This window comes from Salmo salar, chromosome ssa16 (assembly GCF_905237065.1).
Source record: "Salmo salar chromosome ssa16, Ssal_v3.1, whole genome shotgun sequence".
NCBI classification, from domain to species: Eukaryota; Metazoa; Chordata; class Actinopteri; order Salmoniformes; family Salmonidae; genus Salmo; species Salmo salar.
In genome coordinates this window covers 6,078,310-6,200,205 of record NC_059457.1, presented here as the reverse complement: position 1 = coordinate 6,200,205, position 121,896 = coordinate 6,078,310, and the positions used below count along the sequence as shown (strand labels likewise).

The 121,896-nt window shown below is 42.6% G+C and overlaps 3 protein-coding genes across 10 annotated transcripts; all 3 read left to right on the top strand.

Moving 5' to 3' along the window:
- Window positions 1-2,666: 2,666 nt before the first annotated feature.
- LOC106573096 (anoctamin-1) lies at window positions 2,667-73,368 on the top strand. Of its 8 annotated transcripts, XM_014147792.2 has the most exons (27): window positions 2,667-2,843; window positions 17,212-17,393; window positions 23,131-23,478; window positions 31,310-31,408; window positions 31,665-31,816; window positions 33,318-33,372; window positions 33,533-33,584; window positions 33,972-34,027; window positions 35,275-35,316; window positions 41,614-41,678; window positions 41,952-42,086; window positions 44,119-44,279; window positions 46,546-46,628; window positions 47,015-47,026; window positions 47,749-47,820; window positions 48,120-48,194; window positions 49,863-49,937; window positions 51,048-51,249; window positions 51,955-52,066; window positions 52,300-52,357; window positions 52,900-53,000; window positions 54,378-54,520; window positions 62,007-62,159; window positions 65,167-65,219; window positions 70,306-70,490; window positions 70,867-70,972; window positions 71,829-73,368. In XM_014147792.2, exons 2-27 carry the CDS (start codon window positions 17,286-17,288, stop codon window positions 72,075-72,077), a joined length of 2,952 nt encoding a protein of 983 aa, XP_014003267.1. In that variant the 5' UTR covers window positions 2,667-2,843; window positions 17,212-17,285; the 3' UTR covers window positions 72,078-73,368. The 8 variants fall into 8 exon arrangements, with proteins under 8 accessions (XP_014003267.1, XP_045552848.1, XP_014003270.1 ...); XM_045696892.1 differs by lacking the exon at window positions 47,015-47,026; XM_014147795.2 differs by lacking the exon at window positions 48,120-48,194.
- Window positions 73,369-103,058: 29,690 nt separating this feature from the next.
- LOC100195676 (fibroblast growth factor 3) lies at window positions 103,059-104,773 on the top strand. The gene is made up of 3 exons (NM_001140705.1): window positions 103,059-103,611; window positions 103,953-104,056; window positions 104,222-104,773. The coding sequence occupies exons 1-3, from the start codon at window positions 103,344-103,346 to the stop codon at window positions 104,594-104,596; spliced, it is 747 nt and encodes a 248-aa protein (NP_001134177.1). The 5' UTR covers window positions 103,059-103,343; the 3' UTR covers window positions 104,597-104,773.
- A 5,420-nt stretch (window positions 104,774-110,193) lies between these two features.
- Window positions 110,194-113,776, top strand: LOC106573153 (fibroblast growth factor 4B-like). Its single transcript, XM_014147865.2, has 3 exons — window positions 110,194-110,742; window positions 111,668-111,771; window positions 112,115-113,776. Exons 1-3 carry the CDS (start codon window positions 110,442-110,444, stop codon window positions 112,289-112,291), a joined length of 582 nt encoding a protein of 193 aa, XP_014003340.1. The 5' UTR covers window positions 110,194-110,441; the 3' UTR covers window positions 112,292-113,776.
- Window positions 113,777-121,896: the final 8,120 nt, after the last annotated feature.

Here is a 121,896-nt window from a genome sequence, read left to right as displayed (position 1 = left end):
GTAACGGATTGGCAGTCGTGGTGAAGGAATGAGGCACAGGAAGCAGCGAGCATAGGGTAGTGGCGTATTTAATTTACACTCACTCATCAAACAAAATACTCCCAAACACAGGGGAGAAAATACACACGGCGTAAAATAGCGCCGACACGAACATGTGCCGTCACAATAGAAATAATCCCGCACAACACGGAAGCGGACCAGCTAACATAAATAGCCCCACTAATTAACCAAACTAAACACAGGTGCACAAAACCAAAAAGAACGGAAAACCAAAAAGGGAATCAGTGGTAGCTAATAGGCCGATGACGACGACCGCCGAGCGCCACCCGAGCAGGAGGGGGCGCCACCGTCGGTGGGAATCGTGACAGCCACACATGCTATATGGTACACTAAATAGCCACTACCAACTTAGCCTGCTCTAGCTTTGGTCTTGCAATGTATTAATATTATAGAAGTTAATACCCTAATTATGCATTGATATACTATAATTATTGCTTGTTATTATTTGCTATTTCTCTGTCTCCCTGTAGAAAAACATACATACAAACTACGTTACACACTGGCTGGCCAATTCTAACCAAAGCCAACCAAGACAAGAATCAGACTGTCAACTGAACTGTCAACTGTCAATCATATAATCTAACTCAACTGTACTGGGATTCAATCCATCAGAACAACCTTCCATGCCATGTACCCTCTTCTGAATATAAATACTATTTTCCGGGTTGGTGCTCCCAGTCTCTGGCAAGGTGTTGCACAACTCTTTATTAAGTGCTGTTACCAGCAGTGGAGGCTTGTCAGAGGAGGAAGGGGAGGACCATCCTCCTCAGTGAATTTCATAAAAATAAAAATTGCTAAACATTTTAAAAGTGATCCTTTTTAGATACAATTATACTAAATACAATCTCATGTCACCAAATAATTGATTAAAACACTGTTTTGCAATGAAGGTCTAGAGTAGCCTCAACAGCACTCTGTAGGGTAGCAACATGGTGTAGACGGAGGACAGCAAGCTTCCGTCCTCCTCTGAGTACATTGACTTCAATACATGGTTCTCCCTTCCATAGACTTGCACAGTAATTATGACAACTTCCGGAGGACATCCTCCAACCTATCAGAGCTCTTGCAGCATGAACTGACATGTTGTCCACCCAATCAAAGGATCAGAGAATTAATCTAGTACTGAAAGTGTAAACTACAGCTAGCTAGCACTGCAGTGCATAAAATGTTGTGAGTAGCTGACTCAAAGAGAGAGCGAGACAATAGTTGAAAAATTAATTTCTTCCAAAATGAAGGAAAAGCAAGATAGAGAGATTTCATAATTTTTTTCACTTTTAGTTTTACTTACTTAGCTAGCAAATGCAGCTAGCTAGTTTAGCCTGCTCAAACAGAGGGATGGTATGTCAGCTAGCTGTCTATGACTATCCAACACAACACTGGAACTCTTCCAAGTCAAGGTAAGTTTTTAGTTTTACTAACTTATTGCCACCAGGGCCTGCCGGTGTAAGTGCTAAACTGCTTACTGGCTGAACACTAACGTTACTGCATGATTGTAGCTGGTTTACTAACACAGTAGTTCTATTAGCTATGTTGACTATGGCGTTACTTTAGCTAATATGGGGACAACGATGTAGGCTGTGTGTAGCGGTTATGATATGATTTGGCTTGGAAATGTTTTTTTCGCCCGGTCTCATACAGCTGATGTGTTGTGCATTGAAGTCCACAATCGAAGGGAAAAGGTGAGGAGGAGAGTGCATTGATGCGAGAAGGAATACCATGCGGCTGCTATGAAAGTGAACTGTGTTTACGCGTGATCAGGGGTGTATTCATTCCGTCGAATCTGTTGAACAACTTTTCTTAAACGGAAGCAAACGTAACAGGGACAGACATACCTGAATTTTGCTAATAGAAACTCTCATTTGCAACTGTTGGACTAATGATTACACCATGGGATCAGCTAGATGCAGGAGAGTGTCACTGTATTGAATGTGTCACGGTCTGTCACTTCAAATCTTTCTCTCGACCTGTGTGCACCTACTTTGTAAACTTTAATTCGTAGGCTAGGTTGTAGCAACCTCATGATGGGTGTAGGGAAAATGTGAGTTTCATGTAGTAGCCTAAACCTATCCCTGTTACATTAAAATGGGTGAATGTAATATGAATGACAGTCATCGAATATGCTGTAATAGAAATAAACGGCACCGACCACCACTGGTTAAAACACACCTTGTCATGTTTCAGAACACCTCAGGATGAATGTTTCAGTACACCTTACATTTGTCCCACTACCCTCACACCCATATGTTTCAGTACTCAAGCAAAATTAAGGTTTTGTCTCCTTTAATTAAGTTGGTGGCAGCTCACTTGCCACTAGTTTTAGTGTTTCAAAGCACCTCATTATTACATTGTGGTAAGTTATGGTATTTGTGGGACAGAATAATGCCCAATCAAGTGAAGTAGTCTCATGCATATGGAACAAACCCCTATGGATAATTCAATACAGCCTAAATATATGGCCTGCCTAAATGTATTGGCGAATTAAATGATTGATTTGGGAATGTTTGGCTCCTATGGTTTACTCTACGCCATAAAAAAATGGGCTGATACTTCAATGGCAAAGAGGAAAAGAGGGACTGCCTCAGATATAGTTCTTCATGCATGTTCCTCTGCCTCACACTTTTCGCGCGACTCGACGAAGGAGGGCTGACAAGAGCGCAGCGCGCACTGACTATCCTCGGGAACAACGAGGAGAGGCTGACTGCTTGATGGTCACTATGGATTTAAATTCTCTGTAAACCTCCTCAGCAGGTTGGACCGGAGGCTTTTTATTTCATCCACTGCAGGTATAAAGTTGCTGATACATCTCTGTATAATTTTTTCAGTTGGTATGTGGGGATGGTGAAACAATGACAAGACTAGCCTAAGTCATTGTCACAGCGAACTATTATATTTTGTGTTTAAATGCATATTTCAAAATGAATCATGTCAAATCAATTTCTCACGCAGGACAATAACACCCTTTAATCTGCATGCGTAATAACGATGTAATAAACATACAAGACGTGTATCATACAAGACGTGTATCTATTTTTCGATTGTTTTGTGAATTGATACAATGGTGTAATTATGAGTGTGATATAAAATGCAGTGAATTAATTATTTACTTTGGTCTTTTGCATCTTTAACTTGAACTGTAAAGAGAGCTGGTTAACCTGCAGCGCTTTGCATAGGTCGGACTCCGCTAGATGAAAGGGAATTCAAGCAGCGAGAGCAGGACATAATCGTTATATTTTTGAGTCTGAGCAAGCGTTAAAAAAGTTTTGTTATACAGACACAGACATGAAACTAGGCTTCAGTATGTATCTGTACAAAATGTGAGTATATGATTTGGTATACAAACATCCGGCAATCCCATTGACAGTTTAAAATAAGGAGCTACAAAGGTCTGACTTGGAGCGCATTGTTTCGGCCAAAGCATTTTAAAAAAAATCTTTATTTAACTAGTGAAGTCAGTTAAGAATAAATTCTTATTTACAATGACGGCCTACCCCGGCCAAACCCTAACGACGCTGGGCCAATTGTGCGCCGCCCTATGGGACTCCCAATCACGGCCAGTTGTGATACAGCCTGGAATCGAACCAGGGGCTGTAGTGACGCCTCTAGCACTGAAATACAGTGCCTTATTCCGCTGCGCCACTCAGGAGCAGAAACATCCACTTTTACCTTTCCTATTGTTTGGATGTGATTTAGTGACAGTCGAGCTCGAGGAGGGGAAGCCAATTCCTGTTCTATGGTGTCAGGTGTACAAACTAATCCAGGAGTATGACAATCATGTTGTGAGAGAGGAGTTTTCCCTGTCGCAAAACCCTCACCTGTCTTTGTCAGTCAGGTCGGAGTGCACTGTGCAAGGCTGTCAGAAGGTCATATTGTCGATGCTGCGTGCATTGCGTGTTCAGTCATTACACACTGTAAGACTTTTCTGTCATTTCAACAGTAAAACACTGTAGAACATACAGTAAAATACTTTATAGGTTTTACAGAATGAAATTGCATTGCATTATGGGTAAAATGCAGAAAAATACTATTATTGGTAGCCTATTATTGGTAGCCTCTTGTGAAAATTACTTTAACATATTGCATTTCACGGATGGGCCCTCTGATCAATTTCCACCAGGGGTCTCAACTTACTGTTACAAGTTAGAATAGTAGAATACACAAGGTGCAATATGTAAACTTGGTTGTGGATCAGCAGTTCTTCTCTTGTTTTGTCAGTCACTGATAGTCAGTCAATTAGCCTATGTCAGCTAACATTTTTTAGATAGGATTTTGATCTCCACCCTATTGCAAAATGTGTATAATTGGAGGAAATGAGCTGACATGTGTTGTACAATCTTCTCTCCGCCCCATGGCAAAATGTGTAGAATTGCACGAAATTGACTCCAAAATGAAGTTTTACTGTCTAAAACTAATCTCTACTGTCAAGAGGGGGGCCACAATTTTTTTTATTGCAATTGGGGACAGCAATTGCGGCCCCTCATGATAAGTTCAGGTTTTTGGTGGCCCCCAACCCCATCAAAGATTCCCATCCCTGTATTGCTTTACAGTAATAGGTTATGTATACTGGAGACAAAAAATGTCCGTTTCAGGGGCCAACCTCATGCTGTCAGGTGAGACGCATGAAGCTCAGACCATTTTAGTAAATATCTTTTTGAAGCGGCGGTGAAGTGGACAAATATTTTCAGCACCTTCTGGGTACACTGTTAAAATATCTTGTTGTTTTTACAGTATTATACAATACAACTAACCTGTGATTTTAGGTGGAACTGGTAAATTGTACCTTAAATTCCAATGAAACATTGGTTTAACAGTATACATTTCTGTAAAGATCTACTGTATTTCAAATGGTACTATAATTACACCCAGCAGAATACAGTACCCTACCGTATTTTTGGTGGCTGCATGGTATTGTTATTTCTGACTCATCAACATATTTTGAGGTGTGCCTTGTAAGAGGCAACATTTGTTGCACCCGTGAGTGAGAGTGCTGTACCAATTTAACTGATATGTGCTAGTAGTGTCCCAACAATGAAATGTGTATAGGGGGCGTAGTAGAGGAGCAGCAAGTCTAAAACCTTTAATGGTTGAGTGTTTGCCATGCCCTTGGTCTGTTTTGTCCTGTAGTCACTGCGGGTTTGGAAGCCTTTGTTAAGGCCTCTAGAAGTGCAAGTGATATTAAAGACCAAATATTAATATCCACTGAGTGTACAAAACATTAGGACCTGCGTTGCAGCTCTTGACACAAACCGCCTGGCATCTACCATCATACCCCATTCAAAGACACTTGCATATTTTGTCTTGCCCATTCACCCTCTGTCTTCTCCCATTAATCTATAGTGATAATCTATACTGATTGAAGTGGATTTAACAAGTGACATCAATAAGGGATCATAGCTTTCACCTGGATTCACCTGGTCAGTCTATGTCATGGAAAGAGCAGGTGTTCTTAATGTTTTGTACACTCAGTGTACATTTCATATGCTGTAATATGTAAACACATTACCTGGCAGCCAACCTGCTTGCACCAATCCAATTACAGTAAAACTGTAAATTGCAAACCCAGCCTCCCCTCAATGAATTTCATCCATCCATTAATGGATTCATTAGTTCAATACAATTACCGAAAAAAGACTACAATAAGAGTATTAGTACCGTCAAACTGGTTTCGGTAACATGCTGTACAGTAAATTGACAGCATTATACTGGCATCAGAGTTGCCATCATATTACTGTAACTGTATAACTGTATTAGACAGCACAATTTTTTTTACTGTAAAACATTCTACAGCATCCCTGCTGTAAAGCAAATTACAGTATTTACCTGGCAACTCTACTGCCAGTATAATGCTGTAAATTATGAGAGAAAAGTTTTACAGTGTAGCCTATCAAGTTCGTATTGTAGGTTGCGGCTATCCACACTGTAAGTGAGAGACTTGAGTAACTTGTAACTGATAAAGTGTTTGGTTTATCATGTAAGACAAAAAGACTGATTGCATTTTGGTTTGGTTTGCACTAGTTCTTCTTGTCAATATTTCCTGTAAAGTTTGACTAATATGTGCTCACACATTATACATTTTCTTAAACTCAAGGGCCCCCCTCAAATCGGAAGTGTCATTAGGTCTGGGCCCTATGTGCTGTCAATGTGCATGTGATACATTTTGGTTTGGTTACATTTGGATTGTTACTTAAGTTCAGTCCAATTACTTAAAAATGCACTCCTGTTTCTTAATCACAACAAATTCATAAGATATTGCACAAATTGGAACATCATTTATAACATATCACACAAATTGTAAAATTCGCATCAGATCAAAATCCAATCAAATGTGATTTATTGGTCGTGTACACATATTTAGCAGATATTATCGCAGGTGTAGTGAAATGCTTATGTTTCTGCTTATGTTTCTAGCTCCAACAGTGCAGTAATACCTGACAATACAAAACAATACACGGAAATCCCAAAAAGAAAAAGAAAGGAATTAAGAAATATATATATTTTTTGAACGAGCAATGTCAGAATCCGGAATATAAATATAATGTACATGTATATTGTCACGGGTCTCGTAGGGATTTGACCAAAACGCAGCGGGAACGTGTAAACTCATCTTCTTATTTTATTAAAGAAGGAAAACAAAAGAAACACGTATACAAAAACAACAAACGACACTAAACAGTCCCGTCAGGTGCACGAACACAAAACAGGAAACAACTACCCACAAAAACCCCATGGAAAACACCCCTACTAAATAGGACCTTCAATTAGAGGCAACGAGGAACAGCTTCCTCCAATTGAAGGTCAAAACAATAAACTAGACACAGAAATAGAAAAACTAGAAAATAGAACATAGAAATACAGAACATAGAACACTACCCAAAAACCCCGACAACACAAACACACCCCTGCCATGTCCTGACCAAACTACAATAATAAACAACCTCTTTTACTGGTCAGGACATGACAGTACCCCCCAAAGGTGCAGACCCCGGAAGCACCTCACACAAAAATAAACACACAAAGAAAATAAACTCCAAAACAAAAAATAATCCTAACTAAAGGGAGGGAAGGGAGGGTGGCCACCGTCACCGACGGTTCTTGTGCTACATCCCCCTCCTCCCCAACCTCCTACTACGGAGGTGGCTCAGGCTCTGGCCTTACTCCCCAACCTAACCTGTCCACCCCCGCTAAATGCTTATTATATTTTACCCCTCCTGAAGTCTCTGGGCTATGGCGCATCGCTGAAGACCTCGGGCTGATGCGCGTCGCTGGAAACCTCGGGCTGATGCGCGTCGCTGGAGACCTCGGGCTGATGCGCGTCGCTGGAGACCTCGGGCTGATGCGCGACACTGGAGACCTCGGGCTGATGCGCGACGCTGGAGACCTCGGGCTGAAGGGCGTCGCTGGAGACCTCAGACTGGAGGGTGACTCTGGGAGCTCCGGACTGGAGGGCGACTCTGGGAGCTCCGGACTGGAGGGCAACTCTGGAAGCTCCAGACTGGAGGGCAACTCTGGGAGCTCCGGTTCCGGACTGTAAGGTGACTCTGGGAGCTCCGGTTCCGGACTGTAAGTCGACTCTGGGAGCTCCGGTTCCGGACTGTAGGGCGACTCTGGGAGCTCCGGTTCCGGACTGTAGGGCGACTCTGGGAGCTCCGGTTCCGGACTGTGGGCCGTCTCTGCTGGCTCCGGACTGTGGGCCGCCGCTGTCGGCTCCGGACTGTGGGCCGTCTCTGCCGGCTCCGGACTGTGGGCCGTCTCTGCCGGCTCCGGACTGTGAAACCGTCTCTGCAGGCTCCGAACTGTGGGCCATCTCTAGACGAGGTACTGTTGCCGGAAGCTCTGGACGGGGCACTGTTGCCGGACACTCTGGATGGGGCACTGTTGCCGGACACTCTGGACGGGGCACTGTTGCCGGACGCTCTGGACGGGACACTGTCGTCGGAAGCTCTGGACAGGGACTGCGCACTGAAGGCCTGATGCGTGGGGCTGGCTTAGGAGGCGCCAGACTAGGGACACGCACCACAGGGCTAGTGCGAGGAGCAGGAGCAGGACGAGCTGGACTGGCGTGATGCACTGGAGGCCTGGTGCGTGGGGCTGGTACTGGAGGTACCAGACTGGAGACACGCACCCCAAGGCTAGTGCAAGGAACGGGAACAGGACATACTAGACTGGGCTGACGCACTGGAGGCCTGGTGCGTGGTGCTGGCTTTGGAGGCGCCAAACTAGAGACACGCACCTCAGGGCTAGTGCGAGGAGCAGGAACTGGATACACTGGGCCATGAGTAAACACTGGAGGTCTGGGCTGTGCAGAGGCCTGATGGCTGCCGTGCGTAGAGCGGGCGTAGGGTAGCCTGGGCCTAAGAGGCGCACTGGTGGACAGATGTGCTGCGCAGGCATCCTCCTTCCAGGCTGGATGCCCAATCTAGCACGGCACTTGCGAGGGGCTGGGATCGCTCGCGCTGGACTGTGCGTGCGCATTGGCGAGATCGTGCGCACTTCCCGCATACACCGGCGCTCTTCTGATCCGCTGCTCCCCATAATAAGCAGGGGGAGTTTGTTCAGGTCTACTGCCTGCCCTAGCCAATCTCCCCGTGTGCCCCCCCCCAAAAAAAAATTGGGGGCTGCCTCTCAGGCTTCCTTGCTAGCCATGTCCCAGCATAGCATTCTCTGTCATCTCCAGCCTTCCTCCATGGTCCTTCTCCCGCTAGTATCTGCTCCCAAGTCCAAAACTCCTTATAGCTCTGCTGCTGCTCCTTCCTCCGCTGCTTGGTCCATTGGTGGTGGGTAGTTCTGTCACGGGTGTCGTAGGGATTTGACCAAAACGCAGCGGGAACGTGTAAACTCATCTTCTTATTTTATTAAAGGAAAACAAAAGAAACACGTATACAAAAACAACAAACGACACTAAACAGTCCCGTCAGGTGCACGAACACAAAACAGGAAATAACTACCCACAAAAACCCCATGGAAAACACCCCTACTAAATAGGACCTTCAATTAGAGGCAACGAGCAACAGCTTCCTCCAATTGAAGGTCAAAACAATAAACTAGACGTAGATATAGAAAAACTAGAAAATAGAACATAGAAATACAAAACATAGAACACTACCCAAAAACCCCGACAACACAAACACACCCCTGCCACGTCCTGACCAAACTACAATAACAAACAACCTATTTTACTGGTCAGGACGTGACATAGATGATGCTGGGTATAGACATTACAGACTGTATATGAATAGAAGATATCTGTACAGCCGTAGTTACAGTTGAAGTCGGAAGTTTGCATACACTTAGGTTGGAGTCATTAAAACTCGTTTTTCAACCACTCCACAAATTTCTTGTTAACAAACTATAGTTTTGGCAAGTCGGTTAGGACATCTACATTGTGCATGACACAAGTAATTTTCCCAACCATTGTTTACAGACAGATTATTTCCCTTATAATTCACTGTATCCCAATTCCAGTGGGTCAGAAGTTTACATACTCTAAGTTGACTGTGCCTTTAAACAGCTTGGAAAATTCCAGAAAATGATGTCGTGGCTTTAGAAGCTTCTGATAAGCTAATTGACATAATTTGAGTCAATTGGAGGTGTACCTGTGGATGTATTTCAAGGCCTACCTTCAAACTCAGCGCCTCTTTGGTTGACATCATGGGAAAATCAAAAGAAATCAGCCAAGACCTCAGAAAAAAAACGTAGATCTCCATAAGTCTGGTTCATCCTTGGGAGCAATTTCCAAACGCCTGAAGGTACTACGTTCATCTGTACAAACAATAGTACACAAGTATAAACACCATTGGACCACGCAGCCATCATACTGCTCAGGAAGGAGGTGCATTCTGTCTCCTAGAAATGAACGTTCTTTGGTGTGAAAAGTGCAAATGAATCTCAGAACAACAGCAAAGGACCTTGTGAAGATGCTGGAGGAAACAGGTACAAAAGTATCTATATCCACAGTAAAACGAGTCCTATATCGACATAACCTGAAAGGCTGCTTAGCAAAGAAGAAGCCACTGCTCCAAAACTGCCATAAAAAGCCAGACTATGGTTTGCAACTGCACATGGGGACAAAGATCGTACTTTTTGGAAAAATGTCCTCTGGCCTGATGAAACAAAAATAGAACTGTTTGGCCATAATGACCATCATTATGCTTGGAGGAAAAAGGGTGACGCTTGCAAGCCGAAGAACACCATCCCAACCGTGAAGCACGGGGCTGGCAGCATCAAGTTGTGTGGGTGCTTTGCTGCAGGAGGGCCTGGTGCACTTCACAATATAGATGAAATCATGAGAGAGGAAATGTATGTGGATATATTGAAGCAACATCTCAAGACATCAGTCAGGAAGTTAAAGCTTGGTTGCAAATGAGTCTTCCAAATTAACAGTGACCCCAAGCATAATTCCAAAGTTGTGGCAAAATGGCTTAAGGACAACAAAGTCAAGGTATTGGAGTGGCGATCACAAAGCCCTGACCTCAATCCTAAAGAAAATATGTGGACAGAACTGAAAAAGTGTGTGCTAGCGAGGAGGCCTACAAACCTGACTCAGTTACACCAGCTTTGTCAGGAGGAATGGGCCAAAATTCACCCAACTTATTGTGGGAAGCTTGTGGAAGGCTACCCAAAATGTTTGACCCAAGTTAAACAATATAAAGGCAATGCTACCAAATACTAATTGAGTGTATTTAAACTTCTGACCCACTGGGAATGTGATGAAAGAAATAAAAGCTTCAATAAATCCTCTCTACTACTAACATTTCACATTCTTAAAATAAAGTGGTGATCCTAACTGACCTAAGACAGGTCATTTTTACTAGGATTAAATGGCAGGAATTGTGAAAAACTGAGTTTAAATGTATTTGGCAAAGGTGTATGTAAACTTCCGACTTCGACTGTATATAGGATGATCCTTGACTGGAATACAGTAAATACATATAAAGTAGGTAAAACAGTATGTAAACATTATTAAACTGACCAGTGTTCAATGACTACAGTATGTACATAGGGCAGCAATTTCTTAGGTGCAGGGTCGAGTACCGAGTGGTTAGTAACAGTGACTAATGTTCAGCGCAGTGTACTGGGCGGAGGCCGGCTAGTGGTGACAATTTAACAGTCTGATGGCCTGGATCTAGAAAGTTCGTTTTTCAGTCTCTCGGTCCCAGCTTTGTTGCACCTGTACTGTCTCCACCTACAAGATGGTAGCGGGGTGAACAGGCCATGGCTCGGGTGGCTGAGGTCCTTGACGATCTTCTTGGCCCTTCTGTGACACCGGGTGCTGTAGATGTCCTGGAGGGCAGGCAGTGTGCCCCCGGTGATGTGTTGGGCTGACTGCACCACCCTCTTGAGAGCCCTGCGGTTGTGGACGGTGCAGTTGTCGTAGCAGGCGCTCTCAATCGTGCATCTGTAGAAGTTTGTGAGGGTCTTAAGGGCCAAATGGAATGTGTTCAGCCTCCTGAGGTCTTCTTCACCACACCCTTGCTTAGTGAAATTTCTCATCCTCTCCATTGCGGCCCCGTTGATGTGGATGGGGGCGTGCTCCTTCTGCTGTCTCCTCAAGTCCCTCACCTCCTCCCTGTAGGCTGTCTAGTTGTTGTTGGTAATCAGGCCTACCACTGTTGTGTCATCTGCAAACTTGATGATTGAGTTGGAGACATGCTTGACCACGCAGTCCTGGGTCAACAGGCATTACAGGAGGGGGCTGAGCATGCACCCTTGTGGAGCCCCTGTGTTGAGGATCAGCATAGCGGAGGTGTTCTTGCCTACCTTCACCACCTGGGTTTGGCCCGTCAGGAAATCCAGGACTTAGCGAGCTTAGCGGGGTTAGGACCCAGGGCAGCGAGCTTAGTGATGAGCTTGGTGTTGAAGGCTGAGCTGTAGTCAATAAACAGCATTCTTACATAGGTATTCCTCTTTTCCAGATGGGATAGGGCAGTGTGCAGTGTGATAGCAGGTGCATCCTCCATGGATCTGTTGGGGCGGCATGCAAATTGTACTGAATCTAGGGTGATATCATATAAATTGCTACATTTGTAACATATCACATGAAATGGATGACCTAGTGTACAACTGGATGACACAGTAAACAAAAAACAGGGACCCGTTTTGGCTCGTGAGCACCACTTTCAAAACTACTGTTTGAAATTATACATAGGTTAGAGACTGCATCGTTAACTCAATATCTGCTTTGGAATTACTATGTGTTTACACACATCACATACTAGTTTAACTGTAGGGCCCCTGAAACCGGCAATGACATTAGCTCAGGGTCTCCAGAAAGATTCGCTGCTACACCACCCTTTCACTTCCTGCCCAGACCGTCATGTGGCAGATGCTTTTTGGGATGTGGGATGAAATGCAGTGTCCTTGTAGTGTCAACACACTGTGGTCACTTTCACTTGCTAGGTTGTCTTATGACCTATGATGTCCCATCGAATCAATCAATCAATCAATCAATCAATCAATCAAATGTATAAAACCCTTTTTGCGTCAGCAGTTGTCATAAAGTGCTTTTGCAGTAACATAGACCACAACATATTTCTAGAAGGAAGACCTGGAGAGGAACCAGGCTCTTCTGGCTGCACTAGTTAGAGATTACAGGTAGGCTACACTGAGTATGTTTACATGCACATATTATGCAATAGTCATGTAAACACCTTACTGTGCTTATCTTAATTGAAGTAAGTGTGCGCCGATTTAAACACCTTGTTTTCTGAGCAATCATTCAAATTATTAGGACATGTAAACACCTTAATTGGCGTTTAAGCTCTGTATTTGATCTGCGCATGTCTGACCCCCAGCCGAGTGAGTCTCTGTCTTTAGCGCTAGCAAAGTGAGTTCGGAACAACTGAATGTATATGCGTCTTAGAAATAGTTTTCACATACAAACTTTATATGTCCGAACTCAGAATCAAATATACTTCCCAAAAATAACATGGTCAGGGGCCTCCCGAGTGGCACAGCGGCCTAAGGAACTGCATCGCAGTGCGAAAGGCGTCATTACAGACCTGGGTTCGATCCAAGGCTGTGTTGCAGCCAGCCGCGATTGGGAGACACATGAGACGGCGCACAATTTGTCCAGTGTCGTCCGGGTTACGGGAGTTTTTGTCTGGCTAGGATTTCCTTGTCCCATCGCGCTCGAGTGACTCCTTGTGGCTGTCCGGGCGCATGCCCGCTGACTTTGGTCACAAGCTGTATGGTGTTTCCTCTGACACATTGGTGCGGCTGGCTTCCGGGTTAAGCGAGCATGTATCAAGAATCAGTACGGTTTGGCAGGGTTGTGTTTTGGAGGACACATGGCTCTCGACCTTCACCTCTACCGAGTCCGTACGGGAGATGCAGAAATGGAGCAAGACTGTAACTACCAATTGGATATCACGAAAAAGGGGTACAAAATAAATAACATGGTCGCTGTGGTAGAACATTTATTTTGATTTGCCAATCAAGGCCAGATAGTTTTTCAGTTTAGTGTGCAAATAAAGAGTTTCATTCCAAAATGCTTTGTATCCATTTTCAGAAATGTCGGTAAAGTAGCTTTTATTGTTGTAAATAACGTATGTGTGTCTTTTCACCATTTATTAACCATGGCATGGTGTAGTCAATAACAAACATGTATTTGTTTGAAATCTATCATTTCAGAGAGACAAATAATCTTGTTTTGTTGCAAAACGCAAAATATCCGCCTCACTTTCAGAGGAATGAGTTGTACTGCTAGGTTTTACACAGTAGAATGTAATAAATAACCCACATTTTTAATAAAGTACTGCGCAAATGATACATTTGTGACATCAATATTTATTTTTGTATTTCTGTTTTTATGAATCAATACAGTAATGTGAGATCAGGAACATTTAATCAGGAAGAGACATAAAACAAGACAGGAACAGCATCAGCACACGGGTATACAAGGGCATAAGCTGATGCGCATGACGGGGGAAGGCAGGTGTGCGTAATGATGATGGCAGGTGTGCGTAATGATGATGGCAGGAGTGCAACATAGTGTTTTGCAACAAAACCCATTTTAATGAGAATGATGACAATGAATTTACACATTTTATTAGTACGAATATTTGTCAGTGTAGTCCATTGTTCATTTAAAGTCATGTTTAATATGTTTTAGATAACCTATAACATCATGACATTATCATAACAAAACCACCATTTAGCAATATTTAACCATTTATTAAGTTCACTTGGATATAATCTATAGGACTTTAGATGTGTGTGTGTGGACCCATTATGGTTATCATTATATCTCCTTTATTCTGATTTATAAATGTAATATTAAATGTATTTCATTTTCATTAGGTTATTGAACACAAATTGTGAATTCACAGCACTCTCTTTTATTCAATTTTTTTTAGTATCCTGTGTAGAAAGATTGACCTATGGTCAACTTGAAATGAATTGAAGTGTAGCTTGTCCAAATTCCACAGAGACCATTCTAATATTAGAACGAGAGGAAGTTATTTTTTCCCTTTTTCTTTTCCTCTTCATTCTTTAAAAAAAAACAATGATTCCCACGGAGACTCCTTCTAATCCTCGGGTCTGCTTATTTAAACTGCCAAACACACAACTGGGTGGAAGCCCAATGTTTTGAAGCGAACAGATAATTCATGTTGCAGAGAAGTGAGCCCTGAGTCAGAGATAGTCAGGGACTTGATGGAGACCAGCTGGACAGTAGCTTATGTTAGTGAAGATGCACGCACATCTTCCCTTTGAGTTGAGGAAAAGCACCATCCGGGTGAGGTTCAACAGAGTCCAAGGAGCAATTCACATAGTGCAGTATGTCTGAAAAATAAACAACACTCAGCTGCAAACTCTCAGATGTCATCTGAGTCGGGCCCTGGCCTGCCTGGGCAGCTAGCGGGAGATTGAGAGGGATGATTTCACAGATATAAATGTTGCTTTTGGATGCTTTAGTTATGGATGACCATGAAAAACAAACAATAGCACTTTACACTTTTATAACCATTTTGTTATTGCATAGATTATTAAGCAAATTATTTACACAAGGGGGGATGAAAAAGCTTTTGATATTTGATATTGTTTAGCCAGTATATCCTTATTTGATATTATTTAGCCAGTATATCCTTATTTGATATTATTTACATTTACATTTAAGTCATTTAGCAGACGCGCTTATCCAGAGCGACTTAAAAATGGGTGCATTCACCTTATGATATCCAGTGGAACAGCCACTTTACAATAGTGCATCTAAATCTTTTAAGGGGGAGTTAGAAGGATTACTTTATCCTATCCTAGGTATTCCTTAGGGGGGGGGGGTTTCAGGTGTCTCCGGAAGGTGGTGATTGACTCCGCTGTCCTGGCGTGGTGAGGGAGCTTGTTCCACCATAGGGGTGCCAGAGCAGCGAACAGTTTTGACTGGGCTGAGCGGGAACTGTGCTTCCTCAGAGGTAGCGGGGCCAGCAGGCCAGAGGCGGATGAGCGCAGTGCCCTCGTTTGGGTGTAGGGACTGATCAGAGCCTGAAGGTACGGAGGTGCCGTTCCCCTCACGGCTCCGTAGGCAAGCACCATGGTCTTGTAGCGGATGCGAGCTTCAACTGGAAGCCAGTGGAGAGAGCGGAGGAGCGGGGTGACGTGAGAGAACTTGGGAAGGTTGAACACCAGATGGGCTGCGGCGTTCTGGATGAGTTGTAGGGGTTTAATGGCACAGGCAGGGAGCCCAGCCAACAGCGAGTTGCAGTAATCCAGACAGGAGGTGACAAGTGCCTGGATTAGGACCTGCGCCACTTCCTGTGTGAGGCAGGGTCGTACTCTGCGAATGTTGTAGAGCATGAACCTACAGGATCGGGTCACCGCCTTGATGTTAGTGGAGAACGACAGAGAGTTGTCAAGGGTCACGCCAAGGTTCTTAGCACTCTGGGAGGAGGACACGATGGAGTTGTCAACCGTGATGGCGAGATCATGGAACGGGCAGTCCTTCCCCGGGAGGAAAAGCAGCTCCGTCTTGCCAAGGTTCAGCTTGAGGTGGTGATCCGTCATCCACACTGATATGTCTGCCAGACATGCAGAGATGCGATTCGCCACCTGGTTATCAGAAGGGGGAAAGGAGAAGATTAATTGTGTGTCGTCTGCATAGCAATGATAGGAGAGACCATGTGAGGATATGACAGAGCCAAGTGACTTGGTGTATAGCGAGAATAGGAGAGGGCCTAGAACAGAGCCCTGGGGGACACCAGTGGTGAGAGCACATGGTGCGGAGACAGATTCTCGCCACGCCACCTGGTAGGAGCGACCTGTCAGGTAGGACGCAATCCAAGCGTGGGCCGCGCCGGAGATGCCCAACTCGGAGAGGGTGGAGAGGAGGATCTGGTGGTTCACAGTATCAAAGGCAGCAGATAGGTCTAGAAGGATGAGAGCAGAGGAGAGATAGTTAGCTTTAGCAGTGCGGAGAGCCTCCGTGACACAGAGAAGAGCAGTCTCAGTTGAATGACCAGTCTTGAAACCTGACTGATTTGGATCAAGAAGGTCATTCTGAGAGAGATAACAAGAGAGCTGGCCAAGGACGGCACGTTCAAGAGTTTTGGAGAGAAAAGAAAGAAGAGATACTGGTCAGTATTGTTGACATATTTAGCCAGTATATCCTTATTTCATATTATTTAGCCAGTATATCCTTATTTTATATTATTTAGCCAGTATATCCTTATTTGATATTCATGCACATCCAGTTAGAGTTAGAACAATTGATTTAATTGTCACTCCGCAATGATATAATAATACAAAATAAAGATTTTTAAAAACCACATTGTGTACCACTCAAATTGAGTTTAAAACACAAAAAATAATCATATAGCTAAACATCCATGAGCTAGATCATTTCTGTGATATGGCATATGTACAGTACATCTGCTGCTTGCTGTCAGTGTTGCATGTGATAACTCACAGTTGTAACTTTGAAACATGGCCTGAACTAGATGGAAACATGCATAAAGAATGCATGAAGGTATGCTACTTAAATTTTAGCACCGGAAACATATCATGGACACATACTCTACGTTATATGCGCCTATGCATTTGAACTCATGGAGGCCTATTTTATAGCTTACAGAAAAGCTTATTCATCGTCTATGATACTTTACAACCAACCCAAAATGTATGTGTTGAGACTTGAGAGATGCACCTTGCTGTTTGTCTCCCCAGGTAAAGCCCACCTGACCCAGGACCCAGACCCGTCAGGAGAGCCCCAAGAGACTGGCCAGCAGTCTGGGGAAGCCATGGAGAAGAATGAGAGGTCCACCCCCATCCCTGGCAAAGAGAAAGAGGTGGATATCATCAATATCAAGGGCATCGAGGACATAGGCTATGTCCAGCCGGATTCCATAGTAAGCCACCTTTACTTTTCAGCAACTGGCAAATCACAGTCCACAGCACATAGTAGCTAGCACATAGCAACATCTGATTCCTGGAAAGAACATCCAGCACAATAAAACTGGTGTTGACAGTGTAGAACACCCTTGCAAGACTAATTGGTTGGTTTGCCCAATGAAAAGTTTAGATTACAGTGGGGATACCTCATTCCTGCATTGTTTGTTTCCTTTTGTACTGATGGCCTTTTTATTAACTGACTTTATTTGTCAAATGTTGTACACTATATATACAAAATCATGTGGACACCCCTTCAAATTAGTGGATTCGGCTATTTCAGCCACACCCTTTGCTCACAGGTGTACAAAAATCGAGCACACAACCATGCAATCTCCATAGACAAACATTGGTGGTAGAATGGCGTTACTCAAGAGCTCAGTGACTTTCAATGTGGTACTGTCATAGGATGCCACCTTTCAAACAAGTCAGTTCGTCAAATTTCTGCTCTGCTAGAGCTGCCCCGGTTAACTGTAAGTGCTGTTATTGTGAAGTGGAAACGTGTAGGAGCAACAACGGCTCAGCCGCGAAGTAGTAGGCCATACAAGCTCACAGAATGGGACCGCTGAGTGTGTAATAATCGTCTGTCCTCAGTTGCAACACTCACTACCGAGTTCCAAACTGCCTCTGGAAGCAATGTCAGCACAAGAACTGTTCGGAGCTTCATGAAATGGGTTTCCATGGCCGAGCAGCCGCACACAAGCCTAAGATCACCATGCGCAATGCCAAGCATCGGCTGGAGTGGTATAAATCTCGCCGCCATTGGACTCTGGAGCAGTGGAAACATTCTCTGGAGTGATGAATCACGCTTCACCATCTGGCAGTCTGACAGACGAATCTGGGTATGGCGGATTCCAGGAGAACGCTTCCTGCCCCGATGCATAGTGCCAACTGGAAAGTGTGCTGGAGGAGGAATAATAGTTTGGGGCTGTTTTTCATGGTTCGCGCTATGCTCCTTAGTTCCAGTGAAGGGAAATCAACGCTACAGCATACAATGAAATTCTAGATGATTCTGTGCTTCAAAATTCATGGCAACAGTTTGGGGAAGGCCCTTTCCTGTTTCAGCATGACAATGCCTCCATGCACAAAGTGAGGTCTATACAGAAATGGTTGTTTGCTTTGTCTTGATGGCCTTTTCATTAACCGACTTTATCTGTCATTGTTGTATGTCACAGATGTACATATGACAAGTCACAAGATGTCAGTCTTAGCTAAATAAATTATCTTAGTATTACACATTTTTCTCCTCTGTCTGCATATGTCCTACTCAAAACTGTGACAAGAGTTTGGACTGGACTGACGGATACTGTATAATGTGAACCGATGTCTGCTATGTGTTGGATATTTTGGGTCTATGTAGACACGGAACAGTTCCGTAACAAGCCGTTTGGGAAATGCTGGCTGAAGAATTGAATGAAGGTTGAATTTACATTTGGAGATTTACATTTATCCCTCTGGTGGCCGAGTTGACCCATTTTAAGAAATGCCATTGGTTTCTGGAGAAAAAATGTAATATCTTTAAAAGGATGATGAGGAATTTCTTACAGGAAATATTCACTGCCACCTGTTGAGGTTAGCATAGGGCTGACATGTGCCATGTTATCTGATGGGACCAGCTACAATGTAGCATTCTATCACGTGACACTACGTCGATGATTTTAATTGGCTGATGCTTAAACCATTTTCTAAATTGTTTAATAACCTCTTGTTCAGTACTGCGTATCCATTGCCACATCTGAAGCGCTGATCCATCTCTGTGTTGCAATGAGAAATTATGTCACCGAGGACCCTCTCAGGGGAATGTTTGTACTGGTTGGGCAAAGGCCGCCGGAAAACGTGTGGTGAGGTGGCATTTGCCACAGCACTTTTCAATGATTTGTCAACTTGCGAAGAATTTCTTTGTCCTTCACATCAGAGTGCTGTTGCAGGCTGTTTGGGTGTCTTGACAAATCAGATTCACGGAAATCGCAGGTCATGCTCGTTCTCCGCTTTCCTCCGGTATTTATTTAGCAACCATGATACAATGAGGGAAAAAAGTTTTGGATCCCCTGCTGATTTTGTACGTTTGCCCACTGACAAAGAAATGATCAGTCTATAATTTTAATGGTAGGTTTATTTGAACAGTGAGAGACAGAATAACAACAAAAAAATCCAGAAAAACGCATGTCAAAAATGTTATAAATTGATTTGCATTTTAATGAGGGAAATAAGTATTTGACCCCTCTGCAAAACATGACTTAGTACTTGGTGGCAAAACCCGTGTTGCCAATCACAGAGGTCAGACGTTTCTTGTAGTTGGCCACCAGGTTTGCACACATCTCAGGAGGGATTTTGTCCCACTCCTCTTTGCAGATCTTCTCCAAGTCATTAAGGTTTCGAGGCTGACGTTTGGCAACTCGAACCTTCAGCTCCCTCCACAGATTTTCTATGGGATTAAGGTCTGGAGACTGGCTAGGCCACTCCAGGACCTTAATGTGCTTCTTCTTGAGCCACTCCTTTGTTGCCTTGGCTGTGTGTTTTGGGTCATTGTCATGCTGGAATACCCATCCACGACCCATTTTCAATGCCCTGGCTGAGGGAAGGAGGTTCTCACCCAAGATTTGACGGTACATGGCCCTGTCCATTTGTGAGAAAATGTGAATGGGATCAAATTTGTTTTATTAGAAAAACTCTGGTCCCATCATGTTCTCATAGCCCATAATAAACCTTTTTACAACAGATTAATCACATCATACTGTATTAGGTCAGTTTTAACTGGTTAGGTTACCAGATCAGGAAAAACTACTGATCCAGAATAGTTTTTCTACCAAACCACCCTGGGACCTGTGGAGTCACCTCTGGGTTGGGCCAGTGTTTACGTTCTAATTAAGCAATAAGGCCCGAGGGGGTGTGGTATATGGCCAATAGTCCACGGCTATGGGCTGTTCTTAGGCAGACGCAATGCGGAGTTCCTGGATACAGCCCTTAGCCATGCTATATTGGCCATATATCCCTAACCTCCAAGGTGCCTTATTGCTATTGTAAACTGGTTACCAGTGTAATTAGAGCAGTAAAAATATGTTTTGTCATACGGCCATTCAGTGCTTAAACCACCCAGTTTATAATTAAATATATTGTGGCTTAACCTTGACCTCCGAATGATTAGCAGCCCCTGAAATAATGCTGAATATCTGTTATGGCTTTTATATGTAATGAGGGATTGAGATAGGAGAGGGCACCTTGTCGCGTTCAGATCAAGGCTAATATTAGCTACTTGGCGTCTCAGACTCTTCTCAAGTAACAAGTAGTGGGTCTTGTAGCAGAGAGACGTTGGGCTTGTTCACCCCTGTGGACGGTGACAGAGAAAGCTGGAGAGAGAACGAGAGAGCGAGGGAAAGAGAGAGAGAGCTCTGTTTAATAGCAGTAGTCAGCGGTGGTGCTCGCCTAGTGATGGGAAGATGGCAGAAGAAACACCAGAGAGCTCAGGGACTTCACTGCTTCATAACTCAGCAGCCACAGCTAGCAAGCCCAGGCACTTCTTAAAGGATGTGGTTTTTCATGGAAAATTTCAAGTGAGTGGAATGACGAAGATACAGCATGTGTGGATTTACATCACGTGTTAACGTACTAGTACTTCAGTAGAGACTGAGACTAACTATCTCAGGGGGACTGCTGCTTTGCTATAGTTTGGTATTTGGTTTTTAAAGTGAAGACTCATTTGGCAGTTATTTCACTTTGCTTATGATTTCAAACTTTGATTTGTTGGAAAATAATACTCTAGGTGGAAGTTAGACGTATGATTGTTTTGTGGAAATGTAGTGTTCCACTTCAACTTGGTTAAGTAATGAATACATTCATTTTGTCTGTTGTAATCCTTTTTTACTAACTTTTGTGCCAGGATTTTTTTTTTTTTAATCTCAATATAGTTGAGAGATGGCTTGACCTGGTTTGACAGCTTGCAGAGAGAAAATGATCACGTAGCCTAATTACAGAACAAGTATCTACCGTACACGTCTGACACTTTTTAATGTCGTTCCACATTACACACAACGCTCTGTGAAGACTTGTACTATACAAGAGAGGGGTGTGTGTGAAATGAGTGAAATGTATATATCTGATGACGTCATCACTCATCACTCTTTTTTAACTCCCTTATCATGTTGCGGTCTGTGACCATGTGTTTCTAGTTTTACACATAACGTTCGGCTAGTAGCGAGTGGTTCCTAAAACCTTCTCAGCCAGTGTTACAAATAGAACAGTCTATTCGGTTTTTATTGCCATCATGTGAGGGTAGAATGTGGAATTGTCAAATTAGGTCAAAATGATTGTATGAAGTGTATGTGGGGCGGGCCACAATCCACTTTTTAAATATTGTGATTAAAAATAGAAAATCAGTTGGGTCAGTCAGTGCTATTAAAATAGTTCACAGGAATATTGGACAATATTATTCCAACTGATAAGTCACACAATTTGAAGTATGTTGGTATGGTCAGCGGGCTGGACACTGTGAACAGCAGCTTGTAGTTAGCTGGACCCAACCAATCCAGACCTCTCAAGATCATCAGTATAGGCTCAGCATGTAGTCTTGTGTGCACCCCACCCACACACCCACACACCCAAACACCCAAACACCCACATGTCTCCACACACACAAACAATCATCCACCATTTTGGCACTCTTACCTGAAGTAAAATAGTTCAAGGGTGTCTTGAAGGTGCCTCATGCAACTGCTTTTAAGGTAAATAATACTATATTGATAGTGGCACACAGAATACCCAAACTTTCCTGGTCAAATAAGCTTGATGTCCGATAGCAGTTGTTGACTAGCCGATCCCTCTGAAAACTCCATGGAAATGTCCAACTATAACCGGATCAAACATATGTCATGAACCTAGTTAGAATTGTGACACAAATATTCAGGTGGATGTATAGCAAACTTAGAAAGAGTAGAGAAATCACAGGAATTTGAATGATCTACTGTATAAAAAATGTAAAGACGATATAATAAACCTATTGTACTAAAACATTACGGACTAGATTTCAGTTTGTTGGAAAGAAGAGCTTTCTCTCAAAGATGGAATCTATAATGGTTTGCAGGCAGACAGTAAATGAGAAATCTGGCATATTACAATACTGTCATATTACAATAATGTCATATTACAATAATTTTATATTACAATACTGTCATATTACAATACTAAAATCCCAAATGTTTTTTTTTTAAAGATGCTTATGATTCTGTAGTGTTTTTCCACTGTTGTGATAGATGTTCATCAAAGCCTATTGAAGTTTGTACAATAAGAGATTATAATGTCATACCTATAGATGCCATTCATATAAATGAATGACATATCATAAAATAAAGAATCAGGTATGTTTGGTTAATCGTTTGTACGCACGCATACAGAGTAGCAACACAAGCCTTTTGTTGGATGTAAAAAAAAATGTAACTTGTTGTTTACTAAATAATTCTCAGTACTGCTTGCCTTGCAAATCAGCATTCAGGTTCAAAGTCACTAAGTGGTCACTTCTCCCAAGGGGAACCAGAAATCCACAGGAACGCCATTGGGACTAGGTGACTCTCCCAACTTGACCCCTGTAGTCTAACTGGCTCACTGACCAGTCGAATGGCAAAAGCTTCACAGCACACACACATGAACATGGTCCAGATAGGTAGCTAGCCCTCTCTAATGCACAGCCCTCCCCTCTCTCCACAGCTTCTGAACTCCCTGGCACCCGAGGAGAATACCCAATGCCAGCACGGCCTATACTTCCAGGATGGAGAGAGGCGGGTGGACTACATCCTCACCTACCACATCAAAAAGCCCAGCAGTTCCCGCTCTAACCGACAGTCCTCCCGCTTCACCGACAACGCCTTCACACGGAGCCTCCGCCGCGGGACGGCCAGGCTGGGACGACCCCCGCCCCCGCAGCCCAGAGGTGTCCCAGAGGTGGCCTCTCAGGACCACAGCATGGACTACCACGAGGACGACAAGCGCTACCGCCGGGAAGAGTTTGAGGGCAACCTGAGGGATATGGGCCTGGAGCTGGAGAAGGATGAGGATGTGAGTTGCTTCTCTATGGCTTCTCTGTTCTGTTCTTTTTGACAGCCCCAAACCCACCCGATATTATTAGCTATGTCCAGCCAGGTCTAGCATTAGCTAGTTTTAGCCGAGCGTTAGCTTAGGGAGGAGGGGAGAACATCACGTACAATACTGTTGCCCCTCTAGAGTTTTCCAGCAGGCTGGTGGATCAGGGTTATTTTTGTCCCCACCATGCAACATTACACAAAACATACATTGTAGTTTGGCACAGCACCAGCTGAAACCGGCCTATAGAAGGCTAGCGGGACTAGCAGGGGGGGTGAGTTAACTGCGGCAACCTGTCTGGCTGCTGTCATTGGTTGGTTTGTTGGATTTATTTAGAACTGTATCACAGAACCAACTGCATCGTCAGACTGTTTTCTGAAGAGGGTTCTGTTTCTCACACCTGACAATGTTTGGCTGTCTTTGAAAATGCCATGATAGACTTCAAAATCCTTTCAACATTACATCAGTAATTTCAATGTAATCTTATTTTTCTTCATTTGAAGCCAATCCATTTTGAAATCAAAATCACTGATCAGGATCAAGAGATTCATCACATCAACTTTTTGGACTAGATGTCATGAGAGTGAATGAAATAGGGAAAGCCCTGTGCACATCTAGTGATAGCCTTCTGCAGGCTTGTGGTGTGTTGACCAACTGTAATCTGTAATAGAGAGTAAGAAGGACATGAGGGTGAAGTCTCAGTAATCTGAGACTATCAAGTTGGTCCGAGTGCTGATGATGGCAAGATGACAGCTGCCATGGTGGATCTCTTTACCCAGACAGGGCAGGCCAGGATAGGACAGGGCAGAACAGGGATGGCCCAGTGGAAGGATCACACCATGCCCATGCACACACACGCACACGCACACACACACACACACACACACACACACACACACACACACACACACACACACACACACACACACACACACACACACACACACACACACACATACTCCATACAAGCAATGTGGCAATGCCAGCTAGAAGATAACACAGAATACCTTGACTGTACATACACTCTTGCACACTCTCACACACTCTCAAACTTACAAAGGGCACATTTTTCACAAGCTTGATGTCCTATTGATTTCATTAAAGTAAGTGTGTGAGAAAAAGAGACGTATGTCGTATGTCAAGTGTTCTTTGGGACTTTGTGACAGACAGTGTACACGCGAGAATTGGTTCAGGGTGCCAAGATGAATTGTGATTCATGTATAAACCATCCGGTTATAATTTCCACTTTGTCCCCAAATTGCATTCAAGCCACCATTCTATTATTGAAGCTTTTCCCTCATGGATACCGCGGTTATTACATCAAACTGTTTGTGTTATCTGTGGGGGAAAACATACTGAATAATCTCTTTCTTATCATGTTAGTGGAGTGGAGAGAAGGGAGTAATGTTTAGGTATTTTATCGTTTCCTCTCATCGACCGTCCATTGTGGAGTTAGTTGATTAAAACAGGCGCCCTAAGTATTATAGATCATTAAAGTGCTGTTGACTTAAACTAATCTGTATATAGAAGACACTTAGTGGATCTAATACTGGGACGGAACGGCAGTGGGAAGGGAGGAAGCGAAGGTGGTAATGGGATGTGGAGGAGTGTGAATGTTTGAGACTGAAACAGTGATGGAAACCTCTGCTAGGAAATCCATTACCTAAATCTGACCACAACCGCTCCAGAATGTTCTAAGTTTCTCAGGCTCCTTGAACGAGAATGCAGGGTAATATCTGACAGCACAAGACTACATAATACCTGATTGGACGTCTTTTAGATCCGCAGGCCTAAACTCATTACTTGCTGAAACATTTATTTCATGTTTCATGAAACATGAATTCCAAGATGGCGTAGCAGTCGGACGTGTGTTTGTCTTGTCCCGTCTTGTCCCGTGTAAATAGTTGTTTTTTTTCTTCATTTTTTCGTATATATTTTAATCTCACTTTCCATCTACGAACTGAATATACTTTCCTACAACCTGCCTCACCCAATGTTGTAAGGATCTGCTTTTTTTATACTTTATAATATGGAACCCCCATCAGAATCTAGCCAGCTAACTAGCTACTAGCTAGTTGTCAGTTAGCCACTGCTAGTGGCCTTCTCCGTTAGCTCGGACACCAGCCAGCTTTAGCTCGGTCAATACCTGCCAGTCTGCACAGCGCGATATCAACCCAGAGCATATCAGACTGCTTTTCTCTACTACATCAATGGATTCCTTCCGCAAGCTCTGGACCATTACACCGGATCATCGCAGCTAGCTAGCTTCAACCGAGTGGCTATTTGCTGGCTAACGCCTCTGTCCCGAAGCACCAGTTAGCCTTGAGCTAGTCTCAAGCTAGGCCCATCTCCCGGCTAGCCGAAGAGGCATACCAGCTAATTCTAGGGCTACAATACCTCATTTGCCAATTGGCCTGGACCCTTTATTGCCGACATGGAGCCCCGCCGATCCATCACGACTGGTCTGCCGACGTAATCGTCCAATGTGGTTTCAACAGGCTTTTCCATTGCGATGTCGCCGAAGACCCATCTGCTAGCCCCTGCCCGCTAGCTTTCTGAACGCCGTGTCTCCCGCTCGCCTAGCGTAGTAGCGACTACCGAACGGCTCCCTGTCTCACCTATTGCTGCTCATTGGACCCTATGATCACTCGGCTACACATGCCTCTCCCTAATGTCAATATGCCTTATCTACTGCTGTTTCGGTTAGTTATTATTGTTTTATTTCACTGCAGAGCCCCCAGTCCCACTCAACATGCCTTAGATAGCTCTTTTGTCCCACCCCCCACACATGCAGAGACCTCACCTGGCTTAACTGGTGCCTCCAGAGACACAACCTCTCTCATCGTCACTCAATGCCTAGGTTTACCTCCACTGTACTCACATCCTACCATATCCTTGTCTGTACATTATGCCCTGAATATATTCTACCACGCCCAGAAACCTGCTCCTTTTATTCTCTGTTCCCAACGCACTAGATGACCAATTCTTATAGCCTTTAGCCGTACCCTTATCCTACTCTTCCCCTGTTCCTCTGGTGATGTAGAGGTTAACCCAGGCCCTGTAGCCCCCAGCACTACACACATTTCCCAGGCGCTCTCATTTGTTGACTTCTGTACTCGTAAAAGCCTTGGTTTCATGCATGTTAACATCAGAAGCCTCCTCCCTAAGTTTGTTTTATTCACTGCTTTAGCACACTCCGCCAACCCTGATGTCCTAGCCGTGTCTGAATCCTGGATTAGGAAGGCCACCAATAATACTGAAATGTCCATCCCTAAATACAACATTTTCCGACAAGATAGAACTGCCAAAGGGGGCGGAGTTGCAATCTACTGCAGAGATAGCCTGCAGAGTTCTGTCATACTATCCAGGTCTGTGCCCAAACAGTTTGAGTTTCTACTTTTAAAAATCCATCTTTCCAGAAATAAATCTCTCACTGTTGCCCCTTGGTATAGACCACCTCAGCCCCCAGCGGTGCCCTGGACACCATATGTGAATTGATTGCCCACCATCTATCTTCAGAGTTCATACTGTTTTGTGACCTAAACTGGGAAATGCTTAACACCCCTGCCATCCTACAATCTAAGCTAGATGCCCTCAATCTCACCCAAATTATCAAGGAACCTACCAGGTACAACCCCAAATCCGTAAACATGGGCACCCTCATAGATATCATCCTGACCAACTTGCCCTCTAAATACACCTCTGCTGTCTTCAACCAGGATCTCAGCAATCACTGTCTCATTGCCTGTGTCCGTAATGGGTCCGCGGTCAAATAACCACCCCTCATCACTGTCAAACACTCCCTTAAACACTTCAGCGAGCAGGCCTTTCTAATCAACCTGGCAAGGGTATCCTGGAAGGATATTGACCTCATCCCATCAGTAGAGGATGCCTGGTTGTTCTTTAAAAGGGCTTTCCTCACCATCTTAAATAAGCATGCCCCATTCAAAACATGTAGAACTAAGAACAGATATAGCCCTTGCTTCACTCCAGACTTGGCTGCCCTTGACCAGCATTAAAACATCCTGTGGCGGTATGTAACTTTTCAGGGAAGTCAGGAACCAATATACACAGTCAGTTAGGAAAGCTAAGGATAGCTTTTTCAAACAGAAAATTGCATCCTGTAGCACTAATTCCAAAATGTTTGGGACACTGTAAAGTCCATGGAGAATAAGAGCACCTCCTCCCAGCTGCCCACTGCACTGAGGCTAGGAAACACTGTCACCACCGAAAAATCTACGATAATCGAGAATTTGAATAAGTATTTTTCTACGGCTGGTCATGCTTTCCACCTGGCCACCCCCCGCAGCAACTTGCCCAAGCCCCCCTGCTTCTCCTTCACCCAAATCCAGATAGCTGATGTTCTGAAAAAAAATCTGGATCCCTACAAATCAGCTGGGCTAGACAATCTGGACCCTCTCTTTCTAAAATGATCCGCCGAAATATTTGCAACACCTATTACTAGCCTGTTTAACCTCTCTTTCATATCATCTGAGATCCCCAAAGATTGGAAAGCTGCCATGGTCATCCCCCTCTTCAAAGGGAGACATGCTCTAGACCAAAACTGTTATAGACCTATATCCATCCTACTCTGCCTTTCTAAAGTCTTCGAAAGCCAAGTTAACAAACAGATCACCGAACATTTCGAATCCCACCGTACCTTCTCCACTATGCAATCTGGTTTCCGAGCTGGTCATGGATGCACCTCAGCCACGCTCAAGGTCCTAAATGATATTATAGCCTCCATCGATAAAAGACAGTACTGTGCAGCCGTCTTCATCAACCTGGCCAAGGTTTTCGACTCTGTCAATCACTGCATTCTTATCGGCAGACTCAATAGCCTTGGTTTCTCAAATGACTGCCTCGCCTGGTTCACCAGCTACTTCTCAGATAGAGTTCAGTGTGTCAAATCGGAGGGCCTGTTGTCCAGACCTCTGGCAGTGCCACAGGGTTCAATTCTCGGGCCGACTCTTTTCTCTGTATATATCAATAATGTCGCTCTTGCTGCTGGTGATTCTCTGATCCACCTCTACGTGGACGACACCATTCTGTATACATCTGGCCCTTCTTTGGACACTGTGTTAACTAACCTCCAAACAAGCTTAATTGCCATACAACACTCCTTCTGTGGCCTCCAACTGCTCTTAAATGCTAGTAAAACTAAGTTCATGCTCTTCAACAGATTTCTGCCTGCATGCTCTTCAACCGACCCGCCCGCCCAACTAGCATCACTACTCTGGACAGTTCTGAATTAGAATATGTTGACAAATACAAATACCTAGGTGTCTGGTTAGACTGTAAACTCTCCTTCCAGACTCCAATTAAGCCTATCCAATCCAAAATTAAATCTAGAATCGGCTTCCTATTTCGCAACAAAGCCTCCTTCACTCATGCTGCCAAACATACCCTCGTAAAACTGACTATCCTACCGATCATTGACTTCGGCGATGTCATTTACAAAATAGCCTCCAACACTCTACTCAGAAAATTGAATGTAGTCTATCACAGTGCCATCTGTTATGTCACCAAAGCCCAATATACTACCCACCGCTGCGACCTGTATGCTCTCGTTGGCTGGCCCTCGCTAAATATTCGTTGCCAAACCCACTGGCTCCAGGTCATCTATAAGTCTTTGCTAGGTAAAGCCCCGCCTTATCTCAGCTCACTGGTCACCATAGCATCACCCACCCACAGCACGAGCTCCAGCAGGTATATTTCACTGGTCATCCCCAAAGCCAACACCTACTTTGGCCGCCTTTCCTTCCAGTTCTCTGCTGCCAACAACGAACAAATTGCAAAAATCACTGAAGCTCGAGACTTATATCTCCCTCTCTAACTTTAAGCATCAGCTGTCAGAGCAGCTTACCGATCCCTGTACCTGTACACAGCCCATCTGTAAATAGCACACCCAACTACCTAATCCCCATATTGTTATTTTTTTGTTGTTGCTCTTTTGTACCCCAGTATCTCTACTTGCACATCATCATCTGCACATCTATCACTCCAGTGTTAATGCTAAATTTCAATTATTTCGCCACTATGGCCTATTTATTGCCTTACTTCCCTAATCTTACTACATCTTACTACATTTGCACACACTGTACATAGATTTTTCTATTGTGTTATTGACTGTATGTTTGTTTATCCAATGTGTAACTCTGTGTTATTGTTTTTGTTGTACTGCTTTTCTTAATCTTGGCCAGGTCGCAGTTGTAAATTAAGGGGTAGTGTACACACACACGATTGCTCCTCCACAAACCTTTAATAAGGTCAGTTGTAGGATCTTCATTTGATCTCTATTGTAGCAGCAAAATAATCCTTCAGCCGAAGAACCCTTTTAGGTTCGCAGGAAAAGTCTCGGCAACAAAAGTGATCAAATTAAGATCCTATCTGTACACAACTACATTTTGATCCAAGACTGGCTCTATCAAAAGCCCTAATTTTGTCCATGAGGGGTCTGTATGTTTTGCTATGTGATGGTGGGAACAGAAGACATAATGCAGTCTCACAGACTTGTTCTTGCATTCCAAAATCATTCTGGGTCCGAGTACTCACAGACATACAGCCTTTTGATAACAACGACTCCACCATGTCTTGAGTTGTAGGAAATGTCAATTCCTCATGTTTTAGATAGTGTGACATCTGTGTTTTGACGTACAGAACACAGTACAGAGGCATGTCAAGTCCAAGGTACTTTGACAAGATGTTATACAAAGACCGATGATCTGTATCAAAACCAAAACAAAATGCTGGCTCTGAAATGGAAGGGAAAGATATCTTAAGAAGTGACAAAGCTGTTAAGACAGTCAGTTGTTCCAGAGTTCGAGATCCAAGTAAGAGACTGTTTTGTTTTATGATTATGCGTCCCTTGTTACTAACGATGCTTGTCACAGCTCTATTGGAGACAATATAAACTGAGAAAGCCTGTTACAGTTGGTTGTTTAGAATTTGAGATCAAAGTTAAAGGCCATACCCTGCTGCTAGTGATGGTTGCCTTGTCACAGGAGGAGTTGCACATTGAAACAGATGTTCTGTGCTGTACCATGAATGATCATCTCAGTAACCACTGATTCCATGTAAACAAACAACTAACTAACCATGATATCCTGTGGGTCATAACTGGGTAACTGGGTGACAGCAGCATCGAAGTCTTCACAGTGAAAACCTCCTGTGTGGATGTTCATGAACATACACACTGTGAAATAATATTTGTGTTGGTATTACTTTTCACTTTTTTTGTCGTTGTGTGTTATATGTGCTACGATCGCTCCCTGACAGGTCGTCATTGTAATGGATAATCATGTATAACGGTGAAATAAATTAAATCAAATTAAAATGCTTATATTGAGAGACTTGTTTGTAATGATAACGATGATGTGTTTCTAAAGAATGGTAGCATATTTCTCTCGTGATTTCCCATGGTGTCTTTCCCTCTGTGTCTCGCATAAGTAGCCTTCCGTTCCCAGACGTTGTTTTGATTGAAGTTAACTATAGAGGAGGAGGGATTTGTTTGGAGAGTCCCATTCATTGTTTACCCAACTGTTATCCAGATGAATGTATTGCTTTCCTTAATGACGCGAGATACATGCATGCATTTCTTTAATTCTTTCATTTGGCCACCTTTTTGCCTCTGATGTTTATCTATGTCTTCATGTCATGTACTGTTTGTTGGTCTAGCATAGAAAGGGTAATATGGGCAAAGTGTTGGACACTCAGAAGTATTTGCTTTTAACAAACCTTAAACTTACATTGTATTGTTTAAAAATAGATGTGATTTTATGAAATGAATTCGCTCTGTTTATTTCAGACTAAAACTCCAGGTGTGGGTTTTGTGAAGATCCATGCTCCATGGCATGTGCTCTGTCGAGAGGCAGAGTTTATGAAGCTCAAGATGCCCACGAAAAAAGTAAGTCAACTGTTGAATGATATGTAAAGGTTACCAGCTGTCAAGTCCTTGCTTCCTCCGTCCTTGTTTTCTCCTTTGGACCTCCTTCTCCAATGAGCTTTGAGAGGGAGACAAGGAATCAGAGGAAACAAGGACGGAGGAAGCAAGGCTTTGACAGCTAGTAACCTTTTCAGACACAGACTTCATGCTAGTCATTTTTATCACCTATGATCTGTTCTATAGTGCCCTGGTTAACCTCCTGGTGGTTTTCTTATAGGTATATGAAGTGAAACAGTGTAGTGGTGTTGGGGCGAAGATCAACACATTGGTAAACAAAGCCACTGAACCACTTCATCCCAACGTGGAAGAGAACAGGGCACAAAACGTTAAGCATCTCTCCTACGCGTTTTCCAGAGAAAAACAACACTTGTGAGTTTATACTGTATGTCTTATGATGATATACAATATACAAGGCTGTATAGACTGTATACATGTACGGTAACATATGGACTTCAATTCCTGCTCCAATCCATCTTGGTTTCAAGGACATTTAATGCACTTTTAATGTATACGTCTAGTGGCATATGGTATGGCATGTGGTGGCATATGGCTGTTGGCACACATTGAGGACAGGCAAGAAAAACAACTAAAGGCTTGTATACGTGAGTATATAAGTATTACGATTATGTTTACAAGATTGTTCTCTAAAGCCCCAATTGCCGCTCCTATCCATCTTTGTTTAATGAGCATTTCATGAACTTCCTCAAATGGACTACTGTAGCGGCATATGGTATAACATGTGGCATACCTATTGCCACACACTGAAGACCGAACAGAAAAATAGCTAAAGGCCTGAAGGTTTGAGGGCTTGTACAACAAGAGACTATCAATATTAACTGTGACACAGTTTAGGAAGAACAAAAAACAAAAAGGCTAGTTATAAATAGTAGCCTAGCAGTTAGGAGAGTTGGGTCAGTAACCGAATGGTTGCTAGGTTGAATCCCAGAGCTGACTAGGGGACAAATATGTTGATGTGGTCTTGAGCAAGGCACTTGACCCTAATTGCTCCTGTAAATTGCTCTGGATAAGAGTGTCTGCTAAATGGCAATAAACGTAAAGATATGGTATGGTAAACAATTTCCTGAAAAGATGGAGTTACTCTACTGAGAGCTGAAATTGAACCCATTATTCTGTAACTCTTCCAGGAAAGAATTACCAGGAAGGACAGACATACCAGCTCACACATGATCTAGCCCAGAAGCAGAAGTCAAATAAACATGATGTTGATGTTGTGTTTAATGTAAAAAAAAAAGGAAAAAAAGGTCTTGTCAGCTTTTTTTCTTACTCAAACAACACACAACAGTATTTGTCTAAGGGCATAAGCTATAAACAGGGTTATTTCTGCCTGCGTTTGTTGTTGATTTGTTTGGTCTAGAGATTGGGTGGGAGTCTATCTTGAGCTGCTGGCCTAATGCTGGAGGCTATGCTATTCCATCCATGCTATCTATTCATCTGTTGTGCTGTACCTATGCTAACCAAAACAATCTCCCATGGGTTATCTATTACAGGTCTGTAAGACCTTTAAAGACATTTAGGCCCTCTAGTCCCTGGATGGGTAAGCCTGGTCCCAGATCTGTTACTGCGGTCTTGCCAACTCCACGTCGCGTGACAATAACCATGGGAGTTGGCAAGACAGTAGGAACAGATCTGGGACCAGGCTTTGTCCGGGGTGCCTAACCACTGACATCCTCTCTATAATTGTTTTCATTCCACGTCTGTGTGTAAAGCACTTCTGGGAAGGTCTTTATTGTGTGCTTGTACAACAGTAGGAAAGAGTGTCTCTCTTTATAATGTGGGTATATGACTTCAAAGACCAACTGCCTATATGTCCCCAGTTAACACAACAGTCTCTGTGTGTTTTCTGTAACAGGTTTGATTTATCAGACAGAGACTCCTTCTTTGACAGTAAAACAAGAGCTTCAATAGTAAGTGTTTCTTCATTGTGTCGGCCAAATCCTCCATTACAGTAGACTCTAGACTGCAGTCATTATGACCATTAGTTAGATGTTCTCAGTTTATTAATGGGAAACGTAATAGGAATGTGCTGTTCTGTATTCACTTATTCTTCACTTCTTATCTTATCAGGTTTTTGAAGTATTGAAACGTACAAAATGCACAAAGGCTAAGTATAGTATGGGTAAGTCATAACAGTCTGCCTTGTTTTATATACCCGTTGTCTAGGAGGGGTTTTCCCGTCATTGGGTAGTTGGAGTGTTATATCTGTGCTTATGTAGTGCATATGTATCATGCACAAGAATGCAGTAAGTATGCAGAATGTAGACAATAGTCTGTTCTTTGCGTGTGTGTGTGTTTTATAACCTATATGCCTGAACAAAATGCTGATTCTCAAATTGTCCTTTAGACTGAAATGGTACCTCTGAGTTGTCACTAGTACCAGAGGTGCAACCCTTCCTTTTAAGGGCATTTGTTCATGTACTTGGATATGCCAAAAGCAGTGACTAAAGATCAACAGAATGACCTGCTATTTCATTTGGATTTGAAACGGGTTTTTTTCTGCCTGTAGGGATCACCAGCCTGCTAGGTAGTGGAGTCTACACAGCTGCCTATCCGCTACATGATGTGAGTACTCATTGCAATCAGCATGTGTGTTTACAATACAACTAGATTGTACAATTTGTATCTGAAATGTGTCTTTTTGCATTATTATGTTATTCCCAACCACCACCTGGACATCACATATGTTGCTGTTTAATTACTTTTGAGACATCAGCAGTCAATTCAACTCTTGAGTGCTGACTATATGATACATTTAACTTCCAACTTGACTGTATATGCATATGATTCTTAATATTTTAGTAGGCGTTGTTGAGTCCAGTCGAATAGGTCATGCGATACAGGCCTAGGCTTGCAGTAAATTGAGGTACAGTGGGGTCCGACATTATTGACGCCCTTGATAAAGATGAGCAAAAATGATTGTATAAAATAAATTATTCAAGTACTGAGCAATATTGTACGTAAAAAAATTATACTAATACAATTGCTCAGAGAAATATATTTTGTTTAATAAGTAAAAAAAAAATTCTCAAAATGTTAACGGTCAAACTTATTGACACCCCTAAAGATTCTTAGAAATAAAGTAGTCAAGATGTTGTATTTGGTCCCATATTCCAAGCATGCAATTGTGACTCTACAAACTTGTTGAATGCATTTGCAGTTCTTTGTCGTTGAGGTTCAGATTATTTTCTGCCCAATAGAAATGAATGGTTAATAATGTATTGTGTCATTTTGGAGTCACTTTTATTATAAATAAGAATAGAATATGTTTCTAAACACTTCACATGAATGTGGATGCTACCATGATTACCGCTAATCCTGAATGAATCAAGAATAATGATGAGTGAGAAAGGGTCAAAGATCCCCAAGAAATGCTAACCTCTCACTATTACCAATAAAAAGAGAGGTTAGCATGTCTTGGGGGTGTGATCTTTGACCCTATGTAACTTTCTAATCTGAAACACAACAAAAATGAATAAACTGCAAATGCGTCCAACAAGTTTCTAGAGTCATTGCATACTGGGAATATGGGACCAAATACTACACTTTTGACTACTTTATTTATAAGAATCTTTAGGGGTGTCAATTTTGACCACTACCTTTTTGAGAAACACAATTATTACTTGTTAAATAAAATCTCATTCTCTGAAAAATTGTATTAGTATAAAATAATATAATTTCCAAATTTTTTTGTTGAGCAAACAATATAGCTCAGTATTTGAATTATTTGCTCATCTTTATCAAGATGTCAGTAACCCTAATCTGGACGAATCACAAGACAGAGCCATAACTCTGTTTTATTTGTCGTGCAGGGAGATGTGGATGGTGAAAACGTGGAGCCCAATGATAGGAAGGTGAGTGACATAAATATGACCACACTGAACTTATACATTTTTTAGGAGATGTTAAAATACCACACCGCAGCCGTGTTACTACTGCTGCGTTAATTGATTGGAGTACAGCTGTGTGTGTTTGTGAAAACCTAAAAGCGCCATCATATTTTTTTCTTAATTAAAAGTGCCAACATGTGGGTCATTTTTTTTATCACAAATTCGTCATGATTGTAAAAGAGACACTTTGGTTACATAAATTATTGGTTTTAATCCCCCAAAATAAGCATATGTTTGAAAATGTTCACACATTTATAGTCAAATTTGATATTTAAAAAATATACCTTTTTGTATGTTTTTCATGTTTTTAACAGTTGTTTTGATCAATTTCATCCATAGCAACTGGTCATGTTGATTCTGTGATACTCAGTCTGAGAAATTGGAAATTGAGCTGATGTACCGGTACAACCTAAGATGACTGCCAATATGAGACTTTTAGTACCATCGGACTCTAACTTTGGAACTCTATAGGCTCCAATTGCATCTGAAACATGAAACGCTCAGCTTAGTATAACGACATTGACTGGAATCTAAATATGTATAGTGGATTTGGAACAGAGTCCAGCACAGATAAAATATATGAATGTTTTTTAAAATAGTATTTGAACCCAGTTTTAGTTTAGAGCAGACTCAAGGTTTGTTTGGCTTTCCAAAAGACATTCCTGTTCTTCAGCTCCTTCAGATTTTTATGGTCCTCTGTTCTTAATGGGCTATGTCCTTGAGTTTACACCTCAGATGTCGTATGGAATTAAGGTCTGGATCATGCTTTGAGGTCTGGAAATTGGCTAGTCAAGAAGAGTGCTTTGTCTTTACCGATCTGGCAAAGGGCATTTCTGATGCCCTAAAACATAAGAAAGCAAAAAGGCATAATTTTGCCTATAAATTAGTTAAAACAGCATGAAAAGTAGGAAATATCCAGCATCTTCATAGCTGTGTGTATCTGTGTAGCCAGGCTGCTGTGTGTGTTAATGGTGGTGTGGTGCTGTATGGGCCATCTGTTGAGTGCTAAAAGGATCCTATTGGCATCCCCATCATTGAAAAAGAGAATAACGGCATGTAATTGAGGAATGCGGACGTCTCAAAGTGTCTTATCTTCCTCCCCCTGGGACCGATTACAATAAGCTCAGCTTGGCAACAGAGGGAATCTACATAGCTCCTTGTGTGTGTGTGTGTGTGTGTGTGTGTGTGTGTGTGTGTGTGTGTGTGTGTGTGTGTGTGTGTGTGTGTGTGTGGGGGGGTGTGCGTGCATGTGTGTGTGTGCTGCCACATCCTCAGCCAGATGCCTTTTCATGTTTCATCACTTATCTTCACCACCATCTGTCTCATCCCCACGATAACCAAAAATGTGTCTAATTATCCAACTGTTTACACTCTTACAGCTAGCATAATCATGCAGATAAAATCAATGCAAGCGTAATATAGTTCACAAAGGATAAGTGTCTCTCAGAAAGGAGAGGAGGAAGAGGGGGGAGGAGGGGGGTAGTTTTAAGTGGTGACAAAACAAGAGAAGAAGCTGCCTGTCTGTAGCCTGTTGATTAACTAGGCTTTGTGGAGAGAGAAGTGTGTTATTTTGATATGGCCTCTACAGTTTTTCAGTAGGATGGTTGTGGTGGAAACCCTGCCTGTTAAGGGTGGAGGGTGGAGAGACAGAGAGACCCTCCCTGTACAGGGGAGAAAGGGAGAGAGAAAGTACGGCCTCATCACCCTCTTGTGACGCTGGCAGGACATCAGAAGGGGACAGTTCCAACACTCTGAGCCTGCACTGCCACAGGCATGGCCCAGCCAACCTCAGCATGATGTACCCGAGGCAGAGGAGAGGAGATGAGAGGAGCAAGGGGAGGAAAACAAAGCTCTGGCACCAAGCATGTGTCACCACACTTCTCTTTCCACATCAGAGAACTGTCAACATCTGAGCACTAGCCAGGGTCTTTGGGCAGAAGATGTGGCTAGAATACACACACACAGAGAGAGAGAGAGAGAGAGAGAGAGAGAGAGAGAGAGAGAGAGAGAGAGAGAGAGAGAGAGAGAGAGAGAGAGCGATAGAGAGAAGTGACAGAGCCTTCTAACCTCACAGGCTTGTAGGTGAAGACAGTGATGAGACTCTCCCTGAGGCTACTCATTGTTTTCTTCATTAGTTGGATTATCTCTACAGGTATTGTCTGAATGTGGTATAAATATGATAAGCTGGTCACATGACGGCTTGGTTTCAGAGTACCTTGCCTCACCCATAGTGACACTGAGGTGTTGGGGACGGGAGTGTTAGAAGGAATGTTTATGTGTGTTCTGAGACTTGAAAACTGGGTTGCACGCACACAGATCACTTACTGATGTCTGCATGGCTGTGAGAACTACTATGTGACCTGCCCAGGCACAACCCGATACCTCATCCATGAGGGCATATACACTACCGGTCAAAAGTTTTAGAACACCTACTACACCTACATTCAAGTGTTTCATCTTTATTTTTACTATTTTTGACATTGTAGAATAATAGTGAAGACATCAAAACTATGAAATAACACAATATTGAATCATGTAGCAACCAAAAAAGGGTCAAACAAATCAAAATATCTATTTTATATTTGAGATTCTTCAAATAGCCACCTTTTGCCATGATGACAGCTTTGCACACTCTTGGCGTTCTCTCAACCAGCTTCATGAGGCAGTCACCTGGAATGCATTTAAATTAACAGGCGTGCCTTGTTAAAAGTTCATTTGTGGAATTTCTTTCCTTCTTAATGCGTTTGAGCCAATCAGTTGTGTTGTGACAAGGTAGGGGTGGTATACAGAGATAGCCCTATTTGGTAAAATACCAAGTCCATATTATGCATGTACAGCTCAAATAAGCAAATAGAAACGACAGTCCATTACTACTTTAAGACATGAAGGTCAGACATGAAGGTCAGTCAATCCTCAAAAACCATCAATTGCTATGATGAAACTGGCTCTCATGAGGACCGCCACAGGAATGGAAGACCAGGAGTTACCTCTGCTGCAGAGGATAAGTTCATTAGAGTTACCAGCCTCAGAAATTGCAGCCAAAATAAATGCTTCACAGAGTTCAAGTAACAGACACATTTCAACATCAATTGTTCAAAGGAGACTATGTGAATCAGGTCTTCATGGTCGAATTGCTGCAAAGAAACCACTACTAAAGGACACCAATAAGGAGAAGAGACTTGCTTGGGCCAAGAAACACGAGCAAGGGAAATTAGACCAGTGGAAATTTGTCCTTTGGTCTGGAGTCCAAATTGGAGATTTTCGTTCCAGCCGCCGTGTCTTTGTGAGACGCGGTGTGGGTGAACGGATGATTGTATTTTTACGGTGTATTTCCCACCGTAAAGCATGGAGGAGGTGTTATGGTGTGGGGGTGCTTTGCTGGTGACACTGTCTGTGATTTATTTATAATTCAAGACACACTTAACCAGCATGGCTACCACAGCATTCTGCAGCGATACGCCATACCATCTGGTTTGGGCTTAGTGGGACTATCATTTGTTTTTCAAAAGGACAATGACCCAACATACCTCCAGGCTGTGTAAGGGCTATTTTACCAAGTAGAAGAGTGATGGAGTGCTGCATCAGATGACCTGGCCTCCACAATCCCCTGACCTCAACCAAATTGAGATGGTTTGGGATGAGTCGAATTGCAGAGTGAAGGAAAAGCAGCCAACAAGTGCTCAGCATATGTGGGAACACCTTCAAGACTGTTGGAAAAGAATTCCAGGTGAAGATGTTTGAGAGAATGCCAAGAGTGTGCAAAGCAATCATCAAGACAAACGGTGGCTATTTAAAGAATCTCAAATATAAAATCTATTTTGATTAGTTTAACACTTTTTTGGTTACTGTGTTATGGAAAAACCCTTGAATTAGTAGGTGTTCTAAAACGTTTGACCGGTAGTGTATGTGTACTATGTGTACAACCAGTGCAAGTGTGTACATACAGGTGTACATGTACAGTGGGGTCTGTCGTTCTGCGCCTGAAGAAGGCAGTTAATCCATTGTTCCCTGGTAGGCTGTCATTGTAGATAAGAATTTGTTCTTAACTGACTTGCCTAATTAAATAAAGGTTAAAAATGTAAAATAAAGATGATCAAAAATGACTAAATAATACAAATACTGTATGCAAAAAAAATTTGGGAAATTATATTAGCATATGGACTGCCTTCTTCACTTCAAACCACAGGTTTTCAATGGGTTTTAAGTCCGGAGACTGAGATGGCCATTGCAAAATGTAGATTTTGTGGCCAATCAACCATTTCTTTGTGGATTTTGATGTGTTTGTGGTTATTTTCTTGCCGGAAGATCCACTTGCAGCCAAGTTTCAGCCTCCTGGTAGAGGCAAACAGATTTTTGGCTAAAATGTCCTGGTACTGGGTAAATGTCAGTATGTTGGCATTTATTGTCATGAATCTTGCCCTGGAGGCGGCTTTGCAGAGTGGTCACTAGCTAGCACAGCCACAAAGTCATTAAATCAGATTTTAAACGTAACCTTAACACTAACCTTAACCACACTGCTAACCTTAATGCCCACCCCTAACCTTAAATTAAGACCAAAGCGCAAAACAAAACAATTTTGACATTGCAGCTGGCGTAGCTATCAGAAATCGCTCAAATTCATGACGATCAACATCAACCTGCTATAGTTCATGATGCCGGTAACAAGGACCCCAGGACAAGTGGAAGCAAAATACCCCCATAACATCAAAGATCTACCACCATATTTTACAGTAGATATTTCTGCTCGTGCATTCTCATTTCGACGCCAAGCCAACCGCTGGTGTGTGTGGCCAAAGAGCTCTGTTTTCATGTCATCCAACATCCATGTAAATGCCTGGTGTTTGCTAAACAGCATTGGCACTTCGATTGGAACCGGTGTGCCAATCAGATGACATGAAAATAGAGCTCTTTGGCCACGCACACCAGTGGTGGGTTTGGTGACCAAATTAGAATGCATGAGCAGGAAAGAACCCCATACCTAATGTAAAATATTATGGTGCTGGATCTTTGATATTATGGGGCTATTTTGTTTTCGCTGGTCCTGGGGCCCTTGTTAATCTTTATCAAGGGTCTGAATGGTTCTTCAATGCCATTTCCACATTGTAAATTATCTTTAATCTTCTAAACGTAGAGAGAGAGAGAGAGAGAGAGAGTCATAGAGAGTGAGGGGGGGCTGAGAAAGCGAGAAACTGAGGAGGTCTTCTGGGGACAGCATGTCCTCTTTACTCTAAAGACAGCCTCTGAGATTTCCTTCAAGAGAACCATTGTTTTTTTTGGGGGGGGTGGTTGATAAAATGATCAAGGATACATAAGAGGCTCGACAAAATTAGGAATTAGACGAATATGAATGAGACGTGACGGATTCAAAAACAAATCAGTCTTTCAATCATAGATAATGATATTGTTGTGCTAGGATGCTCAGCTTCACAGTTCTACTCTGGCGCTTGATAAAAATCAGTCACTCAGCGAAACAACAGCATGAAGGGTGTTGATCGGAGACGCACAGACGGATGGATAGATACTGTGATGGAAAATGAGTGTGTGGTGTATTGGAGAGGAGAGCGAGGGCGAGGGCAGTAACATACAGTAACTGTGGTTAATGGAAGGAACATACAGCTGTTTTCCCCAACCCCCCAATACGGTAGACTGTGTTCCAACTCCACCAGTCACAACCTTCCCTACTCCCAGTCTCCCCACCCTGTTCCTCACCACCTCACCCCTCCCCCTCTCTGTCTCGCCTACTCCTTGAGCCCTCCCACCTCTCCCTTCACAACCTCACTCGTCTGTACTTTACCACGGTAGCACTGTCTCTCTATTCGTCCCTCCTGTCATCTGTTGTCAGTTGAAGGAAGAAAAAGGAGCTGGCTTCAAACGCCTTTCACGCTCTCTCACCGTCTCTCACCCTTTTGGCTCGCGGGTCTTTAACCGCAGCTCATGTGAGCCCTCAGAAGTCAAAAGACCCATTCACATGTTCTCACACACTCTCTCCAGCAATCATGCTTAGAGCTGAGATGGATATACTTGTCAGTGAGAGTCATAGGGAAGATGGGTCCAATGCTGAAAGATTGAAGTGAATGCATGTTGGTTTGAAAGCAATATCTCTGACGGTGGACTAACAGCCAAAACATTTGCTCTACACTTGTTTGCCTCTTGAATGAAGAGATCAAGCAAAAAATGACTTTTCAACTGTCTTTTTGAGTGTGGACCCTCTAATGCATGTGATGGTTTCAAAGTAACCCATCGTGTTGTTCTTTGTTTCAGCTCTTGTATGAGGAGTGGGCAAGTTACAGTGTATTTTACAAATACCAGCCTATCGGGCTAGTGAGGTGAGTTAAAGTTTCATATTCTAAAACTGAACTTGAAAGCTTAGATTGCTCTGTTCTTCCTCAATCTCTGTCTGATTAATGTCTGTTCATATCGAAACGTCACAATATGTTTTAATCTAAATATTAAAAATATATAAAAAATATGAAGGGAGAAAGTGTTGGACCTTACTTTCTAATGCAGCGTGTTGTTCATCATGCAGGAAGTACTTTATATGTATTCTACTCTACTCTATTCTATTCAAAAGCTGAGAATGTTCTGTTCTTCCCATGCAGAAAGTACTTTGGGGAGAAGATAGGGCTGTACTTTGCTTGGCTGGGGCTGTACACCCAGATGCTGATCCCTGCTTCTGTAGTGGGAGTCATCGTGTTCCTGTACGGCTGTGCCACTGTAGACAACAACATTCCCAGGTTAGCAACATAAGGTCCCATACACAGCTTGTCAGAAAACCAAGGAAATAGTCATAGGTTCTATCCGACAGAATCATAGGGCATGACTACGTGAGGTTATGATTCACACAATTCATTCACTGTGTGCAAGGGACCTAAGACCATTGAAATGATTGAAGGTAAAGCAAATGGAAACCCCATAAAGTGTCCTCCAGAGACATAGTTCAAGTAGAGGTATGACCTCACGTCCTAATCAGACATCCAATTGAATCGCTTCAAATATTGTGACAGACAGCTTTAGGCTGTAGAGTGGTTAACAGTGGGATGGGGACACACAGTAGAGAGGAACTGTGCCATGGTAACTGTGTGCACAACTTGAAGCCAGGCCAAAGATAGAACAAACAGACATCTAAACGATTTATATTCCAAACTTAATTAAGACAAAGGTTTAACAGTTTATATTTATTACGGTAACGTATAACAAACAGATAAATGATTTATGTGCAATAGTTTGAAAATACACTGAAACCCATCAATTCTGCGTTCATAGCCATCACGTTGTTTCCAGTTCAGAATACCTGTCATGCGCTGTACCTCTGTCTTGTCTGGTCCCTACCTTCCGGCTCGTGATTAACATTTTCAATCATCTTCACTTCCTGCTAGCATAAATAATGCAGTTTAATAAAGTATTGACAAGTTAGACCAGGTCACTTCCTACTGCCTGCTGCCTTAAGCTTAGTCTTGGTTTGGCAGTCCAGAACAATAAAAAGGAAACAAGGAAACGTGTTCCTCCGGAGACAGAAGAGGTGATTTCTAAAGACCAACATCTGGTTGATGTTAGAATAGACGACAAGGCGAGCTGAAGCTTCACCCCTGGCTAACGTCTCTCGTCTCAGTCAGGATAGCTCTCTGTGTCTCAATTCTCTGCCACTGGAGTTCACAGGAACTGAATATACTTGACTTAGCCTCGAGCTCCAGCGTTCTACTGTGTTGAGAGCCTGGCTCGTGAGACTAGACCTAACTTAAACTACACAATCCAGATCCCTGACATTATTGTGTAAATATTTTCATCAATAGTCGCTTCAGCGAACTCTGGGCAGGTGTACATTCAACATATGTACAATGATTTATTCAATACTCAGTATAATATCAGAATATATTAGATCTATAGAAGTCAAAAGTCCCTATAGCTTGCAGTGGTTCTCCTAGGATTTCTTTCAGCGGTGGTGGACAAGGTAGCGGGGAGGGGGATTGGATGTTGTAGAACGACTATGAGAAGGTCACTTCTGGTGATATTGTTTTAAAGACATTCTACTCCAAAATGCATGAAAATGGAATTACTGTATGTTGACACCATCTGAAATATAACTAATGCGTGCCACTGCACTGTGCTCTGTTTGTTACAAATATATGTTGTAACTTGTCACTGATCTTAAAGGGATAACGCATGAGATAGCGTTAAATATAATCTTAAAGGGATAATGCAAGATTTTGGCAATTAAACAATTGTATTACTTACCCAGAGTCATATGAACTCATGGAGACCATTTGTATGTCTCTGTGTGCAGTTTGAGGAAGTTCAAGGTAGTTTTCGATAACCATTGCTAACTAAAGTAGCGCAATGACTGGACGTCAACAGGAACAGCTAACAGCTGTTCCCATAGACTTCCACTCATTGTGCTAATTAGCAATTGCACTAATGCTAGTTAGCTACTTCCTTTGAACTGCATGTAGAGACATAAACGGTGTCCATGAGTATCCATTCTGAGTAAATAGAAAAAGGGATTCATTGCTAAAATCTCGCACTATTCATTTAAAAGAGCATCTCTGCAGAAAGTATATATATGTAAAAAAAAATACAAATACATATTTTTGGGGGAGTGGCGGCAACGATTTAGCAGTGGCGGGCCACCGCTGCTAAAGGAATATAGGGGAAACACTGGCTTGACAGGCTGGCCTAATAACACTGGTGGCAGTGAGCTGAAGAGGGCTGACTGTTTGTCTATCCCCCCCTCCCTCTACACCTCCTTCCCACCATCTTCCCTCTTTACAGCATGGAGATCTGCCACCCCAGGAACAACATCACCATGTGCCCGCTGTGTGACAGAGCCTGTAACTACTGGAAACTGAAGGAAGCCTGCGGGACGGCCCGGGCCAGCCACCTCTTTGACAACCCTGCCACCGTCTTCTTCTCCATCTTCATGGCCCTCTGGGGTAAGAGGCTGAGGCTCGTCCACACAACATAACAGAACAGCACGACTTTATTTCTGTATCTGTATGATTTATTTAACAGTGACCACACTCAATAATCAACAACTCAGATGGTACTGTGAAGCCCAGCGATAGACTAGCATCCTGTACATCAAGCTGCCGCACACTACAAAAACAGGAAATAGGCTATAGCCCAATGGGCCTTTCTTGCTCGGACAAGATGATACTAAAATGTAACAGTCCCGGACTTAGCTAGACAGTTAATTTTTTATCCGTAGTCCATCTCAACTTTTGTAATAATAAAAATGATGTAGGCCACTTATCAGATGTGTTTATCCAAAGTGTTCAAATATGGAGATGGTTGTGTGCTTAGAGGGCACAGATAGATAGACTATTTCCTCTGTACACTTCCCACCTGCGACTAACAGTACAGTGCATATGTTTTTAGTGTGTGTATGTGATCCCTGCAGGAAATGAACCTACGGCCTTGGCATTGGTAGCGACTGAGCCACACAGGACCCCTCTAAACAATAGGACTGACTCCTTTTTCTCAGCTCCATCTATTTTCTTCTTCCAGATGTTTAGTCTCCCGGTTGTATTCTTTCTTTCTTTCTTTCCTCCGTTCATTTCCGACCATCTGCATCCACTATTCTCTCTTTCTTTCGCTCCTTCCGGCTCTTTCAACCATGACTGTCCGAGCAACACTAAGCCCCGTAGACTAGACTGTACAGTGTCTTACTAAGTGAATTGAACCACATTCACTTTAAAAACGGACTCTTCGGTGGTGCATTCCTGTGCTCTGTTCAGTGTCACAGTAATGCTGGGTCTGTGAGGCCTGAGACTGAAGGGAGGAAGCAATAGACTGGAGCACTGTATGAAGGCACAGGTACAGCCCTGGGATTTATTTGCGGTTTAACGTGTGTGTGTGTTATTTTCACTACTGGGCGTTATCATCTGGTGGTGATATGATAGGCGTGGATGAGGCTTTGTAGTGTACAGAACAGTATACAACAAGTACTACAGTATGTTGTGTTGTTGTTGTTCGACTAGTGAAAGAGTGATGCAACTGGCGTCCCTCACTGTTGGAAGCAGGACGTAGTGCATTACCGATCTACTAGGATTGAAGGTGCAATTATAAAGGGCTATTCAGACCAATTTAAGTAAATAAATGATACATATTTTTTTGTAATTGTCTGTAAGCCCTCCCTGCCTCTGTTGTCAGAGTCAATATTATGAGCAGAAATTATGTTTTTGTTATCCACAAATGTACATACCAGCATCCCTAATGTAGTCAGATACCTGTACACATTGTCGTACTCCACATAGGGGTTCTTTTTCATTCAGTCACTCAACGTCAACACTATGGGAAACAGTACAGTAGTGACGTCTCGCTCATCCAGTCTCCTTCATCCAGGGTCACTCATCCAGTCTCGCTCATCCAGTCTTGCGTATCCACTCTTGCCAAGACGCTTTCATGGATGAACATTACATGGGTGAAATGTAGAACATGTTATCGCCCCAGGTGCCTGTCTGCATATAGACTGCCACCGCCCTTGCTGTTCCACTGGACTAGAAAATACCTACCTTCAATCCATGTCATCTCCACACTGAATTGCATCGAATTAGCGACACATTTAGCCCCTCATCCCACGCACGTGGCAATTGATCATTTTGCTCATTATACATGTAATAATTGATCACTGCAATCTTAATTTTAGCACCTTTATTATGCCACACTAATTATCCTTCTAGCCTGGCTGAGGAACCATAATTGGACTGCCAGTCACTGATAATAAGTAATACAAATATACCATTTAACAGACACTTTCATCCAAAACAACTTACAGTCATGCGTGCACACATTTTATGTATGGGTGGCCCCAGGAATTGAACCCACAACCCTGACAGCGCAAGCAGCATGTCCTACCAACTGAGCCATACAGGACTCACTTCCACGTTACTATCTGCATAATCTGCCTAATGTTGAAAAAAACGACTGAATAAAAATGAACGCTTTATGGAGATAGAATTTCTTTAGATTTGCATCAAACTGTACAATCTGGGATTTGAAAAACATCAAAACAGCAGCCCCATCACTTTTTTGGGGGTATACAGCTGAGGGATGAGGCTTTGGACGCGTAACCCTTCTCAAATTCATAGACAGCACTCTAGATGGAAGGACAGACAATCTTGTTGATATTGCGGATTATGTTCTTCATGCGTTCAAGGGGCTCTTAGCGCAACTCTTAATCGCGTCGTGTTTCTGCAGCTGCCATGTTCATGGAGCACTGGAAGAGAAGACAGATGCGTCTCAACTACGAATGGGATCTAACAGGCTTTGAGGAGGAGGAGGTGAGTGCTCTCCTGTTAGTGTCTTGCATTTCACTACTATTTGTTTGTGAATGGGAGCGCCATATTGTAGACTGACCAAATAACGCAGTGAGTTGTTGTTTGTTTCAAAATGCTGCTATTACTGCCCAGTAATATTTTCTCCACAAATAGTTAATTGTTCATAATTCCATCACTAGCCATGGAAAACTGAATAGAAGAGAAAATGTGGTATAACTACATTTCAGTTGTCTTGTCAGTGTTGTTTTATTTGGAGACAATAATAATAACTGGCACAATAGACTATGACACCATTTTTTTTTCTTCAAGTCCATTTTCAAAAAGATTTCAAGGTTGAGAGATTTTTGTAACTCTCTTGTCCTCCTCTTTCCCCCCGTGGGTACCTACAGGAAGAGCTGAAGGTTTGGAACATTTCATTTTACACAAATACCCTTTTCCCCCTCGGTCACCATCTGGCTTTGCTACCCCCCCCACACTGGCTCTTCTTCTTCAGACTGTCCATGGACACCTTCACGCCCTCCTAAAGCACCCACAAACTACCCCGACCCATTGAACCACTACTCCTTCTCTGAATGCCATCTAGGGTTACAAAATTCTGCTAACTTCCAACTGGGGTTGCTGTATAAAACCTGGGAATTTTACAACCCTAATGGCCACTGCTTCTGGCCTGCTTACAGCACCTGAAACATCCTGTCTCCTTGGAGTCGGATGCCAGGTCCAGCTCACCAGCCCACAATCTCCTGGCCTGGCCAGTCCTCTCTCTGTCTCTCTCTGTCTCCCTGACCTGTCCCCTCTGCAAAGATCCATGCTGCTCCAGACCAGCAGCAACTGCAGCCTTGTCTTTGTGATAATGTCCTACCCATCTCAGTAGAAATAGGTAGAACCTGACTGGGTACCAGCAACTGCAGACAACTGTAGCCTTTGAAAATCTTCTACCTACTTTATACTGTAGAACTTGACTTGACTTTATAACCTCACCTCGACGCCGGGTTTGTTGACCCAGTTGGACGGACAGTGACATCCTTAACGCCTGTATTAAATTCTGCACCTGATGGGAGAATTCTATGTATCCCAGTCAGTCCCCATACAGTGTTAAGTGCTTCTGCCTCTATTCCATCCCTAGGACCACCCGAGAGCTGAGTACGAGCTCTGCGTTATGCAGAAGTCCCTGAAGAAAGAACACAAGACACAGAAGGTACTGATTGCTTATTCCTGGGTTTTCACTGTCATCCAACTTCTTCTGTAAATTGATTTGCAGTCTCTTCTTGACTCCTGATGTTTGGAAAAGTGTTTGCCTCTTACATAATGATTAATCCTCTCCTGTGGTAGATTTATGTGACACTCGTACCACACAGGTCTTTAAAAGACTACAGTGAGATTGTATGTCTTATAACAGTCTTTACGCCTTTACATGACTAGCGTGTGTTTTGTCTTGTCTTCTTTTACCTCTTTGTCTTGTGGTTTGTTGTGTTTGTGTCTTTTGACTGTATGAAGCCTACAGAGATAGCAGAAGAACCAACAAACAAATGGAAGCAAACAGTTCAATCTGCCATGGCTGGGCTTAAACTGGTACATTTAGTGTCCTCGCCTCCTCCCACACCTATCCCACACACACTCTGTACTATTCTGTCCAACACAAGCCCAATCCCAGTCATCTCATACATAGACTTCGGTTGGTTCCCAGACAACACACGCACACACACACGCACACACACACACACACACACACACACACACACACTTTATATTAATTGAAATGGGCCAAATGGAGGTGTGTGTGGACTACTCACACACCTCTGTTTGGCCTATTTCAACGAATTGGGAGAAACTGCTCTTTTGTCTGTAAATCATGTTGATTGATGATTGCACATTTTCACAACAATTCCCAAGTAAAGTACAAATAGCGTTTAAGGGTTACAGTAAGATGTGACTTGACATCTCTGTCCATTTGACCTAAACAGCCCCCTCACTAAGACCCCCCCACCCCCCCACACACACATACACTCTCTCTCTCTCTCTCTCTCTCTCTCTCTCTCTCTCTCTCTCACACACACACACACAAATGACCATGTACACACACACACACACACGCACACATACACTCTCTCTCTCTCCCTCTCTCTCACACACAAATGACCATGTACACGCACACACACACACACACACACACACACACACACACACACACACACACACACACGCACATGCACACACTCTGTCACCGTCTGTCAGAACCAGTGCACTTTCTTCTTTCTTGACTTTCTTGTTCTTTTATTTGTTGTTGTTCTTTTCTGTGTAACTTGAGTCTGAATTCTCCATAGCGATAGTGCTTGGATCTCCATAGTGATAGTGCTTGGATCTCCATAGTGATAGTGCTTGGATCTCCATAGTGATAGTGCTTGGATCTCCATAGCGATAGTGCTTGGATCTCCATAGCGATAGTGCTTGGATCTCCATAGCGATAGTGCTTGGATCTCCATAGCGATAGTGCTTGGATCTCCATAGCGATAGTGCTTGGATCTCCATAGCGATAGTGCTTGGATCTCCATAGCGATAGTGCTTGGATCTCCATAGTGATAGAGCTTGGATCTCCATAGCGATAGTGCTTGGATCTCCATAGTGATAGTGCTTGGATCTCCATTGTGATAGAGCCTGGTGCTTGGTGCATGTTGAAAATGTTCTGGTAATGAGATTGAGACTGTATGGTTTGTTTTCTTGTACTTCCATGGACAGCATGTTACCCTGTTCTGTTCCAAAATGGCTGCTGGAAGGTGCTGACCTCTTCATTGACTTGGCTCCGTCGAAAATGGCACCCCATTCCATATACTGTGCACTACTTTTGACCGATGCCTTAGGGCTTGTTACAGGGCTCTGGTCGAAAATAGTGCACTACTGTATGTAGGGAGTAAGGTGCCATTTTAGACACAGTCATGTTCTGCCTGAGATTTGCTGCATAGAGAATGGAACGATGAGAACGATGAATGACTAAATGCTTGAAATATAGTGAATAAACTGTTGGAACACTGTCGTCTTGACTTCCAGGCTTGAATAATTCAGTATGAAACGTTTATTTCGGTGTAATGGTTTGTCAGCATCAAAACACCAGCTTTTCTCCTCTCTCCTCTCCTCCTCCATCGCTGTTTGGATTCTTCTGCTGTGATATTTTCCACATGCAAACAGTAACAGTACAGTTGGCTAGAACTCTATAGATCTTAATATTTTTCTCCCCTCTTTTAGACTGAGAAAGAAAAGCTGACCTGCAGAGACCGGTTACCAGCGTACATGACCAACATAGTCATGATGCTTCTGATGGTGAGTCCAACACATTTAGCAAAGCACAACTGCCAAGAGGCATTTAAGATTGAACCACATGCATTGCACAGACTTCTAATACTGTACATTGTTCATTAAAAAAACTTGTGCGTCAACAATGACATCATTTTGAATATTGAATAGCTCCCTGTGTGTTTATTCTATAGACTTACCGTTTCTTGTAGTGGCTGCAAATCAATCCCCTCTTTCCGACGATATAAAGTTTGTGCCTATTCCATAACATGGGGCTTGTGAAAGCGGTATTTTTCTACACATGCGAGGATCCAGACAAGAAAATCGTCACAAACTCGTCTGTAAAACCTGAACCGTTTTGAGCTACAAACTAATATGTCACCGCCATCTACAGATGAGGCTCTCATGAACAAGTCAGTGTTGGTGGTTTGGCTCCACGACATCCAAAAACTTTACGGCAGTCGTCTGAACTCTCTGTTGTGGATGTCCTCATTTCAAAGAGGTTTTCTCACAAAACAGACTCTCCAGACCGAACCGTTGGAGCTACAAACTAATATGTCACCAATATCGAAAGGGGAGACTCTCACAAAGGTGTCGGCTTCAGGGGAGTGGTCTGAAGGTAACACAGTACCGGGCTATAAAAATGGCAAAAAGTGTATAGGGGGTCAAATGTGCCACGAATAACGTGAGTAAACATGGGTCGAAACATTCTTTTCCTACGTTTTCTTATATCTCTCAGATATGGGACAGACACTTTGAAACCTTATTCCTTATGATTTATTTTCTGAATGTCTGTTTTGCCATGCACAAATGTGTTATTCAATGTGTTTCTATGGGCTATAGCAGTAAAGGTCAAATTTTCATCAAATATTTTGTATGTATATATTTTTATACCTACAGTGGTCCTAAAATTCTAAATCAAATGGATAAATTTTGAATTTTATTACCATCTTAAAACAATTCCATACGTTAGCTTAGTAGATATTTTGATCTAAGGGCTGAGACCTACAATTCCTAAACTGTGTAACAGATGATACTGTATCTAAGCGTTTGACGGCACGCTGGAAAAGATTCTCAAAACCAAACCTACTAGTACTGACCTTGTCGGGAGGCCTTATCCCTGTCACCTCTTTCCAGATCGGGGTGACCTTTGCTATAGTGTTCGGGGTCATCCTCTACCGGATCTCCATCACGGCAGCCCTGCACATGAGCAACAACCCCACGACGCGATCCAACGTCCGTCTGATGGTAAAAACCACCGCCGCAATCATCAACCTAGTGGTCATTCTGATCCTGGACGAGGTCTACGGAGCCGTCGCCCGCTGGCTCACTGTCCTCGGTACGTCTGACAACTTGTATTGAAGTAGGGCATGCACATCCACTAACTAGCAAGTACAGTACATGGTATACAAAATCAGGTCATGGAAGAAAGATTCCCTATCTTTGCATGTCCTCGGGATGTCAGCCTGACAACCTAATTCCAATACTGTAATAATAATACATGCAGATAGCACATTTAATGTGCTTTTAAAGACTGTTCGAAAGCTATCAACAAGGCATTTTGGGTTCTATTTATCAGTGTCCTAGGTCAGTCTGACAACTTGTTTGAACAATTCCTCGGGCAAGACCCATTTACAGAAAGTAAAGTGTGCATTTTGCATTGACCGTCCGCCTGCTTCCCTATTAGCTGTGTCACCACTAGCTAGGATATCTGTTGGCCATTTCTAACAACATGCCAATGTACTGCATCACTGTGCTACCTACTTTTCCAACTGAATATAGCTCCAAAATGTATTTGCGCCTAAGTGACAACAAACGTACCGTCATTTGGTGTACTGAATGATCTAAATCGATCAAATGTATTTATAAAGCCCTTTTTACATCAGCAGATGTCACAAAGTGCTTATACAGAAACCCTCTAACACTCCTCTTTCTCTATAGGCCTAGATCCGATCCTACTATTCTCTTTCGAGTCAAGTCTCGAGCGGCAATGGCCTTCTAAGTTATTCATTAACGTCTGTACGTCTCCTGTCTGTTTTCTCAGAGGTCCCAAAGACAGACAAGAGCTTTGAGGAGAGGTTGATATTCAAAACGTTCATTCTAAAGTTTGTGAATGCCTTTACTCCCATCATATACATAGCATTCTTCAGAGGCAGGTGAGTCCCCGCGGCTTCTTTCTCTACTCTCAATTGTTCTGTATGAGCTTGTTATGTGATGTGATGTGAAGCAATGTGATGTTATGCAATGCTTTTCTGCTATGCTGTGCTATGCTATCTTATGTCATGTCATGTTGTGCAATTTTAATGACACAGTCTATGTCAGTAAGAGGTCGTAGAGTTTCTCTCAGTGTTGCCTCTCCCGACTTCCTTCCTCATGTCTCCTCATACAGGCTTGTTGGACGACCTGGAAGTTATCTGTATGTGTTTGAGTCGTACCGCATGGAAGAGGTTAAACACTTTTTTACTATAAACCCTCCTCTTAGTCTCTGAGAAAACTCTGCATCATGAACAGTAATTTAGAGAGTTTTATTAAAGATGTATTCCATTATTTGCCATGTTAAACAGGTATATTTAATTTTCATGCGTTTTATCATAATGCATGGTGAAGTATAATGTTATTAAGAGCAGATGGCTACGAATTAAACACTGTTAGTTAACCTAGGAACATAAATTAGGAGTTCACATATTCAAAATAAATCTGTATAATTCAAGTGCTGTTCTCTTGAAGCTGTCAATCAAAACGCTAAAAACAGTGTTAGGCTGGGATTCAATCAAACATAGATAAACGACCACGATTGTCTCTCTTGAGCCGATATGCAGCGTTTACAGTGAACTTCGATCTCTTTGAATGTCAGGGAAATTGCATTTTGCTGTGAGGAAGTCGTAAATCTGGGTTGGTTTGAATCCCATCCTTTTATCACGTTCGTCTTTCTGTAATGGAAGTGTGTTACAGTACAGAAGTGTTTAACTAGTGGGTTTTTTCTCTGCAGTGTGCTCATGGAGGATGTCTGATGGAGTTGTGTATTCAGCTCAGTATCACCATGTTGGGAAAGCAACTCATCCAGAACAATTTATTTGAAATCGGCATCCCGTGAGTTCACACACAAGCGCACACGCCAGCCTCATCACACACACTACAAAACAAAGTCTGCATATCTGACTTGCCAAGTTAAATAAAGGTTAAATACATTATATAAATAAATATCAAGGATGCAAATGCCAGGCCCATAAGTAGTTTTCTATGCTGATCTGATCCGAAAACATGACTGTGTCCCTGTCCCTGTCCCTCCACTGTGACTATGTTTCTGTGCCACTGCCTGCCTTTGGCTCTGACTGTAACTGTATCCCTGTCTGTAACTGTGTCCCTGTCTGTAACTGTGTCCCTGACTGTAACTGTATCCCTGTCTGTGACTGTGTCCCTGTCTGTAACTGTGTCCCTGTCTGTAACTGTGTCCCTGTCTGTAACTTTGTCCCTGTCTGTGACTGTATCCCTGACTGTAACTGTGTCCCTGTCTGTAACTGTGTCCCTGTCTGTAACTGTGTCCCTGTCTGTAACTGTGTCCCTGTCTGTAACTGTGTCCCTGTCTGTAACTGTGTCCCTGACTGTAACTGTGTCCCTGTCTGTAACTGTGTCCCTGACTGTAACTGTGTCCCTGTCTGTAACTGTCTCGCTGTCTGTAACTGTGTCCCTGTCTGTGACTGTGTCCCTGTCTGTAACTGTGTCCCTGACTGTAACTCAAAATCAAATGTATTTATATAGCCCTTCATACATCAGCTGATATCTCAAAGTGCTGTACAGAAACCCAGCCTAAAACCCCAAACAGCAAGCAATGCATGTGAAAGAAGCACGGTGGCTAGGAAAAACTCCCTAGGAAAAACTCCCTAGAAAGGAAAAAACCTAGGAAGAAACCTAGAGAGGAACCAGGCTATGAGGGGTGGCCAGTCCTCTTCTGGCTGTGCCGGGTGGATATTATAACAGAACATGGTCAAGATGTTAAAATGTTCATAAATGACCAGCATGGTCAAATAATAATAATCACAGTAGTTGTCGAGGGTGGAACAAGCACGTCCGGTGAACAGGTCAGGGTTCCATAGCCGCAGGCAGAACAGTTGAAACTGGAGCAGCAGCACGGCCAGGTGGACTGGGGACAGCAAGGAGTCATCATGCTAGGTAGTCCTGAGGCATGGTCCTAGGGCTCAGGTCCTCCGAGAGAAAGAAAGAAAGAGAGAAAGAGAGAATTAGAGAGAGCATATTTAAATTCACACAGGACACCGGATAAGACAAGAGAAATACTCCAGATGTAACAGACTGACCCTAGCCCCCCGACACATAAACTACTCCAGCATAAATACTGGAGGCTGAGACAGTGTCCCTGTCTGTAACTGTGTCCTGTCTGTGACTGTGTCCCTGTCTGTAACTGCCCTATATGCTGTATGGCGTCTTATGATTGTGTTCCTTTGTGTGCAGGAAGCTGAAGAAGTTGATAAGGTACATCAAGTCTAAGAGAAGGTCCTTCCAGGAAGAGGAGAGGGAGAAGAAGTTACAGCGCTATGAGACAGACCACTTCCTAGAGCCCTTCGCAGGCCTCACGCCAGAGTACATGGAGATGAGTGAGTCTCTCTCTGTGTGTGCGTGTGTGTGGACGTGCGTACGAGTGTGCGTGCTTGCGAGCGTGCATGCGTGTGTATATGTGTGCGTTTGTTGAACCCTCTGACACTGCTGGAGCTCCCTGTGAGACCTTCGGTAGCAGGACCAATCAGTCAGACAGACCCTATTCTCAATGATTTGTTTTGAATATAGCATGTAGCCTTTAACTACATTCAATGCCATGCAAATCTTAATCTGGATATGCTTGTCTTGTCTACATTGTCCAGTTTATTTAAAACTCCTCTTCTTTCTCTGCTTGTTTTCTCCATTTTTCATGCACCTTGGTTTGAAAGCAAGGTAACAACAGCATTTCTGATTGTCCTTTATGTTCCAATTGAGTTGTGAGGGAACTGTTGCCTGACCTCTAGGTGTGAGGTAACCAAACCCATTCTGCTGCTGCACTGTAAACCCGGTACATGTTTTTAGTATGGCAGATATTTCACACCTCTGCTATGGCAATTCGAGCGGGCATTAGTCCGAAATAGCTGTACTGTACTGTGAAGAAAGTTACATTCCCATGTTGAATTTTTTTTTTTTTTGGTTGTCCCCATAGAACTGTTTTTGGTTCCAGGTAGAACCCTTTTTGGTTCCAGGTAGAACTAGTTTGGGTTTCATGTAGAAACCTCTGGGGAAAGGGTTCTATATAGAACCCAATAGGGTTATACCTGGTACCAAAAGGGTTCTATCTGGAACCAAAAAGGGTTCTTCAGATGGTTATCCTAAGGGGACAGCCGGAGAACCCTTTCATGTTCTAGATAGCACCCTTTTTTGTAAGAGTGTAGGACAATATCACTGTAATGCTTTAATACATGTTATCCTCAAAGGTGATAACATGTGAAGGAACACTGGTCCACAATCCACAAGCTGGTTAGTTGGCACCTTCGTTCAAAGACAAGTGTCACAGCAGGTGGAAGAAGGTCCCTTTCAAGGTCAGCAGAATGGTAGCATTCTAGGTAGACTATTTTGCAGTCGCATGACAGATCACATAGCACCTGGATAGGTGTTTAACAAATCAGCTAACCACATCATATGATCTAGCAATCTGATGCCCGGGTGCCCGACTGAGCAGTCGATGACGTGCCACACAGCCATTGGTTGATGCGTGCAGTGTGACTGCAGTGTATTCGCCCTGGAACACTGTCATGTCAACAGGAAGTGGCACAGTAAAAGTTGTGGAAACTGTGAGGACTGGGGTCTCTACTGAGTAAACTCAGGGTTTATTTCTGTTGGCCAGAGGACCAGTGAGACCCTGTGATGAATAAAACAAATAGCCTTGTTTTTGTTGTTATGGAGATCTTTAGATGTAACCCCTGTCGTGAGAGAATTCTGATAAGCCTTCATGTTGGTTTAGAAACGATGGTCAATTAATTGCATCAAACAAGCAAAGCATTTTAGTCTGTCACTGTACTGATTTTGGCTCCAGCTTCAAACCGGCAGATGTGAATAGATTGATTAAAGAATTAGATGGAGATGGCTTTTATTTTGTATTGACTTGAATGCTGATGAAACCTCAGGTGGCTGGCTTTAGCAAATGTCAAAGATAGAAGCAATTAATGGATGAGGGACCCACAGGCCTTTTTCCTCAGCTAGATAATTAGAGCCCATGTCTTTTGATGAGCTAGTAGAAGATATTTATGACTTAAATATTTAACAGGGTATTGGATAATGTGTTGCAAAGGCTGTATGGGAAAAAAAAGATTTGGGGGTATGATCTCAAGTTTTTTTTATTATTCAAATTCTGTATTTGTGTTTACTACTATTGTAAAGTAACATTGATTGAGTAGAATATAGAGTATTTAAGACAACAACATAATTTTTCCTGCACTGTAAGTATGGACATTTTAGAGTAATTTACAGTACTCAAAAAAAGCAATGTTCAAGTTTCAAGTTTTTAATGTCACGTGCACAAGTGCAGTGAAATGTCTTTCTTTCAAGTTCTAAACCTAAAAATGCAGAAATCAATAACAATATAATACAAAAAATGACATAAAGTAAAACAAAAACGCACAAGAAAGTAAGTAAGCATACTATATACACGGTCAGCCAGTTCCAGTACCATATTTGCAGTAGAGGGATACTGGAGGCATACTGGAGTGATAGAGGTCAATATGTATATGGGTAAGGTGACTAGGCATCAGGATATATGATAAAGAGAGAGCAGCAGCATATATGATGGTTGTATGTGAGTGGGTGTGCGTGTGTGTGTGTAGAGTCACTTGTACAGTGCCTTCGGAAAGTATTCAGACCCCTTGACTTTTTCAAAATGTTGTTAGGTTACGGCCTTATTCTAAAATGGATTAAATAGGTTTTTTTCCTCATCAATCTACACAAAATACCCCATAATAACAAAGCAAAAACAGTTGTTAGAAATGTTTGCTAATTTATAAAAAATAAAAAAAGTATTCAGACCCTTTGCTCAGTACTTTGTTGAAGCACATTTGGCAGTGATTACAGCCTTGAGTCTTCTTGGGTATGACGCTACAAGCTTGGCACACCTATATTTGGTGAATTTCTCCCATTCTTCTCTTCAGATCCTCTCAAGCTTTGTCAGGATGGATGGGGAGCGTTGCTGCACAGCTATTTTCAGGTATCTCCAGAGATCTTCGATAGGGTTCAGGTCCGGGCTCTGGCTGGGCCAGTCAAGGACATTCAGAGACTTGTCCCGAAGTCACTCCTGCGTTGTCTTGGCTGTGTGCTAGGGTCATTGTCCCAGCTCCACAGAGGAACTCTAGAGCTCTGTCAGAGTGACCATCGGGTTCTTGGTCATCTCCCTGACCAAGGACCTTTATCCCCAGATTGCTCAATTTGGCCAGGCGGCCAGCTCTAGGAAGAATCTTGGTGGTTCCAAAGTTCTTCCTTTTATGAAGGATGGAGACCACTGTTTTCTTGGGGACCTTCAATGCTGCAGAATTTTTGTGGTAACCTTCCCCAGATCTGTGCCTCCACACAATCCTATATCAGAGCTCTACGGACAATTCCTTCGACCTCATGGCTTGGTTTTTGCTCTGACATGCACTGTCAACTGTGGGACCTTATATAGACAGTTGTGTGCCTTTCCAAATCATGTCCAATTGAATTTACCACAGGTGGACTCCAATCAAGTTGTAAAAACATCTCAAGGATGATCAATGTAAACAGGATGCACATGAGCTCAATTTCGAGTCTCATAGCAAAGGGTCTGAATACTTATGTAAATAAGGTATTTCTGTTTTTGATTTTTAATACATTTGCAAAAATGTCTAACAACCTGTTTTTGCTTTGTCATTATGGGGTATTGTGTAAAGAATGCTGAGGATAAAAAATATATATATTTTAGAATAAGGCTATAATGTAACAAAATGTGGAAAAAGTCAAGTGTTTTCAATACTTTCCGAATGCACTTGATGCTCAAGTTCATTGAGTGAAACAAGAAGATCTGCAGCAGCAAGATACAGTATCAGAAGAAACATACTTCCTCTTCGTGTGGGAGTTAGACGAAAATTGTTTTTATTCATCCTGGAAACCCGTTACCGTTTTATAATTGAATTGCTCCTAAGCCAAGCACATAACTAATTGAATGAATGAATTACTTCCTTCCTCTGTACCAAACCTACACCGTAGGCCTTCTCCTCCACGACAGACAGCAGTGTTTTATGCAGATCCTCCTGTTGGCACACACCTCTGCCAGACCCTCCATCAGGCTCTTTTCACCGTGATGTGTCATTTGTCTTCTGTCCCATAGTTTAGTCAACATGGCCCTGGTCCTGTGGTCATCATCTTGCTTTGCCTGTCTTCTCTCTCTTTCTCAAGTGTCTCGATTGCTCCATCTTTCTCTCTATCTCTCTCTCAAGTGTCTCGATTGCTCCATCTTTCTCTCTATCTTTCTCTCTCTCAACTGTCTCGATGCTCCATCTCTCTCTCTGTCTTTCTCTCTTTCACGATCTACAGATGTAGGATCTTATTTTGATAACCCTGTAGCAGGAGAACTTTCCTGCAATACAGGAAATGTAAAATGTGTAGTGTATTTGAGGTTTACAAAGGCTTCTGAAGTTTGTAATTTCCATTTAGAAATTTCAGACTTGATTTTCCCTTTACAGAAAAATGTTTCAACCCTTACAAAAAATGCCCATTAATTATAATCTACATAATAATTAACATTTCTTGTTGCTGCAGGATTATTTTCCTGCTGTAGCAAACTGGTTCAAATTAAGATCCCACATCTGTATCTCTCAGATTATCATATATTTGCAATCTAAAAGGTTTGTTAAGACAGCTCTTAAGACATACATTGTTTGTTCTCTGTCTGCTCTCTGTACTCTTGAGAATGTCTTAAACAACAGAAGACCCCAGTTACAGGGCTTTTTAACTTACGTCATTCTCAGAAGAGGCAGTGACTCTCAGTTAATGCCTGGTGAGTAGGTCTATTCTCAGAGAGTTTAAGACTTAACTTCATTTTCATGGCATCGCATATATTTCACGCTCCCACATTATGGGTATTATGGGATTATAAGAGGAATGTTCTTATCCAATGTTCATAACCTGCAGTCTATTAGTCCAAACCTTCACCAGGCACACCCAAGTTCCACACATTTATTATAGGAGTTGCTGCACCTTGTGGTGTTAGATTTCCCCTAGCATGGCTTTTGAAGAGCACCTGCTTCTCAAACACAACTGAGAACTGTGTGTGTGTGTGTGTGTGTGTGTGTGTGTGTGTGTGTGTGTGTGTGTGTGTGTGTGTGTGTGTGGCTAGAGAGAGAGAGAACATTTAACAGTGAAAACACTACAATTAGCAAAACACCCTGCATGATTGAACGCAAAACCTGTCTGAAGTGTTTTTCAATGTACCCTTGCTGTGTGGATCAAAGAGTACTAGGGGTACTACTGAGGTTGTGGTGTGACATTACAGAGTACTAGGGGTACAGGGGTAGTACTGGGGTTATGAGAGTGACATTCTGGGCTTGGTCATGTGTTGGCTCCATGTCAGTAGAGATTACAGCCTGGGTCTTTGGTACGATCAGCTTTCCTCTGGCCTGCGTCCCTGTCTGCCCCCTCCCAGGTCCCTGCGTGCTCCCTCTTGTCCCCATTCCTTTTCCATCCCCTCACTGTCTCTTCTCCATGGTAACTGCCTCTCCCTGCCCCTCACCTTCTCCTCCCCCTCCCATGTCCATGTCCCTTCCTTCACCATATCCTCTCCCTGCCTGCCCCCTCCCTATGTCTCCTCTCTGCAAGACCCATGAAGAGTCTCCCTGTTCTGTTCTCTCTAGTCTGGTCCGCTCCCATAATTATTTTCAGCTGCTTCAATAAGTTAACCACTTAGGAGGATGATGTTGCTTTGAATTACCTAAAGGTCAAAGTTGTTACTATGTAACAAATATTCTTATTTAATTTATTTATACATTTGCAAGGGTCATTGAAGTGTTTCTTGTTGTCCTACATGTGATGAGGGAAGAAACCTTAAACATGAGCATGCTTCAGTGCTAGCTGCAGTGTGATGTGAGGTTCAGATAATCTCTTTTGATTGATTTGTTTAGTCTTGTTGAGTGATCAGGGCCTGTATTCATAGAATGTCTCTCTACAGTGCCTCCAGAAAGTGTTCATACCCCTTGACATACAGCCTGTCACAAGCATCGTATTGATGAGACCAAGGCGCAGCGTGTAGAGTGCTCATTCTTACTTATTTATTTTAAGAGAACACTTAAACAAAGAAAAAAAACCCGCCAGCAAACAGTTCCCGTAAGGTTCACAGACTATATGGAAAACAACCAGCCACAAAACCCAAAGAAAAACAGGCTGCCTAAGTATGGCATCCAATCAGAGACAACGAAAAACACCTGCCTCTGATTGGAAACCATACTCGGCCAAACATGGAAAATGAAACATAGAAATAGAAAACTAGAACCAAAATCCCCTAGAACCAAAACCCCCAAAACACACAAAACAAACCCCCCTGCCATGCCCTGACCATTCTACTATGGCAAATGACCCTTTTTACTGGTCAGGACGTGACACAGCCTGAATTCAACATTTATTAAATATCATTTTTTTCACCCTACACACATCTACGCACAATACCCCATAATGACAAAGTAAAAAAACATGTTTTTAGAAATGTTAGAAAATGTATTGAAAATGAAATACATAAATATTGAATTTACATAAGCATTCACAATACAGTCAATACATGTTAGAATAACCTATGGCAGCGATTACAGCTGAGAGTCTTTCTTGGTCTCCAAGAGCTTTGCATCTGGATTCTACAATATTTTCACATTGTTTTTTTTTAATTCTTCAAGCTCTGTCAAATTGGTTGTTGATCATGCCAATTTAAGTCAAAATTATAACTAGGCCACTCAGGAATGTTCAATGTCATCTTGGTACTGTAAGCAACTCCAGTGTGTTGTGTTTTAGGTTATTGTCCTGATAAAAGGTGAATTTGTCTCTAAGTCTCTGTTGGAAAGCAGACTGAACCAGGGTTTCCTTTAGGATTTTGCCTTTTCTTAGCTCTATTCTGTTTATTTAAATAAAATAAAAACTCCCTAATCCTTGCTGATGACAAGCATACTCATAACATGATGCAGCCACCATCGTACTTCAAAATATGAAGAGTGGTTGTCAGTGATGTGTTGTTTTGGATTGGCTCCAAACACAAGGCTTTGTATTCAGGACATTTTTTGCAGTTTTACTTTATTGCCTTGTTGGAAACAGGATGCATGTTTTGAAAGATTTGTATTCTATACAGGTTAAACATGAGCATGCTTCAGTGCTAGTTTTCTCCTATCAAAGCCATTAAACTGAGTAACTGTTTTAAAGTCACCATTGGCCTCATGGTGAAATACCTGAGCGGTTTCCTTCCTCTGCGGCAACTGAGTTGCATCTTTGTAACATCTTTGTTGTGACTGGGTGTATTGATACACCATCCAAAGTGTAATTAGTAACTTCACCATGCTCAAAGGGATATACAATGTGTGCTTTTTCTTTACCCATCTACCAATAGGTGCCATCCTTTGCAAGGCGTTGGAAAATCTCCTTGGTCTTTGTGGTTGAATCTGTGTTTGAAGTTCACTGCTCAACTGAGGGACCTTACAGATAATTGTGTGTGTGGTGTACAGAGATATGAGGTAGTCATTCAAAAATGATGTTAAAACACTACTATTACACATGGAGTGAGTCCATGCAACTTATTATCTGATTTATTAAGAACATATTTACTCCTCAACTTGTTTGGGCTTTCCATAACAAAGTGGTTGAATACCTAAGGACTCAAGACATTTCAGCTTTTAATATTTTATCAATTTGTAAAAATGTCTAAAAACATAATTCCACTTTAACATTATAGGGTGTTGTGTGTAGGCCAGTGACACAAAATCTCAATTGAACTATTTGAAATTCAGGCTGTAACACAACAAAATGTGGAAGAAGTCAAGGAGTGTGAGTACTTTCTGAAGGCAATGTATATCTGTGTCCTTGCAGTAATCCAGTTTGGGTTTGTGACCCTGTTCGTGGCGTCGTTTCCGCTGGCCCCACTGTTCGCCCTACTCAACAACATCATCGAGATACGCCTGGATGCCAAGAAGTTTGTGGCTGAGCTCAGGAGGCCGGTCGCTGCGAGGGCAAAAGACATTGGTGGGTTTACAGTTCAAACTCTGTCTGCACACAGGTTCTTTTTAATTACACTCCTATATTGATTCCTTTCACAGTAATAAACATAATATTGAAGTCACTCCAATACAAGTGATTTACAAAGAAGAAAAAAACACTGGTTATCTTTGGGATTCTTCGGGCCCTTGAGTGTTTCCTTACCATGTGACCAGGGCTCTAAAGTGCGACCAATTTGGTGTGCGATATTTTGCTCTGCGACCTGTAGTTTTCATTTGGGATTATCATTTTTAAATAATAATTGTTGGAATTATAAGTCTTCGCAGTACTGTTGTTTCACAAGCGCAGTTTCGTTAGTGTCATGCTTGCAGCATTACTACAGCAAAAACCTCTTCTTTCTAGCCCAAACAGTTCAAAGGATCTTGCCCATATTATACCGCCGCAAAAACAAATAATCCATTTTTTTTTACATTCATAAACCATGTTGTGGGCTGTTCTTAAATTATTTGCGGGCTGTTAACCATTTGTTTTACACATTTTTCAGTCATGTATGATATCTCATTAACTAGCTAGCTAGTTAAGAGCCTGATAACTTTACCAGTATATCCAAACATTTGGGAGCACAGAAAGAAAGGAAAATGGATAGCTTCTTCAGGAGATCAATTATTATAGCAATGAATGAATGACAGATTTATAGCACACCGTCACAAACTTGACGCTCTTGAGTGTTAATGTTAAGTGGATGACCATATAAAACATAGCCTTATGCTTTAAACTGTTCGAAAGCTCAGATTCTTAGCTTTTTTATTGTATTTATAATTTATCAATGATTTGTATGCACTTTTTGCACTATTATGCGCTGCTATAGTAAATAGTATGAAAAAATAGTACATTGCTGATTTCATTTTACAATTGTTTTTAATTGATTACAGACTTTAATAGTGACATATACAGGGTTGCAGATGTAATTACAGGGTACAGTGAAATTATTGTGCTCCTAGCTCCAACAATGCAGGAAAATGTTAAATAAAACAATACAAATATAATAAAAATAGATCATAATAAAAATAGAAATTATAATATGTACATATTAACAACTGTGGCAATGATAAATATCCATTGGGGTGGTTGCAGGGTAAATGTCCGCGGGGGGGGCAGGAGAGGGACAGGGAGAGTAGGTACTGTAGCTGACTAGTGGTGGCTATTCAGCAGCCTGATGGTCTGGGGGTAGAAGCTATTAGCCAGTCTTACAGTTTTTGCTATGATGCTACTCTACTGCCCACATCTGAGTGATGGAAATGGGGAGAACAGGCCATGGCTCAGGTGGCTGGGGTCCCTGATGGTCTTCTTGGGCTTCCTGATACACCTGGTGTTATAGGTGTCCTGGAGGGCAGGCAGTGTTCCCCGAAAGGTACTTTTTGCTGAGCGTACCACCCTCTGTAGCTCCTTGGGGTTCGCGGCAGTGGAGTTGCCGTACCAGGCTGTGATTCAGCCCGACAGTATGCTCTCGATGGTGCTCTTGTAGAACACTGTCAGGGCCGGGAGACTGGCCGAATTTCTTCAGCTTCCTGAGGTTGAAAAGTCGCTGTCGTGCCTTCTTCACCACGGTGTCATGTGGTTTGACCATTTCAGCTCCTCGGAGATGAGTACGCCGAGAACCTTTACACTTTTGACTGTCTCCACGGCGACTCCATTGATGTGGATGGGGGTGTGCCCAGCCTGGTTCCTCCTGAAGTCCACAATCAGCTCCTTTGTTTTCCTGACGTTGAGGGAGAGGTTGTAGACCTGGCACCACACCATCAGAGTGCCTACCTCCCTGTAGGCCGTCTCGTTATTGTTGGTATTTGGGCCTACTACTATCGTGTCATCAGCGAATTGTGTGAGGCCACGCAGTTGTGGGTATACAGAGTGTACAGGATGGAACTAAGGATGCACCGTTGTTGGGCCATCATGTTGAGAATCAGTGTCGAGGAGGTAATATTAGCTACCTTCACCACCCAGGGGGCGGCCCATCAGGAAGTCCAGGACCCAGTTGCACAGGGAGGAATTCAATCCCAGGGCTGTGAGGTTTGTGGTGAGCTTAGAGGTCACTGTGGTATTGAAGGCTGAGCTGTAGACGATGAACAGCATCCTCACATATGCGTTCCTTTTGTCCAGGTAGGTGAGGGCAGTGTGCAGTGCCAATGGCGATTGCATGGTACGTGGATCTGTCAGGGCGGTAGGCGAATTTCGTATGCTATGATGAACCTACTCATGAAACATGGGGAATAGGGCTTGAAACTTTTCATCTACATATAATCTACATATACTCACGATCAACTTTGAAGTTGACATGATATAAGATTTCAGCTGCCTTAATACTGTAATAATTTTGTGTTTAATCAGCGGTCAGGGAAAATCAGACTTATTTTGTGGTGCACTGCTCTTCATCATTGCTGTCTCTAGCCCTGTGAACGAGTTGATTTGTCTTTTTGTGATGAAGACAAAGTGGTTTTGTATCTTGCAATTGTGTTAGTATTTTTATTATTTGTTATTCATTATAAATTGATGTGTGTTTGTCATAGAACGATGGGACTGTTTCCAGCTTTACAGCACTGTGCAGCCTGTGTACCTGTAACGTACCGTTTCGTCACAAATTGACAAACAGTCCAATCAGCAAATGATCATTAAGGCGGGACTCCCGAGCCTCCAATGGCTGTGGATATGTAACCCGATACACCATAGTCATTCAAGGCCAAGTGTTTTGAAGTAGGGAAGCTGGGCTTTTAGCCAGAACTGCCGTGAAGCCATTTATAAGCAAATTACCTTGATATTCCTTGATAAAACAATTCAATTATAACGAAAATCCCCCCAAAATGGGGGTATTCATATTTAAGATTAACCCAAAGAGAATGATTGTTGAGGAATGGAACCCAATGAATGGAACCCTTTGTGATTAACTGCCTTAATTAACAAATATTTTTGTTATAAGATTGTAATATCAATTACCATCAAGAGTTCTAACTCTCATGTGATTCTGCTTCTCTGATTCTAGGTATATGGTACAACCTTCTCCGAGGTGTGGCTAAAGTTGCCGTCATCATAAACGTAAGTCATTCCTGTAATCCCTGCAAAACATAATAGTGACCAAATGATAAAACCTTTTTTCTTTCTGACTTTAACATATACTGTTTTGATTGTTTTGAATGTTCTGCCAAAGGTACTATTTTTTATTCCATCTTATCCATTCCACAACCCCCTCAACAATAACAAGTCTGCACTTAAAACTAGAACATACTTCATTGGAGCTCAGCCCTGGTCCACACAACATTTACTGGGAATTTATGTCACCACTTTTGGGGGGTTACTTGTAAAAGCTCATAATAAGGCTTTTAAATGCCTGCCCCTCTGTGCAGAGAAGACCATACTTGGTCAGAAAGAGAGCTAGCTTGGTTATAAATTCTACACCAGGCTCTCACTTCACTTCCAAAGGGATCACAATCGTCATGGCAATGGCGAGTTGAGATCCAGATCTGGGTTATTTATGACATTCAATCAAGATGGAAGGGAGGGATTTCCTCACCTCCATTCTCTTATTGATAATGTTTTCAACAGTACAGGATGTCAATGTGTTTATACTTTAAGGCCTTGGATACACTATAGGTTTATGTGCTGACAAATCGCAGAACCCAGAATCAAATATCACGTGGGTACTGGCCAGCTTCTCAGGTTAGGGTTAGGGCTAACATTTATGTTAACAGTCAATCACCAAAGACTATGTGCTGACAGGCAGATAGTTGCAGACGAAACAGCAAGATGGCACCGACAGACATGGCAGCTCTGCTTCTAGCAATTAAGCAACTTTGCAGTATTTCATTTTTTGTGTGTTATTTCTTACACTATTAGCCCAGAACGTTTTTTTTGTGTTATTACATACAGCCAGAAATAACTTTCGGATATCAGAGCAGCAGTAACTCACCAGCGCTACGACCAGGAATACAACTTCCTGAATTGGATCCTTTGTTTGGACACCCCAGGGCAACTGAAATTATCCCAGATGCTGCTCCAAGATGCTGCCAGCGGAGAAGAGGTATTCGGAGTGGACTTCTAGTCCGACTCAGGAGGCGGGCAAACCATCCACCACTTCCGAGTATATTACTTGTTAATGTTCAGTCTCTGGAGAATAAAGTAGATCCTCGCTCAGGCGTGAGGATCTCCTTCCAGAGAGACATCAAGGACTGTAACATACTCTGTTTCACGGAATCATGTTGAGAATCAAATTGATAACCTGGCTCTCTCTGGATATACTGTCCTCGTCCATTCAACCAGCTGGGTTCTCAGTACATCGCGCAGACAGGAATAAAGGATTCCGCTTCTGGCGCCTCCAACTCAATCATCAAGTTTGCAGATGACACAACAGTAGTAGGCTTGATTACTAACAATGACGAGACAGCCTACTGGGAGGAGGTGAGGGCCCTGGGAGAGTCGTGCCAGGAAAATAACCTCTACCTCAATGTCAACAAAACGAAGGAGCATGGACTTCAGGAAAAAGCAGAAGGAGCACGCTCTTATCCACATTGACGGGACCGCAGTGAAGGTGGAAAGCGGACATTTCTGGGGGGAATGGCCCTAGCCCTCACCCTCCGATCCAACAGGTCCCAGATGTGCTCAATGGGATTGAGATCCGGGCACTTCGCTGGCCATGGCAGAACACTGGCATTCCTGTGTGCAGGAAATCATGCACAGAACGAGCAGTATCGCTGGTGGCATTGACATGCTGGAGGGTCATGTCAGGATGAGCCTGCAGGAAGGGTACCACATGAGGGAGGAGGATGTCTTCCCTGTAATGCACAGCGTTGAGATTGCCTGCAATGACAACATGCTCAGTCCGATGATGCTGTGACACACCGCCCCAGACCATGACGGACCCTCCACCTCCAAATCGATCCCGCTCCAGAGTTCAGGCCTCAGTGTAATACTCATTCCTTCAACGATAAACGTGAATCCGACCATCACCCCTGGTGAGACAAAACCGCGACTCGTTAGTGAAGAGCACTTTTTGCCAGTCCTGTCTTGTCCAGCGATGGTGTGTTTGTGCCCATAGGCAACGTTGTTGCTGGTGATGTCTGGTGAGGACCTGCCTTACAACAGGCCTACAAGCCCTCAGTCCAGTCTCTATCAGCCTATTGCGGACAGTCTGAGCACTGATGGAGGGATTGTGCATTCCTGGTGTAACTCGGACAGTTGTTGTTGCCATCCTGTACCTGTCCCGCAGGTATGACGTTCGGATGTACCGATCCTGTGCAGGTGTTGTTACACGTGGTCTGCCACTGCGAGGACGATCAGCTGTCCATCCTGTCTCCCTGTAGCGCTGTCTTAGGCGTCTCACAGTACGGATATTGCAATTTATTGCCCTGGCCACATCTGCAGTCCTCATGCCTGCAGCATTCCTAAGGCATGTTCACGCAGATGAGCAGGGACCCTGGGCATCTTTCTTTTGGTGTTTTTCAGAGTCAGTAGAAAGATCTCTTAAGTGTCCTAAGTTTTCATAACTGTGACCTTAATTGCCTACTGTCTGTAAGCTGTTAGTGTCGTAACGACCGTTCCACAGGTGCATGTTCATTAATTGTTTATGGTTCATTGAACAAGCATAGGAAACATTGTTTAAACCCTTTACAATGAAGATCTGTGAAGTTATTTGGATTTTCACGAATTATCTTTGAAAGACAGGGTCCTGAAAAAGGGACTTTTCTTTTTTTGCTGAGTTTATCACAAGGCCATCAGAATGTTAAATAGCAATCACCAGGTTACTCTACCCTGCACCTTAGAGGCTGCTGCCCTATATACATAGACATGTATAATCACTGGTCACTTTAATAATGTTTTCATACTGCTTTACTCATTTCATATGTATATACTGTATTATGGTATTCTATTCTACTGTATTTTAGTCAATGCCACTCCAACTCCAATTATTTATATATTTCTTAATTCCATTATTTTACTTTTAGATTGTTGTGAATTGTTAGATATTACTGCACTGTTGGTGCTAGGAACACAAGCATTTCGCTACACCCACAGTAACATGTGCTAAATATGTGTATGTGACCAATAAAATGTGATTCGATTTTTATAGATGGTATAAAGCATACTGAAGACAGCGCTCCTTTTGCTGAAGTTGACCCCTATATTCAACCAATGCAGCATTACTAGAGCCCGACCGATAAAGCCGTTGACCGATATTAATTGACGATATTTGCCTTTAACAGAAACATTTGTGTCTTTACTCCACAGATAACGCACAAATATTATATACAGTACAAGTGAAATGTTTGGACACACCTACTCATTCAAAGGTTTTTCTTTATTTTTTGCTATTTTCTACTTTGCAGAATAGTAGTGTAGTAGACATCAAAACTATGAAATAACACACATGGAATCATTTTGTAACCAAAAAAAGTGTTAAATAAATCCAAATATATTTTAGATTTTAGATTCTTCAAAGTAGCCACCCTTTGTGTTGATGACAGCTTTGCACACTCTTGGCATTCTCTCAACCAGCTTCACCTTGTCACGGATCCCTTCGGAACGTTCATTACGCACACCTGGCCCCTATTGATTAGTAATTGTATAAGTGTGCCCTTTGTTAACCATTGTCCTGTCGATTATTGTTACAATGTCTGTTGGTTCGTGTGAGTACCTGTGCTATGTTGTTTTGGCTTTCGTGCCACGTATATTATGCAGATGATTACGGTTCTCGTCCCGTGTGATAATCATTGTGCGATTGTGTATTTAGTCAAGGAACTCCTCGCTCTTTTCTTTTGGTTTATACCCTGTGTTTTATATATCTATTGTTTGGTCTTCGACCCGTGCCTTTACACGGCACGCTGTAATTTGGGAAATAAAAAACCCTATTACGCATTCCTGCGCCTGTCTCCCAACCCATTTATACCAACGTGACACACCTAGAATGCTTTTCCAACAGTTTTGAAGTAGTTCCCACATATGCTGAGCACCTGTTGGCTGCATTTCCTTCACTCTGCGGTCCAACTCATCCCAAACCATCTCATTTGTGTTGGGATCGGGTGATTGTGGAGGCCAGGTCATCTGATGCAGCACTCCATCACTCTCCTTCTTGGTCAAAGAACCACACACATGGAGGTCATCCGTTCACCTACTCTGCGTTTCACAAAGACACGGCGGTTGGAACCAAAAATCTCAAATTTGGACTCATCAGACCAAAGGACACATTTCCACCGGTCTAATGTCCAGAGCTCGTGTTTCTTGGCCCAAGCAAGTACTTTATTCTTATTGGTGTGATTTAATAGTGGTTTCTTTGCAGAAATTTGACCATGAAGGCCTGATTCATGCAGTCTCCTCTGAAAAGTTGATGTTGAGATGTGAATTTATTTGGGATGCAATTTCTTAACTCTAATGAACTTATCCTTTGCAGCAGAGGTAACTCTGGGTCTTCCTTTCCTGTGGCGGTCCTCATGAGAGCCAGTTTCATCATAGCGCTTGATGGGTTTTGTGACTGCACTTGAAGAAAGTTTTCCAGATTGACTGACATTCATGTCCTAAAGTAATGATGGACTGTTGTTTCTCTTTGCTTAGTTGAGCTGTTCTTGACATAATATGGACTTGGTCTTTTACCAAATAGGGCTATCTTCTGCATACCACCCATACCTTGTCACAACACAACTGATTGGCTCAAAGGGTGGCTACTTTGAAGAATCTGAAATATAAAATATATTTGGAGTTGTTTAACACTTTTCTGGTTACTACATGATTCCATATGTGTTATTTCATAGTTTTGATGTCTTCACTATCATTCTAAAATGTAGAAAATAGGCGTGTCCAAACCTTTGACTGGTACTGTACCTAGAATAAACAAATACGTCTGCTCATTTGCGGTAATTTTTTGGTTATGTTCAATTGTTGCCTGAAGAGGGCGCTCTACCAGCAGCTCATTGAACATCATTGAGCCTTAGGTCACAATGTGAGAGAGAGTAGGCATGGTGGTTTGACGGTGAGTAGCTTGCCACAGCCAGCATATATTCTTTTTTTTTTTAAACGTTCAAATGTGAAGAAGCGACGTGTGACATACGCCTAGTTTCTTGAAACAGGTCACATTTGTTACATCCTTACATGTCTTCAGGTGCTTTCTCATTGATCACTGTCTGTCTCTCTCCAGGCGTTTGTGATCTCCTTCACGTCAGACTTCATCCCAAGGCTAGTCTACCAGTACATGTACAGCCCAGATGGCTCCATGCACGGCTTTGTCAACCACACCATGTCCTATTTTAACGTCTCAGACTTCCAGGATGGTAAAGAACCTATGGACCCTCATCATCTGGGTTACCAGGTGGAGATGTGTAGGTGAGATAACGCACAGCACTGGGTCAACAACTTATATTTTTGTGATAAGTAATTACAGTGTAATGACCATGTAATGTCTTAATTTTCTGTCATGCGTAAAAATACATAGTTGTTGCGGTGTAGTCTGTTCCATGGACTTTTGCTATCTTTTTATTTATTTTTCCTTTATTTAACTAGGCAAGTCAGTTAAGAAAAAAATCCTATTTTCAATGACGGTCTAGGAGTGGGTTAACTGCCTTGTTCAGGGGCAGAATGACAGCGTTGTACTTTGTCAGCTCGGGAATTTGAACTTGCAACCTTTTGGTTACTAGTCCAACGCTCTAACCACTAGGCTACCCTGCTTTAGTCTTTGTAATCAGTTGACTCTTGACTCTAGGTATAAAGACTACAGGGAGCCCCCATGGTCCAACACGCCCTATGTGGTCTCTAAAGAGTTCTGGGCGGTCCTGGCCGCCCGACTGGCCTTCGTCATAGTCTTTCAGGTGAGTGGAGGAGAAGTCTCTTTGTAGTTGGTAACACACTTGTCTGCTTGCACTTCTATATGCCTCCCCACCAGAGACTGGAGTTCGATCCCTGTTTCCACCCTCCCTTCCTACTGTGTCTTCCCCCTTCATCTCAACTTCTGAACTGTCTAAATATAACATGAAAAATAAAAAAGAATGCAGTTGCTGGAAGTGTACAGTTAGTGCCAGATTTTACAGCTACAGTGTATGTATATGAGGGATTCAAAGACACTCTCATTTTGCTTTGTGAGATTAGTATACAGCAGGGATCATCAACTAGATTTTTTTGTTGAGTGGATGTTCGGGGGGCCGGAAACATAATTACAAATAATTTGTAGACTGCAAATTGACCGCAAGAATGCCAAACGGATATAATATTAGACTAAAACATAATTTAGAGTCCTGCTTACATTTGTATATGTGTTTCTCTATTATGCGTGGGAATACTTGAGAACAGATTTCCCAAAAAATCACTTAGAGATGATTTCCTGGTGTTTTTACAGTCTTTTATTTCTAACAAGTTTTTGATCAAAAACTTGGGGGGCCAAATAAAACCACACCCATGGGTCACCAGTTGGGGAACCCTGGTATACAGTATACTTCCTGTTTCCTGCTGGTTGATCAATGACATGCTGTCTCTCCACTCCCTGTAGAATGTGGTGATGCTGATGAGTGACTTAGTGGACTGACTGTATATGGATTTTCTATATTGATGTCATTAGTGCGTCAATAGAAAATATATTAGCTAACACACTTACAATTATTTGGGAAAACAAAGTGAATATTTGTTAGACAAAATATATTTAAAAAGTTTATCTCTCTTCCCTCCCTGTAGAACGTGGTGATGCTGATGAGTGACATTGTGGACTGGTTGATCCCAGACATCCCTAAAGACATCAGCCTTCAGATCCACAAGGAGAAGATCCTGATGGTGGAGCTGTTCATGAAGGAGGAACAGGGCAAGATGCAGTTCATAGACAGCATGACTCCTTGTGACGGCAAGGAGCGCAACAACCACGCCCCTATAGCTCGCTCGCGCTCCATCCCACACACACACAGTCACACACACGCCAACAACTTCTAGCAGCTACTGTAAGGTGTAGCTTCGCTAGCTAAGCCAAGGGTTACTACTCTCTGTGTCTTTATCCTTGTCCAGACATTCCATAGAAAGGGAGAAGTGTTCCCTTCAAGACATTGTTGAGGCCCGAACTGCGAGAAACAGAAACAGTCCCAGTGCACAATGCCTTTCTGTCAAACCATCCAGTGAATAACTAACTAGCTAACTGCCAACCAGTTAACTAACTGCCAACCAGTGGGGTCATGGTTTTGAGGTTGATCTTAAATGTGGCGGACCATATACCATACTCAGAGCAGCCAGAGAAGAGAGAAAATGTTTGTTTAAAATTTTCTTTACATGCTTTACATTACAGCATATCTGGCATCCAAGGTATTTCTATGTTTGCCTCTTTATAAACAGGATGTAGATTATACATAATCCTTTACTCTTATGACTCAACCATATCCATGTTGGAACCGTGCAAATAACCACTCTCATAAACGCTAAACTTTGCTACACAACATTAATTAACACTATTTTTCTTTACCTAGATTTTTTTATTGTATTTTTAACTAAAAAACTAACTTGGATATCTTGAAATGTATGTGTGTAGATCAAATAATATAATCTTAAATGGGTGACAGGTTTTGTATGTCTTTGATTCAAAGATCTCAAATGTTTTTAGCTACCAAGCACACAGTTGTGCATGGTTGATACATCACCTGGTTGTGGGCTCCCATGCTATCATATAGCAAAAGCAGTTAGTAGATTATTTTATTGCATTACAGTACACAAGTAAAATAGCACTGTATGATGACTAGATGCTGCTAAACATAGTAAAATACTTTGATTGACTTTAGTTCAGAACATACAGCTTAGCAGTGTTGTAAGATTACACCCCTGTTATATAGCATGTACAGTTCAGGCAAATCTTTCTCTGTCACAATACATTCATTAAACTATGTGACTTCTACGCTTCAAAGCCAATCAGGATATTATTTTGCATATGGAATAATAATAATGAAACCTTTCAATTGTACTTAAAATTGTATATTGTTTACACTTACTTCTGTCTACTGGATATACTAAGAAATATAATATTTCTCATTCTTTACTTGCCTTTCTTCAGAGGACAAGGACACTTTGATCCTTTTATATGTCAAACTAATGTCTTCATACAAAATGAGAATAATTTCATAGCAGCATATTTTACTGTATTGATACTGTATTGATATGTTGTAAATGTATAGGTTATCTGCCTATTCTTTTTTGATGTGATGTTGAATAAATAATGCATTAAATTGAATGTAAACAACAATGTGGTATGGCTATTGAGTGCTGTCATGTTCTTAGGCTTGGAAGAGAAATGTATTCCAAAAAGGATTGTGGCCTTTACAGTAACTTAGAGTTCAAAAATAGAGTATCGGTATCAAATGCAATAGAATCTCTTTGATCCTAGTTTGTTCAAACAGTTTTTTTTTATTCAACATTCAACATTCGAATACACAACACGGCCAAAAGTATGTGGACACCTGCTCATCGAACATCTCATTCCAAAGTCAAGGGCATTAATATGGAGTTGGTCCCCCCTTTACTGCTATAACAGCTTCCACTATTCTGGGACGGCGTTCCACTAGATGTTGGAACGTTGCTGTGGGGACTTGCTTCCATTCAGCCACAAGAGATTAGTAAGGTCGGGCACTGATGTTTGACGATTAGGCCTGGCTCGCAGTCGGTGTTCTCATTCATCCCTAAAGTGTTCGATGGGATTGAGGTCAGCGCTTTGTGCAGACAAGTCAAGTTCTTCCACACTGATCTCGACAAACCATTTCTGTATGGACCTCGCTTTGAGCACAGGGGCATTGTCCTGCTGAAACAGGAAAGGGGCTTCCCCAAACCGTTGCCACAAAGTTGGAAGCAAAGAATTGTCTAGAATGTCATTGTATGTTGTAGTGTTAAGATTTCCCTTCACCGGAACTAAGGGGCCTAGCCCGAACCATTAAAAACAGCCCCAGACCATTATTCCTCCTTCACCAAACTTTACAGTTGGCACTATGCATTAGCGTTCTCCTGGCATCCGCCAAACCCAGATTAATCCTTCCGACTGCCAGATGGTGAAGCGTGATTCATCACTCCAGAGAACGCGTTTCCACTGCACCAGAGTCCAGTGGCGGCAAGTTTTACACTACTCCAGGCGACGCTTGGCATTGTGCATAGTGCTCTTAGGCTTGTGTTCGGCCATGGAAACCCATTTCATTAAGCTCCTGATGAACAGTTCTTGTGCTAACGTTGCTTCCAGAGGCAGTTTGGAAGTTGCTCCTAGACGTTTCCACTTCACAGTAACAGCCCTAACAGTTGATCAGCGCAGTTCTAAGAGGGCAGAAATTTGATGAACTGACTTGCTGGAAAGGTGGCATCCTATGATGGTGTCACATTGAAAATGACTGTGCTCATCAGTACAGGCCATTCTACTGCCAATGTTTGTCTATGGAGATTGCATGGCGGTGTGCTCGATGTTATACACCTGTCAGCAACGGGTATGGCTGAAATAGCCGAATCCACTAATTTGAAGTGGTGTCCACATACTTTTGGCCATATAGTATACCTACTATAAATAGTAACATTTGTAAATGTAAGAGTGCCGTACATCATTTGATAACATAATCAAAACAGTGTTCACCAAATCCTATTGTAACTTACTATCCTACCAAGCCAAGACAGTCAAGGATCCTAGACACTTTGCAGTGTTCTGGAACCTGTATTATTTGAGATAGGCCAGGCCTGACCCAGGACAGGACAGATAGTTTTAATGGAGCTTCAGGAGATGGAACTCAGAGGAAGCACTTCTTGATGTAAATAAGGGGAAATGTTCCATTTCAGCTTACAACAGAACTTCCTCTCCTTGGCTTGATAGCACTCATGACATTTTTTAAGACGAGACAAAAGAAGCAACTTTTACTGGAAATCGTACCCAAAGATAGGAAACGGACTGTGAAGAAATATATATTTTCAGACTTTAGACTAAACTTACTTTTGGAGGAAAATGCTAAATATTTTCTGAAATAAAGCAAACTGATAGAATTCTGTATCTTCCCAGAAATGGCTTTTTTCAATCACTAGTTAGGTTTCCATCCAATTGGCTTCAGATTTTCCTGTGGATATTCAAAAATCCACAAAAACAACTTCAGCAACTTCACACAGCCATTGAAGTGGAGTGAGACAACATTCCACAAGCCACAATCAACAGCCTGTTCAACTCTATGCAAAGGCAAATGGTGGTCTCACCAGATACTGACTGGTTTTCTGATCAACGCCCTTACCTTATTTTAAAAGGTATTCGCGACCAACAGATGCATGTCTGTCTTTCCAGTCATGTGAAATCCATAGATTAGGGTCTAATTGTCACGTCCTGACCAGTATAAGGGGTTATTTGTTATTGTAGTTTGGTCAGGACGTGGCAGGGGTGTGTTTGTTTAGAGTGTTTCGGAGTTTGTTGGGCTATGTTCTAGTATGTCTATTTCTATGTGGTGTTTGTTGGGTTGACCTTCAATTGGAAGCAGCTGCTCCTAGTTGCTTCTAACTGAAGGTCCTATTTAAGAGGGGTGTTTTTCTATGGGATTTTGTGGGTAGTTGTTCCTTGTTTAGTGTTTGTTGCACCTGTCAGGACTGTTTCGTTTTGTTCTTTTTTTGTAAACGTATTTAGTTGTTTCTCCTTCTTCAAAATAAAAAGAAGATGAGTATACATATTCCGGCTGCGTTTTGGTCCAATCCATACGACAACTGTGACACTAATGAATTTATTTCATTTGACTGATTTCCTTATATGTAACGACCGTCGTCGCAATGAGACCAAGGTGCAGCGGAGGATGTGTTCATCATAAAGGATTTTAATAAACGAATGAATACTACAAACAAAACACGACAAGAAACGACAGCCAAACAGTCCTGTCAGGATTAACACAAACCTAGACAGAAAATAATCACCCACAAACCCCAAAGGAAAAACAGGCTGCCTATGTATGACTCTCAATCAGCAACAACGATCTACAGCTGTTCCTGATGAGAGCCACACACGGCCAAACCACAGAAACAAACCAACATAGAAAAATAAACATAGAACGCCCACCCATGTAACACCCTGGCCTAACCAAAATAGAGAACAAAAAAACCCTCTCTATGGCCAGGGCGTTACATTATACGAACTGTAACTCAGTAAAATCTTTGAAATTATTGCATGTTGCGTTTATATTTTTGTTCAGCATATTTCATATGTAACCTAATAAACTGTATGCTTTCCATAGTCGTAATGGGAGGACCACATGACTCCAGCTTTACTTCGATATGATGGATATTATATCAATATTTCTACCGTAATATCCGGCATAATTAATTTTACAGTCTCAAAATGATCTCACCTTGTCTAGTGTATTTTGTTGTGTAGACATTTGGAAAGTTTATTGACAAATTTGCTATTTCCATCGGGCCTGTTGTAACATTTTCTATCCAAAATGTACTTTACTGGAATGAAAAGGTTGGATGGAAACCTGCTAATACTAATTTAGCTCCAAAATATTCATGCTTTCAAATGTTTTGCAAAAACCTAACGCTCAGCCTTATGGTATAGTATAAGTCATCTTTGAATGAAAGCAAATACTTCTTTGCTTGTGTGTGTGCTTCTTACATTCTTTCAATATTCCTGCCCCCATGTGGTATGTTAGGGTGGCTTATCTAACTCACTATGGCCAAGTGTCTGGTGGCTTATCTAACTCACTATGGCCAAGTGTCTGGATGTCACACTACCTGTTCCTCTGTGCACAGCTGGCACAATGCATATACTGTATACTGTACTGCTTTATTCTTTCTAACCACTAGATGGTAACAGTGGTCTTATACTGTAATCTCTTCATCATTGCCAGTGTGGGGCATACAGGTAACTGCCAAAAGAAAGGAAACACCAACATAAAGTGTCTTAATCGGGCGTTGGGTAACCACAAGCCCAGAACAACTTCAATGCCCTTGGCATAGATTCTACAAGTGTCTAGAACTATATTGGAGGGATGCGACACCATTCTTCCACAAGAAATTCCATAATTTGGTGTTTTGTTGATGGTGGTGGAAAACTGCTGCTCCAGAATCTCCCAGTATTCAATTGGGTTGAGATCTGGTTACGGAAACCCCGTTTATACCTGGTTCTAACTTGCATCCTTGGTCCTGATCTTGTTCACATTCTGATTGTGCCCACGTCTTTTGACAGATGTAGATAATCAAAAGACACATTGTGATCCGATTGTGATCAAATCATCCTGCCCACCTCGGGAGGTAGTCAGACACGCATTGTGTCTGGATATCTTACGAGTGTAGACAGAGAAACCATTTAAATCATCCTTATTCTGCACTCTAAAATCATATGTGTCTAACAATAAATAAATAAATCACATTTTTTAAGAATAGCTGTGAAATAATTTGCATAAAGGAAGGGACCAGGAAATCTGGTCACAATGCACAATGCTCATTTACTTAAGTGTTTCCTTTATTTTGGCAGTTACCTGTATGTCTATGTGTTGGAATCTGAGCCATAGTTTAGCATTCTGAAAAGGCCTATGTATATCTCTAGTTCTGTTTAGGATTATTGCATAAATTACTATGCAAATATTTTCTTAGGTATTGTCACCATATTTCATTGGATAAAGTACAGTTGAAACTCTATAGTTCTGTCCCTGAACAGATTTATAACAGTGTAGTAACAGAAAACTGCCTTCACCTATTTTACCACTAGGGGTCCTCATCCAATCATCCTACAAAGCATCCAGGTAGATGCTCCTTGGTCCATCGAAGAGGCTTGTTGTGCCCCCTCATGGGAATCTCCAGGGGGGCTGAGTACTCCCTTCCTTGCAGAGACTCCCTCCTTGGACTCCCCCATAGCCCCCCCCAACACACACACCACACACGCACACACACCTATTCCCAATACGTCATCTAGCCCCCACAGAGAGAGAAAACCCTTCTGAAGATAGACCAGTGGGGGAAAACTTGGCCTGGGTGACAGACCAAATGGGGCCTCTTCAGATCAGGGGTGACAAGCTGCCATGGTGGGGATACCCCCAGCCGGTGCTCTTCGCTGGCCTCCTGGGTGGTTCTCTGCATCTCATAGTGAGGCGCAACCCTTGCCTCCGGCCCCTGCCTCCGCTCTGTTGATGACACGGAGGGAGTTCTGATACAGAGCACGTAGGGACTTGTGTTTATGACAACATAGGGAGACCTGAGACTGAACATGCAAGTAGGTTGGGAGTCCTTGGAATGACATGGTAGGAGTTCCCTGTGTGAGCATGTGGTGAGTCCTCAGAGTCCTGAGAGCACACAGGGAGTCCTTTGACTCCTTTAGGGAGTACAGAGACAGCGCAAAGGCAGGCAGTCGTGTTTTGACCAGATAGGAAGTCCTCAGTGAAAGCACAAAGGAGTCCGTTTATTGACCATATAGGTAGGGAGTCTTGGAGGGGAAGACCTAGGGAGTCCTATGACTGAGAAGGTAGGTAAGGTAAGTCCTGTGTATGATAACAAAGGAGTCCTGACTGCGTAACTAGGACGTTTTACTGGAGAAGACCTTGGAGTCTTGTGTTAGAATATGTAGGCCACTATGACTTCCTAGGGAGTCAATGGAGGGGTGGGTTCAGATCCCACCGCTGCCACCAATTATTGTAAGTGTGGAGTGTGGAGTCGTGGGGTAGTGTTGGATCTGGTCAGGCTAGTTTTCCATTCGGGAGTTATCCAAAGATTCCCTCTAAACCATGTGAAGAGCATAACAAATGCCATTTAGCAGACACTTTTATAACTTGCAACAGTCATGCCTGCTTAATTTTACAAGTCCTGAACCCACTACCCTGGCGTTACAAGCCCCATGCTCTACCAACTGATCTACAAAAGACCACTTCCAATCCATTGTGTCCAGTGCACGGATTATAGAAAACAATATTACACAAAGCATCGGCACTCTCTGATCACAATCTCCAAAGAAATGGCTAGAGCAGTGGAAGCTCATCAGAGGAGGAAGGGGAGGACCGGTGAATTTCATAAAAATAAACATGGCAAAACATGTAAAAAGATATCCTTTTTAGATAAAACTATACTAAATATATTCACGTCACCAAATAATTGATTAAAACACACTGTTTTGCAATGAAGGTCTACAGTAGCCTCAACAGCACTCTGTAGAGTAGCCCCATGGTGTAGCCGGAGGACAGCTATCTTCTGTCCTCCTCTGGGTACATTGACTTCAATACAAAATCAAGGAAGCTCATGTTTCTCACCCCTTCCATAGACTTACACAGTAACTATGAGAACTTCTGGAGGACATCCTCTAAACTATCCGAGCTCTTGCAGCATGAACTGACGTGTTGTCCACCCAAGCAAAGGATCAGAGAAAGAATCTAGTACTGAAAACATAAGTTACAGCTAGCTAGCACTGCATGAAATGTGGTGAGTACTTAACTCAAAGAGAGAGAAAGACAATAGTTGAACAGTTTTGAACAAATTAATTTCTTCAAAAATGAAGGAGAAGCAAGATAGAGAGATTTCATAATTTCTTTTCACTTTTAGTTTCACTTAGCTAGCAAATGCAGCTAGATAGTTTAGTCTTCTCAAACACCCAGCTCAAACAGAGGGATGCTATGTTAGCTAGCTGGCTATGACTATCCAACACAACACTGGAATTGTATAATAGAAACTCATTTTCAACTGTTGGACTAATGATTACACCCTAGATCAGCTAGATGCAGGCAAGAGTGTGCAAAGCGGTATTGAATGTGTCACTGTGTCACCTCAAATTTTTCTCGTGGCCTATTTGCACCTACGTTGTAAACTTTCATTCATAGGCTAGGTTGTAGCAACCTGATGATGAGTAAAGGGAAAATTTGAGTATCATGTAGTAGCCTAAACCTATCGTTATTTCATTGAACTGGGTGAATGGAATATGAGTGACAGCCATCCAATATGCTGTAATAGAAATAAGGCCATTCTCATAAAAAAAGAAATCGTCCTCCGTCATCTTAAACAGCACCGACCGCCACTGGGCTAGAGATATACTTAACGTCTAGATGCGTATTATTGACGACCACCACTACGGTACAATAGCCTATACTGATCCAGTTAGAGTAGAACTCTGGTTTTCATTCTTCCCCTCTAATCGGGGACTGATTTAGACCTGGGACACCAGGTGAGTGTAATTAACAATCAGATAGAAACAAAAACCAGAAGTGTTCCAACCCTCCAGGACCCTAACATCCCTGCTATACTGTGTATACAATATCAATGTCTAAAACTTAGCAACTTTTTCTTCCTCAACTATTTTCAGTTCTTTGAAACCTAGTGACTGTGAATGACTAACTATGTCCTATAACATGGGCCCTGTGGCTGTATTGAGACTGTTCGAGCATACGTATTTCCACCAACAAATTGAGTCAGACAAATAAATATATGCACCAGGAGGAGGGAGAGGCTGATTTTCCCAGACATGGGCTGCGTCAGAGAGGGGTAAAGAGCAGCGGTAGGTCCTCACATCTCCCTGGGACTTCCATTTTAAGGCTGACATGGGAGGGCTGGTCCTCCTGAGCGGGTCGACAGCATCAGGATGGGAACTGTGTTATAACATCAAACAGATCAGGCCAGCCTGTCACTGTAAATAATAATGTGTTCTTAACTGACTTGCCGAGCTAAATAAAGGTTAAATAAATCAAATAAAGACCAGAGAGATGATAAGGACAGACACCAACGGGGGGAGATCCTGCTGAGACTGAAGCTGTCCTAATATGGACACTGAAGATAAGGTTTTGGTGACGATTGAAGCTGCTAGGGCTTTCATAAACACTTTCCCCCTACAGACTCACGTCACTCCAGGGTAAACAAAGCCACTGGTCTTATGTAACAGCTCAACATGCTCACTGACCAACTGACCGAACACTAAACCTGCATATTAGGTTTGATCATATTGCATTCGTGATGCATGTTAAATTGATTGATTGCAGGTAAAGCTATTCATAGAAATGTTACGGTAAAAAAAAAACACGTTTATTCAAATGTTTTATTTAAATAATGCGCAAATCTAAGAAAGATAATATAATTTATACAAAATTGAGACATTCTTTACACTCACACACCTATGCACATACTGAAAATACATTTACTCATAAACACACATTTAGTACTAAAGCATTGGTACATATTCAGAGCACATGGAGGGTGACTAATGCCCAACACTGGTTGGTGGTGAGTCACTATTCCCACAGCACAGCTTTACATTCTCCTCTCCTCACACATATACGTACAACACGGAAGCACACGCAGCCACCGTCAGCCACCCTGGTGCACTGACCTATACAAAATGGTGGCAGACCAGAGTGGCTTGGCTAACCGACCAGTCCTAATGCCAACAGAGTGGACATGGAGCACCCTGAGGCTCTCTGTAACCTGCTGAGGTCATTTCCTGCCATTTCCTCCAATGTAGTGCTGCAGCCTGAACTGCCCAGGGTTCCAGACTTGGGTTCAAATATTATTTTAATTTTACTTTGAGCATCTGATTAAGCCTGTCTGTTTGAATACTTTTTGAACCCAGGTCTGCAGGTTCATTCCCCTTTCACGGTGTCTCCGAGCCGCAGGTAATACCGCCTCATACAGAGACGGGGCTAAAGGTGTTAAAATGATTCACCGCTGACATTTCAAAAATATCAGGGACCAAATTGATGTGCTGCAACATTCTCACCAGACTCATTTCAAATTGTGCTTTACGTCACCACGTTTCTGAAGCTCCTGTGCTCATCGAACTAGCACATTCTCTAACTAGAATTACACTTTGTAAAATGACTACACATCACCAAAGTGTAAATGGCAGCAGTGAAAGCTACGGTGTCACAATGCGAGGCCATCATTGCAAATACGAACTTAACTGACTTGCCTGGCTAAATAAAGGTTAAATAAATAAATAAAATAAAATTAGGTCCACTTTAAGACACATACAGCCAACGGCTCATGACTCATAAGCGCTCTATTTTTAGAGTGCATTGACCAATCACATTACCTGTCCTGTGCACTGAGGGAATATGTTAGCAAAGTCTTCTCCCCTAAACTGACCTAAATAACACAAACTGCAGAAAGACTTCAAACTAACATAAAACCTCTACTGAACATGTTGTACTTGATGGGATGATGGTGGGATGGCCAGATGGGATGGCTGCCGTTTTATGGGCTCTTAACAAACCGTGCTATTTTAGTTTTTTGCATTGTTTGTAACTTATTTTGTACACAATGTTGCTGCGAGATTCTGGATATCAGAACAGCGATTACACACCTCGAATTGGATGAAGAATTTTTCTTTATTGAGTCGGACGAGAGGGATTTACTCCAGACACCCAAACAGGCCATCATCCCGTCATTCGCAGGAGAAAGAGACAGAGGTTTCAGGGAAGGAGATCAGGGTGCCTTGTGAGGATCCGCCGACAAGTGGCTAATCTGCCTTTGCCATCGGTACTATTGGCCAACGTACAACCGCTGGATAATAAAGTGGATGAACTGAAAACACGTATATCATGGGCTAGCATTACATGGGCTTGCTCCTACCTATCTTTCCGATTTGGTCCTACCGTACATACCTACACGTACGCTACGGTCACAAGACGCGGGCCTCCTAATTGTTCCTAGAATTTCTAAGCAAACAGCTGGAGGCAGGGCTTTCTCCTATAGAGCTCAATTTTTATGGAATAGTCTGCCTACCCATGTGAGAGTCGCAGACTCAGTCTCAACCTTTAAGTCTTTACTGAAGACACATCTCTTCAGTAGGTCCTATGATTAAGTGTAGTCTGGCCCAGGGGTGTGAAGGTGAACGGAAAGGATGGAGCAACGAACCGCCCTTGCTGTCTCTGCCTGGCCGGTTTCCCCTCTTTCCACTGGGATTCTCTGCCTCTACCCCTATTACGGGGGCTGAGTCACTGGCTTACTGGTGTTCTTCCATGCCGTCCCTGGGAGGGGTGCGTCACTTGAGTGGGTTGAGTCACTGACGTGGTCTTCCTGTCTGGGTTGGCACCCCCCCTTGGGCTGTGCCGTGGCGGAGATCTTTGTGGACTATACTCGGCCTTGTCCCGGGATAGTATGTTGGTGGTTGGAGTTATCCCTCCAGTGGTGTGGAGGCTGTGCTTTGGCAAAGTGGGTGGGGTTATATCCTACCTGTTTGGCCCTGTCCGGGGGTTTCATCGGATGGGGCCACAGTGTCTCCTGACCCCTCCTGTCTCAGCCTCCAGTATTTATGCTGCAGTAGTTTATGTGTCGGGGGGCTAGGGTCAGTCTGTCACATCTGGAGTATTTCTCTTGTCTTTTCCGGTGAATTTAAATATGCTCTCTCTAATTCTCTCTTTCTTTCTCTCTCTCGGAGGACCTGAGCCCTAGGACCATGCCTCAGGACTACCTGGCTTGATGACTCCTTGCAGTCCCCAGTTCACCTGGCTGTGCTGCTGCTCCAGTTCCAACTGTTCTGCCTGCAGCTATGGAACCCTGACCTGTTCACCAGACATGCTACCTCTCCCAGACCTGTTGTCCCAGACCTGCTGGAACCCTGACCTATTCACCGGACGTGCTACCTGTCCCAGACCTGCTGTTTTCAACTCTCTAGAGACAGCAGGAGCGGTAGAGATACTCTCAAAGATCGGCTATGAAAAAGCCAACTGACACTTACTCTTGTGTTACTGACTTGTTGCACCCTCGACAACTACTATGATTATTATTATTTGACAATGCTGGTCATTTATGAACATTTGAACATCTAGGCCATGTGCTGTTATAATCTGCACCCGGCACAGCCAGAAGAGGACTGGCCACCCCTCATAGCCTGGTTCCTCTCTAGGTTTCTTCCTAGGTTTTGTCCTTTCTAGGGAGTTTTTCCTAGCCACCGTGCTTCTACACCTGCATTGCTTGCTGTTTGGGGTTTTAGGCTGAGTTTCTGTACAGCACTTTGAGATATCAGCTGATGTAAGAAGGGCTATATAAATACATTTGATTTTATTTTATTTTATTTGATATCCTACCAACGGGACAGTAAAAACTGTAATATCTTATGTTTCACCGAGTCGTGGCTAAATGACGAAATTATCAACATACAGCTGGCGGGTTATATACTGTATCAGCAGGATAGAACAGCAGCTTCTGGTAAGACAAGGGCTGGCGGTCTTTGTATATTTGTAAACAACAGCTGGTGCACAATATCTAAGGAAGTCTCAAGGTTTTGCTCGCCTGAGGCAGAGTATCTCATGATAAGCTGTAGACCACACTATCTACCTAGAGCGTTTACATCTATATTCTTCGTAACTGTCTATTTACCACCACAAATCGATGCTGGCACTAAGACCACACTCAATGAGCTGTACACGGCCATAAGCAAACAGTAAAACGCTCATCCAGAGGCGGCGCTCGTAATGGCCGGAAGCTTTAATGCAGGGAAACTTAAATCAGTTTTACCTAATTTCTACCAGCATGTTAAATGTGCAACCAGAGGGGGAAAAAACTGTAGACCACCTTTACTCCACACACAGACACATACAAAGCTCACCCTCCATTTGGAAAATCTTACCATAATTCTATCCTACTGATTCCTGCTTACAAGCAAAAATGAAAGCAGGATGCACCAGTGACTCAGTCAATAAAAAACTGTTCAGATGAAGCAGATGCTACGCTACAGGACTGTTTTGCTAGCACAGACTGGAATATGTTCCGGGATTCTTCCGATGGAATTGAGGAGTACGCCACATCAGTCATTGGCTTCATCAATAAGTGCATCGATGATGTCATCCCCACAGTGACCGTATGTACATACCCCAACCAGAAACCATGGATTGCAGGCAACATCAGCACTGAGCTGAAGGGTAGAGCTGCCGCTTTCAAGGAGCAGGACTCTAATCAGGTAGGTTATAAGAAATCCCCCCTACGACGAACCATCAAACAGGCAAAGCATCAATACAGGACTAAGATCGAATCGTACTACACCGGCAACAACACTTGTTGGATTTGGCAGGGCTTGCAAGCTATTACAAACTACAAAGGGAAGCACAGCCAAGAGCTGCCCAGTGACACTAGCCTACGAGACGAGCTAAATTACTTCTTAACTCGCTTCGAGGCAAGTAAAACTGAAACATGCATGAGAGCATCAACTGTTCCGGACAACTGTGTGATTACACTCTCCGCAGCCGATGTGAGTAAGATCATTAAACAGGTCAACATTCACGGATTACCAGGATATGTACTCCGAGCATGCGCTGACCAACTGGCAACTGTCTTCACTGACATTTCCAACCTCTCCCTGTCTGAGTCTGAAATACCAACATGTTTCAAGCAGACCACCATAGTCCCTGTGCCCAGGAACACTAAGGTAACCTGCCTAAATGACTACCGACCCATAGCACTCATGTCTACAGCCACATCAACACCATTATCCCAGAATCCCTAGACCCACTCCAATTCTCCTACCGCCCCAACAGATCCACAGATGATGCAATCTGTATTGCACTCCACACTGCCCTTTCACACCTGGACAAAAGGAACACCTATGTGAGAATGCTGTTCATTGACTACAGCTCAGTGTTCAACACCATAGTGCCCTCATAGCTCATCACTAAGCTAAGGAAACTGGGACTGAACACCTCCCTCTGCAACTGGATCCTGGACTTCCTGACGGGCCGCTCCCAGGTGGTAAGGGTAGGTAACAAACTGATCGTCAACCCGGGGCCCCTCAGGGGTGCTTGCTAAGTCCCCTCCTGTACTCCCTGTTCACTCATGACTGCACGGCCAGGCACGACTCCAACACCATCATTAAGTTTGCCGATGACACACAGTGGTAGGCCTGATCAACGACGAGACAGCCTATAGGGAGGAGGTCAGAGACCTGACTGTGTGGTGCAAGGATAACAACCTCTCCTTCAACGTCATCAAGACAAAGGAGATAATTGTGGACTACAGGAAGAGGACGACCGAGCACGCCCCCATTCTCATCGACGGGGCTGTAGTGGAGCAGGTTGAGAGCTTCAAGTTCCTTGGTGTCCACATCACCAACAAACTAACATGGTCCAAGCACACCAAGACAGTCGTGAAGAGGGCACGACAAAACCTATTCCCCTTCAGGAGACTGAAAAGATTTGTCATGGGTCCTCAGATCCTCAAAAGGTTCTACAGCTGCACCATCGAGAGCATCCTGACCGGTTGCATCACTGCCTGGTATGGCAACTGCTCGGCCTCCGACTGTAGGGCACTACAGAGAGTAGTGTGTACGGCCCAGTACATCACTGGGGCCAAGCTTCATGCCATCCAGGACCTCTATACCAGGCGGTGTCAGAGGAAGGCCCTAAAAATTGGCAAAGACTCCAGCCACCCTAGTCATAGATTGTTCTCTCTGCAACCGCACGTCAAGCGGTACCGGAGCTCCAAGTCTAGGTCCAAGACAGCTTCAACCCCCAAACCATAAGACTCCTGAACATCTAATCAAATGGCTACCCAGCCTATTTGCATTGCCCCCCCGCCCCGTCTTTTACGCTGCTGCTTCTCTCTGTTATTATCTATGCATAGTCACTTTAATAACTCTACCTACATGTACATACATATTACCTCAATTACCTCAACTAACCGGTGCGCCGCACATTGACTCTGTACCGGTACCCCATGTATAAAGCCTCGTTGTTATTTAACTGCTGCTCTTTAATTATTTGTTACTTTTATTTCTCTTTTATTTTATTTTTTTCTTAAACTGCACTGTTGGTTAAGGGGTTGTAAGTAAGCATTTCACTGTAAGGTCTACACATGTTTTATTAGGCGCATGTGACAAATAAAATTTCATTTTATAAGGTTCTCTGCATTTTTCACTGTGGAATATGGACCCCGTCTCCAGTTTCATATCTAACATCTTACAGTCACATATTTTATAAACTCGCAACATGAGGCAGTTCATAATGGTGTACACAATTTGATTAAAGCTGGCATAGCAGCCGTCCCAAGGACAGCGGTCTTGGGACTAGACTACAAAGTGAGGCAATACAAAAGAAAACACAGTAGATGGCAGTGTTTTTACAATTCACTTTCACTTTCACAGCACAGATGTTGTAGGATTTCATAAATGGATTGTTGTAGTGTGAGTTACACTTGCTTGTAAAGACAGCTATAAATGTTTTTGACATCCATCTTATAACTTGAATGAAAAAAAGACTGGATTGACTTTTCAAAAGTGCAAATTGATCAACAAGAGCTTAATAACTTGGTCTTTCCACGAATAGAGTTCCAATTTCAGTAGAAATTGTGCAACAATATTGAATTTTAAAACCCTGTTATACTTAATTAAGTGCCATGTAATATTACTATTTATATTATAAATAATGTCATTCCTCATGTTTTCTGACTCGGAAGATTTTAACCCTCTTAACCCTACATTTCCACAAGTTTGTTGCTTTGACAAAGTCAACTTAGAATTTTGTTTGGTTTTGTTTTGAAACTTGCATTCAATTGCCCATCCCTGTTACACACGACAAGCTTCCATTCCCCATGTCACAAGGGGATTTGTGGCTCATTTAATGGGGCGGTGCAGTCAAAAATGGGATTTCCAGTTTATTAGGTACGCCGCCCCGTTCACCAAAATGGTTTTCTTCTACAGATAGTGAGTCACGTGGCCGTGGCTATATAATACAGGCGGACAGGCATTCAGTTACTGTTTTATTTAACGTTAGAATAGGCAAAATGAGTGACCTAAGTGACTTTGAGCATGGTATGATCGTCAGTGTCAGGCGAGCTGGTTCCAGTATCTCAGAAACGTCCGGCCTGGTAACATCGCCAGGCGATATAAGTTAATAGACTATAACAAAGAGTGTTTTCCCTCTTCTCTGCCAACAACAGCTAGTTTTTCAGGTTACACATGCCTTCCATTAGGCTCCGTCAATTAGACGTCTCTCTTAGACCATTCCCAAACAGTCCTAGCAAAAATGTTGCTTGAGAAATCTTATTTGCTAAGAAGCTATTTTTGTTTCTTTTTGACCATTTTAACTGAAAACAATCACAGTAAGGTACTTAATTGTTACCCAGCAATGATTTTATATTGAGCTAAAAATGGCTGCATTTGACCTTTAAGACAAACTCTTAATGTAACCTTTTGAGACGGGAAATGATGTCTTTCATTAAGTTGAACATGTGCTCTTTATGAATTAGGTGAAATATTTTATTAATTTTTTTTACCAAATGACACAACCCAAAGGGCACTATATTGGTGGAATGACCCAACAAGCCATGTAAGATACCCAATTATCCGGTGCTTTATAATCCATAGAGATGCTGGTGGTCATTAACATGATTCTGTGAATGTGGAATAAGTTTAAGATGTGAGGAGCAGACAACAGTCTGACTGCAGGACATGAAGGGGAGCCATACTTTCACTCAAACACAACAATGGTTTGACTCCCACTGCCCAAGCCCAGGGCTACATCTGGGGCAGGGCTGCACCGGGCGGAGCTGTATCAGGACAACAGTATCAGACCTCCAAAAGGACCAGCCAGACCTTGGTACCTATTCAAAATCATTCAAATACGTTGATCCTTTGCTTTAGTCTTCCTGGAGTGCCAGTTGGATGGGTTTAGTGAAGTTGTAGCACCATTCTATAGGTTCATTAAGCCAGGCAAGGTCAACCAAGCACAAATAAAGTGTTTGAATTATTTTAAATAGTATTTCAACCCAGGTCTGCCCTGGGACAAGGATAATGGTTTTGCCTCCTTTCCTGGTTTACACATGATGCATCAGCTTGACAAATGTTATTGGGTATACAAAATTAAGAGTGCCTTAGATGTCAATTATACATCCTATAGTAATAACATGAGTATAACATTTAATAGATGTCAAAGCACTGCATCTGAAGCCCCCCTGAATATCTTTATGAAGATTTCCAGTACACCATAGATAGTGTTCTTCATAGGATGTTTCATCGTATTGCAATAGCTTTGCAGGCTGTCCTTGTTGTGAGGGAAAATGGCTCAAGATGGAGCCGTACTGGATGGCCGCCGTTTTACAAGCTCCAACCCAACTTTGCTATTTTGTGATTATTTTGTGGTTTATTTTTACTTTAGTTTCATGAAATGTATACGCCAATACTTTTTATAACTGACAACAACTTTTGAACATTAGATCGGCAGTTGCCCCAATTCCGACTTCTACTTAGACTTTGACTCATCTGCCCTGGGCTCTCTCAGCAATTCCGACCCAATTTTTGGCCTACCCAAGAGGAAACGCTGGCATTATAGAGGCAAGAGAGGGGGGATCCTGGAGAGATTAAGGCGAAGGGAAAACCGGCCACCTCTTTCCTCCATTCACTTGATAATAAGATGGATGACCGCCGATCGCAGATTTGCTACCGACGGGACTCTCGGAAATGCAATATTCTTTGCTTTTCAGAAACATGGCTCTCGGACAAGATACCCCCCACGGCTATCCAACTCGAAAGATTGTCCATTCACCGGGCGGACAGGACAGTGGAGTCGGGGAGATCGAGGGGGGGAAGGGTTTGCCTCTTTGTCAACACCAACTGGTGTGCTAATTCCAGCTCGGTGGAAGTGTCAACCCACTGTTCACCTGTCTTGTAATACCTGTTGATCTTATGCCGACCCTTCTACCTCCCGAGGGAGTTTTCAGCTGTTATTGTGACTGATGTATCCATTCCACCTCAAGACAGTAAAAATGAGAAGCTGGCGCTTAAAAACTGTACAAGACTATAAACAAGCAGGAAGAACCTACACCCAGAGGCTGCCTTCTGGTTGCCAACTTCCATCAACACATCTCCAACGTCACTAGGGGCGATAAAGTCCTAGACCACTGCTATTCTACCCACAAGCAAGCATACAAGGCTCTCCCCTGTCCGCTGTTAGGTAAATCAGATCATGACTCCCTTCTCTTGCTTCCTGTTTAAAAGCAGAAGCTGAAACAGGAAGTACCCGTGATTCGCTCAGTTGAGAAATGGTCAACAGAATCAGAGTTTATGCTACAGGACTGCTTTGCTAGCGCTGATTGGTATATGTTTCGAGACCCCGCTGATAACATTGACGAGCTAACCACCCCCGTCACCGGCTTCGTTAGACAATGCATAGGCGACGTTGTCCCCACGGTGACGGTTTGCTGCTTCCCCAATCAAAAGCCCTGGATTAACACAGAGGATGGCACTAAAGTAAAGAACAGGGCTACCGCACACAGAGCTAACTTAGACAACCCTGATGCCACAGCCAAGGACAGGAATGAATAAGTACAATTAGTCCTGCTATGACCTCCGCAGAGTCATCAAACGAGCAAAAGGACAATATAGGGATAAGGTGGAATCATATTACACAGGCTCCAATGGCAGCCGCATGTGGTAGGGGCTACAGTCCATTACTGATCACAAAGGAAGGCCCAACCGTGATCTGTCCAACGATGCCTCTCTACCAGACGGACTCAAGTCATTTTATGCACGCTTTGACAACAACAACATCGAGCCTGGGGTGTGAGGGCTGTCACCGACCAAGAGGATTGAATGATCTCGCTCTCTGAGGTCAACGTGAGAAGAGGTTTTAATCAGGTCAACACACGCAAGGCAGCTGCAGTATTCCAGGGCGCGTTCTCAGAGCATGCGCAGAACAGCTGGCAGGCACATTTTCACCCTCTCCTTGTCCCAGTCTGTAATCCCCACATGTTTTAAGATGACCACAATCATTTATTTTCCTAAGAACTCTAAGGCTTCATGCCACAATGACTACCGCCCTGTAGCACTCACTTCTGTAATCATGAAGTGCTTTTAGAGGCTGGTTATGGCACACATTAACTCCACCATCCCAGCCACCCTAGACCCACTGCAATTTGCATACCGCCCCAACAGATCATAGACAACGCAATCTCAATTGCTCTCCACACTGCCGTCACCCACCTAGATAAGAGGAATACCTATGTGAGAATGCTGTTCATTGATTACAGCTCAGTGTTCAACACCATTGTCCCCTCCAATCTCGTTATCAAGCTTAGGGTCTGAACACCTCCCTCTGCAACTGGATCCTGGACTTCCTGACCGGCCGACCCCAGGTGGTGAGGGTAGGCAACATCACCTCTGCCACGCTGACCGATAACATAGGGGTCGCTCAGGGGTGTGTGCTTAGTCTCCTCCTGTACTCCTTGTTCACCCACGACTGCATGGCCACGCACGACTCCAACACCATCATCACGTTCACTGACAATACGAGGGTGGTACGCTTGATCACTGGCGACAATGAGTCAGCCTAAAGGGAGGACGTAAGTGACCAGGCAGTGTGGTGCCGGACCAACAACCTCTCCCTCAACGTCAGCAAGACCAAAGAGCTGATCGGGACATACAGGAAATGAGGGGGGGGGGAGAACGCCCCCATCCAAATCGACGGTGCGGCATTGGAGCAGGTAGACAGCATCAAGTTCCTCTGTGTCCAAATCTCTAAAGACTTAAAATTGTCTTAACATACACACGCAGTCGTGAAGAAGGCAGGACAGTGCCAGGCTGAAAAAGTTTGGCATGGGCCCTCAAAACCTCAAAAGGTTCTACAGCACTACCATTGAGAGCACATTGACTGACTGGTCACTGCTTGGTATGGCAATAGCACCGTCTTCGATTGCATGGCGCTACAGGGGGTTGCGTGGACAGCCCAGTACATCACTGGGGCAGAGCTACTTGCCATCCAGGACCTCTGTATCAGCCGGTGTAAAAAGAAGGCCCCAAAAATTGTTAAAGACTCCAGCCAACCAGTCCATAGACTATTTTCTCTGCTGCCGCACGGCAAGCGATACCGGTTCATCAAGTCTGACAGGCTCTATCCCCAAGCAATATGACTTAACAAAATAGCTACATGGACTATCTGAGTTAACATCGTATCTTTATTGAAATTTTATTTCAATTTTTGCACTGTCTCTATGCACACTCACAGGGCCCTACACACTCAAACAAGCCATAATTTGCTCACTTGCCCATAACATGCACATACATGCATACTGACTCTACACACCTGCACACCCACTGACATACAAGCTGCTTTCTACTCTGTGTATCTTACATCCTGTTGCCTTTTCCCCTTACCCCTCTACAAACAGTATCTACCTCCATCACTCCAGTATCCCTGCACATTGTACATATGGTATTGGAACTGACTTTAAAAAACTATTTCCTGTATATAGTATGCTTACTTACTTACTTTATTGTGTATTCCATATTTCTTATTCTTATTTCTCATGTGTTTTTTTCTAGTAATACATTGTTATTGATTATTGCATTGTTGGGTTTTGAGTTTGCAAGAAAGGCATTTCACTGTACTTGTGCATGTGACATTAAAACTTGAAACTTGAAATGTAAAATGTGTGCGCTGTTAGTGTAATGAGTAATAAATAACACGAGTGGATAAACATCTGTCAGTGGATACAGGGTGCCTGGGGCTTCCTGCACACTTTATCAGACACAGGGAGAGAGAGAGAGAGAGAGAGAGAGAGAGAGAGAGAGAGAGAGAGGTCTGCGTCTGAAGATGTAGCCAAGAATCAAACCAATAACACATTAAGACTCCGTGTACAGGGACGTCTCTCTCTGTTTTCCTCTCTCTCACTCTCTCTCTCTCCATAGCAATGGCAGACACTAGGGAGCAGTTCTGGAATATTTGAGATGCAATTGGTTTTAAAGGGATAGCTCACCCAATTCATAAACGTGCCTCGTATTATGGACACCTAGAAAGTAGTCTTCCCGAAGACTCAGCAATCCAATATTTCGTGTTTTTTTTGTTGCTAAGCCATATGTTGGCTACCAAGACTATTTGCATTGTGTGCCCCCCCAACCCCTCTTTTACGCTGCTGCTCCTCTCTGTTTATCATATATGCATAGTCACTTTAACTATACATTAATGTACATACTACCTCAATTGGCCCGACCAACCAATGCTCCCGCACATTGGCTAACCGGGCTATCTGCATTGTGTCCCGCCACCCGCCACCCACCACCCGCCAACCCCTCTTTTTGCTGGGTGCATGCTCCCTGCATTCTCCCTGCAGCTACTCTCTGTTCTTCATATATGCATAGTCACTTTAACCATATCTACATGTACATACTACCTCAATCAGCCCGACTAACCGGTGTCTGTATGTAGCCTCGCTACTTTTATAGCCTCGCTACTGTATAAAGCCTAGCTACTGTTATTTTTCACGGTCTTTTTACTGTTGTTTTTATTTCTTTACTTACCTATTGTTCACCTAATACCTTTTTTGCACTATTGGTTAGAGCCTGTAAGTAAGTGTTTCACTGTAAGGTTGTATTTGGTGCACGTGACAAGTAAACGTTGATTTGATTTGATGTTAGCATGAGAGTCACTGAATATAAATCAATGGAAGTAGTAAAAAAAACTTTTGATACACTCCAAATATCAAGCCTAAATCCCAAACAGATTGAATTGAGCAGCTGGAGAATCTTGGGTCATTGAAATGAAACCACACAACAAGTAATGAAGTCCAAGAGCAAACAATGTCCTCAAAGGTCCCCACAACAAGTGTTGCGAAGGTGACTGCAGTAAAGATTTAGATTAAGTGATCTGTTTTCAGTCTTCAACATTCCTTAATACGAAATGTGCTAGAATAAGGTAATGAAGGAGCATACAGTAAACTACAGTCGTATGTACGGGAGTATGAAGCAGCATGTTGAGTATGAAATGTGCCATCTCACAAGAAAACCAAATGATTTAACAGCTGGATTCTAGAAAGAGCACTGTCTCTATTACCCTGACAAGAAAGGGCAGCAATCCAAAAGACTCCCTACGCTGTTGTTGACATTTTCTAAATATGGTCCGTATTATTCTCTATCGTTGTTTATGTTTGTTTTCTGTGACAACCATTTGTGGAATCCAAGGCAGAGTGAAATAAAACCATAATACTTAAAACCGCAGAATGGTAGACCTTAGCACACTGTTGTGAAATGCGGTTTCCTTTGAAAGCTATGAACAATTTCTGGCATGCGTATTTGTATTCAACCTCCTCTTCTTTCAGTGTAGCCAAGAGGGTCATTCTCTCTCTCTTACAGCTGCTGAAGCAGAGAGACTGTGTGAGACATATTGTCCAAACTATTATGAAGTGGCTGTTGTAAACCAATCAGAAACCATTGTAGGTGGCTCCATATAGAAATCCCTGTAGATGGCTCAGTATTCTCAGCAGACTGAAAGAGCAAACCATCTGGGCACACCACGTCATTTCAACGTGGATAATTGGGTAATATTTGGTTGAGACGTTGACTAATGAGATTAAAACCTATATTCACCCACTCAAAAAGACAGCCAAAAGTTAGTTTAATTTCCAATGTGTTATCACTGTGCTTTCAACCATTTAAAAGCACAACAAAGTTCAAAATGGGAATCCAATGTCTGATATTTTGTTTATTTATACAGCAGATCTAATGACCTTGGTTGCAGTTGAGATTACATTCGAAATATATGGTTCAAGTGATCAATGCTGTTCGAGATTCTGCACAGATTATTACAACAATTGTAAAGATCGCCACAGACCTTCAACGACCTATGCATGCTATCTGGAACATGCACGCTTTATATGATTACATAAGAACACATGTATAGTTACAGTAATCTCAAAATGTGCCATGGACGTGTTACTCCTTTTAAGGTTGAATGTCACGTAGTTTGTAACACTACGCTACGTTACGCTATTTACTGTATTACAAAAGTAATATTCAATTATGTTCGGTTAACAACACAACCAAATATCAACATTTAAATGAGCTGTATCTACAGCTTGGATAGTTTCATCTGAGACACTGGCTTAATCCCATTTTTTTACTTAATTTATTTTGTTAAAGGATCGGAGACTTGAATCCAAACATGTAATTTGTTACAGTAATATTCCTAAAGTACTCTGACTCATGATATATGACTGGCTTGTGTGGATATTTTACTATATGCTGGTTATTTAGAGTCTAGACTACCTGTGTTGCTCCTGCCCTGACACACGTGCACCTCCCGACTGAAGAAGGGAAGGAGTTATGCTGGAGGGTCGTAGATGCAGCTGCTCGTCTCTTTCTGCCTCTCTCTCCTGCACGTAGGCTATCAGCCATAATCAAAATTAAGACATCAATGGGAAGCTATAAAATGCTTTAAAAATATCAGTGAATGGGGTAATTAAGATTGGGCAGGGCTCTGTAGTAAGTATGAACACCGGATCTCTATTGAGCTGATAAGTAGAGCCTCTCCATACTTAGGTTGCGTCCCAAATAGCGCCCGATGCCCTATATAGTGCACTACTTGTTACCAGAGCCCATATGGAGTAGGGTTCCATTTGAGACACATCTTTAGACTATGGAGACAAAGGCAGTGTCTTTGTAAAGCTGGAGTGGATGATAATGTACTGTGTATGCAGTACTTACGCCTGCTTGGTTGGCATGTGAATTAATACTGTTTGAACATTGAGTGATCTTAATTGCATTGAGAATGGAGGGGTTCGGTGCACTACATACCAATTACGTCTATGGGGGGTGCCGGGTGGGGAGGTACTTTGCCCCTAAGGGCCACTGTGGAGGCGATAGTTATCCCGACTGTATCATGGCTATGCTATGTTTACTGATGACTTCAAGAGACAAAAATCAAGGAGGTATAATACCATGTATGAGTAGTGAACCTGATGAAAAACCCACTTTCAGTCATACTCATATCTGTGATACCAAAGATCCCTCCTGAAATTATTTATTTTGCATGTTGCATTGTTGCGATTTGTGAGACAATCTGTTAGAATTCTCACTTCCAAAACCATTATAATGTTCTGATAATACTATAGGGATACCAGAATGTGTCATAATTTCTACTTTCCAGATGATGTTCAGAGAGAGGAGCCAACCAACTGGTTGAGAGAACGCAGAGCATCAAAATATAACACTTGCTAAATTACAGATTAGAAAGCATCTGGTTCATTTAACAACGTTCTGCTTCTTCTTTACTGTCAGTCCTCCCCCATGCTGGGTGCATGCTCCCTGCATTCTCCCTGCAGCTCAGATAAGATCTGCCTGAAGGAGCATACCAGATGGATATGATCATTTACCACATTCAAATCAACTGCCTCTATATGAGCGGTGTAACGGTTGTCGTCGGGAATGGAGGACCAAAACGCAGCAGGAATGTGGATGCTCATCTTGTATTTATTTTAGAATAAAGTGAACACCAAAATAACAAAAACGAAGAACTCACGAACAACAAAACAGTCTTGTCAGGCTCACACACGCAAAACAAGAAACAATCTCCCACAAACACTTAACCAAACACGTACCCATATATAGGACTCTCAATCAGAGGCAACTAGAAAACACCTGCCTCCAATTTAGAGTCCAACCCCAATAAATTAGACAAAGAAATACAAAAGACTAGAGACCACATAGAAATACAAACCTAGAACATAACCCCAAAAACCCGGAAAATAATAAATCAAACACCCTACTACATAAAACACCACCCCGAACCACAAACAAAATACCCTCTGCCACGTGACAGTACCCCCCCTAAAGGTGCAGACCCCGGATGCACCTCATAACTAAACAAAAAACCCAAAACAACAAACAAAAAAATCCCCCTAAACTAAAGGGAGGGAAGGGAGGGTGGCTGCCGTCACCAACGGCACTTGTGCTACACCCCCCCTCCCCAACCCACCTATACAGGAGGTGGTTCTGGCTCCGGCCTACTGTCCTCCAGAATGCAGACAGACTTGCTCAGTTTCGGGCCGTAGGCAGACTCCCATCGTTCCGGATCGTAGGCAGACCTCTTCCGTTCCACACTGTAGGCAGACTCATTTGATACACAGTAAATCCTATTTAGTTCCGGATCATTAACAGACTCCCTTGGTTCCGGGTCATAGGCAGACCCCCTCGGTTCCGGGGCGCAGGCAGACCCCCTCGGTTCCGGGGCGCAGGCAGACCCCCTCGGTTCCGGGGCGCAGGCAGACCCCCTCGGTTCCGGGGTCGCAGGCAGACTCCCTCGGTTCCGGGTCGCAGGCAGACTCCCTCGGTTCCGGACTAGACACTGTTGCCGGATACTCTGGACTGCACACTGTTGCCGGATACTCTGGACTGCACACTGTTGCCGGATACTCTGGACTGCACACTGTTGCCGGATACTCTGTACTGCACACTGTTGCCGGATACTCTGGACTGCACACTGTTGCCGGATACTCTGGACTGCACACTATTGCCGGATACTCTGGACTGCACACTATTGCCGAACTCTCGAGGCTGGGCTGACGCACTGGAAGCCTGATGCGTGGTACTGGTACTGGATGTGCCAGTCTGGGGACACGCACCTCAGGGCTAGTGCGGGGAGCGGGAACAGGCCGAGTCGGACTGGGTTGACGCACTAGAAGCCTGATGCGTGGTGCTGGTACTGGAGGTATCAGCCTGGGAACACGCACCTCAGGGCAAGTGTGGGGAGCGGGAACAGGCTGAGTCGGACTGGGCTGAAGCACTGGAAGCCTGATGCGTGGTGCTGGTACTGGAGGTATCAGCCTGGGAACACGCACCTCAGGGCTAGTGCGGGGAGCGGGAACAGGACGAGTCGAACAGGGCTGACGTACTGGACCGTAGAGGCGTACTGGCGGTCTCGAGCGCAGAACTGGCATCGCTCTTACTGGCTGGATGCTCACTTCCCCCTGGCAAATACGGGGCGCTGGTATTGCGCGTACCGGCCTAAAAATACTTGGCCTCGCCACAGTACCCATTACCCCGAAGCACGGGACCTGTCCAGTCACTGGATGCCCAGAAAAGGTACGGGGATTTGGCCTAGGGCTCAATCCTCGCCCAGCCAAACTACCCGTGTGCCCCCCCCCAAAAAAAAAATATTGGGGCTGCCTCTCGGGCTTAAACGCCAGTCGTGTTCCCCTGTAGCGTTTTCTGTCTTCGCTCCACTTCCTCCATGGACCTTCTCCAGCCATAATCTCATCCCACGTCCACTTCTCACGATCGTCCATATCAAAGTCCATTTTCTCAGCGTTCCTCCTCTCCTTCTTCCGCTGCTTGGTCTTGTTGTGGTGGGAGATTCTTCTATAACGGTTGTCGTCGGGAATGGAGGACCAAAACGCAGCAGGAATGTGGATGCTCATCTTGTATTTATTTTAGAATAAAGTGAACACCAAAATAACAAAAACGAAGAACTCACGAACAACAAAACAGTCTTGTCAGGCTCATACACGCAAAACAAGAAACAATCTCCCACAAACACTTAACCAAACACATACCCATATATAGGACTCTCAATCAGAGGCAACTAGAAAACACCTGCCTCCAATTGAGAGTCCAACCCCAATAAACTAGACAAAGAAATACAAAAGACTAGAGACCACATAGAAATACAAACCTAGAATCAAACACCCTACTACATAAAACACCACCCCGAACCACATAAACAAAATACCCTAAGCCACATCCTGACCAAACTACAATAACAAATAACCCTTATACTGGTCAGGACGTGACAAGCGGTTAGTTGATTGTTTCACTACTTTTTTTTCCAAAGCAGAGGTGTTAGTCTATAAGCAATAAGGATTCATATTGATCATCTTTTTAAATATATGGATAATCACATCATATTAAAAATGTATAAATGGAAGCATTTTATGTAAGATATACAAATAAGGCCAAATATCTATGAATATTTTGTCATAATCAATAGAACTGAAGATGAACAAAGCTAAACTTCTCAGGCAACAAATAACTCATAGACCATTTCCGAGCCATTTATCTCAAATCAAATCAAATTGTGTTTGTCACACGCGAATACAACAGGTGTAGATCCTACCGTGAAATGCTTACTTACAAGCCCTTAACCAACAACGCAGTTCAAGAAATAGAGTTGAGAAAATATTTATGAAATAAACTAAAGTAAAAAATTATATAAAAGTAACTCAATAAAATAACAATAACGAGGCTATATACAGGGGGTACCGGTACCGAGTCAATGTGCGGGGCTGCAGGTTAATCGAGGTAAGTTGTACATGTAGGTAGGAGTAAAGTGTCTATGCATAGATAATAAACAGCAAGTAGCAGCAGTGTAAAAACAAAAGCGGGACAAGGGGGTCAATGTAAATAGTCTGGGTGGTCATTTGGTTAATTGTTCAGCAGTCTCATGGCTTGGGGTAGAATCTGTTAATGAGCCTTTTGGACCTAGACCTGGCGCTCCGGTACCGCTTGCCATGCGATAGCAGAGAGAACAGTCTATGACTTGGGTGACTGGAGTCTTTGACAATTTTTGGGGCTTTCCTCTGACACCACCTAGTATATAGGTCCTGGATGGCAGGAAGCTTGGCTCCAGTGATGTACTGGGCTATACTTGTATAGTTTCCTGCTCCTTAAGATAATTGTCACTGTGCCCTGAGGGTGGTGAGTATTTTCAGCTAGGTAACCTGCAAGGTCGGTGATCTGCCTGTATGTGCATTGCAATGGTTTATTATTGAGTCATAAGCCTATTATGTTCCTTAATAGGGGTGTAATTCTCTGAGACAATATAGGGAATAATATATATATATATATTTTTTTTTGATATTCGGATCATCTCTATTTTGGACAAAGTTGATGACTACGCAAGATGTATACTAATCATTAGATCCGGGGCCAAGGGTCAAAGCTCTATAACAAGCTAACAACATTTAACCCTTTAACCCTGGAGTTCTTGTGTTTCCACAGCCTGCCTGCAGTTGATATTCATACATAGACCAGTTCAGAACCATTTATCTCAGGTGATTTCCTACTCCTAGTGATAATTGTCGCTGTGCCCTGAGGGTGGTAAGTATTTTCAGCTAGCTAATCTGTGAGGTCGGCGATCTCTATCAACAAGTGTTTATCTCTTGCAATCTGGAACTCATTAAAACAATTCAACTCGACGTAAACACTTTGACTTCTCGCTCAAGAATAATCTCCAATGACAGACTTCAGTAAAGGAGAAAAATATTTTTTTGTCCGTCATCCAGACTGACCGGATGAAAAACACAGAAAACGACAAAGAAATGACATTACTCTCTTTCAGAGACAGACAACCCCTATACAGTCCTGGCTCAATAGACAGAAGGGCTTCCAACTCTATAGCCTTCCAACCCTACAGCCTCACAACCTTCCAACCCTAAAGCCCAACAACCCTGATCCTCTACAACCCTAACCGGGCCCTCAGATCAAAAATACTTCAAAGTGCCTCATCTAACTATACTCTCAGTCCCACCACATCAGACAGACACAGTCACCAGCAAAAACATGAGACGATAGTCAGTTTTTAAGGCCTATGAGCTAAACAGTGGAACAAACTACACAACAGATTTCCCTGGTAAACTGTGTGGCCAACAGGCATTTTATAAAGGGCCGGGCAAATTATCGACACCATCCACTGAGTACACTCTGTGCAATATGCCATGGATCTATGGCTTCATGAGCAAGCGCCCCACTCTCACATAATGCCTAGGGCATGATATATATGTAGCTAAACGATGGGGTGCTAATTATCAAGATTGTAACCACAACGCTGTCGAGATGGAAGCAATTTTAGCAGGAGTAATTTGCGGGTTCAAATCTTGGCTTCAGCAAACTTCAATATTTTACGGTGAACTAGGATAGTGTGAGAAAGAATGGAGAGAACATGGAGTCCCAATCTTCTGTGTAACGTCCAAGTGAGGTGAATGGACAGTAACAATGAGCCTTGAGGTTAGAGAAACGGGCCAGTAAGCAGAGGGTTGACGGTTCAAGTCCCACTGCTGACTGGACATATTTGGTGGGAGTGAGCTGCTAACTGAATCTGCCATCAGTATAAATCTGACTGCATCAGCATATCAGGTGCCACCAACTACCATTGTGCCCTTATGCAAAGCACTGAACTTGCTTCAGGGACGTTGCTCTGTGGCTGATCATGTGTTGCCTTAGTAATCTTAGTGTGTAGCAGATGGGGATCTGTGAAACTCAACCCTGAACTGTCTACACTTGCATGCTTTTTTGCGGAGCGACTGGGTAAGACTCTTCAGGAGGGTGGTCAGATGTGTTTGAGAGGCAGAGATCCTGTGTTCAAGCCTCAGTATGAGCCGAATCAGGAGGAAGCGGTACTCGCCAAGAAAGCAACGTGACGTCCTTTACACTTGCAGTCTATATCGCATCAGTAGCGTATATTCATGCAAGCCAAGGGAAGCCAGGCTTCCCAACAAAGAATACAAGAAAACAAACAATAATAACATAAAATCATTTATCTTTCAGCTCTCTGTGTTTCATAATTGTCCTTCAATTCGCAAGAGGGTGAATGTATCTCACAGGAGAAAGCATCCGAGCGAGAGAAACAGCGCCCCTCTGTCTCTCTACATGTAGGCCATCTATCTGATACTGTCTGGTCCAAAAAAGTATGACATTGTTGCCGCCTGTAGCGTTGAATGCAAGGGAAGCCAGCGAGCATTTTGCCACCCTTGACAAAAAAAATATAAATAATTTGCCAATCATCGTTGAGTTAAACTGAGCGAGCTCAACTGTGAATGTTCCTGGAGGGGGAAATAAAAGTGTCATGGGAAGCCAGAGTTTGGCGTTACTCCTATCAAATCGCTTTGAGAGCATACATCATTAACAGAAACAACTTGAATTGTTGCATCGGGTTGTTGTTGTTGTCCTCCGGTGGCTAGCTAGTTAAAATTGTCCCTTTCCGAAATTAGCCCATGGACAGAAATAGGGATTTGGACTTGTGGTTTTACTTAATTCTCCATACTGGCCAATGATTATAATTGCAATTCTGATCCAACCATTAATTCATACACTGTCGTGCCCCTGGCCTGAGAGGATGGAAGTTCAATATGTACAGTAGCAGACTAATGTTAACTAGGGTTTCTAGTGAGAAAGCATTTTAGAAAGGTAGCCTAGGACACATAAAAATATAGGTGTGTACTGTATGTACTGTATGGCATAGTGATAGATGTTTCCTCAACATGAAAGCAAGGAGGATGGCGGTTCTCCACAAGTAGGGTGAGTCAACATGTTTTTCTACTTGCAGGAACGCGCGCGCACGCATGCACACACACGCAAGGAGAAATCAGAACCATGGACAGCCACATCATATTTAGCTTATGTTGATTGGACTAAATTGTTTTTGGTATCTTTTAGTTTCACTGTATTAAACTAAGCAGAGGTGATTTGGTGATGCCGAAATGTTGGAGTTGCTGGAATAGTTGAGGCAGCTGCTGTTTTCTTTGCAACTTGCGGTAACTCTCTATGGTTCTAAATCAATGGTTGTTTGGTGGCCCGAAAATGTCGGAAACAACTGTCTGGTACATGCAATTTGCATCGTGGACTTCACAGGAGAGAGGTTGCTATTCGGTTTTTGTGATAAAACAAAGGTCTTATTATTGTCTCTGCCTTTAGGCCTATATATCATGGTCGCAAGGTATATGATTTAACAGTAAACACCGCTGGCTTCCCCAGTTTTACCCACGCACCCTTACTGTATGGCATAACCCATAACTCTACTCCATACATCCAACTCTTCAAAATATATATTTGTTATTCAGTCAGATGTATTTTGACACTGAAAAACAAGCAGACAGACATCAGTCATAACATTTACCAATATCTTGTTAGGGGTCTAGCCTATGCATTCTTTGTATGAATACTTGATGTAACAATATGTATATATTTTTTATTATTATGTCTGCCCTCTAAATAACGTTTTAATGTCTAGCTGTTTAGAAATTGAAACAATTTCTGCCATCTTCGCAGCCGATGTCTTCGTTTTAGCTTATTCTCACCAAGTGGCCAGGAATGGAATTGACCAGGGGGAATATTTATGTCGAAACCCAGTGTCTAATTTGGGAATGTCTAATTGGCGTTTTGGATCCATCAAAAGTAAAGCTGAGAGGAGAGCCCTGCCCTTAGATGGCTGGCTCGCCCTTTGTGATGCGGCTTTCAGCAATGAGCCTCTGTGTGTAATGTCATGTAATTTTATCCATCCATAGCCTAACATACTGCACACATAGCTCACACAAAACGGTGCCTTGCCTTGAATGATGACTATTTTATTTTTGCGCGCAACTTGGACGTTCTCTCGTGAGCGCTATATTTGTCATGAGAGGCTGTTTCAATCAATTCTAACTACCGTTTGTAAAAAGTAGATGTTTGAAGAGTATCCATTTTTCGGTGTGGATTAATCAATGGACCTAATAAGACTTCGATGGAAACTATTGATTCCGATTTTGGCACTCATGGAAAAGGACTAAAATCCTATTTTCGGCCATGCCATAATGGTTATAATACTGGTTTTGTTAGTGTTGAATTTGATGCATCCCAGTCACCAAAAGCCCCGTTCTTCTATGGCGATTAGGACATCGACTCCACAGCATCAGAGCTTTAACTCGAGGCAGCGCAGGGATGCTGCGGGGCGTGGAGGAGTGTACGAGCACCTTGGGGGAGCACCGAGACACAGAAAGTTGTACTGTGCCACAAAGTATCACTTACAAATACATCCCAATGGGAGAATAGACGGGACCCTGGAGGAGAATAACCCTTTCAGTGAGTACAATATAACTTACGCTCGTATATTTATGCCTTGTTATATGCTATGCATATGAAGTTTATGTTCAGCCACTATATAGGCTGTAGCCGAACAAGAATAGCCTATACATAAACACTTTTAAAGTAGTCCTAGATAGATCATGAAAACGAGAACACTTCTTACCAATTACGCACGTTAATATGCAGTTCATTTTTCTGCCCGTCACGAATGCATTGGTAAATTGGAGTGATCAGAAGGCAACTTCAAAAGTGTCTCTACATTAGAATAGCATTGTTATTACATTGCCATGACGTTTTGGTGTCGCGGGAAATGAGAATGAATACATTTTTCTATCCAGGCATATTGGAGATCGCAGCAGTGGATGTGGGAGTGGTGGTGATTAAAGGACTGTTCTCTGACAGATATCTGGCCATGAACGAAAAAGGAGGACTATATGCATCGGTAAATGTGGCATGATCGCTGAGATCTTTCTCTGTCCGTCTGCCTCTCTCTCTCTCTCTTCAATAATTGGATAATTGACTACCATTCAGTCTCATTTTAAAATAACATAGTCATAAAGCTTTCGTTGTAATGCATTTGGTTTCATCTAAATGTCTCTTTTCTCAGGCTGCCTTCAACCAGGAGTGTGAGTTCATGGAGCGGATCCATGAGTTAGGCTACAACACTTACGCCTCCCGCAACTACCAGACAACCACTCCCTCCACCTCAACAGGAAGCAGCAACAGGCGAAGGGCGAGCGCTGAGAGGCTGTGGTACGTGTCAATCAATGGAAAGGGCCGGCCAAAGCGTGGCCTGAAGACTCGCAGGACAGAGAAGGCCTCCCTCTTCCTTCCCAGGGTCCTTGGCCACAAGGACCATGACATGGTTCACCTGTTGTTCAACAGTAGTCTAGGGTACAGACAGACTGCCCTCAGACTTATAGGAAAGACAGGGCCAAGGAGACAGAGACATGTTTCCATATCCAGGCAGTTTGATGACTAGTCTGACTCATGTCATTCCACACTGCCCACAGCCTGACTACCTACCTGGTGACTGAGAGATACCAGCACACCTTTCCCTCCTTTAAACTGGCATAATGATACTGTTGGAATAATGTACAACCTTATATAGAGAATGCATGCATTATACTGTCTTATGAATAAAGTGGTCAATGTATTGAATGTATCTTTGTACTGTTATTGTTAACTCACATTATCGGAAATACATGCAATTAATGTCCTGTGTAATTATTCTTGAGGAGCATTCCATACAAAGATGTCTGGAAAGATGCATGTGGATTACCCAATAATATTTTGTACAAAAAGCACTTTGTTTTAATAATTGTCATCTGTAGCTCATTTAGTAGCGTTTGATGCATTCAATGCCAGGATTGTGGGTTTCGATCCCAGCTGGGACCACCTATATGAATGCAAGCATGACTGTAAGTCACTTTGGATTAAATCATCTGCTAAATGATGTATGTGTATATATACAGTGCATTTGGAACGTTTTGTTAAGTTACAGCCTTATTCTAAAATGTATGAAATATTTTTTTTCTATCATCAATCTACACACAACACCCCAATGACAAAGCAAAAAACGTTTTTTATAATTTGTTGCTAATTTAAAAGACAGAAATACCTTATTTTATTTAAATAACTATTCAGACCCTTTGCTATGAGACTTCAAATTGAGCTCAGGTGCATCCTGTTTCTATTGATCATCCTTTACAGTGAGGGAAAAAAGTATTTTGATCCCCTGCTGATTTTGTACGTTTGCCCACTGACAAAGAAATGATCAGTCTATCATTTTAATGGTAAGTTTATTTGAACAGTGAGAGACAGAATAACAACAAAAATCCAGAAAAACGCATGTCGAAAATATTATAAATTGATTTGCATTTTAATGAGGGAAATAAGTATTTGACCCCTCTGCAAAACATGACTTAGTACTTGGTGGCAAAACCCTTGTTGGCAAAACCCTTGTTGGCAATCACAGAGGTCAGATCTTTCTTGTAGTTGGCCACCAGGTTTGTACACATCTCAGGAGGGATTTTGTCCCACTCCTCTTTGCAGATCTTCTCCAAGTCATTAAGGTTTCGAGGCTGACGTTTGGCAACTCGAACCTTCAGCTCCCTCCACAGATTTTCTATGGGATTAAGGTCTGCAGACTGGCTAGGCCACTCCAGGACCTTAATGTGCTTCTTCTTGAGCCACTCCTTTGTTGCCTGGGCCATGTGTTTTGGGTCATTGTCATGCTGGAATACTCATCCACGACCCATTTTCAATGCCCTGGCTGAGGGAAGGAGGTTCTCACCCAAGATTTGACGGTACATGGCTCCGTCCATCGTCCCTTTGATGCGCTGAAGTTGTCCTGTCCCCTTAGCAGAAAAACACCCCCAAAACATAATGTTTCCACCTCCATGTTTGACGGTGGGGATGGTGTTCTTGGGGTCATAGGCAGCATTCCTCCTCCTCCAAACACGGCGAGTTGAGTTGATGCCAAAGAGCTCCATTTTTGTCTCATCTGACCACAACACTTTCACCCAGTTGTCCTCTGAATCATTCAGATGTTCATTGGCAAACTTCAGACGGGCATGTATATGTGCTTTCTTGAGCAGGGGGACCGTGCGGGCACTGCAGGATTTCAGTCCTTCACGGCGTAGTGTGTTACCAATTGTTTTCTTGGTGACTATGGTCCCAGCTGCCTTGAGATCATTGACAAGATCCTCCGGTGTAGTTCTGGGGTGATTCCTCACCGTTCTCATGATCATTGCAACTCCACGAGCTGAGATCTTGCATGGAGCCCCAGGCCGAGGGAGATTGACAGTTCTTTTGTGTTTCTTCCATTTGCGAATAATCGCACCAACTGTTGTCACCTTCTCACCAAGCTGCTTGGCGATGGTCTTGTAGCCCATTCCAGCCTTGTGTAGGTCTACAATCTTGTCCCTGACTACCTTGGAGAGCTCTTTGGTCTTGGCCATGGTGGAGAGTTTGGAATCTGATTGATTGCTTCTGTGGACAGGTGTCTTTTATACAGGTAACAAGCTGAGATAGGAGCACTCCCTTTGAGAGTGTGCTCCTAATCTCAGTTCATTACCTGTATAAAAGACGCCTGGAAGCCAGAAATCTTTCTGATTGAGAGGGGGTCAAATACTTATTTCCCTCATTAAAATGCAAATCAATTTATAACATTTTTGACATGCGTTTTTCTGGATTTTTGTTGTTGTTATTCTGTCTCTCACTGTTAAAATAAACCTACCATTAAAATTCTAGACTGATCATTTCTTTGTCAGTGGGCAAACGAACAAAATCAGCAGGGGATCAAATACTTTTTTCCCTCACTGTAGATGATTCTACAACTTGATTGGAGTCCACCTGTGGTAAAATTGATTAGATTGAACATGATTTGGAAAGGCACACACCTGTCTATATAAGGTCCCACAGTTGACAGTGCATGTCAGAGCAAAAACCAAGCCATGAGGTCAAAGGATTTGTCCGTAGAGCTCCGAGACTGGACTGTGTTGAAGCACAGATCTGGGGAAGGGTACCAAAGAATGTCTGCAGCATTGAAGGTCCCCAAGAACACAGTGGCCTCCATCATTCTTAAATAGAAGAAGTTTGGAACCATCAAGACTCTTCCTAGAGCTGGCCGCCCAACCTAACTGAACAATCGGGGGAGAAGGGCCTTGGTCAGGGAGGTGACCAAGAACCCGATGGTCCAGAACCTGAGTTCCTCTGTGGAGATGGGAATAACTTCCAGTAGGACAACCATCGCTGCAGCACTCCATCAATCAGGCCTTTATGGTAGAGTGGCCAGACAGAAGCCACTCATTAGTAAAAGGCACATGACAGCTCGCTTGGAGTTTACCAAAAGGCACCTAAAGGACTCAGACCATGAGAAACAAGATTCTCCGGTCTGATGAAATGCCAAGGGCAAAGTACGGAGATCCTTGATGAAAACCTGCTCCAGAGTGCTCAGGACCTCAGATTGGGGTGAAGGTTCACCTTCCAACAGGTGTCTAAGCACACAGCCAAGACAACGCAGGAGTGGCTTTGGGACAAGTCTCTGAATGTGGCCCAGCCAGAGCTTGGATTTGAACCTGAACATCTCTGGAGAGACCTGAAAATAGCTGTGCAGTGACGCTCCCCATACAACCTGACAGAGCTTGAGAGGATCTGCAGAGAAGAAAGGGAGAATGTACCAAATTTGTAGCATCATACCCAAGAAGACTTGAGGCTGTAATCGCTTCCAATGTAAACATGATATTTCAGTATTTATAAATGTTTTTGCTAAAATTGATAAAAACCTGTGTTTGTTGCCATTATGGTGTATTGTGTGTAGATTTGAATAAGGCTGTAACCTAACAAAATGTGGGAAAAGTCAAGGGGTCTGAATACTTTCCAAATGCTCTGTATATAGATTGCCATTGTGTTGTTAATTTATTTATTTGCCTCCATTACTTGTTATATCATAAACACGTTTTCTATGTATTTTTAATGTTTTTTTTTTGTCTATGAAACTCAAGTTTCATTACTCATGGTACTGTAGTCTCCTGATGTATTTAAGCCTACATTTTTGAAGAATTCTCTTAAAATAAATAGTAAATATATCTATAAAACAATTGAATAATAAAGACTACCAGACTGTAAGTGTTGGGATATGCAGTGTTGAGATTTTTCTGAACACAGGGCTACTGCTAGCATGCTGTGTCAGTTATCATTGGGATCCATTGGCATATGGTCTGTGTGATTTCGGAGTTAAGCATAGGATTGGTTCTGTTCTGTTCCTTTGTAGACACTGCACTCTAGAGGCAGCAAGTCAAACATCTTCTCTCTCTTCAGAGGTGCTATACCCCAAAAATTACATTCCATGAGAGCAACATTACTTTTATCTAAAACTATTGTTCCCAAATGACACCAAAAACATAAAGGTCATTTGTTTTTATTGTTGTAATGATACTGTAAGAAAGTTGTAGGGCCTGTTAATCTGTTCATCTCAGTAAATTATTCTCACTTAAAAAAATGTAACAAGGACGTCTCTGATGCAGCACCTTGGCCAGCACAGTGAGGTGATGAAAACGCAAAACCACGTGATTGAAATGCAGCACCTTGGAGAGCGGCTGAGAAAACGTAGTCTGCCCTAAATGAGAAAACTTATTATTGCGATATTGGCTCTTCATTGATACAAAAGAGGGGTAGGCTACTGTCAACAAACGCTATAGAATATTTATGATAATGTACTAATTTTAGTCTACTTGAGAGTGTAGAGGTTAGATTTTATTTAAAAAATATATATATATGTAAGTATTCAACTTTCAGCCTCAAATAATAACGATTGTTTTGAATCCATTGAATAAGAAATATCATAATTTGAGACATCAAATGAATGAAGACGTCTATAATTTTAGATTATTTGCCACACAAATTCCGAAATGGTTAGTTTTAGGTATAATTTAACAACAATTAGCCGCATTGTTTCCACCAGTAATTCCCCAGTTCGAAAGAATATAATAAACTTGTGAGCAGGTGCAAAAGTCGTTGCTCCTTGCGTGTCACTTGATACCTCTATGTCATCTCGGTTGGTGGTTGTGTATTACACTGGCTAAGTGGCAATAGGCTTTCTATGGTGTGGATGGTCACACATGGGGTTCAAATCTCGAGCGAACCTTTGATATGGGGGTTTTACGCATTGGTACTTAACTCACCATGGGCCAGAAGTTCAGTCTAATAACGGACATTTTCAACATCCTATGCGTAACGGTTTTGTAGCCTACATTGTACATAAGTGCTCGGTACAGTCTACGGGTATTACATTGTGTTCAGTTGATCAGATAGGCAAAAGAGAACTCTATCCGATTAATTTAGATACCTCATCTTCATGGTACAGTAGGAGGCTTGGGTTGATAAGGCCACTAACTGTTTTAAGATGAAAAGTATTTAGCCTTGCATCAACATATTACACGTTTTGTTTATATTGTAATCTTGAGATACTTACAAAATAGTATATTTTGTCTGATGATTATATTCTGTGCAAGATAAGGCCATCCATTATTTTCGGTAGTCAAAAAGTAGAAATTCATATTAAGAAAGCGGTTGATTTGCTTTTATGGATTCATTTATAGAACTGTCTCCTGTGTAACAGTCTGTTGGCTTTTCAGCTTCCTTTTCTGCATCCTGCAATACATTATTTATTTTACTTCAGTCGATACTGGATGAAGTTTTAGACAAAGATCTCATGCGTAATCCTCCCTGTCGCCTGGACACATCTTGAGAAGTCTGAGAAGTTTGTGCGGCGTAAAGACACAATAGACTAAATAAAGGATGGGCAAAACACTTTATAGAGGCTACATGTGTCAGCTCACACTAAAATTACAGTGGCAACTACTGAGTTCATTGAGATGTTCTGCATGGTGCGCCCTGCCACTCGAGATCAGAGTGCACAAGGGGAGGTGGTTTTCTGAGTGACTTTGCGTCGGAGGTAACTAGCGTGCATGTGGATTGAGTTGAGAGCAACCTTTTGTTACAGTAGGTGGTGTGTGATGTCATTTCGGGGCACATATAAGTATCGTCAAGAGAGAGACATGGCTATGTCTTGCAACACGACTGACAATTCACAACTCGATCTTAAAGCATCTCGGAATAGAGTAATTCAGCGGAGCCATTGAAGTAGCCTACAGAAAATACTTCATGCAGACTCAAAAATAAGTTCACTGAAGGCTCAGTCAGTCCCACAGTCTCCACAACTTTTCCGTCAACCTGTGAGCACCACGGACAGGGGAAAGAGGGGTTTGGGGAAAATTCTAAAAACAAATTCAAACACGTGAGACCGCACTGACCACACAGGGATGTCTGTCCACGCGTCCTGGCTACCAGTACCGCTGCTGGTGTGGGGACTGGTCTGCAGCTCAGTGCGCACTGCCCCGTTAGCAGGTATGCAGAACGGCGCACTTGAGCGGCATTGGGAAACGCTCTACTCTCGATCACTGGCTCGGAACCCATGGGAAAAGAGAGAAATCACCCGGGATGGTGAATATCTTGTGGGCATCAAAAGACTTAGGCGTCTCTATTGCAACGTCGGTATTGGGTTTCATATTCAAGTTTTACCAGACGGAAAGATCACTGGAATACATAACGAAAATAGATACAGTAAGTTTAGTTTCATACTTTTATTTAAACCAGCATCTTTGGGCACACGTGTTTGATGCCCCTCTCTTCGTCTGCAACCTGTTTGTGCCATGTGCCACCACTTTAGAACTTCATATTCTGAGTTTGGGTTGTGTGAATGGGCACCATGCCAACTTCAACATAATATTGTGTTTAGATTAGGCTACTAGCCAATCGACGTCACGTGTTAGTATTTTCGTCCGATGGCCATGAGGACAGAGGAAGGAGTGTTTTAGCCAAGTATGATTTCGTCTTCTTTGCAAGGCTTTGATCCATGCGCGACATTGAAAATTGTTTGCGGCTCTGTTTCAACAACAACAAGAAAGGCTTTATTTAGTACATGTTTCTGAAGAGTCAAAAGAAATCACGGATCGTACCAGATCTGCTGGTTTGGACTTGACGATAACTGTTGGCTATCAGTATATTGGGGTGCAATTGGGTTAGTTATTCTCGTCCGACTGTCCAGTATAAAGTCAGGAAAGTTTTGGACTTTTTTTCCCTTCCTAACACATTAGTCTTGTATTTTGATACATACATTTGATACATTCCTCCAAGATAATAACAGAGACAAGATAACATTATTATTTTTTTATATATATATATTATGTAAACCCGTAGACATAACAGTTTGAAGTTTTCTCAGAACTTCAAACTGCCAGGAACTGATACTGGGATCTTTAGTGAGAGGAAGTCTATCTCATATGTAGCCTAGTTGCCATCTAATGCCAAGGGAGAAATGCACCAATTTCGTGGGGGGGGGGGGGTTTAGTAACAGTTTGAAAATAGATATAAATAGACCTGTGTCTACTACAGACTTCCACAAGACTGGCATAAACAATGGATTATACACAACGTTCCTATGGTGTACAGAATAAACATTTCAGTAATATTCTTGATCTCATTTCAGGTCTCCTTGAGATATCACCTGTGGAGAGAGGGATTGTGACAATCTTTGGAGTCCGAAGTGGTCTGTTTCTAGCCATGAACAGCAAAGGGAAGCTCTATGGATCTGTAAGTATACATGCTATGTTTTCTGGGACGTATTTCTGGGTCACAACATACTTTATTGCATGAAAGGTCTCCACAGCAGAATGATTGTCAATGTCTTGGCATGCCTTTACATGTTTGTAGCTTATGAACTTCATAATAAGCTACACCACAGGTGCATTCAATATAAGGTGTAGACCTTTCCTTTCCTTAGAGTCCATGTACAGTATATGGTATTTCAAAGTAAAGTTGAATTGGCCACAAAATCCCAAGTGTTGGGATTGATCTTTGTGATTTGGGTACATTGCGTTATTTTATTGTTTCTTAATTGTAGACCTTAACCTCTCCTCTCTCACCCTTTCTCTAGGGTCATTACAATGACGAGTGCAAGTTCAAGGAAAGTCTCTTGGCAAATAACTACAACGCTTATGAATCTGCAGCACACCCAGGGATGTATGTTGGACTGAGTAAGACTGGCAAAACCAAAAAAGGTAACCGAGTTACACCAGCCATGACGGTGACACACTTCTTACCGAGGATCTGAATGATTCCAGACAGACTGTGCCTTCAACAGGGGGTAGAGGAAAGAGAGAGGAAACAATGCACTTTCAAATGTTTTTCTAGAGTGTGATATTTCAATTGTTTATTTATGATTCTTGAGAATTTTTATATTTTGGGAAAGTGGAATTACGTAAAAAGGGAACATGAACAAATGACGATTGTTTTTGTTTTTACATCTATGGAATGTGTGCTGCTATAAGTGTCTTGAGATGAGTACATTTTTTTTTAAACGTCAAATGGATTTTGCACTGTTTTTAAGTATTGTTGTTCGGCAATGGTTGTGCAGTAAGTGTTCTCGTCTTACTTGTATTACTTTGAAAGAAACTGCTGACCCAAGTTTGTCAGAGTTGTGTCTCAGCATCAAAAAGAAAGACAATGATGGCAAAGGTCCAAACCATTCAAAGTTAATTACGGGCCCCATGATTAGTCATTTATTGGTCGATACAATGACAATTGGGACTTAGAAAAACTCAACAACACAGAAATGGGTTTCTGCATTGAATTTGTTGTATGGTCTTGGTCAGAGTTGTGTGTGTTACTGCAGTATTTCTATGTAAGAAAGACCACTCGTTATTTTTCCATTCCTAATTGATTTAGCTTTTTACTACCTCAGTATGGACGTGCAAGCTCTAGGGATCATGTTGTTGTTTGTTCTGTGTCTTCTACAGTATGTTGTTCTGTCATATTTCTGAGCATGACATATGACGTTGCCACACTTCTGTGTTTTACAAGTTACAACTTAACCTACACTGTATACCACTGGTGAGGTGAACTAGAGGAATTGAGAGGAACCCATTCAGAGAGAGGGAATCTGAGTTTAGATGGCACATCTATAGTGTACGGTTAGGGTTAAAGGTAACTCTGGTCCAGGGTTGAACTATATTTTTGTTGTATGCATGTATGGTAAAAACTCTTTCATAAATAGTACATGCAGCACACAAATGACTGGCTGGACCCTTCTCTAATCCAGCATTAGTGAAGGTACTTGATTATCAGTAATTTATGACAATTCCACTTTCTTATGTTTTCTGTATTTCAAATATATGTATTGTTGTACCCAATGCCTGATATGTGGTTTTGTAAATCCTTGTGAATTGACTTCCCTTGCAGTTGTCAATAGTAAGAACCCATATTAGCTTTGGGAGTATGTTGCGATTTCAGTTGTTTATTCATGCAAACTAAAACCAAGAAGAATGTCCTTTCTTGCTGACACAGAGGATGCACAAAATGAACATGTAAACAAAAAAACTGAAACTAGATGTGTTTCTTACTGTGTTCATTCATACGATCCCCTGTGATCTCCTGCAACCAGTTCAACATTATATTATGTCCTCTGTTATGCATTTCATGTGTATCAAAACTATGTCTGTAGTTTTATACAGGTCCTGTTCAACTTTGTGGTGTATGTGCTGTGCACATTATCAAAAATACTTAAAGAAAGTCAATAAATTATGTTCTGCAGCATAGACTATGTAGTGTGGATTGCTTTCTTCTAGAAAGGAGTGCATTGAAAAGTGGAAACGTCTTGATCTACAACAGACGTGTCTGTGAATAATGCCCCAATTTCTTATTAGAGCCTATATAAAATATAAACATATCACAGATCATTTGTCCACACTCATGACCCACAGCACTTTCAGAAATGTAGAAAGCCTTTTCAAGTACTGATTGGTGCAATACATAGCCTGGGGGACATAGGCCTATCACACGGTCCCATAACAAGGAAGTGTTACGCAGTGTGCTCTTCTGAATGGTGACTCACACGTATACAGTTCAGACTTCAAACTATGACGCTTCAGTCAGTTTCACTAAATAATGGTGTTCCCCAACTGTGACCGTCTTGCAATGCATTTTCAGAACAGACAAAAAAAATCAAGACGTGAAAGACGAGTAATGATGCTTTTAAACGATTCTACCTCGCTGTGATTTCCATACATTTTCAGACCTGCAAAATAACTTTCATTCAACCTAGAAATTCATATTAAATTCATCTCTGTTTCGTGTTTGTTTCACTCATTGAAACCACAGTGAAACATAGCAGGATTGATTTCTAAGCTAACTTTCAGTGACACTTGAACTCAAAATCAACAGCAAATCCACACTGGAGGTCACCATGCAGGGTGCGGAGGTCGGCCATGCAGATCATTGGGACAATGGGGTAATTTGTATGCTTGGATTTAACATGTTAAAAGCCTGTTGCATTCACACCTCTCTAAAGTGGTAATGCTGCTGAAATCTCATCAGTAAATTGGCTATGCTAATAGGGATAAACATGACTAAATTGTTTTCCTTGTGGCAGGCTGAGACAGTGTGAATGGAGGACAAAGCATTCGTCAATATGAGAGTGTGATTTCAATGAATGAATGCATGTACAGTAGGACAGTAGAGCACCAGTCCTGCCTCCCTCTTTGGGCCCGCTCAGCTTCTATACATACTCTACTTGATTAATCCGCCATTCACTATGTAGTCATAGCTACATTCATAAGGTTACATAGTGATCAGCTCATGTAAATTAGCCTTGTGACAGTTTACCATGCAACATCTACAATGGCCCTAAGCCTTTAGTATATTCAAAACATCACAGAGAGAAGTGTCCAATCCCGACACAAGCGTTTTGGGCCTCTTCTCTTTTCCACCATAAAGATGACAGTACACTGGTACCTTCCCAGCCCAGCTGAGAGACCACTAAAAACGGTGTCATTTCTGCACCAATTGTACTGCCATCATCAACAGCAACATTTGCACATCACTAGGGTGCTACTTCTACATTGAACAATTTACCTCAAGGGTCTGTTTTATTCCCTATAATCCTTTCATGTCCTTGAGATGCACAGAGGTCTCAGCAAACTCCAGACAATCCAGGAAACTAGCAACAATGTGTGCGTTAACAGAAAGTGTATTGATTGTAATTGAATGGTGGTTAAGTTGATGGCCTTGGTAAACAAGATGCAGCATGGCTTGGGCAACGGCTGGTAGTTGCTAGTAGCTATTTTCACATGATTTCTTTTCCCTCTCTCTTTTGCAGTGCTAATGCACACACACTGGCCGGGAGGCTAGCAGCAGGGAACAGACAGCCAGCCCTACACATTGACAGCAGGCAGTTGTGAAAGGGCATGTATAATGCAACCGTCCTATCACCTCTGTGTCTGAGAGCTCAGGTGCAAAAGGGGGAGGGTCCTAAATGCTTACTCCTTTGGCTCTAGTCTAATGTGCTGCCATCGAAGGGAACTCGGAATGGTAATTCCTGAATGCAGTAGATCATGAATTGCTACAAACTAATATCATCACTGTAATCCCTAAATAAAGGGCCAAAAACAACACTCCCAGGTCAGGAAACTAGTTAATGATAGTGGATAAACAATGAAGGATATGTTAAACTAAGCATTTGTCTTTAACTCTTAGACCCACTTAATCTTCCTCTACCTCTACTGCTGTGAGTGACTGGAAGGGGAATCTTTGACTATTCATTGTCCCCATTAGAGTCTCAGCGTCCACAATTGTTGAAATCATTAAATGACAGGGTTTTTTTAATCCCCCTATTTATCCTCCTTTAACAAACACACACAGCCTCTGCTTTTGGAATAGGGTTATAGGCTCAGCGCTGGGAAGAACTCTCCAGGACAGGGCTTATGTCTAATTCTCTGTTATGGCCTGTAGGACTGAGCAAATAGAAGAAGAGCTGTGGGAGGAGGACTGGAAGTACACCACAGAGAGGGAGGTTGTGGGTTTGGTAGTTTGGTGGGAGGTCAGGTTTACTGCTGAAGACTCAGCGCATCTCACATAGTGCATCTCTGGCCGTGACACCACTCTCTAAAAGGGTCTCAGGGGGAGTTGGGATATGCAAAAAAAAAAAAAACATTTTCAATTCACATATGCATATAATACACACTTGTACATGTGTGAAACAGAACAAATATAAGCATTATTATTATAGTGCAGTGATGATAATATGGACACTGGAGTGTAAAACCAATACAGCAATTTGATGAATCCAGTCAGACTTCAGTTGCTGGTTTTACCGGACACATTCCCCCATAATTTACCTTTCAACAGGTGCATTGGGGACAGTAAGATACAAATGCAATTTATGCTTCAACACAAATTCACTTGCCTTTAGATTATATCAAATGGAAGATTCACAAGGGCTATTTGAGCCACACAAAGCTTGTTTTGCCTGTGTTAAGGTTTTGTTCTCTAGATCTCAGATATTGTGTGTATATATATATATATATATATATATATATATATATATATATATATATATATATATATATATATATATATATATAAAAACATATTTTTTTATGTGTGATAGCCCGGCCTCAGTTTATTGTTTGGCTTTGCTACTGTTTTGTCTGTCTCTGTCCCTTTATCTAGTCACTTCCCCTTGAGGTAAAACAAAACACTGGGCAGATGGAAGTCTTTCTTTCCCTAAGGTCAGACCACATCGCACACAACAAGCTATAATATTGTAGCAAACGGCGACAGAGTAGCACTTGTTGGTCTCTAAACACTCTAACCACTTCTACAATATTTTTCTTGTCATGTAAAAATAAATGTTACAAATATTTCTGAAAATATTGTTTGCGTGACTTCTTCTGAATAAGTCAATGTCAAAGTAAAACATTGTACGCATTGAATTGAGGCGAGTCTTAAGCGACTTTGCTGTCCATGTTTGAAATAGGCAATTCTCAATGCAAACAGCACATTAAACATCAAAGGGGAATTACTCATGGCCAGACATGAAAGAGGCGCTCATTTAAGAGTGAAATCGCATGATATACAGTCAGCGCTGCTGTAAGATGCCACATGCTCTGGTCTGTTTGTCTGTAATCATTTCTAAGCACGTAATGGCCAGCCTTTCCTTTGGTAGGAATTCACGATCTGGGAAGTCATAGCCTAGCTGTTTACCTGCCTCTCTTTCTTCTCCTTCCAAACTAAATGGCCACTCATGTGAAAGTGTGCATTTCCTGTCTGAGCGTGCTCTCTCTGTGTGTGCGTATGTCTGCTCCTGTCCCGTGCAGCAATGCCGGCCCAGGTTTGGCCTGGATCCATGGTGCGGCAGGCCCGAACCTGCAGCTGGGAGAATGAGGCCTGGCCTAGTGGATGGAGGGATGTATTTAGCTGGCGCGTTTGTGCCCTGGTCTCCTTTGTAGAGCCAGCTGTGAAGTATGTGTTTGGGACAGTGGTGCAGTGCGGGCCTGCAGATGTTTGGCCATAAAGAGCAGCACTTCAAAAGAGAAGAGACACCCCCACTCCTCTCCTCCAGCCCCTCTCTTCTAGGTACACAGCTCCACTCTGGAGGATTTCAGCCAGGGGAAACAATGCGGACTTGGGCCCTGTAATCAGCGGCCACTGACAGGTGTTGTGAAGAATAAAGGGCTAGTTCTGGACCGGAGAAACAAGTTTAGACCCAAGTCACTTTCTATGCTGTTGTCTCATATTATGGAGCAGCAGACTGGTCTGTCCTGGCCAGTCAATGCTTTATGTCTGTAAACTTGGGACATCTTGAACTTGACTGCTGCTTGCACTCTGTCTGTCCAGGAACACAAGCAAGTAAAGCAGTCTTCAATGTGAAACAAACCAGAAAACAACAACTGAGTTACTGTGTGTGAGTTGGGAAAGCTTATGTTAGTATTAACAGTGTGTGTTGTATCAACAGCTGGGAACTGGAGCACTCCAGATTAACCTAAAGTGTTTGGGTTATCTCATTAAGGATGCTTTTCATGCTCTGACAATTACATGTACATGTGTTTTTTCTAACCAACGTTTTAGTCCTTTTAAAACCATCTGTTGGAAGCTCTTTAGAGCTGGATCACACGCGACTGCAGGGACCACAGAGGGAAATGTGAAGTAGTAGTACTGGAGGTAGCAGCAGAAGTACCGGAGGTAGCAGCAGTGTTGTATTTACTGTGTTATCTCCTGTTTCTTCTCTAGAATCTAGCCAAATTCATAATCTGAAAGAATATCATGTGTTAGATTCAATCAGAATGCCCCATCGTCTAACAACTGTACAATAGGGGTTCCTCAGGGATCTAGCTTAAGGCCTATACCCTTTGGCATACAAAGTGTCTAATTAATCCTAGTATCCTAACAGTGGCATAGCTACTGGTATAATATAGCTGCTCAGCCCTCCAGTTAACTCCATTGAAGGCGCAACTAGTTGACGAGCCTCAGGTGACGAGCAGAATAGGAAGGACATAGGAGGGACTTGTCACACCTCCAATGTTTATGTGATTAGAATTCTCTCTAAGGGGGAATAGAACAACTTCTGTTCTCAAAGGTCAGTCTGATTTCCACTGCATTCCTGCTACATATTTTCACATTTCCATCTGCAGTCAAACATTCCCATTATTCTCATCTGGCACTCCCTCACAGCTGAGATGGTGCAGCCAGGGCATGACAAAACAAAATGGGAATGAAATGTTTTTTTTTTAGGCAGGCTGTGAAATTAACAAACAATAAAAAGACACAACAAAAGCTTGTAATTTCTATCAGAAGTTGAACGGTTGTTCTCCATTTCAAGTAGTTAAACACATAGATTCTAATAGAACATAAAACAATGGTTTATTTTTCTTTCATCAAACTTTCTTTCGTTCTCTCTTAATAACTTTTTAGTGACAGGGGGCAGTATTCGGAAATTCGGGATGAATGACGTGCCCAAATTAAACTGCCTACTACTCGGGCTCAGAACGTAGGATATGCATATTATTAGTAGATGTTGATAGAAAACACTCTGACGTTTCTAAAACTGTTTGAATGATGTCTGTGAGTATAACAGAACTCATATGGCAGGCAAAAACCTGACAAAAAATCCAACCAGGAAGTGGTTTGTAGTTTTTCAAGACTGGGCCTATTCAGTATTCAGTGACTTAGGGTTCATTTTGCACTTGCTAAGGCTTCCACTAGATGTCAACAGTCTTTAGAAAGTTGTTTGAGGCTTCTATGGTGAACAGAGAGTGAACAAAGGAAGTTGGAAGTTGTTGACTCAGGAAAGGACATGGCCTCAATTGCGCACGTTCACGTGAGAGTTAGCTGTGTTCCATTACATTTTTGAAGACATTTGAATCATCCGGTTGGAATATTATTGAACGTTTATGTTAAAAAGGCCCTAGAGATTGATGCTATACATCGTTTGACATGTTTCTACGAAAGTAAATATAACTTTTTTTGACTTTTCTTTGTGAAATGCTCGGTGAGCTTCCTACATTTGGAGTAGCTTACTGAACGAGCTAACAAAGAGGACATAAAGGATGGACTTTATCGAACAAAACAACATTTATTGTTGACCTGGGATTCCTAGGAGTGTATTCTGATGAAGATCATCAAAGGTAAGTGAATATTTATAATGCTATTTATGATTTTAGATGACTCCAAAATGGCGGGTATCTGTATTGCCTGCTGTTTTTTTCTGAGCGCAGTACTCAGATTATTGCAAAGTGTGCTTTCCCCATGAAGCTTTTTTTAAATCTGTCACAGCGGTTGCATTAAGGAGATGTTTATCTATAATTCTTTGAATAACAATTTAATATTTTACCAACGTTTATGATGAGTATTTCTATAAATTGATGTGCTCATTTACTGGAAGTTTTCGGAGGAAAAGCATTTCTGAATATTACGGGCCAATGTAAAATGGGGTTTTTGGATATAAATATGAACTTTATCAAGCAAAACATACATGTATTGTGTAACATGAAGTCCTATGAGTGCCATCTGATGAAGATCATCAAAGGTTAGTGCTTAATTTTAGCTGTATTTCTGGTTTTTGTGACGCCTGTCCTTGCTTGGAAAATGGCTGTGTGGCTTTTATTTTTTAGGCACTGTCCTAACATAATCTAATGTTTTGCTTTTGCCGTAAAGCCTTTTTGAAATCGGACAATGTGGTTCGATTAAGGAGAAGTGTATCTTTAAAATGGTGTAAAATAGTAGTATGTTTGAGAAATTTCAATTATGAGATTTTTGCTGTTTTGAATTTGCCGCCCTGCTATTTCACTGGCTGTGTCCCGCAGGTGGGACGGTAGCGTCCCACATAGCCCAGAGAGGCTACGGTCCTACACAATGTGACACTCCTCTAATGACCCACATGTGTTTTCTCTCTGCACCTTCTATGAGGTCGTTAAGTTCACACGCCTTCATTTGACTGGCTCCTCCCTCTCAGCAGTGCTCTCCTTGATATCTAGTGCTGTGTTGACATGGACCGCGCCTCAGAGAGGATAATACTCCTGTCCTGCCACTAGACTCCTATCATAGAGAGAAGAAGTGATGGCTTGAGAGGGGGGGGGCGTCTCATCTCATTCATCAAAGCTGCTGAATTCAAGTCCTGCCCTAACTCACCATGGGAAAGACGTATTATATCTGATCTGTCTGTTAAGCATAAGAAGCCGTCTCCTTTCATTTAGCAGCCTTTTGATCAAACGCTTCACTTGCAGGTATCAGATCCAGCAAAGGTTTGGTTGCGACAGGGAACAAGGTACTGTATCAGCACAAGGGATCACTATAAACTGGGATCTTATCGTTTTATACATAATGTGGGACAATTGATTGATGTGCTGCACCACAGCCAACATGTTTCTCTGGATTGACGTTGGTAGTAAAAGGTCTCTGAGTTTTTAGGTATTCAGTGAACTGTGACTACACCAGACACACCACTTCACTGTGATTATCATTATTTATAATGCATTGTGCATTAGTTATATGAATGGTATTCATTTCGCATAATATGACAAATATATGAAGCAGTCAACATTTACTCCTATTTTCCAGCTGATTCGTCCTTTGCTACTGCACTGCCTGTGGGGGCTGATGTCAAATCAATCAGAGACTATCAGTCCAAAAAGCTGCCGAAGCTGTGTGAGCTAAAGATCAAACGACCTATTAAGGGAAGACATTAAGCAGTAAGGAGGGTAGGTACACACTTTGTATCTAAATCAACCTTTACTCAATGATTTAAGTCAACAGAAAGGGGCAATCAGTGAAACTTCGGAAGGGGACAAACATGTGCCCTTGGGACACAAATTCCAAAATTATAACATTGCCATTCTTTTGTTATGACATAACGTTTGATATTGCTCAATCCCTTTGTGTTTGACGGAATAATGGGACAGATACTTTCCCAGTGCAGTAATAATAATAAATCAGTAATAGCACTAATAACAGTAATAACACTTGTCCTACAACTGTAGAACTTCCATATAGCTGGATGACCCTGGTTATCTGACAGCATTACAAATTCTCAAAGACAATCTGAGGGGGGTGAGCTGCATAATAAACACTTTAAAAGCATTATTAGTGGAAATAAACATCAGCGTGTTGAGAGTTGCACTCGGGGGTGTTCTAATCATCAAACAAATGAGTCATCAGTGAGTTTCCCAGCAGGTGAGCAGTGAGTTCTCTGGGTGTCTGACCTGCATATGAGTGCGTGTCTGTCTGTGCATACGCGCGTATTTGTGTGTATCTCCCACCCAGCGTGGAGTGACACTACATCTACACGGGCATGGCTGAGTTATCACTAGGAAGTGTTTCCTAACCCTAACCCTCTGGGATGATGGGCAAGATCTGAAATAAGATACCTTCTAAACACTAGAAAAC

Excerpts from the sequence above, each read along its gene's own strand:
- LOC106573096 (XM_014147791.2), top strand. The coding sequence starts at position 20,871 with ATGGCAGAAGAAACACCAGAGAGCTCAGGGACTTCACTGCTTCATAAC. Across the intron at positions 53,001-54,377 it reads TTATTTGAAATCGGCATCCC|GAAGCTGAAGAAGTTGATAA; the intron begins GTGAGTTCACAC and ends CTTTGTGTGCAG. Across the intron at positions 70,491-70,866 it reads TACCAGGTGGAGATGTGTAG|GTATAAAGACTACAGGGAGC; the intron begins GTGAGATAACGC and ends TCTTGACTCTAG.
- LOC100195676 (NM_001140705.1), top strand. The coding sequence starts at position 103,344 with ATGGTTATAATACTGGTTTTGTTAGTGTTGAATTTGATGCATCCCAGT. Across the intron at positions 103,612-103,952 it reads GGAGGAGAATAACCCTTTCA|GCATATTGGAGATCGCAGCA; the intron begins GTGAGTACAATA and ends TTTTCTATCCAG. Across the intron at positions 104,057-104,221 it reads AAGGAGGACTATATGCATCG|GCTGCCTTCAACCAGGAGTG; the intron begins GTAAATGTGGCA and ends CTCTTTTCTCAG.
- LOC106573153 (XM_014147865.2), top strand. The coding sequence starts at position 110,442 with ATGTCTGTCCACGCGTCCTGGCTACCAGTACCGCTGCTGGTGTGGGGA. Across the intron at positions 110,743-111,667 it reads ACATAACGAAAATAGATACA|GTCTCCTTGAGATATCACCT; the intron begins GTAAGTTTAGTT and ends ATCTCATTTCAG. Across the intron at positions 111,772-112,114 it reads AAGGGAAGCTCTATGGATCT|GGTCATTACAATGACGAGTG; the intron begins GTAAGTATACAT and ends CCCTTTCTCTAG.